Genomic DNA, 142638 nt, shown 5'->3' with positions numbered 1-142638 from the left:
GTTATAAGAGAGCAGAAAATTGGAGTGTTGCCATTTATAGGCTCCACAGGGTGACCAGTCACCCGGTGGGGGCAGGGGATCACCTGCTCCCAGCCTCCGCCCCCGGCCATCTCTCACCAGACTGGTGGAGAGGGAAAGGCACAGGGAATGGGCTCAGGAGCTTTGAAGCATGCTTCTGCATGTTCAGGAGCACTTCCTTGTTTCCCCAGGAATGACGTCATTCCCCAGGGCACTCCTGCTGCAAGTGTCCCCATTCCCCAGTGGGAGATGCTGCAGTGCTGCCATGCCAGTGTGGATTCTAGAACCACGTTGATCCAGAACCACCTCCCAGGCAAGGAAGGACTCATAGGGCTCATAGGGCTCATACCCTCAGAAAGGCTCACACTCCAAGAAGTATGTGTGAACAGGGCAATGAGATGTCAGCTTAAGTGACCTGGAGCCAACTGCTGCTCACTTCAAGGAAAGAAGCAAGTAGCACATTGTTAAGAGCGAAACCTATCAGGCTGGGACTCAGAAGCACTTTTCAGAAGGCCTGGGCTTTCTTCCACATTAACTTGGCAAATGTGTTCCAAAGCATTTTCTAGGCAATTGTAATGCACGGTGCGAGAGAGAAGCATTTTAAAGGGACACTAAGTGGATGAGAGAAAAGGAGCCTAACCCTTCCCCTGCCCCCCCCCCCCCCGTCTTTTTGGAGCCTTTCCTTGGAGTCCAACTGGCCAAAAAAGGGGAAGAACAGCTAGGAGAGTGATCATGGGGGAACAATTGTGCTGGGTTAAGCACCCCTTTCTCCTTGATGCTTCTTCCCTGCAGATTCCTTCCTGAACACATTAACATTACACTGGAAAAATGGATTTAGGAATCTCATTTTTGCCCCCTAACATGTCCTTCCCACCTTAGACAGCGAGGAAACAAGAAGCAGACCAAGACAACAGTTTTATTCTGGCACCTTTGTAATAAACATGGAGCAGCATAGTACTCACTCCTTTCCAGAGCTTGATCTAGCAGGACAGAACGGAGACATTTATGGCTGTTTGTTTTGTAGTGGTTTGCTAAATAAAGAAATCTCTCTGGCTGTCAGTCTGGCTGTTTCTTTAGTGCTTAACACCACCTAATAATGAATTTCTGAGCATTAAGTTACGGCTAGGAAGGAATTCTGCAAGGCACACACTTTTCTAGCCCAGTTGGCCTTAAACTGACCTTTATTTTATTTTTTTGGTAAAGTCTGCTTTGCCTCACAAAAATCCCATGTCATCAAGGGCTGAAAAGTTTTATAACAAAGCACCTTTCTGACCTGGGTTTACTCCCCCTCCCTGAAACATTTTTTTTTATATAAAAGGAACTTTCACTGTTTGTGTCACTCAGTACTTATAAAATGAAAGAGTAAAATTGAGATTAAAGTTAACTATGGGGGCAAATAAGGTGTTATGGGCTTTTATTTTAAAAGATGCCTGGTTTTGTCACAACCAAGATATGACTATTATACCAAAACAGAAATCCAATGATACCTCAGTGACTAACAACATTTATTCCAGTACTAAAGAGCAAGAGTCCAGTAGCACCTATAAGACTAACAAAATTTGTGGTAGGGTATGTATGAGCTTTCGTGAGTCACAGCTCATTTCTTCAGGTATCTCACAAAAGCTCAGACCCTACCACAAATTTTGTTTGTGTTATAGGTGCTACTGGACTCTTGCTCTTTTCTACTGCTACAGATAAACTAATACGGTTACCCATCTTGAACATTTATTCCAGTGCCAAAGAGACTTGACAGAGACCAGTCTGTTAAGGATCAATGGTGTGCACAGATTTGGTGTTTTGAATCGGAGCCATACAAGACACAAAACCAGATTTTGAGTTGCTCCAAAGGAAAAGCAGAAAGTGGAGCCACCCCGCTGTCAAATTTTTATCCTATCTTTTCTCAAAGAAGCTCAGGGTGGTCTACTCCCTCCTTCCATTTTATAGTCACAATGCTATGAAATGGGTTATGCTGAGAAAGAGCGAGTGACTGGCCCATGGCGCATGGGTCATTTGGGTCAAATTCACAGGGAATACTGGAATACACTGGAAGGTTAGGGTCTTCCTTTATTAATCTGAAACTATCCTGAAGATATTTTTAAAAACCCAGTTCTTATAAATTATGTATATATTGATTGAAACGGGCTGTGCTACATGTAAGTGGTGTGTAACAGTATGAAAAAAAAGAAAAAATGGATTGCTACTAGCAATATAAGATTCATAAACATACACATTCTTCACCAGAAAGAAAAAATGTAGTTAGCTGAAAACCTTTTCCTGTGTGTACAACCCATAACACATTGTGGTTATAACTGGCTATACATTGAATCCGCCAGGAACAAGCATATGGTGAGTAAACTGAAGCTATGCCAAGTCATGTCTTTTCACAGTTCTGCTCATATGGCTTTTATAATATCTAATTATTAGAAGCCATTTGTAGCATTTCGTGCTGTGCAGGTTTTAAAGTACATGCAACACAGAAAGGAAATGCTACTCAGTACAATCTCTTACAGTCACAATGGCTCAGGGTTGGCATTCCCAATTATTCAGGTAAAAGTATGGCATGTGGGGGGAGGGGGTTAAGGGGACAGGATCTGGCAGGGGAAGGGTTAAACACTCCGCCCTACAAAGCACTTTACCAAGGAGCAAGTGTTGTTGGATAAACAGGGCCCCTGGCTGCTGTGGCATATCCTTTGGGTCTGAGCAGGAATTTGAGTCTGGGTTTCTTTTCCTAATCCAAACCAATACTTCAGCTACTGTACCACACAGCTCACATTTAACAACTGCTGTTATCTGTACCTCAATTAACAACAACAACAACAACAAATCTTTGCTGTCCAAAATTACTGAAGCATTTGACGCCAACTGTCTCCCTGAAACTGGTGGGAAGCAGCTGTGGAGGACATTTCAGAAGGAAAATAATTTCAAACAGAAGTCCAGTGACACTTTAAAGACTACCAAAAGTTAGTTTATAGCCTAGAGGCCCAAAGAAAAAGTACTCAGAGATTATTAGTAGAGGAACAACAAGCACATTTGTTGGGGTAGTACAAGATAAATAGTCCTTCAAGTGTGTAGGGCTTTAAAGGTGAGCATCAACACCTTGAATTGGACCTAGCTGCCAGAGAAGGGACCTCAGCACAGGAGTAACATGGCCCTGTCCGCCAGCACCCAATAATAAAAATGGCTGCTGCAGTTTGCACAAGCTGCAGTTTCTGAATTGTTTGGGATCAAGAGGAGCCCGATTACTGAAGCACGGATAATCGTGGCCAGATTGTCTGCAAAACAGGAAGCCAGCTTCCTTAGAGCTGAAAAGCAACTGTGTTTGCTGTCAGGGACACTCATTTCTTCAATAGGAGACCAAGATCCAGCAAGACTCAAGCAATGAAAGCTGTGCACCATCAATTCCATTTAAAGTCCAGCAGCACCTTAAAGCCCAACAAGATTTCAAGTGTATAAGCTTTCAAGAGTCAAGCATCCTTCATCGGATACAAGTAGGAATGGAGTAGGAATACATGTAGATGCAAATAGGAATGCTGTTCTGCTGCAGACAAACATGGCTACTCACTTGAAACTAATCCATTTAAAACAGGGGCCTTTCCAGCCAGCATCATCACTGTCTTATTTGGATTCAGCTTCTGTTTGTTCTCCCTCAGCCACTTAATTACAGCTTTCAGTTACAGGCTTAGAACAGAGAAAGCAGCCTCCTGTGGCTTATTTTCAGCAGATGACAACCTACTCCAAAATTGTTTCCGATGGGTAGCTGTATTGGTCTGTAGTAGAAGAGCAAGATTCAGGTCCAGCAGCACCTTAAAAACCAACTAAATTTTTCTTGCGTTACAGATGCTAATTTTACATACTTCGCAGCTATCTAATTACTACATGCATTACAGCCAGCTTCCTGACAATTTAATTTGCAATACTCATCCTACCTTCTGCCTGGACTTTAAAGACTCCTATCTTTTCCTGCTCCAACTATCTGGCAAAGGGAGCTTTGACTCTCAGAAGCTCACTTCCTAGAAATCTAGTTGGTCTCTAAGGTGATACTGGACTCAGATCGTGCTCTTCTACTCCACAATTGTAGATGACCTCTTTAAGGAGCCTTATATATCTGCTATGTCCATTTCCAAGCACAACATACCACAAGCTGAGCATTTGACACATGTTGAATTTTTGGGAAGCTATAACTAAATCAGGTCAGAAGAAGATGAAGAATTATTTCAAAGCACACCAACAATGTATCTGGTAGATACTCTTAGCAAATGGAAGTTACATTTTATGCTTTCAGATTTTTCATTAGGTCTTGTTCACATTGTAGGCAAAAATCCATGAAAAGTTTGATGAAATTAGTGTCATATGAGCTCTGCAGCAGAAACGGAAGCAAGAAATGTGTGATCTAGATCCAAGTTAGCCATCAAATGGAACTGTTAAAAATGTTGGTTTTATATGGTAAAATTCATGGTTTTATATGATAAAATATGGTAAAATTCAGACAAATTAGTAATGAACACATGCAGTTGCCTCACGCCCCATCAGGCGACTGGTTCATCTACAACTGCCTACTGTGACTGGGTGTGGCTCAGCAGGTCCCAAGTGGTATGACATTCTGTCCTAATATCTGTTATCTGAGCTCCTTAACTAGAGATGCTTGGGAGTGATCATAACAGATATCCAACATCTGAAGGTACCAGGGGCAGCTGCACCAGGCAGTGAGGTGGTGGTGGTCTGACCAGCCCCACCACCAATGTGCGCAAGGGGAGAAGAACAAGTATGGAGAGCAGGTTCCTCTACTGCCACCCACACATGGCCTGTCCTGAGCTCAGGCTACCTACTCACAGCTACCCAAGCCTGTCCTGTCTGGACCTTGGACAATCAACTCAGCAGCAGGCACTTGTGCCTGCTCTGTCCAAGGCTCTGGCAGCTGGCTTCTGTTGATGGCTCCCACCCATCTCACATGGGCAAAGGCGGCTGTGTCTCTTACTTGGCCTAGGTGGGGTGGTGGTGGCACCAGTGATTCTGAGAACAGTAAGGCTTACCTATAACTGCTCATCAAGTATCTCCTGTGCAGGCTCATATTGAGACTGTGCAGGCACAGATCAGTCTTGGAGAGAGATGTTGTGCTTTAGGACCCTGCAAGGAGAAGCTCCTCCTCATGGCGTGCCTCATTTCCTGCCAAAACAGGGTGGTGTGAGGCGGAGCTTCCCTCATTCTCCTGAACAGGTGCAAGCAGGATCATCCATAAAAAGCTCGAAGCAGGTCAGGAGGGGGGAAATGTGTTCCTGCACAGTAGATACTTGACGAACAACAGTTACAGCTAAGTGCAACCCTGTTTTCATTGTTGTATCTGCCTGTGCAGTCTCACATTGGGAGTAGCACGAGCTACTCACCAGAGGAGGTGGGGGTGAGCTTGTCAGTCAAAGAATGCAGAACTGCAGTACCAACTGCTGACTCTCTTCTTGAATTTGTGTCCACAGAATAATGTCATATGAAAGTGTCCTCTGATGACCATGTGGCAGCTCTGCAGATATGAAACAGAGCACCCTTAGGGAAGGCAGCCTGAGCACTAGTAGAGTGGGCAGTGATCAGCACTGGGCAGAGGATGCCTACTTGTTCATTAGATAACTTGGTGAGGGAAGGAATACAGGTAAGGAGATGCATTGGGACATGTGGAATCTAGAGACTACCTTGGGGAAGAAGTCCAAACTTGTATGCAAAATGTCCTTTTCAAGATAAAATTGAGTGAAGGGTGGATCACTTCTCAGGGCTGTAAGCTCCCCTACCCTTCTGGCTGCTGTGATGGCAACCAGGAAGCTTACTTTCCAAGAGAGGAGAGCCAGAGTATAGGAGGCTATGGGTTCAAAAGGAGGGAGCATGAATCTTGACAAGACCAATGATAGGCTCCACTGTGGGACCAGAACGGACTTTGGGGGAAAGGTGTTGAGAAGCCCTTTCAATAATTGTTTAGAAACATAGTATGAGAAAACAGTTTTACCATCTATTGGCTTATGGAAGGTGGATATAGCCACTAAGGCTACCTTAATTGACATGACCGACAGCCCTTCTCCCAGTAGGGAGACTAGATAACCTAGAATAGTGGAAAGGGGGCAGTTAAATGGAGATTCTCCTTTCTGGGCAGCCCAGACAGCAAAATGGTTCCATTTGAGATATGGGTAGAAACCTTGCAGGCATTTAATATAATTTGTGTTACTTCTTTGGAAAAGAAACAAAGATGTTAACAAAAATATGGTTATAGAAGAACAGGAAGAGCTATTGAAGAAAACAGGGTTTAAAGTGGAAAAAGGGTAAAATAGGTATTACGCTGATGGGGAAGAACTCTATGCTATTTCAAAATAACTATGAGAAAGTTTGGAAATAAATTAAAAAGGATATGATGAGATGGGATAATTACAATTGTCTCTGTTGGGGAGGATATCGGTTATTACGATGAATGTTCTTCCTAGAATGTTGTTCCAGACCATACTGATCCTAACATCAGACGTACCATTTAAACAGTGGCAGAGACATTTCTAAATTTATTTGGCAAGGGAAAAAAACAAGAGTCAAATACAAACATTACAAGATGCAAAGGAAAGGGGTGGTTTAGGACTACCAGATTTAAAGCTGTACTTTGCAGCCTCATGTCTGATGTGAAGGAATGGATGACTCTGAAAAATGATACACTCTTGACACTAGAAGGACATGACTTGTGATTTGGTTGGCGTGCCTACTCATGGTATGACAAGTAAAGGTTAATGTGGATTTAAAAAATCACTATATAAGATGAGCAATTCTGAGAATATGAAATAAGTATAAACTAAGATTTTCCTTGAAGATGCCATTGTGGATTTCACCACAAGAAGCCTTCTATAGAAAGGAAATGATAACTAAACAGGACTTGTTGACTTATGGAGACTTAGTAGAGTTTCTGGAAGAGGAGTGTAAATTGAAGACAAGGGAAGAATTATTAGCTAAATGTTACAAATGTCAATGGTTCTTTTATGTGTAACTGTTAGAAAGGTTTAAATTGGACAAAAAAGAATGGGTATTTCAGCAAGAGAGGACAGATTTTGAAAAAGATATGTACAAATGATGATCATATAATTAAGAAAATGTATAAATTGTTGTTGAAATTTGAAATGAAGAATCTGTCAAAGAATGTATGACAAAATGGGCAAAGAATTTTGGGTATAATATACAAATGGATCAAGGGGAATATATGTGGGTTGAGGACCTCAAATTTACTTTGTGTTCCACTCTCAAGGAGAAATTTTACAAAACGATATACCAGTGGTATATGTTTCCAGACAAAATTGCAAAAATGGCTAAAGGTGTCTCAAATAAATGCTGGAAATGTGAACAAATAGGAATGAACATTTTATCATCTTTGGTGGATTTGCACCCATACTGAGGTGTCCTTGTGATAGGCTCCCCACCCCCAAATAGAAGCATCTGTCATGATGTTATCTCTGGTGAGTGGATACAGGATGGAATCCCCTTCGTTGAATTATCACTATTTGTCCACCATAGAAGGGGGGGCTAATAATCGTTCTGGGAAGAGAGCTTTACATCCTGGGAGTGCAGAAAAGGATTATATTTTCTAATAAACCAATTTTGAAGAGGTGCAAAAGGGATCATCGCTTTGGTGAAGGCCATGAGTCTTAATAGCTTTTGTACCATAAGCACAGACTGGAAACATACTGAAATGAAGATACGGACCAAGAATATCTTTCGGACCCTCTCTTCCGATAAAAAAGCCTTAGCTGCTAATGAATGAATTCAGAGATGTGAAAATAGGCATCTTTGAGGTCTAACATGCCAAATCATGCCCCAGACTGCAATAATTGCATAACCTTGGACAATGTTAACATGCAAAACTTCTCAGCTTTACTAAATTTGTTTAAATTTCAGAGGTCCAAACTGGGCCTCAGTCCCCTGTCTCTCTTAGGAACCAAAAAATATCTTGAGTAGAAACCCAACAGGGTACCCCATTCCTGGACTACTTCTATCGCTCCCTTTGACAGGAGGTTAACTATTGCCAAATCAAGTTCCTTGGGCAATCCGAATGGATTGTTGGTGGAAGGCTTAGAGAATGATGCTATCTGAAATGTAATCTGTAGCTCCACTTAACAAAGGCAAGGACCCAGGAAACATCAGTGATGTTCTTCCAAGCTGAAAAGAACAGGCTCAGTCTATCTTTGAAGCAGATGGTGGGGGATCCTTCAGGCTCCTGTAGTCAGAAGAGAGATTGTGAGGATCTAGGGGACTGAGTTTGGCCTTGCTTTGGCCTAGATCTAGGTGGTCTCCTGGAGCTCTGAGAGTGCAATGAGAAGTACGACCTCTGTGGGTAGTAGTGTTGTGCAAGGTATCTTGGAGTGTTGCTTGTTGCTGGTGGCCCTAGTAACAATACCTGTAAGAGGATTTTTGAGGCAGTGCCGTGACCCCCAGTGATCTGGCCGTTTGTTGGTTCTTTTTCATTTGTGATAGAGATTCATCCGTTTTTTTCTGAGAAGAGCAAGTGACCCTAAAAGAGGAAATCCTCTATCTTTGCTCTCTTCTCCTGAGGCAATGCAGTGGACCTTAACCAGGCATAACTGTGTAGCTCCACTGCTGTAGCCGTGGATCTAACTGAGCAATCAGCAGCGTGCTTGCCGGCATTCATTTGCTGTTTGGCTAGGCATACAGCTTCACCACGTAATACTCTGACAATCTTCCTCTGGAAGATCTTGCAGGTTAAGTGGTGAAGAGTTCTCATAGAAACAAGTTGTATGATTTCATGATCGCCTGGTAGTTGGAATTGTGGAAATTCAGGGCTGCGGATTAATATATTTTTCTGCCCAAAGCATCCAACTTTTGGCCCTCTCTGTCAGCTGGGGCTGATTGTGAACCATATTAGTAACAAGCCTGGACTTCCTTTGCCAGTAGCGATGATGGAGGTGGGTGTGTAAATAGAAATCCACAGTCTTCCTGCTTTAGTTTATGTAAGTTTTCAAGCTGCTTTAATGTACCTGACACCGAGACAGGTTTTTCTCAGATATTATGTGCTATATTCAACAGATCCAACACTGCAGAAAAGGCAACTGAGACAGGAGAATCCAAATAGAGGGCCTTCAGGACCTTGCTCTTAGGTTCCAGTGTAGAATATGTCAAGTTCAAATGCCTTGGCCATTCATGTCATCTGTTCTGAAAACAGACAAAAGTCATCACTGGGAGATGAAAAGGCCATGTCCCCTATGGTTTGTTTGGGTGAGGGGTTGGATGCTAATTCTGAAGCTATATCAGAGTGTGACACAGTCTCCTCATCTTTAGATTTGGAGAACACTGGCAGAGGTGCTGGGAACTGGGAACTCGGATCTAATGGGGTTGGAAGCATAGACGAATGACCTTGAGAGGGAAAAGTGGCTACTTGTTGTAGAAGGTGGAGGAGATGCTGCCAGATTCCTAATTGGGATATGGATTGGGCCAACCACAGAACCAGGGAAGACGAGAGGTGGTGTAGGCATCGCCTGTAGAACCAGAGTCAGTCTTGAGGATAAAGGAATCTCTCTTGAATTGATTGCCAGTCAAAATAGACAGTAACAACTTTGATGGTCCAATGATCTGACTCACCTTAAAGTGGCAACATTGGCCATATTTTGTTAATGAGATACAATGAAAGTGGGGCATCCTACCTGAGGGATATTTGGAACTGGTAAACAGAGGGGGAAGACTTTTAAGCATGTCCTCCCCTAACCCATACTGACACACCTGTATGACAGGCAAAAAGTTTTAATGCAGTTTTCAAATCCCAACTTAGCAAAATATAGTAAACTCAGGAGAGGACTTTTCCTTAAAGGTCACAAAGAGACAGAAGAGAGGATGTTTTCTAGATGGACTCCAACTGTTAAAAATACTCAGATATATCTATTCTTATTAGTAGAGTGGAAGCACTGAACCTGGTTGTTTAGCTTCTTGTTCTCTGTCCCATACAAGTCTTCGTTTGCATACAGTTCTGACATACAGCCAGGATCATAAATGAACTGTGTAATTGGATGGATAGGATTCTATGCGTCTTTCATTCCCAGCATGTACAGATGTTCCACTTCATCAGTGATCCAAAGAGCAGCTGACATTTAACAAGGTAAGAACATTAAAGCTTCAGGTAATTTTTGGAGGATTTTCATAACCTCTTTTGCTGTCGGCAATACTGTAGTAACTAAACCTGAACTCCTTACTGGTTGTCTCATCTTCTCTCCTCATCTTTGCCACTAACTTTCTTTCTCTCATGACCTCAACAGCTTGAACACAATCCATTAACCTAATAAGTTTGGGTTTAGTTACAGTGTACTGTTCATCTGAGACTATGAAACATAAAAATAGAATTTTGTTCATTATGAGGTTCCTAACATTCAAAGTCGATACAAACCTTAAAGACCTAAAGCACAGGTAGGACAGCTGTTGATCGTGTGATATAGGTAGGCTGAAAATTTAGTGAGACACCATTCATTTTTATATTTTGAACCTTCCAAACTAAGTTTTGTCTAATGGGGGACGGGAGAAAACAAAGATAATTTCAGTTACATAACAGAATATGAATTTGAAAAACAGAAACAAGATTATTATAATTGTTGAGTGTAACAAACCAATGCTATATGAGTTTTTTGGCTACCAAGAACTTTAGTTAGCTATTTTAAAGTGGTATTAAATGAAGAGATGGATGGAAAACCTTTAGATTAGCTGGTATATACCTTTGGCTATCAGCAAGACCTATTTTTAGCTTATGATGTTTTACAGTCATTGTAATCTACCCTGAGTCCAGTTTCAGAGAAAGGCCAGTTTAAAAGACTCTAAATAAGAATGGAGCAAAAGTGAAAATGCTGAATTTTTTTTAAAAATCAGTATTTTAAACTTCAAATTAATAGCTGTTAACTATTCATTTCTACTGTAGTTCTAACTATATGCAGAATTCGAGATGTCAGATACTATTTGCTGCTGCAATGTCTGCTTTTCCACACAGTCAAACAAACTAGCATTGCATGTCATTTTCTGAAGACTGAATATTTTTAATTTGCCCAATACCAAACATGGCCAGTATTAAATAGAGTCATAAGAGGATTTTGAGGAGGAGGAGGATGGAAAAATGTATTTCATTGTTACATGAGAACAGGTTTATAGGGCTTCATAGTTAAACTATAATACATACTTGCATTAGGGTTTCATGTTTTCAGACCTGTTTTCCAAACTCGTTCAAACTTCATAAACTCATATTTAATGGGAGACTTGAATATAAAATGTTACCAAGTTGCTATACTCAGGTTTCTGCTTTAAGTTCCTTTCCAACCTGTTATTTTCTGTGCTTTTGAAGAGGTGCCTTGTGTAGATGCCAGCTTAAATCACTGGACAAAGGTTACATAAGTGCTTTGCCTGAACACTACCCTGAATTACTCTGATCACCTTTCACCTTATATGTAAAGTTCAGAGAATAACACAAAGTGGGTTTTCTTAAGTTGGTAACTTCCTGGCCTTCCATTTCTGTAACAAAATCCCCCTCAGAATGTGTTTTTGTGCTGGTGGAGAGGGAGGCTGAGCCGTCAGGATGTCTTGCCAATGAAAAGGAATTGAAATTTAAAAGTTCCTTCTGGCGTGCAAAATTGAGACATAATCACTGCTCTCCATAACTAGCTGTTATTTCAAGATGGGTGTGAGCCAGAAGAACGGAGGCTTCTTGGCTGAGGAACAGACTCCCCCCCATCCCCATCTCACCCTTGGGAGCGGAGTGTGTGTGAGGAGGAGATTAATCCACTGTCGGTGTGGATTAATGCTGACAGGAGGGCCTGGACCATGACAAGATAGATGACATGGTTACACGGCAATGCGTGAGAACCCTGCCCCCTTGGAGCCAGCACTGTTTTCATTGCGTGACTGCCTTCCTTCTCCCTTCCAGCCGGCTTCCACCTTGTGACAGGCTCCACTTAACTCTTTGCTTTCCATCTGCAAGAGAAGAGAGGCGGCAAAGGATTCAAGGGAAAGCTGCCTCAAGTTTCTAGGAACCACCTGGTACTGGAAACATCTTTAATGATTCCTTCTGTATGACTGATTTAGTTCATTATGAACATATGATGCAGAGACCCAAGGAAGCCGTGAATTTTCAGGACCAACATCGTAGCTGTGGAAGGCTCTTATAGATCCTGACCTGCTCTGAAAGTAATTAAATTTACAAATGTGTCTGGAGCTGAGGCTAGCGTCTGGATATGTGAAACCCACATTCAAATCACTACTTAGCTATGTGCACTAGGAAAGGCACTGGCTCTCAGCCCAATTTACCAAAAAACACTGATCACTAAAAAGTGAGACCACCAGTGTTAACAGTATTTATTAAGAACATTGGCTCCAGCTTGTGAGCTTCCTGCTCACAGAAAAGGGAGCTGGGGTGATTTCACCTGCTCTCCCTCCTGCCATGCAGCATGTCGTCGACAAGATCTCCTTCCCCCCACCTTTTCAAGATCACAAGGGGCTGATGGAGGAACAGCAGGCTCATAGAGGAGCCAACCCTATTTCCAAAGCACCGGATTTATGCTGAAATGTTGCTAGATAATCCATCTTGCAAATTTTGCTGCTTCTTACGCGTACATATACACGTCACCTATGTGTAATTAGACCACGGCATTTATGATGAGAATCACTTGTGGTACCACAACTAGGGAACTCCCTTTGTTTAGAAATTTGCTGAGCAAATCAGAAAACTTTTTCTAAGTTTCAGATTGGCTTTTGGTAGCCAGGATTAAATGAATACAAGTGAAGTTTTACTGTTATATTTTAGTATACGTATGCCCACATTTAAAATAATTACTCTGTCTTTAAGATGGGTGGGCCACAAATGCAAAAATATATTTAAAGACCAATCATCAATAGGGAGTTTCTTTTGCAAAGAGGTGATCTGTGAGCATATTAGTGCTTTTGCACAACTCTCATTCGTTTCAGTGGAGCTTGTTCAAGAAAGCGTGGTGGGATTGTGCATAGGCTGTCTGATTGCTTCCAAGATCCAGAGGAGTTAGCCGTGTTAGTCTACAGTAGCAAAATAGGAAAGAGTCCAGTAGCACCTTTAAGACTATCCAACTTTATTGTAGCATAAGCTTTCGAGGGCCACAGCTCTCTTCGTCAGATGCATGCTTCTAATACTCTGCCCATACAGGAGGAAAATGGGGAAAGTCTGACTTTAACTCTGCCCTGTCTCTGGCAGCTAAAACACAACACCACAAGTTTTAAAGCTCTCTCTAGTGCTGTCTGAGGCAGATATCATGCCCTTATTATATTCCTACCCTACCACAGGCAAGAAAAACAAAGTTTAGTAGAATATTTAAATGACACTTTTTCGTATATATGCTCAGAGTGACACATAACGATGACAACGGCCAAAAGAGATGATGCACAGAACTGTATTACAAACTTGACACTAGACTTAGCAGCATTGCCAGCAAATCAGGGGCTTGCCTCGGTTATCTGAGGAGAGAACTGGCCCTGTGATCCAAGCCAAATGGCCTGGGGTGCCGCTGGCCAGAAGTCTCCCCCCCTCAGCTCCAGTAAATTAATATCCATGTCTGTAAACATAATGCACAAATGTTCAGCAACTGATTATAGCACATTATTGGCAAAATTTAAAAAGATGGCATGTCTTAGCATATCCTCTATATTTACACCAATTAAGCCCACATATGGAAAAAATTAACATATGCTTCTGAAAGCTAGGCAGAGAACTAGACTTCACTGACCACACACAGTGGCAACTCTAGCCAACTCTTTGCCCGCAAACTTGTAAGAAGATGTGGGTTTTCTTTTCTAGGAATGAGAAAACAGATTTCTCAACAATGCAAAATAACTCGTTTGTTCCTCCAACTGGGAGTCTGGCTCAGTTCCTCTGGCCCAGTGGTTCATCCACATTGCACGTATATTAGGCAGCATTTTAATTTGCGTACAACATGCTAATTGCACAGTCGTTGGTGCTGCCAACTCTCCAGGATATGTACAGCAGATGTGACAGAACTCCAAAGAGTGGCAGCAGGATGTTCGTGACTAGTAACTAAACCAGTGTCCCAAAACAGTTTGGGTCAGTCTAAGCAGAATGCCTTCTCTGCCTTCCAGCTGTCAAATAACTCTCAAGAGGAACGGAGCACAAACAAAATTCATTCACAAAGAATGAAGTTTTAATTTGTCCAAGTGCTTCAGACTTTTTTCATTTCCCCCTGCTAGTCCTTGAGAACTCCTACAGCAATACAACTGGCATCACCCAGGTGTATTGTCGAAAGTTTTGATAATGAGTCCAGATCTAGGGTTCAATTTATAGTTTAGTACAATCAGGTTGACTATGTGGTCCGCCACATAAAAAACAAACACTACCTTGAAGGGTGGACTGGGTTGTTAATAATCTTGGAGCAAGCTGAATCAAGGGGCCCCTGCAGTGTCAGTTTGACCTAGGCTGCAGCAACTACAAGAATGGGTACAGTTATTTCTACTGTGGGCCAGGTTTGAACCAAGTGGATGTTTTGTTGCTGGTGCCAAGTTGCCAGTGGCCTCCATAAACTTTCCTGCTAAGGCCAGTCCACCCATCACCACTGGCATATTTTGTAACCTCTATTCACAGCCAGGCAGGAAGTGCCATTATGCACCAGATTCCCCCTCTGGAAAAAAACCCTACTTCTAAGCCACTTTGGGAAAGTAGGAATAATACTGGTACAGAGCCAGCACTGTTGCCATTGGCCCCATAATTGTCTGCATGTGCCTTGCATGTGTATTGGTCATCAGGTGAGACACCTTTTGAGCTAGCTGCATATTCTGCACCTAAGAAGTAGTATCGGCATGCTATCCTGTTACACCATGTTTATTTCCACAACATTGTTCCTTTCAAGAGACTTTACATGATATCCCAGGTCTACAGCATGGGAAAATCAGTGCATACCTGACAATATGAACAAATAGGCCACTTATAAACTTAAGATGCTTGGCATGGAAATCGTTCAGCAGGTAATACTAGAGAATATTGTTTCACACTCCTTAATTGTGAGCAGCGCAAGTTTCAGGACCGGTACATCCTGGGCTTGAGTTCCTTTGCCCTAGAATACACTGGAGATTGCAGTACCTTTGTAATATTTGTGCAAGATCAACTACCCTGCATTAGATTCCCAAGAAGAATCCCTGAAATTGATGTATGTTAGTGGCTGGATATGAGGTTGGTATTGTTCAAGTGAGAAACAGTGCAGTCCTGTGCAAAATTACTCTAGTCTAAACCCACTGAAGTCAGTGGGCTTAGATTGGTGCAATTCGGCATAGAATTGCACTGAAAGATTCTTGAAAGGAGCTTTACCAGTTTGGTGTAGTGGTTAAGAGTGCAGGACTCTAATCTGGAGAACCAGGTTTGATTCCCAACTTCTCCACTTGAAACCAGCTGGGTGACCTTGGGTCAGTCAGAGCTTCTAGGAGCTCTCTCAGCCCCACCCACCTCACAGGGTGTTTTGCTGTGGGGATAATAATGACATACTTTGTAAACCGCTCTGAGTGGGTGTTAAGTTGTCCTGAAGGGTGGTATATAAATTGAATGTTGTTGTTGTTGTTATTTATCTGACCATTTCGTTTCCCAAAATTGTACATCTATGGTGATTTTTGGTTTTCTCCCAGTATGTATGTTACCATTATGTGTGCGCAAGGGGGTTTAGAAGCAGTCTCACAGCACTGTTCCAAATGCACAAGTATTCAAATTTTGTGTATTTTTACAGACTTTGTGGAGGCATCAAACTCAATATCCATCCATTCAAAAAAGTTTCATTTCTTACAGAGAGATCAAAGTCCACTATACCTGCTCAAAGCTGAAGAACTAAAAATGAAGATTAATGAAGATTTTGTCCTCTAAACAGTTTGCTAATCTATACTGCATGGTTATTCTTCATAACAGAGACAATTTGGTAATGAATACAAAAAGGTATAGATCTCCACAGCCAACAAACATAGGTATAATATTCATTTAATCAGTCTTAAGTATCAGCACAATCAGGACATCTTGGAAATTTTTACAGGCAAAAGATATGTCATCACCAATGCTGTCAGAAGGACAGCTACAATTTTTGTTTATCACAAGAATAACAGAATGGCTAGCTTTTTTGGAATAAGGCAAAGAACAAATTAATTTAGAAAAATAAACATTTCAACTAGTAGTTTCAGTTCTGAAGTTGTAGTTCAAACAGCTTTTCTGCTCAGTTTCAACCAAATAGTCTCTAATGTGAACTAGAAGCTGCTTGAACTTCAGAATGATCAATTATTGTCATAACTTCTTTGCTCAGATTCTCAGCCAATGCTAAATAGATTTTAAAAACAAAATATTAGTTAAGACAGGAGCCTCCACAAAAAAATTCAACTTTACCAGTTCTAAACATGCCATTCTTCCAAACATGTCCCATAGTTTAGAGCATTAATTAAAGTTAGGCAAATGTTCAGTATTTCACTCTTGATATATCCATCAGCCCTGCACACACTTTCTAAGTAAGGTGTTTCTCAGAGCTCCTGCCACACTAAAGCATTAAGGATTCAATACAGCAAAAGGTGTCAGAAGGAGTTGTGTGTCAATAGAACAAGAGGTCCTGTTAGCTTTTTTAAAGCTAACTACAGCAACTCCAACAAGGAGGATCAGATGTTCAGTCAGAGTACCCCTACCTTATGACAGCTTCCTATGGTAGTCACAAGACTTATAGTAAAAGACTCATCAGCAGAATAGCTACTTTTGATTAGTCTGTTCTTGTAAGATGAACACATTGGGTTACTCAGTCTTTAGCATCTCCCACTCCATCAGCATTAATAGCAAACATAGCTTCTGCTTCAGGAAGACAAGGTGAATCATAGATTTTACATATCCTTGTTTCACCTCGACCTTTCCTCAGGTACAATCTAAAAAGAATCAATTAAAACATATATTAGAACTAGAACCACCTATATCTCAAGTTTTAAAAAATCAGTTGGCTTCATACCTATTATCTGCATGTTAATCACCATCTTTCCTACCCACACTCTATCAGATAACCTACTAGAACCTAAGAAAAACCATATCAATGAAAACTAGCATTTTTTCATCTTACCTGGTGGTTGAAGCATGTGCAATGATGTTCCCTCCAATAGGCTTCTTGGGATCTGCAGCAAACATTGCTGCTCCATCTACTTGAGCTACTACCTGGTTTGTAATCACTACTGCCACACCAAACTGTCACAAGAGAGGCATAAAATTAACTGCAACTTCATTGCCAGAAATCAAAAGAGACCTAGACCATCTGTCATAGTCTACTTATATGACATAATCACATTCATTTTTATGACTACCTGGAGAATACTTCAAATGGAATAAAAGAAAAGAAAAAAATGCAGTCAGATTAGTTTACCTCATCCGCAAGTCGAAGAAGCATGCGCAGAAATCTGGCCAAATGCATTTGTCTAGCTGACAATTCACCTCTGCCAGAATAATCAGTCCTATAAAGGGCTGTGGCACTGTCCACTATCAGCAAAGCATATCTGCAAAACATCGCATGTATATATTACTGTGTTCATTCCAGCTCTTGGCCTCAGATGGAACTACTAATCATTTGTCAAAGACAGACAAGAAGGACAACAGAATATACTCCAAGATAGACTCAGGTTGTCTCTACCCAAAGCCACACAAGGTGGAACTCTGCCAAGCTTGCAGGTTCAGTCAGTGAGACCCTTGTTTTGTTTTTCTATTGGTTTGATTCAACATCCGTCAAATTCTACTATCAGACAGTCCTTGATAAAGCAACCCAGACTCCCTATCACCTCTCCTCATCATAAATTAAAGTAGTAAGACTGTGATTGGTTAAAAACTCCCAGTGGTATACAATATCAGTTCTTGAAAACTCTATTTTTCTTCCCGTAAAAAAGATATAGCTGTTGAAAGGCGGTGAGAATATATATTTCAAACTCGGCTTGTTGGATGCTATGCAAGCGAGACATATGTTTTACTTTTGAAAGGAATGTAGTCTACTGGCAAAATGACAGGTGACTTTCTACACAATTAGTATCTTGCTATAACCCAGACATTATTGTTGTCAGAATTCTGGCAAAATTAATATTTTATTTTTGTGTTTATATTTTTATATGTGAATTTGATCCCCCACAAGTATTTTCTAAGATCATTCATTTTGCTTCTATTATTCTGACAATTGTTGCCTGTCAGTAGGCCCTTTTTACTTGACACTAGACCATTTGGATACAATATTCTTTGTGAGACTGGAAAGACTCCTGCATTATACAAAAGCATGCATAGAACTTACCAACATCAAGCAATTTCAGTTTATCTACGTATTTCTGTCTACTTGGGTATAATGTATGGTAGAATGGTGGCTATGATGCCGAATAAAGCATGAATATGAAACTGGTTAGTCTATGCCTGGTTCATACATTCTTGGCCTGGAAATGGGCTTTGCAAGGTGGAATGAATGTCCCTCCATACATGTGGTTTGTGAGCTATATTATGCTCTGCAAAATCATATAATCGCGCAGTGTTCTATTTGCATTCTCCCCTCCCTTCACAGAGGGGGTGAAGAATCAAGTTAGCATGAAGCATGTGGTTCACATGTGACATTATCTGAGCAGTAAGAGGGAGGGGTGCTTCTAGTGGGATAGCCCTGTTATATCTGAGCATTCTTTCAAATGATAAGATCATCCTAGGGCTAGATCAGAGCATGAAAAACACAAGTGCTGAACTAGATGAACCTATGTTTGTAGCGCATAAGATATCCCTCATGCAGAATAGGATTAAGTTCTAGAGGAGGCTAATGTGCTCAGTAATCTGTTAAAATAAGTTTAGATAAAGTATTAGGCTTCCAACCCCATTTACTTTTAACATGACAACAAAAAAACCCGAAACACTGAGTGGGATCCGGCTGGCTTTTTTGTTGATGAAAAAGGATGGAAGGGGTCCCTTTTGACCTCCAAAAAACTCTGCTGAGGATCACAGAACCTGCATGATTGGAAGGTTTGTGGGATTGGAAGGGAATTTAGTGAGACTGATTGACAAGTCTGTCTGGATCCAACCCACTTTTTTGTTCATCATATATATTTAACACACATCTCTTTGAAGAGAGGCATAAAGTCTGTTGCTGCCTACAGTTATATCATCAGAACTGCTCTAATGAAAAAAGCCAAGAACTATTATTGCCCCATCATCTTTAGAGAAAATATACAAAAAGATATATATCTATATATGATACAAACACACACATAAAATTAGATAGATAGATAGACAGACAGATATAGTTGGCTGACAATTGGAGGGAGGGAGGGGGGAGGGGGAGAGAGAGAGAGAGAGAGAGAGAGCGGCATTCTTTTGTTAAAGGATGCAGCCCCCTCTGAACACGTTACGCTTGTTACCTTGATTCTGTCATCATAGCAGATGCTTGGTATAGGAGCTGTGTCTGGTGGTCTGTGTTAAAACCACGTGCATATGCCACATTGTCGAGCACGTCACTTCCAGATAAGCCATACCTAGGGAAATGAGGCAGACATGGGCAAGTCTACTTTTGGAGGAGCATCTGGTCAGGTCTGATGCCTTGCCTGATTTGTTCCATGTTGCTTCTGTCTGCCTTACCCCTTCCTCTTCTAGCAATGTTTTGAGACCTTGTTCCTGTTGATTTGAAAGATGCAGCTTCTATTCCTGTTTAACAGTATTGTGGTCGCTAAACTCCATATAAGCACACTCTTACATTTTTATTTCTGTCCATTTTTCAAAAAATGAAAGAAAGAACTGAGATTGCACTTTGGGTAGCAATAGTGGAATATAGTCCTATTTCATCCTTTAATATACTTGTAGAGAAAGATATACCCATGAAGCTGTTGTATTTTTCTGACCCTGTCTGTTTTTAAGGTCCTTAATAGCATCTCAGAGGAAACCCAAAATTAATAATCTCCATAAATTAAATGTAATCAGTATGTTATCACAACCTATTAGCAGCTTACCATGTTTTAAAAATATCAGAGCATTAGAAAAAAGGTAACATTTCTTTGGTTATGATAAGCAGCAAGCACAGCATTTAGTTCTGTTTTTTATCATCACATATAAAATAGAGTTGCACTTACCTGTAACTGTTGTTCACTGAGATCTTCTGTGCAGGCACACATGGGACTGCACATGTGCAGGCAGTGTTATAAAAATACACATCTTATACAATTCTGTACTAATCTTACCTTTCAGCTAACTAAAATGAATAATATGCAAGCGACTTAAAAATAAATAAGGCTTAGCATATACTTGTTTTGTCACCAGTAGATGGCACTGTTTCAACACAGCTTTATGGAGTAGCATGGGGTAAAATTACAGACCTTTCAGCTACAGCAAGCAACCGCTCTGGGCGGAAGGTGCCCTCTGTGTCAATGTACATGGCTTTCCCTTCACCACCACCTCGATCAATTGGAAGCTATGAAATGGGAAAAAGCACCAGATTGTCACAAAAGTACTTTGATCTTTGAAAAGATAAGCCTAATTGTCTGTTTGCAATGTGAATGCAACTAAATTTTTTAAAGTCAGAACAGATTTCAGAGGGGTATCTCTGCTGGTCTATGGCAGAAGCAAAAAGGAAGTCCTGTAGCAGTTCTTAAAACCAGCAATGTTATTGTGGCATAAAATTGTGTGGGTTTGAGTCTACTGCATCAGATGCAGTGTTAGTGCAGTGTACTTTTCCTGGATGTTTCTGAGACACAATGATGCTAAATATGTTATTCTAAAACATTTGGGAGAGAATTAAAGACTGATTGCTTTGCTTCTGCCCTTAAAACAAAGATTATTTTTAGAACAGCTTAACTGAAAGAAAATGAAGGGAAGTATATAAAAAGCTACATGACAATGAGAGGAAAGCCTCAAATATATAGCTATAAATGACAACAGTCAAGGCACTGAAAAGCATAACAAACTTTTAGCACATGAAGAGTCTATTAGTAAGACTTTAAGAACAGTTATAGACTTTGATCTCACCATTACTTAAGATCTGCTAGAGAGTCCCCTGCTTTACAGTCTGGGTCAATACTCAGCAGCTGTAAAGAAGCAGGGGGACTGTAATACTTTGCACCAGAAAAGCAGTGTCAAAGGGTCTATACAACTACAGTTTTCTTGCATCATGGGGATGATACCCTATTTTGTTAAGAAACTCGTTGAAACTCATTAAAAAATTAATAGAAAAGACATTCTGGAATGCAAATTATCAAATATATTGCGTCACAGATGATGTTTGCAATATACTGGAATAAAAAGATATACCTGATTAAAAAAAAAAGAAACTCATTCAGCAGGTGTATTGATTTGAGTAGCTGTTTCACCTACTTACCTGGCAGGTTACTGCCAGCGTGTGACACAACTGAGTCTTTCCTGTGCGGAATTCTCCAAACATCTCTGTTATAGACCCAGTTTCTATTCCTCCTTAATAAGAAACAGTGAATTTTAAATTCAAGTTACAAATCATCTATAAAACAGATACATATCACATTTCAGTTCATTGGAATCTTGAGGTCATATGGGTTTCTTATTTCTGCACAATCTCTATGCAACATTATTTGTGTGCTCCTTTGCTCAGTAGTTATTTTTGAATAGGTTCCTCTTCTATGAAACGTGACAAGAACAGTTATTTTCATGAACCAGTTGTGCAAATACATTTACAAAAGATCTAGGATTTTCACCTTAGCTACTGGACTTTAAAGACTGTGTGGGCTCAAAATAGATTCCTGCCTAATGTTAGCACTTTGAATCTATTTATGTGATAAAAGTTTTGCATGTATTTGTCTGTGTCATTAGAACTGCAAGCATTTAATAAATGAAATGTTATACAAGCACAAACTAATTGTAAATGAAGGGCTGTACCTTGAAGGAGCTTATCCAGTTCTTTGGACCCGGTGGTAATCTGAATAATCTCTGATCTCCGCTGATGAAACTCTGTTGCTGTAGTGAAGCCCATCGGAACCAATTTTGCTGCTTCTGCCTGGGAGCGGTGGGAAGAATAAAAAAACAGTGGTAGAAAAAGCCTGTTTTCGCAATAAGAAAATCTGCAGGGAGCAATAAATGGCACTTATTTATTGAAACAAGTCATAATATAGCATCTACATGCAACATCACAGGAATCTTTGTCATTGACTTCAGAAGTGACAATGAACCATTAGAAGTGCACCATCATACTCTAGAGTAGTACCAACAAAAGCGTGCTACTTCAGTTCTTTGCTATGTTTTCCTACCCCTTGATTGCTAATATACTTGGAGAAAAATGTTAAAAGATACTTACATTTCTAAATATTTTCTAATCTTACTTGAAAAAGTTCATGGAGCACAGTTTGCAAGAAGTAGTGCACATACAGAATCAGCCTTCATAACATTGTAATAGCGTTAAAGCATAATTACCAAGATTTTGTCAGCTTTAGCTTCACTAATGCCTTTAATATTGAGCAATTCCTTCTTTGGTGCATAAGCGACAGCTTCAACTGTATGAAATCCAGCTTCTTCTAATTTCTTCACATCATTTGCATTAATTCCACATTGCTGTGCAACAGAAAACATGGTTATTGGGTATGAAGCATTTGCAACTCTTCAATCTGAGATTCTTCAATTATATGACAAACATGAAGTCTTACTATCTCAATCCACGCAAAAGATAGCAGCTCAAGAATATACTTTTCTGTATATATTATGAATGTAATATACTATTAAAGGATATTAAGTTCTCCTCATTGTTCACCTGGTCAACAGTGTAATACATTATAATATACAACTTAGTCCCCCCCTTAAGAATTAGATTGAAAGTTATTGAAATGAATGTTCCTTATTACTTAATGATAAAACAGTATCTTTTAAACACGGTTTCACTTGTTAATAACTGAAGTATTAAACAGCAAAAATTGCATTTAAGGTTAATTCACCCAACATTTCTCCATTTTTATTCCTTCACAGACTGGTAAAAATAGGAGCAGAAAAAAGAATGCCCTTTATCTCAAACACATTCTCACCATTATGGGAACTTGAAAACTTTTAGAATAAGGAAATTCGTTTCTCACAAAAATCAAGTGACTACTGTAATGCTTGAAAATTAGTATGACATCTAATTTAATTTCTGAAGCAACCCTAAGCCCTAGGATATATTTTATAACATGCTTATGGTGGTGCATATGTTTTTCTCACTAAATGCACATGGATTAGGAACATGCTACACACAGAAACGTTAATGCATGAAGCAGCCCTGAAAATCTTGATATACCTCTAGCCGTGCAATGGGTTGAGGACCAAAGCTTCCTTCATCTGTTGACAAGTCTGCACTTTCATCACACTGCATTTGCATGGCCATCGCACAAAGTATTCAATGTTCCTACAAAGGAAGAAGTGTAAATAACACTTGCCATTTACCCTATGTTCAAAGCACAGCCGTTTGTTGTAATCAACAAGTCTTGTAAGGTGGGCAAGTATCATCTCCATATTGGAGGAGTGCTATAGCCACCTAGTGGGTACAGAACAGAGACTACATGAACTACAGAGCTTGTAACACACCTCATTCTCATGCAGTGCCATCCCTTCTTTTTGATACCACTCCCACCTTCTGACCTGGATATAAGGTCTGATTGATCTTTATTCTGATTTGCATCTGATAAAGTGAGCTTTGACTCACAAAAGCTTATATTGGAAAATACTGGTTTTTAAGGTGCTACTGGAATTTTGTATCTCTCAGCAGTTACCCCTTTCTAATCCCAGTGAAACTAATGAGCTTTAAAACATGCAAATAGTTAGGATTGCTCTGTTAGTCACTTAAACATGCCAAAAAGGGCCTTCAGAGGTCTCTGTCAAAACTATTTTTTTTTACTGGGAAGCTATATTTTATGAGGGTGGGAAGATGACATGGTATAGCCTGATCTTGTCAGATCTCATCAGCTAAGCAGGATCAGTATTTGGATGGGCAACTACCAAGAAAGACTCTGCAGAGAAAGGCACTGACAAACCACCTCTGTTTCTCACTTGCCTTGAAAGCCCCTTGCTGGGCTGGCTGATGGCACGTATTTTATAAAGTATTATATCATGACCAGATTCAAGAGAGAGGCAGCAGGTAGGCACCCCTTCAGCTGCCCCTCCCCCAGCTGTTGACCACCAATAAGCATATGCAACTTGTTGCTAAAATTGGCCTCTGGAAAATAGCAAGTGTCACCACAACTGTCCAGAGGGGATCCAAAAAATTACAGGCCAGTTAGCCTAATGTCAGTTTCTGGTAAATTACTAGAAACTGTTATTAAAGAATTATTAAGCACATTGAGGAACAAAGTCTGCTGCAGGAAAAGCAACATGGCTTCTGTAAAGGGAAGTCTCGCCTCAACAATCTCTTGGAGTTACTGTGGGCTGGTTAACAAGCATGTGGGTAAGGGCAATCCAGTAGACATCATATAACTGGATTTCCAAAGGGCTTTGGACAAGGTAACTCCTAAGCTTAGCAATTATGGGATAAGAGAACTGGTCCTCATGTGGATTAAACACTGGACAGTTCTTACAATGGACAGAAGCAAGCAGTGGGGCCCCACAAGGATTGGTATTAGGAGCAGTGCAATTTAATTTGTTCATTAAGGATTTGGAGTGGCCACATTTGCAGATGTATCCAAATAATTCAGGATGGTGAAAATCGAGGCAGATTGTAAAGAGGATCTCTCAAAACTGGGTAGGTAGGCAACAACATGGCAAAAGAAGTTCAGTGTGTCTAAATGTAAGGTGATATACACTGGAACAAACCTCCCCACTAATTTTGAATATTTACTGATGGCTGAGATTGAAAGAGATCTTGGGGTTCGTAGCAGAAAGCTCAATGAAGACATCAACCCAGTGTGCAGCAGCAACGGTTAAAGCAAACTCTATACTAGGAATTATTTGGAAAGTGATTGAATAAAAAATGACCAGTTTTGAAATAGCCTTGCATAAAGCTATGGAACTGCTTCATTTGGAATACTGTGTACAGCTTTAATCATCATATCTCTAAAAGGACACTGCAGCACTGCGAAAAATATAAAGGAAGCCAACCAAAATGATTAAGGGATTGCAGCATCTTTTCTACGAGGAAAATTTGAAGAGACTGGGACTTTTCAGTCTAGAAAAAGACATCTAAGAGAAACATAACAGAAGTTTACATAGTTATATATGGGGTGGAGGAAGCTGACCTCTCCCATAATATTAGAACTCGGGGCGGGGGAAGGGAAACCTAACGAAAGTTTTAGGAAATAGGTTCCGAACAGACAAAAGGAAACAGATTAATTACTCGTTGAGTAAAGAGGTATGGGATTCACTGCCAGGGAAGGTAGTGATCGCAACAAACATAGACTTTAACATAGCTTTAAAGGAGGGTTAGGCAGATGCACGGAGAAGAGGTCCATCAATCACTGACGGCCACAGAAGCTGCAGGAAGCCTCCACACACAGAGGCAACAAACCTCCGAATGCCAGTTCTGGGCGGCGGGCCTCGGCCTCTACGCCCTGTTCCTCGGGCCCTCCGGGGGCAACTGGCTGGCCCGCCTCCCTGCTTCCCCAGACGCCTTTTCTGCAATGGGGAAGAGGCCGAGCAGCGGCCACAAGCTCACCTCCGACGCTTCCCCGACAACGAGCGCCACCGTCACCGTTTCAGAAGGGCCCGCCACTGCCTCACGTGACAGCCACGCATGTACGCAGCAACGCCTCAGCCTCTCGCTGAGTGGCTGAAGAAGGGTCTCCCCGTGCATGCGCAATGTCGTGGCGCCGCTGTGTTATTCCGCGCCGGAGGATCTGCGCGCGGTGGCCGTTTCCTGTCACTGGAATGGCCCCGCCTCATGACGCTGGCTGAGGTCTCGTCTCCGCTGAAGAAGGCTGCCCTCCAGCAATGTAAACAAATAGGGCCGCCCGGAGAAAACATCTCGCCGTGTCTGTCCACCCACTGAATGTAGAGACACACGCCAGTGGGTAGTGTGTGGTGGTCAGACGAAATAAGCTGGCTGCCAATGACCCGTGTGCACGTCAATAACCCTACCCGGCGCTTTCCCTTGCGTGCGCATTTTCACGCCCTGAGGCAGCCGCCCCCTGCTAAAGCAAGCCAAGGCAGGTTCGACAGTTTGATCTGTATTACTTCTTCTTTCCTCTTTGAAAGATAATGTGACTTGCCGTATCAATACTCGTAGCATGCAGCCTGTTTACTGTTTTTAGGTGATAAACGCAGGAAGGAAAATTCTGGTGGATTCTCAGAAATAATTGAATCAGAACAGTTCACATTTATAGTTGCCCAGTTGCATCATACAAAAGGCACATAGGGATTACTTTTTTCAATCCTGAAAGCAGGTAAATGGCAGCACTCAAACATAATTTACATCACAGAAAACTAGAGGTGCTGCTTGAAGTCAAAGTCCTGTTTATGTTTAGACTTAAAATCAGATATTATTCCTAGCTGTTCAAAAATGATTTGTGCTGTAGAAAATACAGGGTTGGAAATTGCCTTTTTGGTGTTCCAGCAAATAAATGTTTAAGGCTACATATAACAAACAGTATTCTAGCACAGAATCTCAACCGTCTGTTGCTATGCAGCAGCAGTAGAGGTCTCTAGTTACTGTCCGACAGATGTAGTGAATTGGCTGAAAGTGAACAAATTGAAACCAAAACGCAGCCAAGATGGAAGTGATGCTGGTTGGAAAGGCAGAGATCTTGAAGGACATTGAGCTTTCAACCTTTGATGTGGTTCAGTAGACCCTGGCTGACTCACCTAAGAGTCTAGGGATCATACTCAACCCAGCATTGCTGCTAGAGAAAGTAAATGCAGCTGCAAAGAAGGCCTTCTCCCAGTTCAGACTAGCTTAGAAGATGCCCCACTACATTGACATAGCCAATCTGGCCACCTGGCTTCAGGGCATGGTAACACCAAGTCCTGGCTACTGTAATACACTCTACATAATTCTCTCCTCAAAATCCAGAGATCGCAGTTGGCACAAGACACAGCAGCTTATTATCAGGGGCCATCACATTCAAAGCTCTTCAGGGCCTTGGTTCCTCATATTTATGGGACTGCCTCTCTGTGTGTGTTTGGCCTCAGCATTTGAAAAGGGCCTTCTGTAGGTACCACCCTGTAAATGGGCAAAAACAGCTACTTGTATGCATTCTTTGTTATATCCCCCACTTTATGAAATTGTTTGCCTGACGAGATCAGGAAAGCTCCCACTGTCTTGGCTTCCTGCAAACTGCAAAACCAAATTATCTGTGAGGGTTTTCTTACACAGGTAGATGCATTGGTATAGGAGTAGGGTCTGTAGACTATATTGCTGTGGACTACCTGTTGCTCTGAGTATGCTGCTACTTGATATTTCTGCCTTAATATGTCATATCAATCTGCTTATGTTGTGTTTCAGCAATTTTCTCTGTACTTTATCAGATTTCAGCTTATTTCAGCATAGTTTTTCAGTTCTTTCTCTCTTTCTCTACTTCTATGACCTATAAATCTTAAGTATTTATCAAATGTAACTGGGAATATGAGGAAGAAAAGAATACAGGCCTACAGAAATGCCTACTTCCCATGAGTTGCCAGAATTCTCATGACCTGAAAAATTTAGCTAAAACAAGTAAATTTTGTACTCTTGGATCTGTTAATAATTTAGGAATTAAAATATCTGTTGTAGACTCTGTCCATTGTAATATTAAGGGATCAATCTATGTCAGCCTCTCCTTGTTGTACTAAGGACATTCAAACAGAACATGACTTACACATTCAATAGCACCTGAACCACAGCCACAATATCTGAGAAAGGTATGCCCCAGTGTGTCCTTTTCAGTTCTGTATCCAATTTCTGCTTTTTTTTCAAATTTCTACTATCCTTACTCTATTGTACTGTTTATTGGATGTTGCAGCCGTTGATTGTATTGGCCTATTCTATATAATCTGCCTTGAGTGTCAGTGAGACTAGAAATAATGTAAATAATAAAATAAAATTGAAATTAATTATCAGGGTAAATATAGGCTTGCTTTTGGAATCACACCTTTATAACATTAACACATAACTTACTTAAGCAAGCCCTGGTCCTGTCCCCCACAACCTTTCTGCATGTATTCTATTGCCTTTGTCCCATTACCTCAAACTTTTATGAAAATATTATTAGAGTGCCCCCTGCTGACTAATTATGGCCATAACATTTAAAATTGGAGTTTATGTTCAGTAGCCCAAGTCCTGGCTTCACAGTTATTCTATCAGTAATTTTCTAACTTTCTTGTGTACAACTGCTACAGCAGTGAAAACATTCAGCATCATAGTACATTTTTGGGAACCTTTTCAGAACTCTTTTGAAAATATTTGAAAGTTCGTTTCTCCCCAGTGGGGACCAAAGTAATTTATATCATTCTCCTGTCCTCAGTTTTCTCACAACAACCCTGTGAGGTAGGTTAGGGTCAGAGTGTATGACTGGCCAGGTCACCCAGAAAGCTTCCATTGCAGAATGGGAATTTGAACGTGGTCACCAAGATCCTACTCTAACTACTACACTACTATGATTTGAGACAAATGAGGATTTTTTTGTATTGAAACATAAGTTTATTCACTAATAAAACTGTGTTCTTTTAATGTCCAAGTCACTTCAAATACAAGTTTATCAGTGTAAGCATATTTATTAAATATCCTTCTTCAACAGAAGAAAATACTTCATAAAATACCAATTTCCAGGTTTCAAAAAGCATTATAAAATCCTAACTTTACATACATAAAGAAACTGTAACTATACATCAGAATGGAAACATTCTGGATGCTTTATTATGGTAATAGCAATTGTGTATACTCATCAGCTTCAGTCTAAAATGCATCAGTAATATGACTGAAATCTTTTCTTAATGTGAAGAATTGTTAACCCAAGTATGAAAGCAGTAAGACAAGATCACCCTGAAATTAAGGCTACTTTTCATAAGAACTGGAAGGCACTTGTAGTTTTCTATGTGCAATATTTTAATTTTGTACTGCCAATTAATGAGATTTTAGTTTAGGAGGTATTCCAGAAAGTTTATGAAAATAAAACCTCATTTTTTATGATGGGGATCAAAGGCTACTTACTTACTGTTAGTCATCTATACAGTGCAGACCTTGGAAGGTACCCACAACTGCACACACTTCTGGAACTGAATTACATCCATTCCATGGCTTAGAGAAACTGGTTTCTTAGAAATAAAAAAGCTCATAAGTAGCACCAGAAGATATGAAAAAAGGAGTGGGGAAGACAAACACAAAACCAAAAATCCCTTTGTTATTAATGTTTTCAATAGGCTTTGCACTTACACTTACTGAGATCATGTCTAAAGGTCTGACCACAAATATTGTTCTCTTGGCAGCTGACATCCTATTTCTTAGCATTCAAGAATCAGAGTATCCCATTTGAGAGCTGCACATAAAACTATTTTTGCTGTTTGTGAATTGTTGAGGGATTCTGGAGTAGTCTGTGATGAATCTGATTGACCATTCTTGTCAAGTAGTTGGCTCCTACTGGAACTCCAGATAAAACCTCAGAAATTTCTTCTTGGCTGAGAAGAGAAAACACATACATGCGTGGTGCTGAGAACCCAATTTTCTTAAAACTGCTTTATGGAACTGTAGAGGTCTGCTTTGTTTTACTTACCCAAGATTGCCTGTGTATTTTTGAACAGTGAAAACCACAGGGGATGTGGGGTAGTTGGCAGAAAGAGAGAGCTCAACTTCAAACTTTGCAAAAGCCAGAGAACTGGAGAATAACAGTTTCACTCTACATATGAAACAAAATATAGATATAAAAAGTTAGCATTGTATTTCATTACTTGGATGTTAGTCTGCAGAGATGAAATGTGTCAATTTTATATTATGCACATACAATCCTCAATAAAAATCACTACCAATCTTAACTTTACAAAGAGTTATTTGGATCAATACATTTTATATGATTAGACTTTAACCACTTACTTTGTATCATTCACAGCGGTCTTCAGAAGGCTAAATTTCCCACCCCATCTGTTCAGAAACTCAATCTCTTCTCCTAGGAGCTGGCAGCGACTCACCACAAGAGAGAGATCATGCAGCAACTGGTTTGACAATCAGAAGTCGCAATCAATGACAACATTTTAGAATGGCAGGTCTATAAAGCATAATTTTGTTGCCAAGACAGGCTTTGAATTAATTGTTTGGGTAATCAGAAATATGAATAATGTATCAAACTAAACCACAGAATACACAGATTTTCTAGAAAAATAGTGATTTACTGTCCCTAAAATTTCAGAAATTTGGGGAGGAAGGGAAGCAGCACCTGCATCAAGTAAATAAAGACGAATCAACTACTGGCTGCCACAGTTCTGGCTTCATTTTTTTCCTTTGAGCTGCACCCCCCCCCCCCCCGGTGCACGAAGCTACTGGAATGTCATGACTGTTGTAATTGCTCAGCAGTTAAGACTGATAGTATTCAGGGCCTATGGCCTGAATGGTCTAATGACTGTTCATGGGGAATGATACAGAGAAGCAAAGAGTGCTAATCAAATGTTAGACTAAGGAGGAGGGAGTACCCTGGCCCTGTCCTCTGAATTCTCACAGATTATCGTTTTATTTGAATGACCACGGAGGGGTGGGGGAGCAATGCCAGCACACTTATTTTAGATACTTTCCCCACACACCCCACAGATTCATTGTAACTGTGGTTTAAGGCAAGAGAAATAAGGATCTCAACAAGCCTGGTTGTCAGAGATGCAACACCCAATCTATAAAAGAAGTTAAGCCATTCCTCTTTTGCTTTTTCTTCAGAAAATGAAAGTGACTGCTTAGCTTCAATCCTGTTCTATAGTGGTTACAAGTGAAGACACTGGCTACTCCTTGTGTTATTTTCTCATTTATTCATACTGATACAGTCATATCAATGTGGTGGCAAGTACCCTCAAGTCATAGCTGACTTATGGCGACCCCTGGTGGGGTTTTCATGGCAAGAGACTAACAGAGGTGGTTTGCCATTGCCTGCCTCTGTAAACCTGGTTTTCCTTGGAGGTCTCCCAATTACTAACCAAGGCTGACCCTGCTTAGCTTCTGAGATCTGATGAGATCAGGCTCACCTGGGCTATCCAGAGGTACTCTACACTGCACGACCAAGATATTCTAAGTGCCTAACAGCAACAAAGACAACAAATGCTGCTGTTAATGGACAACAAAATACTCCTACCCAGTTATATGAAAAATGAACACTATTATGCACTTAGAATTCAGCTCTGTACCGCTAGCCACCCAGCTTCAAGAAAATAAAAAGCAGTTAACCAATTAAATTATCAGGATAGAATTTAAAGAGGTTATTGGTTTTACCAGCATACCTTGGAACAGATCACATTCTATGCTTTATTCGAAAAACATTTCATATGAAGTTACCTGAGCAAGGTGGGTTACTGTTGAGTATTTCTCCTGCCATGAACTTTGATCATTGATAAACTGGAAAATGAGTTTTTGCACTAGTTTGGAAGAAGCTGGAGCTTTTGCTTCTGCAAGAACAAACAAAACCTTACGGTAAACTAAGGTACATCCAAGTCTTTATTTTTAGCTGAAAGAAATTCTAACTATTTGGCTACAGGCTTAGTTTTCACTGAGGTAGTAAACTTGTGCTGGACAGTGCCATGTAGAACTAAATGGTTCTAGCCTAGTCTTCCCAACATGCTAGTTTTTTGTTTGCAGGAATGGGGCGGTGGGGGTAGATGGAGAAGCATATGAACGCCCATGTACTGAACGATCCCAGGTATCACCAGCAACCTGACTGAAGCCATGCAGGTTTGGGTCTGGTGAATGCCTGGGAATACTTTGTAAGTCACTTGGAGTTCCATGATGGAAGAAAGGCAAGAAATAATAAAGTGACACAGCCCAGATGCAAATCTCACCTCAGTGAGCAATGGGCCACAATCAGCAGTAAAATTAAATGAAGGACAAAACTGCTTAGTTCCATAGGCCTGACTAAGCTGTAACCCCATCCGGATCCTACTCTCCCCAAACAGCACCAATGCACTAATGGCTCTCTCACAAAGGGATGTATGGGATCACCTTTACCAGTGTGTCCCCTGCAGGGCCTTGCGCTCTGTGGGTAAACAATTACTGGTGGTCTCCAGCCAGAGGGATGTTAGTCTGGCCTTGGCCAGGGCCTTCTCGGCTCTGGCCCCAGTCTGGTGGAATGCACTTCCACTGGAGATTGGGCCCTGCGAAATCTGTTGCAGTTCTGCAGGGCCTGTAAGACAGAGTTGTTCCACTGGGCCTTTGATTGAGAGCTGACATTCTGTCCCCTCTTTGACTGCCACGTCCCGCTCTGTCCTGCCCTGTGTGCTTTACCACAGTTGCAATCTGTAGTTTCTATGCTTTTATAGTAGTTGGTGTAATTATTGATGCCGCTGAAACTGGAACTTGATTACAGTGATTCTGTTTCTCTTTTATAATTTCACGTGTTTTAACTGTATTTACTGTTATTTATTGTTGTTGTTAGCTGCCTTGAGCCCATTCAGGAAGGTGGGATATAAATCCAATAAAATAAAATAAAAAATAAAAATTAAGGCAGGTTTCCTCATGGCTAGTACTACTGCTTATCAGCTCTGTGCTCCTCTCACTGCTTTCTTGATTGTTCTACCACCTTTCCCTGTGACCATGGCTAAGCTTCATTCCACGGAGCCTATATTACTTGTAGACAGTTATATTGGGAAAACAATGTGAAAATGCATATGGACTCTCTGACCTGACATTACCAGTAGGAATACAAGCAATGGGTTTACTAACCATAAGTGTGTCTTTCTGCTGTTATTGGAAGTGGGCAATTCCTCCCACCCACTTCAGCAGTTTGGATTTTCTAAAGGCATCTTTTGCTACTCCTGGAAAGAATCTGCTCCAATTTAGGAATGAATCTTTACAGGAAAAAAACAGGTTTTACTTACCATAACTGTTGTTCATCTAGGTCTTCCGTGCAGGCACACATGGGACTGCGCACGCGCAGGCCTGCCGATACCGGAGATTTTAATAGCTAAACACCACCAGGGGGCGCTCCCGCCTCTCAGCGCGCATGCGCGGCCGCTTTCCCGCCGAAACGGCCCTTAAGAGGCGGAGCGCCCCTCACATACCCTCAGTTCCTCTTTCGCCGCCCCCTGCAAGGTAAGTACCAAGAGAGTTAGCGGGGAAGGAGGGAGGGCATGTGTGCCTGCACGGAAGACCTAGATGAACAACAGTTATGGTAAGTAAAACCTGTTTTTCATCTACGGTCTTCCTGTGCAGTCCCACATGGGAAGATTCCAAAGCTAAATACCTGGGTGGAGGTGACGCCAAAGCATCACTCAAAGATGGAGTGCAGAACTGCCGTGCCCACCGCTGTCTCCTTTCTATCTAGGATATCCAGCGCATAATGCTTCACAAAGGTATCCGCCGAGGCCCACGTCGCCGCCCTGCAGATGTCCTGGAGTGGAACACCTCTGAAGAGAGCCGCTGACGACGCCTGGGACCTGGTGGAGTGGGCATGCACTTGCAAAGGACAAGGTAAGTTAGCAGCAGAATAACAGGTCAGTATAGCCTGGACCACCCATCTAGAGATAGACTGAGCCGAAGCCCGGTTACCCTTCTTCGGTCCAGCAAAACAAATAAACAAATTAGAGTCAATCCTAAATGGTTTTACCCTATCTAAATAAAATAAAATGGCCCTGCGAACATCCAAAGAATGAAGGGCCGCCTCTGCCTCAGAAGCCGGAGTCGGAAAGAAAACCGGCAGAACCAATTCCTGAGATAAATGAAAACGGGATACTACTTTAGGTAAAAACTCAACCTTTGTACGAAGAACGACCTTCTCAGGGTGAAATTTCAAATAAGGGGGCTCGCAAGATAACGCTGCTAGCTCCCCAACCCTCCTGGCTGAAGTAGCCGCAACCAAAAAGGCCACTTTCATGGACAAAAAACGAAGCGGACAGGAAGCCAAGGGTTCAAACGGCTTAGACATCAAACGAGTCAGAACCAGGGGCAACGACCACTGAGGGACCAAAGCCCGCACAGGGGGAAACAAATTATTCAATCCCCTCAAAAATAATTTGGCAGAATAGTGGGAAAAAACAGACTTTCTATCCACTGGAGGGTGAAAAGCAGAGATGGCTGCCAGATAAACCTTGACTGAGGAGTTGGCCAAACCCTCCTGCTTTACCTCCCACAAAAAATCCAAAATCTCAGAAAGGGTGGACTCAAAAGGATCCAAACCCCTGCGACTACACCACACAGAAAATTTGTCCCACTTAAGGGCATAAGACTGCCTGGTAGACAAACGTCTAGCATTTAAGAGAACATTAGTCACAGCCTCGGAGAAGGCAGCCCCGGCCTGATCAACCACGCTGTGAGTTTGAGTCTCCTGATGTCGTGGTGAAGAACCCCCCCGCAGGTCAGGAGATCGGGAACCACCGGGAGACGGATCGATTGAGTCTGTAGACTCAGAAGGGAGTGAAACCATGGTTGCCTCGGCCAATACGGGGTCACCAGGATGACGGACGCTCTGTCCCTCTGGATCTTGCTGAGGACCCGTGCCAGAAGCGGGAACGGAGGGAAGGCATAACACAGGGGACCTGACCAACTTAACTGAAACGCGTCCCCACTTGATTCTGGGCCTACTCCTCCTCTGGAACAATAAGCTAGGACCTTGCGATTTTCCACAGTCGCAAACAGGTCCAACTCCGGAGTCCCCCATTCCGAGAAGATAGGGGCGAGATACTTGTCCTGGAGGGACCACTCGTAGTTTTCCCTGTGGAGCCTGCTCAGGTGGTCCGCCATGGAATTCTGCACCCCCGGGATGTGAACTGCATGCAGCCAGACAGCATGATCTATGGCCCACTTCCAGAGTCTCATCGCCTCTGTGCAGAGAGCCACAGACGCCGTGCCACCTTGCTTGTTGATGTAAAACATCGCCGTCGTGTTGTCGGTCAGGACCTGAACGGACTTGTTCCGCACGACATCTGTAAAGGAGATCAATGCATATAAAATTGCCCGTAACTCAAGAACATTAATATGTTCCTCACGTTCAGATTCAGACCATAACCCATGGGCATAAAGGCCAGCACAGTGAGCCCCCCAACCGAAAAGGGAAGCATCGGAAGTCACTGACAGATGAGTTTGGTGAAAACCAAACTCCATCCCTTTAAATAAATTAGCATCATCCCGCCACCACTCCAGGGAGGACAGCACCCCCCTAGGGACGGAAAGTCTCCTATTTTGAGAATCACGGGCCGGTGAGAATACTGAATTGAACCACAATTGGAAGGGTCGCATAAATAACCTGGCCAGCGGAACCACAGCCGTAGTAGAAGCCATGCAACCCAAAAGGGTCTGGATAAAGCGAACAGATTGGAAACGACACCTCTGAAGGGTCGAAATAAGCCTCTTAATTTTTGCAGCACGCTCTGAAGGCAAGAAGCCTGCATCCCGAACACCATCCAAAACCACTCCAATAAATTGGATGGAGCGCACCGGGGTCAACTTGGACTTCTTCTGATTAACAAAAAGACCCAGGCGTAAACATAAATTTAAGGTGAGATACACCTGATTGGACACAGAGTCAGCAGAATCAACAACCAAGAGCCAGTCATCCAGATAAGGAAAGATCTGGCAGCCCTGGAGACGTAAATGAGCCACCACTACTGCCACACACTTGGTGAACACCCTAGGTGCAGTGGCCAACCCAAAGGGTAAAACATTGTATTGAAAGACACGTTGCCCATAGACAAAACGTAAAAACTTCCTGTGTTCAGGGAAAATTGAAATATGAAAATACGCATCCTTCAGATCCAGGACTGCAAACCACGACTGTTGGGGCAACAAGGTCAAAACCATCTGTAAAGTAACCATTTTGAATTTACGAACTCGTATAAATTTATTCAAACCCCTAAGATCCAGGATAGGCCGAAGCCCACCATCCTTCTTCTCCACTAAAAAGAGGTTGGAATAGAACCCCAAACCAGCTGAAGCAACCGGAATCTCCTCTATAGCCCCTTTCTGCAATAGGGCTGAGAGCTCTCCCAGGATCTCTGAACGAGGGGGGTCAGAAGAAAACACAGGGAGACGTAGGTAAGGTAAACCAAGAAATTCAACTTTATAACCAAACTGGATAATAGACAAAACCCAAACATCGGAACAAATTGAACACCAGGCATCCAAAAAAGCATTAAGCCTGTCCCCAAATGTGGGATCAGGTCCCTGTGATTGTCAGAATTGCTTATGCAATTGGTCCTGGTCCTTGGCCTGATGCTGTTGGGAACCAGGCTTGGGACGTTGGCCCTGCCTTCGTCTGGGAAAGGCAGATTGTGGGCTCTGGTAGCTCCTGCGCTGCTGGTAAGCATACCCTTGATAGGGCTGATAGCGGTGTTGTCTGCCACGCTGGAAGGAGCGATAGTATGGGCGAGAAGGCTGCTGCGACGGCTGGTGTAGAACCCCATACGAGCGGGCTGTCAAACGATCAGTCCTCTTCTTAGAGAGGAACTCGTCAGTTTTCTCTGAAAACAGAGTGGTGCCCTCGAACGGCAGGTCCTCAACCCTGTTCCTTGTCTCAACTGGCAGGGCGGTCGTGCGAAGCCATGCGTACCTGCGCAGTACCACCGAGGAGAGAAGTGATCGAGACGCAGTGTCAGCCATACTTCTCCCAACATTAATTTGGTGTCTGGATAGACGAACAGCCTCCTCCTGAATGACCCGAAGCAGAGTGCGCTGATCTTCGGGAAGCTTAGGAAGAAAAGACACCACCTTCTTCCATAAAAACAGCTGATAAGCCGCCATCATTGCGGCATAATTCGCCACTTTGATGCCAAACGTAGCCGAAGTATACAACTTCCTACCCAAGGCATCGATCTTTCTACTATCCTTGTCAGTTGGAGCCGATAGCGAGCCCTGGCGAGGCCGAGCTTGCATCTCCTCGGTGACAAGTGAGGATGGAGGAGGGTGAACGGCCAGGAACGGATGAGCATCGTCCTTGGTTCTGTACAAGCTCTCCACTTTTCGATTAGTGGCGGTAGCAGACGCAGGTCGAGACTGTAGCTTCTTCCATAGATCAGCAAACCCCTCAATAAGGGGAAAGGCAATCGAGGGAGTAGAACCCGAATAGATATGTTGCAATATCTTATCAGTAAATTTAGATTCAGTGGAAGTCACTTCAAGGTCCAGGGCTTTCGCCATTCTTTGGAGCAACTCGTTGTAGGCCCGAAAATCATCAGTAGGCGAGGCCTCATCAGATGGCCCAATCTCCTTTTCAGGTGACTCCGACAGAGGAGAAACACTGTAACGGGCCCGGGGTCGTGGAGAGACCCGATCCGACGGGAGGCGGGACGGGTCATAGCCAACATCGGAACCGACTCGAAATGAGGGAGACAACGAAGCACCTCTATAATGCCGGTCCGAGTAGTATGAACTCTCCCTACTAAAGTAACGAGGGACAGGATCATCTCGACGTCGACTCTCCCTGGATCGGCTCCGATAGGACCGTGGGGTCCGACAGCTAGAGCGACGGGCGGACCGACTCCTTCGACTCCGAGCCGACTGAATAGAGTCCGATTCGTACGAGGCTGATCGAGCCCGACCGGAAGGGGTAAGAGGCTTCTCGAGGAGAATGACATCGTCCTCCTGAGCCACCCGGTCCGGAGGAGTCTTGGACTGCGGACGATCACTCGCCTCTGCTTGCTGCTCCACTTGGACGGGAGCGGAGTCGACCGGAACCGACGGGGAAGAGGTGAGTAAGCCTTCCAACACTGCCTTATCATGCTTACTGGAATGCTTATGCTTCTTCTTTTTCTTTTCAGGAACGGCCTTCGGTCTCACAGAAGGGTCCGAAGTCATCGGAACCGTAGAGGTGGTCTGAGTTGGCGGAGTCGACCTCGGAACCGACGGAGTCGAACCTCTATGGGCGCCACGAGCAGGCGAAGCCGAGACAGCCGACGAGATCGAAGGAGGTCGACTTGCTAGATGTCTCGGAACCGAAGCGGTCGGTTCCGACAAACTCCGACCCGAAGGGATCCTCTCGGACCTCGACTCCGAGCGACTCGGAGACGGCTGAGAACGAGGAGTCTTGGAACCCGAAGGTACAGGACGACGAGAGGACGCAGACGGAGCAGACGAAGACTTCGGTGGAGGGTCCTCGACCGACATCGCACGCTGCCAGAGAAAGGCATGCAAACGATCCGTCCGTTCCGCCCTGGCCTTGGAGGTAAACGCGCGGCAATGCTTGCACGCCTGAGTGTTGTGAGTTTCCCCAAGGCAATATAAACAAATGGAATGGCCATCCGACCTTGTCATCTTACGATTGCAGGTCTCGCAACGCTTAAACAAGGCCTTCTCAGACATCGCGAACGAAGAAAGCTGTTAAACCTCAACGATCGGCGGCGAAAGAGAAACTGAGGGTATGTGAGGGGCGCTCCGCCTCTTAAGGGCCGTTTCGGCGGGAAAGCGGCCGCGCATGCGCGCTGAGAGGCGGGAGCGCCCCCTGGTGGTGTTTAGCTATTAAAATCTCCGGTATCGGCAGGCCTGCGCGTGCGCAGTCCCATGTGGGACTGCACAGGAAGACCGTAGATGAACCATTATTCCTTATAAGCGATAAAGATTTCAGATTTCATAATTCAAATATACATTGTGTAATAATCACAAGTCCACACTCGAGACCACGTTCCTCACCACTCTAACTCAGTGACCAACTTGTTTATTCTCCGTATTCCAAGCTGTTCATACGCTTAATAGTTCAATTCACTGAGAAAATAGATCAGTCTGGTCTTAGTGGTGAGGGAACCACAAATGGAGGATTCCGTGTTGGGAACAAGCACTATTGTTCACACTGAATGATGCCAGATGAAAAGGCGGTGGGTGGAATACAACAACGGAGTTCCACAGTCGGGGTTCTCCGCCACCCTACAAGTGTCCGGATTCAGATCTTGTTTCGCGGATAATCCACTTCATCGGGGGACGGTATGTATCACACCACAATCAAAAGTCCTATATGGCATTAATACAATATTCTCAGAAACAGTAACTCCTGGGGGTCTCAATTCTGACTTGAACCTGTCATGTTTTTTGTAAATGTGTGGAGTAAAAGAACTTGCAGCAGAACTTACATTTGCGACTTTCAAGGCACGGTCACTTTAAACTATTGGCGTGACTGTGTTATTTAAGAGGATAGATAGGGGTGTGTGATTCCTGACCACCTTTCATGTGCGTTGAAGGTAGGCACAAGAAACAGTGACACACAGGAGGTTGGGTAAGTGCTTTTTGCTACTACACGTTTTAAATTTAATAAAGCGGGAGAAGAAGAGGAAAATTCTAAAGCTGAGAAATTATACTAGCATGGAGCCACTCAACAGAGAAAGTTCATTATGTCTTGTATGCTTGCCAGACAGGGCTAAACAGGGAAGCAGAGAAATAACCCCTCCTATTGATGTCAGAAAAAAGCTCAACTCTACCTGCGCCCAGGAGGTGCTTCTTGAAACAGTCTAGACTGCAGCACCCAAGGACCCTCTGGAAAACTGGCCTGGATAAAGTGGCCTTGATGGCCAAGGTGAAAGCCTCATACACCTTACATAAGAAAACCTCTATGTTTTTCGCAATTATCCTTGATCAAATTACCCTATCTTAAGGAAAGATAGCCCTAGTAAAAACCATTCCTCCTACAGAGTCTGTATTTTGCCCACCTTGGGAGCCCAAGAATTACACTGCTTCTCTATATAGCTCTCTGCAATTTCCCAGCTGGCCTCTGATCCAGCGGCACTCTTGTACTGCTTCTGCCTAGGCAAAGTACTAGCAAACCTCCCCCCTGCTGAATTACTAAACCAACTAGAAGAGGAAAGAAAATGAGGGAGGCTTTGGAAAACAGACAAGGCTTCGTGAGCTTGAAGGTCCACAAGGCAGTTTACTTGTTCAGTGGAAGCAGGATGTAAACTGGAGTGGTTTCTTCTTAGGAGTTGAAAAAGAGGCCCTCAGAAAATCCTGCCTGCTGAAATGGAAGGCGGCATTTCCTATCTCAGGAGGCTCTCTTCCACTGAGTGAGAATTGCTCATTCTATTTAACTTACGTGTATTCTGTTTTATTTCAAAAGCGTAACTTTTGCTTGAATACTCCAAACTAGACCCTTCTGCATTGTTACAGCTTGCCATTTTCACTGTTTTACAAGTCTTCGTTCTTAACCCAATGGAAAAACTAGATTGCTTTTCATATTTCACTGAAGAACACACTTGCAGTACATTTCACCTGGCCAGAACTTTAAAATCCCTTTCAGGACAAAAAATGCCTCAAAAGCAAAACAGTTCAGAACCTTACCATCCAATAGTGATTCAATGTTCACACCAACTATTTGCCTATAGAGCTTTTTGGTGGTGACAACAGCAGCAGAAGCAGCTATGAGAAAAAAGAAGTAAAATAAAGAGTGAGATGGAGTTCTTAGGTAATATAAACTTGTGTCTGGGCAAAAATCACTTCAAACTGTAGGTGAGGACTCACATAAATACCAAAACTCCCAATAAGTAGGTTTTTCCTCACCTGACCTAGTGTTTAAGTTTTTAAAACAGTTTAATTATATTTTCTCAGCTACTGTGAAGATTCTGTCAAAACCTACAGTGGGGTAATGTTACTACTTCCAGTACATACTTTGGAACACAAAAGTAGTGATGCTGTCAAGCATTTCTTTCTATGCTAGGAACAAGTTCTTTCTAATTTTGCTACTCACCCACAGGGCATCCAAGGGTAACAGTGAGTTCGACAGAATCACAAAGGAATGTGAAAACTGCCTGCTCATCATTCCATTCTTTCATCACCCACTCAGAGAAGCTACAAAGAAGATATTGTAAGCAAACTGTATCAAAAGACAATCAGGACAAGGCAGATATACCCACTAGGTGCTTACTAAAAAAATGCAATTCATAAAATGGGGCTGAATAACCATGGATTATCTTTTTTCCAAACTATTTTTCTACTCTGCATATTTATGAACTTAAAACAAAAAAAACCCCTCAAAGTAATGTAAAATCCTTCCCCTCCTCCACCATGCCAAGGGGAGAAAATCCTGTTTATTCTTTCTCTCTGAAACATGTCAGTGTAGGCATGAGGACACTGAAACTAGAGGCAGATGCAGAGTAAGAAGTGGTCACTATCAACAGTACCAACTCCTTGGTTTTAGTGGAGAGTGCAGTCAAGCCATATGGTGACCCCTGCTGGGTTTTTTGAGGCAAGAGACTAAATGGAGATGGGTTGCCATTGCCTGCCTCTGCACAGTGACACTGGTCTTTCATCCAGTGCTGGGAGGTCTCCCATCCAGTTACTAACTAAGGCTGACCTTGCTTAGCTTCCGAGATCTAATGAGATTGGGCCTTCTTACAGTTACAGAAATATAGCAGAGATTAATGCACCTGCCCCCAAATGGCACAGACAGAGAGTTACACTTGTATGCAGCTCTCATGCTGCTGGTGAATCTCCATGGAGCAAGAGCAACATATGGGTGCTGCTAACTCAATCACGGGTAAAACGTTAAGTATATCTGAAGAGCAACCTGAAGCCAAAGCATGGGAATCAGCATACTATGTCCTCATCCCAACTAAATCTCCAAAATCAACAGGGGGTGGGGCACTTTCAGCTCCGAGAGAGAACTCAGTGAAGAGGGGAGGTCCAAAAAAGAAAGAAAGAAATTTACTTTTCTCTTTTCCTCCATTCTGTCCTTCACTCTTTTAAGTTAGGAAACTCATGTCTTTTTAAAAAAGTAAGCAACAGAACCTTATACTGGATAACGTGTTTGTCAAAAATGAGCAAGTTTTTGATCCTGAGAAGAAGCCCAGTGAGAGCTGTGTGTACTCTTAGCTCCGTACAAGTTCCACTATTTTCTAATTCTTACTCTCTTAAGAACAGTAGCAGCTGTTCTCAAAATGACAACATTTCAATTTAATTTTTAGTTGCTGCTGTATCTCCAAGACACAACAGCATAAGCCAGAGTTGCACTGGCTCAGGACCCTGGCGTGCAGTATTGTTTCCCCCTGCAGAATGTCCATACAGAACAGGACCTGTGCCTGGCACAACTGTGCTAGCAGCTAGCCACCTCCACCTCAGCAGCTGTCAGGATTGTGCAGCCATGTAGTATCTGTATGTTAATTTAATTTTTATTTTTATGCTAAGACAGTTAAAAACATTACAACAAGATATGCTAATATGGAAGTAATTGGCTGGTGGGTAGCATCAGACTAGGAGCCCTTTTAATTTAACATTCTTACTTGTATTTCTCCATCTGCTCCTGACAACTTTTGGCCTCTTCCTGGAGATGGCTTATTTCAGAAACTCTCTGCTGCTGTTGCCCTCTAAGATTTGACTGATCTCTGCAAGTATCAAATTAAAAAAAGCACAAGGTGTGAGAAAAATACTACAAATATATAAACCAATAAATGTTTGCAGGATGCAAATGCAGGTCAAGTTTACCTTTGAAGTGCTTCCTCTTGAGCTTTGTAGTTTTCTAGCTCTATAAATAGGGAAAATACAATACATCTCTAGAAAAACACAATATATACATAACAATTTAATTAAAGCAGCCCAGTTCCCAACAAGACTCAAATGCACATTTCTTCTCTAAAGAGCATTGTGCATGTTATGAAGTTCCTAGATGGAAATAATTTCTATAAGATTGTATGAATCACATAATCATACATAATGATTTTACAGACAAGCAGATCACAGCATGTATACAAAATCTTTATTATCTGAAAGGCTACAGCCAATCATAGCTTTCCAGTGTATACTCATGAAGATTATGAAGCATAGAGGAATTTACCATGTGGAAAGCTGGCCTAAACATTTGAGCAGATCATCTTTATTTTTCAGCTATACTAAGACAGTCTCTCTTGTATTCTCGAAGTAGTTAAAACACACCAATTCACAACATTTATTCACAACTGACAATTTTGTTACCATGTAGTGCAAAACAGTCCCATTACCTTGCTCAGTCTGTCTCAGTTTGGACTCATAGTCTGTCACAGAGTCACTGACCCCCAACCCAAGATCTTCCAATTTGGCAGTTTCTGAAAAGCAACCAGAATTTTACAAGAACTGTCAATCCAAAAATCCCAGGCTTTTGCTCAGGGAACCCATCAGTAAATATATTGTATGTAACAAAGTAACAACTTGAAGTAGTCAACTTCCAGTCAAAATAAGTTTTGTTTATATTAACTTTCGTTCACACTTTTGCACATTCAGCTCTATTTCAACCAAATTCTAAACCAAATTAAATGTTTTGAGTTGTGATGCTTTCAGCAGGCAGCCATAGATAATGAGAAAAAAATAACTGGAGTTAGGTCTACCAGGAAAGAGCATTGTACCTGCTTCCAGAGCAACAAGGTAGATATCCATTTCTTTGAAAAGCTCATCCATTTTATTTAGTCTTGATTGCAGTTTTTCCCACTGGAGCTTCAATGGGAAAAATAGATATTTTAGAACTTAACTTTTATTTGTAATTAATATGGCTAGATTTCATCTTGGCAAGGACTCTATTTGCTTAATTCCTAAATAAAACCAGTTTTTAAGAATTATCTTTTTATAGGGCTTCCATCTAGGAAATTGGATCAGATTCATCCCAACCTAAATTTAACCTGTCCATTATATTAGTGGTTCCTGTACAATTTACTGGTCCCCATGTGCCTTTGACTGATTAGCAATAGGAGAAAAGGCCATGGTTAGTCTGCTGGCTGTCTTAGCTAAATTTCTAGGTTTTGACATGCAACTCTGTTCAGTGCTAAAGCTCATTTTACAAAGGTAGACTCTGATATTATCTCTACCTCACATGTCTGTGGAAATGAGTAAGAATTAGAAAATATTCTGCAAACTAGCCGAGACTAGAAATGATAAAAACAAGTTTATATATTTTAGTAAGTAATATAGCTAAAAAATAGCTTCAAACTATTCCCCAGCCCCACTGAGATACCTGACAATTACTCTAGCCTATGTATTTACCCCTTTTCAAAGTTAACTTCACACCCTATCATCCAATACCTTCGTCCATTTGCACTGTTACTGTGTTATGTTATTCTTTTTGTAACACCCCAAGAGTACAAGGAAAAGCACATTTCTCAACAAGCATTTCTGCTAAAACCAAAAGATAAGATGTAAAGAGGCTGAGCTGTATATATATATATATATATATATATATATATATATATATAGAGAGAGAGAGAGAGAGAGAGAGAGAGAGAGAGAGAGAGAGAGAGAGATGTATATATTTATAAACAGAGTTGCGCTTACCGTAACTACTGTTCATTGACGTCTTCTGTGCAGACACACATGGGACTGCGCCTGCGCAGGCCTGCCGACCGGATTTTTCTTTTCTAGCAAACGTCCACTAGAGGGCGCACGTCCGACCCAATGCGCATGCGCGGCCGTTTCCCGCCCGAGCGACATTGGGCGACGTCGCCCCCTTTCCCCTCAGTTTCTCCTTTGCCGCCGAATGCCTTCACATTATCTGGAAGAACACAGCGGGGTAGGAGGGAGGGTTGTGTGTCTGCACAGAAGACGTCAATGAACAGTAGTTACAGTAAGCGCAACTCTGTTTTCACTGTCCGTCTTCTGTGCAGCCCCACATGGGAGTCTCACAAGCCACTTACCCAGGAGGCGGGCATGTGTTCTCACTGAAAAAGAGACTGAAGCACTGCTTGACCCACAGCAGCCTCTTTCCTTTCCCACACATCCAGTGCGTAATGTTTAGCGAACGTGTCCGAGGACGACCACGTTGCAGCCCTGCAGATGTCTTGCAAGGGCACGCCCCTAAGGAAGGCCGCAGAAGCAGCCTGCGCTCTGGTGGAATGAGCTTTTAGTTCCAAAGGGCAAGGTAACCTAGCATGAGAGTAGCAGGCCCTAACAGTCTGAGTAACCCAGCGAGAAATTGACTGGGCTGTAGCAGCCTTTCCCTTTCTGGGCCCATAACAGCACACAAACAGATGTTTGGCACTCCGAACCTGTGATGTACGTTGTAGGTAAAATAAAATAGCCCTTCTCACATCCAAGGAATGTAAGGCCCTTTCAGGGCCACTGGAAGGGTCAGGAAAAAATATAGGTAGGACAATGTCCTGTGAGGTATGGAACTGAGTGGACACTTTGGGTCTAAAACGAAGGTCAGGTCTCAGCACCACCTTATTCTGATGGACCTTCAAAAAGGGAGGGTCCCACCTCAGGGCAGCCAGCTCGCTAACCCTATGGGCAGATGTAATGGCAATCAGGAAGGCCACCTTACAGGATAACCATTTTAAATCACAGGTAGCCAGTGGTTCGAAGGGTGATTTCATAAGCCCCGCCAACACTACCTGCAGTGACCATTGGGGAACAATTTCCTTGACTTGTGGAAACATATTATACAACCCTTTCAAAAAAGACTTCGACAAACTGTGGGAGAACACTGTCTTCCCATCTATTTTAGGGTGGAAGGCTGAAATGGCAGCCAAATAGACTTTAATAGAAGAATTAGCGAGTCCCCCGTCCTTCAGGGACAGGAGGAACTCAAACACAGAAGACAACTGGCAATCCCATACATTAACTTCGTTGTCAGCAGCCCAGGCCTCAAAACGCTTCCATTTAGCAGCGTATGACCTGCGAGTGGTGTCCCTACGGGCATTCAGCAAAATTTCAGCTACCCTGTCAGACATCCCCTCCGTCCCCGAATGTGCCAAGCAGTGAGGTTGAGTTTGGGTAGGTCGTGATACCAAACCCCTTCGTTGGACAGAAGGTCCGGGTTCAGTGCGAACCGATAATATGACCCCTGTGAAAGCCGCATGACATGTTGGAACCATGGCTGTCTGGGCCAGAAGGGCGCCACTAGAATTAAGTGCGGCCCATCCCTCTGGATTTTGCTGACTACCCGAGACAGCAGTGGAAACGGAGGGAAGGCATAAAACAGGTGCCCTGTCCAGCGTATCTGGAACGCATCCCCCAGGGAGCGGTGACCTAGCCCTCCCCTGGAGCAGAATAGCGGGGCCTTCTTGTTGGCCTCTGCCGCAAAGAGGTCTACGTCTGGGAATCCCCAGTCCAAAAAGATGGCGTTCAGGTAATTGTCTGCTACGGTCCATTCGTAGCTTTCGAATCGCATCCGACTCAGCTTGTCCGCGACGACATTGGTGGTGCCAGGAATATGGACCGCCTGAATGAACACGCCTCTGTCCATGGCCCAGTTCCAGATCCGAACGGCCTCGTCGCAGAGGGCCTTGGATGTAGTGCCCCCTTGTTTGTTCAGGTAGAACATCGTGGTGCAATTGTCTGTGAGCACCTGAACCGTTTTCTGCTGCAGCGTGTCTGCGAACGCGATAAGGGCATAACGGACCGCTCTCAATTCTAGCAGGTTAATATGATCTTTCCTTTCCTGCTCTGACCAAACCCCACGTGCCCTCAGGGCACCACACTGGGCTCCCCATCCTACCGTGGAGGCATCAGTCGAGATTGTGATCTCGGTTTGGATGGACCCAAAGGCAATACCCCCAAGAAGGTTAGCCTCATCAAGCCACCATCGTAAGGCCCGGATAATCCCTCTGGGGATGGAATATCGTTTATTCTGGGACTCGTGTTCAAAATCATGAACCGATAAGAACCACAGCTGGAGAGGTCGCATGTGCAACCGGGCCATAGGGGTGACAGCTGTAGAAGAGGCCATGAGGCCCAGTAGCCTCTGGATAGCCGTTACGGATTGGAACCTGCACTTAGAAAAAAGGTTCACCACCCTGCCAATCTTTAAAGCACGCTCCCTGGGCAGAAAACCTCTGTTTACGCCACCGTCCAGTTCCATACCAATAAACAGTATTCGTCTGGATGGGGTAAGGTTAGACTTCTGGAAGTTAACCAAAAGTCCCAACCGGGAGCAGGTGAGCATCACCGTACGAATCTGGGTCAGGAGTGCATCAGAAGAGGGTGCTGCTAGAAGCCAATCATCAAGATAGGGGTAGATGGTACAACCCCGTTCCCTCAAATAAGCCACTACCACAGCCATACATTTAGAAAAAACTCGCGGGGCTGTTAAGAGGCCAAAGGGAAGTACCTGGTAATGGTAGGCCCTATTGTTACACAGGAACCTAAGGTATTTCCGATGATCAGGATGGATGGCAATATGGAAATATGCATCCTTGAGGTCCAGGACAGCGAACTACATGTCCTCAGGCATTAACTGGAGGACTGTGTTCAAGGTAAGCATCCTGAACCGCTTGACGAGAACGAACTTATTCAGTTCCCGGAGGTCTAAGATGGGTCGTACACCTCCATCCTTTTTGTCTACCAGGAACATCCTGGAGTAAAAACCTAAGAGGGGGTCCTGAGGGAGCACCTCCTTCACAGCCCCCTTCTCCAATAGCGCTATAACCTCAGCCTGTAAGTTATCAGAAGAGGATTGTAACGAGTGGTCAGGAAGAGACAACACTGGGTAAACATCAAACTGAATTTTATATCCAACATTAACGATTCTAAGAACCCAACTATCGGAAGTAATTTCTGCCCATGCAGAGGCAAACTGAACCAATCTGTTCCCAAACACGACAGACTGTTCGAATTCTAGTCAGAACTGCTTTGGCTGCGTTGCTGACTCTTTGGCATCGTGGGCTTGTGGGCCGCGACGAGGGCGGTAGTTAGGCCTCCGGTGTTGGTAGGAACTTGCAGGCGGCTGGAATTGCCTGTAGGACCCATAGCGCGGATACGGCTGGTACCGCTGCTGCCGTCCCCGATAGCCCTGTGAAGGGCGCTACTGGACACGATTCTCGGTGGCTGGTCTGGTCGGGAGAATGCCGTAAGAACGGGCTGTCATCCGATCTTTGCGCTTCTGCGACAGGTAGTCATCCGTCTTGGCAGAAAACAGGGATTGACCCTCAAAGGGCAGATTCTCAACTTTATTATGTGTCTCGACCGGCAACGCAGTTGTGCGGAGCCACGAATGTCTGCGGAGGACAACGGAGGATGCTAACGCCCTCGCAGAGGTATCAACCATGTCACGGCCCGCATTTATTTGTTGCCGAGACAGCCGCAAGGCCTCATCGAGGATCACCTTTGCTAATACTCTCTGGTCTGCCGGGAGTTTTTCCATGAAGGCCGCCATGCGGTTCCACAGGAATATCTGGTACGCCCCCATGATGGCTGAATAGTTAGAGATTTTCAGCATCAGGGCAGCAGAGGAGTATAATTTCTTGCCCAAGGAATCCAGCTTCCTGCTCTCCTTGTCAATGGGCACAGCATAAGACCCCTGGCGTTGGCGGGTCTGCATTTCCTCTGTAATGAGGGAAGAAGGAGGCGGATGTGCAAAGAGGTATGCACAAACATCATCCCGCGTCTTGCACAGGGCCTCCAGCTTGCGGGATGTCGGGTACACAGAGGCCGGCTTCTCACAGATGTCGTGAATGATCTCCACCAAGCCTTCGGTGAATGGGAAAGCAATAGTTGGAGGGTTCCCAGACTGGACATATTGTAGAATTTTGTCCTTTGGCTTAGGATCCACAGCCGATATCTCGATGTCGAGAGAACGGGCCATTCTGACCATCTGCTCAGAATAGAGCCGGTAGTCCTCAGAGGGTGACACACGACCAGTCCCAATGATGATGTCATCTGGTGACGGGTCAGATGGAGGGCTGGGACTCGGGCACTGATAAGGCTCTGCACGTTGGTAAGGGGAGACGCGCCTGGGAGAACCATAGTGGGAGAACTCACTCCGAGTGTCACCCCAATACTCCCTGCCTAACGATGGAGAGCTGGCATACAGGGAGCCCTCTCTGTCATAGCCACTCCGAGGAAGGTGATAAGGCTGGTCCTCCATATAGGCACCGGCATGCCACGTCTGGGCAACCCGAGGTGGAGCGTCAGGCAGGTCACCATCGTCATCAGTGGAGTGGTGCAACGGAGGTGACAGGTGCGGTGACGGGGTCGAGGGCTTCTCCCAGAGGACCTCATCCGTTTGGACCGATGTCGACTGCCTGTGCTTCGATTTTTTCTTCGACTTCTTTTCGCCCTTGACGGCTGAAATCGGATTGGAGCTTCGGTTCCGGTCAATCGGAGCCGGCGACATGGGCAACGGATCCGAAATCTCCGGATCCGATCGAGAGCCCGTCTTCGGAACAAGGCCGGTGCAAGCCGATTCAGTGGGCTTCGGAGCCGACGAAGTCGGAGTCGGAGTCGGATCCGACGACTTGGGAACCGACCCAGCCGGGATGTTCGGATCCGATGAAGTCCTCGGCACCTTCGGAGCTGGTGTGGCGGTCGGTTCCGACCTCGACGGGGATCTGGAACGATGCCGCTTCCGAGTCGGATCCGACTTCGGAGTTGAGTGCTTGCGACCCGACGCGGAACTCGCAGTCTCCTTCGGATCCGGGGTCGGGTGCTGGGTTTGTCGGCGATCCGGCGAGCGGGAACGTGAGGTGGCAGCGGTGCTTCGGACAGATCCCATCTCGGGGGTGTCAGCCGTCCCACCAGCCGGTGGCGGCCCCCCCGGGGTACCCGGGGCCCCCGACGCCCGCATCGCCCTTCTCCACAGCAGGGCGTTCAGCCTATTCGCCCTCTCAGCCCTAGCCTTCGGGGTGAACCGTTGGCAGTGCTCACATTTCCCGACGATGTGCCCCTCGCCCAGGCACTCGAGGCAAACGGAGTGACCGTCCGTTCTCGTCATCTTCGTCGAGCAAGTAGAGCAACGCTTAAACAGCGACTTCTCCGACATTCTCCTCACGGTTCAAAAGAAGTTTCCTCACAAAGTTTCCTCAGAAGCGGACAGCTAGGTCTCTACCGGTCGGCGGCAAAGAAGAAACTGAGGGGAAAGGGGGCGACGTCACCCAATGTCGCTCGGGCGGGAAACGGCCGCGCATGCGCATTGGGTTGGACGTGCGCCCCCTAGTGGACGTTTGCTAGAAAAGAAAAATCCGGTCGGCAGGCCTGCGCAGGCGCAGTCCCATGTGGGGCTGCACAGAAGACGGACAGTGAATGTATAGATATATGTATATATATGTGGCCATTAGAGTGTAGGATGTGAAAATCCTGAGTTCCTGCTCAGCCATATATGAGCCCTTGGACCAATCAGTATCTCCTGGTCTTGGCTACTCCATCTAGTCCTTGAGAGAAAAGCAGGATAACCTCTTGTACACCACCCCAACCTTGATATAGAAATGGCAGGAAACAAATACATTTAAAAAACGTTTGTATGCCAGAAAAAACAACAACAAAGGCTTGTCTCACACTGGCTTCTTGAAAGAGTTTTACCTGTGCATTCTGCACCAGCTTCATGTATAATTTTGCTTTCCCTCTGTGAGCCAGTGTTTTGCTCTTCTTGGCAAAGCAGGATTTCATTTTGTTCAACTCTGCTCCAAATTCTTTCAGCTGCAGTGAAATTCAGGATAGTACAAGGAAGAGTAAAGAAGCAATGTGATCAGGTTGAAAATGTATCAATAGCACATTGGAGTCAAACAGAATAAAGTTTTGAGCCTAGAAGTGCCTAAATACCTATTTAAATTCTAATCAACCTGCATTCGAAAAAAACAGATTTCTGTTTCCTGCAAGATTAAGTAGGATTTTTAATGCACTACATTTATGAACAGCTTTTGTTTCTAGAGTCCTGGCAAAAGATTTACAATATGGCCAGATTATTTTGGATACCAGTTAGAACCATAAGGTCTAGTCAGCACTTTAATGGCATGTCTACCCCAGAATCTTTTGCTTTATTTGTGCCTGATTCATTTTGCACTTCATCCATCGTCCTGTTCAATGCACATCTGGATGTAGTGGGCAAGTTAATCCTCCACCCATTGCTTTCTCTGTGCATGTATGCATATACAATCACAACAGGTACATTTGCAGTGTCTATTACATTGGTTTCAACAATCACTCCATGGTGTCCCTCACTGAACTCTGAGCCTTCCTTCTCCTCATTAAGGTGTACTGAATGTGTGTATTTCTACTTGTTCAACCATATCCGGCAATAGGAAATACATTTTGCTCATTTTTCTGACATTGCAAATGTAATGTTTTTCATCTAAAATAATTTTATTTCATTTTGATAATGAGTGTTTTAAACATATTTGTTGCTGTGGGTTTAAATGTAGGCCTCTGAAGAAAGAAGGAGGGGGCTGGATGGGTGAATGGAGTGTGATCTTAGTGGACATAAGTTGTACTCTACTGGGCAGAGTGAACTGCAGTTTTTACTCAGTGTGCTGAAAGAAAGGATTCATTCTGGTTCAGTCAGGCAAACTGTGTGGAGCTTGAGAGAGTCTGTGTCTTTCTGAAAGAAAGGAGATTCTGGTTAAGGCAGTCTTTGAGTGTCTCAGAGAAAAGATTCTGGCTAAATCAGGCAGACTGTGTGGAAGCCTCAAAGCCTAATACTATGTAAGTCAGGCAAACTGTGTGTGCCTAAGAGAGAGTTTGTGTATATCTGAGAGACAGATTATCTAGGTCAGGCAAGCTGTGTGGAAAGGCCTGAGTGAATCTATGTCTGTGTGGATAAGAGTTTATTCTGTTAGTGAAGACCTGTGTGGAAAATTTTTGAAACCACCAAGCCTAAGAACTATTTTGCAACCAATATGCTTATCAAAACTCTGCAACCATCACACTTATGTTCTTATAAATAAATTCCACTTCTGTTTAAACAAGAAAGATCTCTTTCTCCTGCTCACAACAACCCTCACATGCTGACTGATCTGTCAAATTACCATCTATAATGAGCCTTCCTATATTACCAATTAAACCAAGAAGATCTAAGGTGGGTAGCAGCAAAACCCTTTTGAGGTAGTCAGGGAGGCAAAAGTATATATAATATCACACAGAGAGAAAAAAAGGAAGGTGTTCTCAAGGCCTAAGCCTGGGTAAAGTAGAGAACATCAGAGCCCTCCTGAGTTTAAGGAAAAGGAAGAGGCACTGGATTGAAGGTCCAAAGGCAACATTTAAAAAGGGTTTAAAACAAATAAAAACTAAGCAAATAATTACTGCATGGCTCCTTACCATCTCTGAATCCCAGACTACTGAGCATTGACCCATCCCTGTATTGTAGCAAAAATACTAGCATAAGGATAGTCCCAGTAGCCCAATCTCATCAGGCCTCGGAAACTAAGGCAGATCAGCCCTGGGGGCCACCAAGAAAGACCAGAGATGCTACATAGAGAGATGAAATAGTAAAGTCCCTAAAAATGTCTCTTGCCTTGAAAGCCCTATGGGGTTGCCATAAGTTGGCTGTGACTTGACAGTACGCATGCTGTCTGTGTACATGTACACATTTTTCTTTTCAATATCTACCTCTAAAGAACAGCCTACAGTTCTAAAAAGAATCAGCATGTGTGAACAGACAAGCAGTGTGCAAAGAGCAGTAGAGGGACAACCATGTATAAATAAACAATACATGAAAAATACTTGTAAAGACATCCCAATAGCTAGAGTTGCACAAATACACGCCCATACCTCCTCATCAGAGCAGGTTCTCATTACTTCCCATAGACTTTTATTCACATTAACCAGAAGTTTATCTTGGTTATCTGCACACAACTTGAGTCTGAAACATTAATAAAAATGTATATTTTAAATTAGTTTGCAGATTTTGAGTATTAAGTGATTTAACCATGCTTTCGACTGACCCAACAATCCTGGAATATTTTCCGGTATCTGTTATTTTTTTCACAAAACTATTAAAGTCTCCAGTTGAACTAGGCTAAAAATATATTATATGTAGATTGCACTTGACTACAGGATTCTTCCCACAGTTCTAGTAGAACCTACTCAGAATTTGGGATCTGTAGAAACACAATGGCTGGGAACCAGGGTCCTAAAGCATGTATTTGGATTTTCTTCAGTTTCCTTTTTGGACAGCAGTTCCTTGAGCTGTAGTCAGAAGGTACTGTGGAGGATCCTCAAGCCTTAAGAGCCGCTTTCAGGAAGGTGGGGGTGGGGGTGGGGCTCAAATGCTCAGATGAACACGGACAAGTTCATACTACATTTGAATCCCCCTTTCCCCCCTTTGCTTAAGGCTTTATATAAATGTTTATCAGCATAAAGCCATTCAAACGTTTTTTTTTAAAAAAAGCTTTCCTTAACAGTCCAAATATTCTTCTACAAAAAAGGACAAAGATCTACAATTACAGCACATTTTGCCTACTATTTACCTAGACCACCTGGCATTCAGTTGCACTGTAACCCAATATGTACACCACCTCCCTTTTTCATTACTTCTGCCCCATAGGCATGCACCAATATCAAAGCAATTGTGGAAAAGTTTTATCTAATAATCTTTGACAATTCACAATGACCACAGCTGGTGGTCGGTCTTTTTACCACCAGTTGCATTCTTCTAGTAATGTTAATTACAAGACGGTTTAGCTGATGGCTATGGCCAGGTGTTTCTACTATGTTCCTCAAAGTCAGGAGCACATTAATAGGAGGGAAGGAGGAATGAAGGAAAGTGATTACTTGTCTTACACTCTCTACAGAGGGTTGGAAACTTCAACATGTTTAGAAGAACCTGCAAAATTCAGCAATTACCATTAAGCAAACATTATTAATAGATATTAAGCATCTTCTGAATGTCAATAATACTGTAGCTCCTGACAGGTTTCATTTGTATGGTTAGTACATTAGCAAAATGGAAGTAGCTTACTCTTCTATTATCTCAGAGAGAGCTTGACAATCTTCATTATACATCTGCAATTTGGGATGGTCAATATACTGGCTGAGAATCAAATCTTCTGGGGCAGGAGATGAATTGGCTATGTACTAGAGAAGAGAGGGGGAAAAAACAGACAACACAGTTCTGTGCATTTCAGATCCAAAAGCATGGTGGACATGCACAGCCAGATCTTAAATATGACTGTCTTTTGCAACAATCCTGTAGAAATAATAAGCGGCTTATTAAATTGCACAGTGGCTTGTCTCTTCTGAACTGCTGGAATGTGAATGGGACAGGTACCATACCCATACAAGTGTGGCTTCTCAACATCAACTTAAGGATGTGGTGTTCCCTTGTTCATTTAAATGAAACATAACGGTTGTAATGCCTGTTGCTGTTTCAATAGTCTTGCCTCCCAGATAATCCTGAAAAGCTAACAGAGAGAGAGGAACCACTCTTAGTTCCAGAATGTTTATTTGCAAACAGGATTCTACTGGGGATTATATACCATTGGCTCTGAGAGGACCACAGTGAGCTCCCCACCTGTGGAAGGAAGAGTTTGTGGTAACTGAGATATCTGGAGTAATTATGCCAAATGATAAGCTTTTCATTAGGTTGTCCATAACAAACCATAACTCCAGTGACTGCAGAACTGATCTGAGAAAGGAGTTCTTTGAGCTGACTGTCCTGAAAGGGGCTGAAGGCACCTATAAATCAGTTTGGCATAGGCCTCATGCGAAACTTTGCTAGAGGAATGGCAATGGAGGCTATTAGACCTACAAGTGTGTAAAAAAGATTGCCTTTTTGAGATGGCAACACTGAAATTTCTGTACTAGGTCTTGTGTGGCTTTTATTCTTTCTGTAGGAAAAGAAGACATCCCTTGAGGAACAGTCAAAAACTATGGTTTGTGTTGTATTTCATATTGTAAACAGTTTTGTTAATTGAAATAAAAAAATTTTAAACTATGGTTTGAACCACAACACTAGGCTTAGGGGATTGTGAACTATGCTTGCCCTTGTGCCCCTGAGACTTCTTATGCTGGTGATTGCTACCTAGTTGATAAAGTGGATAATAAGGATGGAATACAAATTGTGGCTAATAGGAGTGGTATCTTTTCCCTCTATCAAAAGACCTACTATAAGATCAGGTTTTATAAACTGGTTGGGAGGAGGTAACCAGTACGGTTCTCACTGCAAATCTGTTTTTACGAACGCTGTCCAAAGTGTGGTCTGTTTTGGAGCTCAAAAGTTCTGTTCTAAAAAGATCTATCCGGGCTTTAGACTTAATAGGAAGGAATTTGTTATTTATAGTCCACTTTTCTCACTGAGACTCAAGGAGAATTACATGTGCAATGTGGAACTCAGCCATGAATACCTAAACAAAGATATGTGCTATACAATCTGCCACATTTCCCTGAATTAATCTGCTGTGTACACATTTTTGAAGCTTTCAGTTGTAACATGTCGGCCAGTTTTTGTGTGTCTTCTGGAATCCAATCCAGATAGGGCCTAATCTTCTCCCACACACAAAAAAGCCAGTAATGACCTATTAGAGCCTAAAGTTTGCTATTTTGAAAGCTAAAGCAGAGGATACAATTTTTAAAAACTGTGTCCAAATTCCTGCCCTCTCTATTTTCTAGGGCAGTGTACTGTGCACCCCATTACTTTCCCTACAGAGTTTCTACTACAATGGAGTTTGAAGTGGGCTGATTGCAAAGAAAAGAACATCCTTCTTGCTTTGTACAATATTCTCAATTTTCCTTAGGGAAGCAAGGACCAAGGACCAAAGGCAGGTTTAAGCCATGGTTCCGTGGTTACCTCTAACAAACCATCCATTATTGGGAAGGCTACTGGATGAAGTCCCAGAGTGTGTAACTCTAAAGACTGGATCCTTAGAAAGGTACGGAACAGGTAAATTCTTTCTTTAAAGATCTGGCCATTCAGATGAGTTTCTCTCCATACAGGTGCAAATCATCACTGGGAGAAGGTTCCAAAGAATCTGGCTCAGTATCAAGAGAAAGCGCAGATGCCACATCTGAATCTGAAACAGAAAGGTGCCAAGTGTAACTTTCAAAGGAGGTTCTGCTTCAGTCATAATTGATCTGAAAGCAGATCTGCAGATGAAGATGCAGGGTCCAAGAGCTCAAATCTGTGGCTAGATTGGAATTGATGCTGCAATGAAGGGGGTGGTCCCAAACCACATGGAACTAGATATTACCCTTCCATCCATGGCCCATAAAAATAGTAAGGCCTGCTCTAATAATATCCTCGTCCTGGAGGATCAGAGAAAGAAGAATGTCCAATCCAAAATCAAGTCTGCTGTCAGAAGAAGGGGCTCCGTGTTGTGTTTGGCAAAGGACTGAGCCAAGTAAATCACACTGGATGTGGAGAAATGCTTTTTATCTGTAGGTTCAGACTCTATTAAAACCTCCTCCCACACACACACCTCAATTCAAAGAGTGTCTCTTAACTTAGAACAAATAGTGGGGAGGAGGAAAATTCAAATACTTTCTAAGCTGCATCCTGCTTGGGAAATTCATTATCCAGATTCCACTTTCTGTCAAAAGCTGACTCTCCCAAGAGGGATGGAGGGAAACAGAGATTTGAATGTCTAAAATGCCAGATAGGGTTCTTCCTATAGTTCAGAAAAAGCTTCTCTGACCTACCCATTTGACCTGCCCAGTGAGTGAACAAAGGGAGATGATAAAATCTTGTGATATAGAAAGGAGGATCTTTTTGGCTGATTTCATCTGGAAGTTGAAGGAGTTGAGACCTGGCTTTTTGCAGGCAGCAGCCATTGGCCATGTGGAGGCTGAAGGTCTGAACTACAGCTCAAAAGTACAGGAATTTCCTAATAAGCTAGAACTTTCTATGTTAAAGAGCCTGCTTTAACAGAAGATCTAATTGTAAAGAGGAAGGAACAGAGGAGTTGCATTTAAAAACATTACTTTTAGGATCCCTTGCTCAAATCTGTTAAAAAGTATGAATGTGAACATTTCCCTCTTTTTAAATATAAATATTTTTAAAAGACAAAGCTGGTAGTTATTCTTTGTACCACATAGACTTCCATTGTTCAACCATGCTATCCAAAACAGGTGTCACAGGAAGAGGGTGATATGTTGGCAACTTTGCTGATTCCCCAGAGGTGCATAAGGGCAGCAGGCAGCCCCTGCAGTAACCAGGCACTGGGTAGCAGAAGACTGAGGTAGGGCCTCAGAACGGCAAGCCTACAGTGGGGCGGGGGGGGGGAGGGCTGGGAGCCTTGGCCCTCCCCAACGGGCAATTCCCACAAAGACCAACTGGGGGTAGCAGGTACAAAAGGACCAAAAGTCCCTCTGGGGGTTGGAGGAGCACCAGGTGGGTGGCACATGCCAGATGGAAACATGGACTGCCACTGGTTAACCTGATGCCCCAGGGGGCAAGAAGAGGCAGTGCTTAAGGGTCAGTGGGGCTGTCTGCCAAAGACTCTAGCATTTTCCCTCAAAAACTTTCCCTGAAGCTGGTAAAGGAAACTGCTTTGAAGAAAGGTCTGAAACCAAAAGTTACTTTTAATGAGCATCATGAACAACACTTTTCTTAAATAATGCTTTTTTTTTGTAACATGTCAAGGAATCATACAAATATATAACGGTCTTGATTCAAGCCTCCTCCTTTTAATACTATTATTTTCTTTTAAGGAGATAAATACTGTTCACCACAATGGCAAATGGCACAAAGAAATCAGCAAAGCTATCTGACGAATGAGGCAAGTATAGAGCTCTACAAAGAAAGTGCATTGTCCATAGACAAAGATAACTCCCCCCCAATCTTGTCAAAAGGGCAGGAAAATAGGGCACAAAGGAGACAAAGAAGCACCTTGCATACTTTTAAAGAGGTCTAGAAATTTATCTGGGGCAAGCCTGTACAGGTGCAGTACCCATGTGGGACTGCACAGTGATTACGATGATAACCAAGTAGCTAACAGTTCAAATTGTTTTAACACCTGGCTTGAAATATGGGAAACAATAAGGAAACAGAATGTTTCATTGGAGGTTACGTAATGGCCTAGAATACAGATTCCTTTCATGCAAAATCCAATTTCCTATATACAACCAAACATTTTTTCTAAGGGAGACACGTGTTATTACATCCCATCCTGTTCTATCAGCAATGTATTGGGCAGAATTTTTTGGTTAGATGATTTCAAAATTTTAACCTTCAACACTTTTACCAGCTTCCTCTTATTTTCATAGGTCAAATCTAGTAAGTGGCTATCCAGTTTCTTAAGAACAAATAATTACTCATAGTAGCTTGATAACTGGCCATTTAAAAAGTAAAGCTTAACAGGTGTAAACTCCCCACCCCCAACAGATCTACCTTCTTACCCTCTATAATCTGTAGACTCAAAAGAAACAAATGCTTATATTGCCCTCTCAAAATTTCTGCCACAAGGTTTGTGGCAAAAAATCAATTGTTTACTACAGTCACAGACTGAGACAAAGGTGTTGTTTTAAGAGTGATTTATCTTTGTGCTTTGGTCTTAGTCTGATCTCAGAACCGATGAAACTAAGGCCAAATGCAACTGTTTTTCTGAAGAAACTTATTTTTGTTTTGTCAGGTGTGGGTTCATAATGCCTGTACCCACTAGAACTTTTCTTCAAACTCTGATGCTCTATGACTTCTTGTATGGGTGTAAATTACTTATATACAGGGCAACTAGAGACATCCATCTTGCCCTTAGGCACAACAAGTGATTGTCAGATTTTGCCATTTTCTCCCTCAAGTTGTGAGCACTACATTCCTGTACACTGAAGAGAAAGAACAAACTACTTTTGCCTCATTTGTAAATAAGAACAGACTTTTCTGGTAAGTCTCTCCACAACAGCATGCTCACCCCTCCACATCTCAAATGACAGAAAGGTGGGTTAAATAGTTAGCAAAAGAAGGGGGATCGCCTCATGCTCCATTGAACTCTAGAATATTCCATGGCTGGCCTTTGCAGTTACTATGTGAGACTTGTACACAGACTATGAAGATTAAAAGACTGTATCACTGAGTTGGTTTACAGGCAAATTAAAAATTAAAGTTTTATGTGCCGTGTATGATATACAAAAATGTGGATGTATACACTTACTTTGGGTGGGAGTAAACTCTGGCGAGGCTTCTGTATGAGAACATGAACTTGGAGAAGTGTAAAAAATTCCCGGACAGTGATAACACCTTCCTGCAATTTCTGAAAATAAAGAGTTCACAGATTTCTAAGGTAGGCTTATACAAATGAATTTAGGAATTTACATCATTACAGTTCTTGCTAGAGAAGGAAATTAAAGGTTATTAAGCTTCTTACATACCTCGTGCAAATTTTGTTCACAAATACTGTCCATAAGCAGCTCAGTCTCTATTTCAGCATTTCGCTGATCTAGGAAAGAAAAGGAAGCATGATTAACAAGAAAATCTGTCCCAGTCATAAATAAATAAAATATACTAAGTAAAGATCACTATTGTTAGCATCAGTAAGATTTTATTGTTGACCTAGAATTCTTATCCTTCTTTAGATGTTCTCTGGTGGGCACCACCACCATGGATGCCAGTGTTGGGGACTCCTGACTTACACCAGAGATTCCTTATCCTTGACAATAACTCTTTAGATAGTCAGGCAAGGATGACTTAATTGATGCAGAGCAATGCCTTGTATGCCCATACCAACCTCTAAAAGCTTAAATAAGATTTAATGAAATGCCACAACAAAGGCTGTGAGAGAATGGCTATCTTGAGGCCTATGGGCTGCTTGATTCTTCAGCCTCAGGTTTAAGCTCATGACAGGTTATTTTTCCATAATGCCTTTCTAACACTGAAGGTACTGATCAGAGGGAAGGAAAAAGAGACTATTACTACGAACATCTTTGTGTCTCATTTGCATTGTCTTACCCCATTCACATATAGGTAAGTTACACATACAACATGGTAGGGTTACTTTAGCTACTGGATTAGCTGAAGTTGAAATAACCGTTTTAGAAAAAAAATTCTTACTACTGAGGTCCGAATCAGCCTTAGTTGAATCCAAAGAGCTGCCATTACTGCTGTGTGTCCTTTCCATATTTGAAGCCATTACATCTTGGGCATTTTTACCTTCAAGAGTTTCTTCGTTAGTTACTATAGTGCTGGGAAAAGGCTGAAAGCAAATATTAGATCAGAGATAAGAATATTTTGAAGTATCATTTGCTGTGGATCATCATAAGAACAATTTTTAGATTCTCCAAGACAGCAAGGTCATACATGAGGTAATCACAAGAAGTTTTTTCCTGCCTAGACTGCTTGCCCAAAAAACTTTACCACAGAAGTTTTCTGTGTACTGTAAATCTTCAAGTAACATTAGTCAATCTAACATTTCATTACACTGATTGCTCTCCAAAGTACCTCATTTTACAGAATTAAACTAAATTCATTAGCAGGACCCAAGCATTTCTGGAGGGCCCAGTACAAACTTGTAAAATGCCCTCCTGACATCACAACCCTCAACCCATACAATCTCATGCACCATGAAAAAAGGTTAAATTATGAAATTACTGTTATACTACATTTCTGACAAATGCCTGCATTTGCTACTTTTTTTTTTAATAACACCACCCAACCAGAGAGTTCTGCAAGTCTGCTAACTATTCTGTAAAATTTTGGTCACTAAAAAGGGATTATCCTGTCAATGTCTTTAAAAAATTCTAATGGACCAAGATTATGCCAATTAACAAATCTTTTATTTTTCTGGCCTTTCCATTGTGAAATCATGAACTAGCCCCCACCCCACCCCCGGTCAATTTCCTTTTCAAGTTCACACTTAAGTAGAAAAGATGGCTAGGTAGCTTAACCGTTTTTGCCCCATTGTAGAACGCCTGAAGTTTTCGACAAGTGCTGAAACTTTTCAGCTTCTTCCAGGCACTGGTAGTGCATAAAGAATCTGTAGGGCTATGCACACTTGACTGAATCTGCGGCAACTAATTTTCGGTGGCTATATTGAAAACATTTTCATCTTAATTTTGTTAATCTCCTTCTGTAGTTACTGCATTGTTGCCAGGCTGCAGTAAGTCCTTTTCTGATTTGAAAACTGGAGGATAGATTGGTGCCCTCTAGCTTCTTCTCATTCCTTTCTTTAACCTGCTCATTTTTCTGGCTGCCTGATTTGTATTTATAGCCACCACTTAACATGACAGCATGGTGTGTGTGCGTGACTGTGAGTGAATTAGACACTTACATATATTTTAGGCCTGCAAATCCTACCAAAACCAGCAGCAGCACTTGCTCCCAATGTCTTATAGTGCTTCACCCTTCCCACCAGGTGCCCCTCCCCTCTGCTTATACAAAAGGAACTCTGGGATTGGTAGTTCTTCATATGATAGACCCAGGAGGCTCAGCAGTTCAGAATTGTGCTTGGGGATTGCTGTTCTAACACTGCTTCTGATTGGCTCCAGTAAATCACACAAGATCTTGACAACAGGTACATAGGTACAAAGAAATAAGTTTCTGTAACTATCCTTATGTCTGATCTACAGTTTATCCCCAGTATTTTCCTCATGGTAATAGAGAAAGCAGTGTGGGCCAGGTCCCTCTAGGCCCCAGTAAAGTGCTTCCCATTATGTGGGTGAACTGTTCTTCAGAAGAAACACTAGTCTAGCTTGTTTACTGAAGACTGATTTCACTAGCTCTCTTGCGAAAAAAGCAAGAGTAGAACTCACAATAAAAGTCAAAGTAAAAAAAGGATCAGTTGTGTGTGGCTGTGTATTACAGACTCCCAAAATAAGGCCATCAGCTGAATGAAACTGTTGAGCAGTCCCAAGAACCACAGTTCAAAGAGGAGGCAGAAATCTTTTTTAAAATAAAAAAAATTGACATAAATGAGCCAAGTGGACTAACAAGTATCATGAAATAAAAAGCCAATTCAAAAACAGGTTCTGTGTAATTTTTCTGGAATTTCATTATCCATTGCCTAATTTCCTTCAGAAATCTCAAACCTTTCTTTGCAATACAAAAAAAGAATGAAGCATGCATAGGTAGTTAAAGGAAAGCTTTAAGACATTACTTATGTATTTTACACACATTAGTACTCTTTCTATAGTACAGTATAGTACAGTGGTTGGATATTATTCCCATGGGGCTGGGGTGGGGGGTTTGCTTAAGATCACTAAGTGAGTTTGTAGCTACTGTACCATATCAGCTTGCTTTAGAATATAGCCAGCGGTTAACTATGGCTTGGATCCATTAGAACATTTCCCCATATACAGCAGTTCCCACCTGTGAAGCGCAATTTTCTTGCTTTCCTCTGCAGCCTTCAGGGCTGCAACAGGAGGAGAGAAAATGCACTCTGCAGGCGTAAATGCTCAAGCAGATCCAAGCCCTTGAATTCAGTTCACCGCCCTATACTACTGAGAAGCTGATATTAAAAGTTTGACCGTCTGCTAGTGATCTTACAAAGAGCTGCAAACACATCACCACCATATCTGTGACTGAGTCATGACTCCCACACAACCTATGACGCTCCGCAACGTAACATAGCTGGTGCTGTGCATTCCAGGCTCATTCAGAACCAAGCTCCAACAACACCATCATGACAAACACTGTGCTCTGGCCACAACTCAGGCCATACTACAGCACATCCTCAATCACCCATTAAGCAGCTGGATGCTGAAACTAGTTATGTACAATGTGGTATGAATGCTGGGGCATTTTAGAAATATGTGTGTAATATTTGTTTCATTTGGTCTCTTATTCCAAATCCTTTAATTAACTGGACTGCAAGCTACATCGGAATATTTGGGGGGGAAATGTCCTGCTTTATTGTACATAAAGGTAAAGGTAGTCCCCTGTGCAACCAACGAGTCATTACTAACCCATGGGGGGACGTTGCATCACGACGTTGTCTTGGTGACTTTTTACGGGGTGGTTTGCCATTGCCTTCCCCATTCATCTACACTTTACCCCCAGGAACCTGGGCACTCATTTTACCAACCTCGGAAGGATGGAAGGCTGAGTCAACCTTGAGCTTCTGCCAAGATCGAACTCAGGTCGTGAGCAGAGTTTGGACTGCAGTACTGCAAATTACCGCTCTGTGCCATGGGGCTCTTGGACATTTAAAAAAATCAATGCACGTACCTGCTTCAGCTCTGTGGTATCACTCCAGCCCTCGTAAACTTTGAGCTTCTTTTCATTCTGAAGCTCTTCTCCCTCCTGGTCCCGATCTCTTTTTTGCCTACATGTTTCCTTTAGATGTCCATTATTGGTGATCTCCTTTTCATCCATCACATCACAAACCTTCTCCAGCAGTTCGCAGCTTAGAAGCTCACTAAAATCCATTTCCTCTATACACGGAGGAAGCAGTTCTTCACCTATATAGTGGGATGGGCTCAAATGTTGTGTAATTTTATCTGAGACTTTCATAATGAGCAGAGAATTTTGTGAATCTTGAGGTTTTGTTCTTTCACCAGTGTCTTCTACATTGGCAATGGTGGATTTCCGTTTGTTTGGCAGTTTAGGTGGAAAGATACCTAGTGGTAACTTTTTTATTTGACAGTTATTCTTTTGCATAGGATTGAAGGGTACGTGGAAAGGATCACCCTCTGTAAAAGTTTTACTTTTCAATTCATTGGAAACATAATTGCTGGATTCTATTCTGAAACCTTCCTTTAACTCTTTTGGCTTCATCATTGGTTCTCCTCCAAGACTAGGCCTAGCATTTTGAGACATTAGGCCAGTCTCTGATGTTTTCCCAATGTTTATTAGCTTTGAACAATCATTAATACCAGGTACTTTAGGCAGAAGGACTGGGTCTTCTTCTGAGCAAAAGTTATTGATGGGAGGATCCAAATTAGTTTGCCGGTCTTTTGTAACATGTCCCAATTCACACAGCACAGCCTTTTCTATCTTAGTTGCTGTGCCAGCAACTGGAAGACTTTTTGTTTCTCCAGTGAGGGTACTTTCATGTCTTATTAAAGATAATTTTTCTGGATAATCTTTTAAGTTCTCAGTTTCAGTAACCAACATGCATATTCTTTCTGTGTTCAAATTAAGAGCAGTTTCATCACATGACTTTGGATTTTGAACTAGCATTTCAACTGGCAACATATACTCATTTTCTGCACTACAGTGCACATCATTTGAAGCAACTTCTGCAAGTTTATTGATTCCAGATGGCTGGGTTTCTAGTTGGTTCTCTTGTATTCTCAGCAAATTCTGTTTATTGACGTTATTTACAGGTATAGGTAGTTTCACATTATAAGATGAAAGGGACTTTTCAGGTGTATGTTTGTCAGTTTTAATAACGGCTAATTCCTTTTCATGAGGGACAACCAAAGGAGGAAATTCCGATTTGGCCTGGGAACAAGAGCTGTGTTCATTATTACAATTATTTTTATTCATAAATTCAATTCCTGTTGTGTGGTTTCTAGTTATCTCCATGGTCTCGCCATCTGAAAATGCAGTTGTTTTTTCTCTTGGTTTTTTGAGAGAATTCAGTAGCTGTTTTTTAAGCTTAGGTATATAACAATTGGGATCATAAATATTAGCTGTGTGGTTTTTAGTAATGTCTATATCTTGTGTTACTCCATGCATACTTTTCATATCATTATGGGATCCTGTAATGTCTATATCCTGATTAAATTGCACCAGAGATCTCCTTTCACACTGAGAAAAAATATCATGGTTTACTTCAATTGTGTGGCATTTAGTAACCTCCATTTCATTATCATGCAGCTTAACAATAATAGCATTGCCTTTAACAGGCCCAGACAGCATTGCCTTTTTAGTTTCCGTCCCCTCCTGTGCCAAAGCTTTGGAACTTGTATTTTTCAGTGATGCATCCGTTAAGGGTTTTGATATTTCCATGTTGTTACTGTGCATACACATTAAAATTTTATCTGCAGGAACAAAACCTGTGGCCATGTTACTGTTCTGTCCAGACACCTTAGTTTTTTCTGCAGGAATTATAGACAGTTCTTGAGGTGCTTCCTCCATTTGTTGGATATCATGGTTTACTGCAACCTTAGTAATCTCCATCTCATTGTCTTCATGTAGCAAAAATGCAACAGTTTCTTGCTTGATCAATTCTGGTAGCATTACCTTATCAGTTTCTTTTTCTTTACTTTTCTGAGATGAGTCCATTACATGTCCTACAGGTTTAGTTATTTCTTTGTCATTGTTGGGTATAACCATCATTATTTTGTCTGCAGGAATAAAACTTGTAGGTTTATTTACTGACATGTTACTGTTACGTACCAATACATAGGTTCTCTCTGCAGGAAACAGGGACTGTGCTTGAGGAGCTCCCCCAATGTGTTGGATAGTATCATGATTAACTGTTACAGTATGGCTCCGGGAAATTTCCATTTCATTCTCATCACTAAAAAAAAATACAACAGTCTTGTCTTTGGTTGATTCAATGGGAGTTCTCCAGTCAGCCTCTTTATCTAGTTTGTGTACACCTTGGGCAGCAGCATTTTCTACAGACTGGTCTATTATGCCTATAACTGGTTTAGTCATGTCCATGTCATTATGAGATGTATAAGCAACAGTCTTATCAGGTTGTAAGGGCAACAGTTCAGGGACATTTTCACAATGCTGCATAAAATCATGGTTTACGGCCACTGTACAGCTCTTGGTAATCTCCATTTCATTGTCTTCACCAAGTGAAAATACAACAGTCTTGTCACTAGCTGTCCCAGTTATCCTTCTCTTTCCATCTGTTGTATCTTGGGCTGGTTCATCAAGAGAACCCGTTACACTTTTCAAAGATTTATCTATTGCATATGCAACAGGCCTAGTTATCTCCATATCTTCACTAAATGTAAACATTACAGTTTTATCTGGAGGAACATGTGTTGCAATGGGAATACTGTCACCTTGGGGGACATCATCATGGTTTAATGCCACTGTATGGCTCCTGGTAATTTCCATTTCATTCTCATCATTACAAAAAAACATAACAGTCTCGTCTTTGGATGATTCAATAGTTCTCCAATCAGCCTCTTTATCTAGTTTGTGTACAGCATTTTCAAGAGATTGGTCTATTATGCATGTATTTGGTTTAGTTGTGTCCATGTCATTTTGAGATGCATAAACAATAGTCTTCTCAACAGGTTGTAAGGGTAACACTTCAGGGACACTCTTACAATGTTGTATAAAATTATGGTTTACGGCCACTGTACAGCTCTTGGTAATCTCCATTTCATTGTCTTCACCAAGTGAAAATACAACAGTCTTGTCACTAGCTGTCCCAGTTATTCTTCTCTTTCCATCTGCTGTATCTTGGGGTGGTACATCAAGAGAACCTGTTACACTTTTCAGAGATTTATCTATTGCATATGCAACAGGCCTAGTTATCTCCATATCCTCACTAAATGTAAACATTACGGTTTTATCTGGGGGCACATGTGTTGCAATGGGAATGTTGCTACCTTGGGGGATATCATCATAGTTTAATGCCACTGTATGGCTCCTGGTAATTTCCATTTCATTCTCATCACTACAAAAAAACACAACAGACTTGTCTTTGGATGATCCAATGGGAATTTTTCCATCAGCCTTGTCACCAACAGGTTGTAAGGGCAATACTTGAGGATGTCTCTCACAACGCTGCATGAAATTATGGTTTACAGCCACTGTACAGCTCTTGGTAATGTCCATTTCATTGTCTTCACCAAGGGAAAATACAACAGTCTTGTCACTAGCTCGTCCTATTATATTATGCTTACCAGATCTTATTTCTTCCTGTGGCTTCTGGTAAAATCCAGCAGCTTTCAGAGATTTATCTATTAGGTATGCCGTGGGTTTAGTAAGTTCCATGTCTTCACTGGCTGCAAACATAATAGTTTTATCTGCAGAAATTGGAGGCACTTTATTGCTTGAACAACCACTTTTCTCATTAGTTTTATAGTTTACTGCTGTTATACCATTCATTTCAGCAACGACTGTCTGAGATAGAGGCAATTGACATCCTACTTGCCTTCTCTCAGTCTTGGCAACATAATTTCTATTTAAATCTATGCCTTTTGCAGAGAAGACAGCTGACTTGTCACATGGTAATGATACAAGCAGAGTGTTTTCTTTCCTCTCAAGATGGGAAGATGTCGAAGAACCAGGTTTAATACTTAAATTTTGCAGCTCCTTATTTCCATACACAGCCTTTTGCTCTGAGGCAGCCATTTCATCGTAGGGGATGGAATTCAAATTTGTAGAAGCTTTATTTTCCACAGATATTTCTTGATTAGAGGGCAGTGAAGCATCTTTACATATTAACCTGACACCACATTTTTTAGCAACACCTGCTTCTCCATTGTTATTAATACACATAGCTGTGTGCTGAATGCCAGATGGATAACTAGAAGGCTTTAATTGGCAGCTGTCATAAGAAACTGTCTTCTCTCTTTCAAGGTTTTGATGTTGCTTTGCTCCAGTAAGTGAGCTCAGATCAGCTGGCAAAACTCGTTCTGTATTGGCAACAGTCCTGTCCATGCTTTCATCTCTGCAGTGCAGAGTAACCCCTCCACATCTTGTTTGCTTTGAAGCATGACAAGTAGGAGGTGCAATGGTTTCAGTATTAGATAAGCAATACTGCGTAACAGCTGTTTTATTATCAAGTCCTCCAAAAACTGTAGTGGTGTTGCTTTTCCCTTGCATGTGGAAAGACACATTCCTCTCTGAAGAGCATATTTTTCTTTCTAGGACCTCTGAAGGCAAAAAAGACACTTCAGCAGCAGGTGTTGGAGAAGGTTTACTTGATTGTAAGCTTTTCAAAAAGTCATCAAATTTAATTTTCCGTGTGTTACCAATGTTTGTGTTCTGTTGAGATAGACATCTCTCATTCACTTTTGTAGGGTTATTGAACTCATGAATTTCTGTATTTTCCTTATTCATTTTTAACTCAGTTGAAAATGATTTGAAATCTATTTTCCTGGGCTTGTCAGTTTCTTCATAAGTCCCAATATCATGTGTAATCATTACAGTGTGGCCAGCGGTCATATCCATTTCATTTTCTTCTGAAAAGAGAAGTGTTCTATTCATTTTGTTCCATTCTTGACAAGTGTTTATATCATGGCACTATAATAAAACAAAATTAACAATTACATTTCTAAAAATTACATTGCAGGTTATATTTAACCAAAGTTTCACAAGCACAAGAACTGTGCAGCCAGTTTTTTCCTGTTGACATTTTAAAAACACACAAATCAAATCTTAGGAAATCCAGAAAATTAGATGAAAAATAATAGCAGCATGGCAACAAAAAGAACAAAAGTTACAGGTTCCTGTGGTGAGGAGCTTTTAATGTACAATACACCAAGGAGAAAAATGTAAGAAAGTAAATAGGAGTACAAATATAAAATTCAGCTTGAACACTTAAGTTTAGTTTAAGTACAGGATGATTATCAAGATTTTATGCCAAAGGCTTCATGGAAAAACTGGAGTTTAAAGAAAAAATGAGAGGGGAAGAATCATATGTGTGAATAGTGTGAATAGAAGTTAATGATTTAACAAAGAATGTCATATAACCTTATCAATTACAGTCAAATTATTTTGGTGGCAGAATTCAGGACAGAAAGGAGAGGGATGATATGAAGAAGGCTGCAGTAGTTGAGAAGGGAAATTCCTAGAGTATGAATGAGTATTTTGGTCAGGAGGCAGAGGAAAGATAGGATTTTCATAATATTATATGGGCAGAGGCATCATGAATTGGCAATCAAATGGTTATGGGGAAAAGGAAGAAATCAAAGATAACATGAAGGTTTTGTGCCTGATCAACTATGATAGATTGTGACTTTATCAACTGATATAAAGTGCATTTGAAGAGAAGAAAAATATCAGTGTGACATACTCAGTTTGAAATGATGAGGGAACATCCAAGCAGAAATATCAGCCAGGCTGCTGGAGGTTCAGAATTTGATAGAGTGGGAAAGATCTGGGGTGAAATAGCATTGGGTGATACCAGGGCTTTTTTTTCTGTGAAAAGAGGTGGTGGAACTCTCAAGAGGGAAATGAGGGAGAAACACATGGAAAAAAATTGTTGCAGCTTTCAAATGCCCCACTGCTTTTTTCAGCTGTGGGGGAGGAGGGGGGTTTCTCCTCCCTCTCCCCTCAGCTGAAAAAGCTGCTGGCATTTTAAACAGCTTTTTTCAGCTGATAGGAGGGAAATCCTCCTCCTGTTAGCTGAAAAAAACTGCAGGCTTTGAAAGCAGCAACACTTTTCTTGTGAGGCAAGAAAAGCGTTGTTGCTTTCAAATGCCCCGCTGCTTTCAGCTATGGGAGCATCCCTTTCCCATCAGCTGAGAAGTGGCAGGCTTTGAAAGCAACTTTTCTTGCCGCTTGCAAGCGGCAAGAAAAGTGTTGCTCTTTGCCCAAAGCTAAAGAGCTGGACGCCTTGGGCTGTGCAGGGGAGGAAACAGGATCAGGGGGTGGGGCCACTGGACATGTGATTACTTTCAAGAGGTGCCAAACGCTATTCCACTGCATTCTGGCTGAAAAAAGCCCAGGGTGTTATCAACATGTAGGTAGAACTGAAAGCTATGGTATTTGTTCAGGTCTCTCAAGGAGAATGTGTAGGAAAGAACAGCAGAGGGCTAAAATCAGATCTTTGTAGGAATCTTCTGTCCAGGTCACTAGAGTGAAAGACAGATAGATGGTTAAGAAACTTCTTATTTTAGTCATGACCCCCTAATAAAAGATCCTTATGCACTTGTTACTTGAGTTTCTGCAAAAATCAAGAGGCAACTATTATGCTGTTTTACGGAGTGTTTCTCCTAGAAAGGACCATATTTTGAAAATAGAATAGATTCTTTTTGATAGTGTGTTCTAGCAGTTATATCTTTGTAACTGTTCTACAATTTTGGAAACAAATTGATATCCAAGATTCATATCTTATGTGGAGTAAAATAAATTTGTACCAAGCCTCTAGCCTGGAGAAAAATACAAAAATACTTTTTTTAAAAGAGAGAGTAAAATCACCCTAAGACTCTAACAGTGATGTCTGTAGATGCACAGATGCATCCAGAGTTCCTTGGTGCCAACATTGTATTTATTTGTTTTATTTTACTTCATTTATATCTTGCCTTTCTCCCAATGGGGACACAAAGACGCCTACATCATTCTCCACTCCTCCATTTTATACTCACAGCCCTTTGAGGTACATTAGGCTGAGAGGGTATGACAGCAAGTTTCCTTGGCAGAGCAAGGAATCAACCCCAGGTCTCCCAGATCCTAGTCCAAGACTCTAATCATTATATACCACACTGACAAAACATCTCCCTGATACTTCTGTGCCTTTGTTGCCCCTTTTAAGATTGTGAATACTTCACAAAATCTTCGTCCCCTCACAGTGGCAAGGCCTTTGCCTCGTGTTGTATTTATGAATTAGCTGTAGGGTTTAGTGCCCTCTGGCAAGCACTGGGTACCAAAGCAGCTCACCTGATGCTTGGCAGAAGGCAATGTAAACTTTAAGCAGGTTGCCAAAACTGTAACAGTGGCAACAGTTTCACTCTGAGGCACTGATCTGGCAACCCAGAATGCTGTGGTGATGGACCTCGAGAGGAGAAATGAGGTAGGTAATAACTGAGAAAAAGCTCAGAGGGAAATGAAAGCAAATGGGGGTAGAAAAGTGATTTTCCTCTTGCCCAGCTATCTTGACTTTACTCTTCATGTTTAAAATATTTTTCAAGTGTAAGAAAGTTCTATAGTTTACCTCCATTTGTTGCAAAGGTGTCTGGATTGGGGCATGAAGTAAAGTGTTCATCCCTTTAGGAAAAAGATAAGAAAATCCAATCAGTACTGTACTATAAAGATTCCAATCAGTACTGTACTATAAAGATTTTGAAAATAGGAGTCTGCAGCCATAGAATTAACTGGTTAAGTCAAATTAACATGTGAAATTTATACCTGCTATCAACACTGCACTTTTAAGATTGTCAGGTCACAGGTCACAGGACCAGAGAGTAAGGGTCTCCAACACTGTGCCCATAGGCCTCAACTGCACTTGGGCTTTCTCTATATGTGCAGCTCCACCTCCTGTGGCAGCCATTTTATGGTTGCACCCATCACTGTCAGAATTTCAGAGGTACCCACAGACTCAAGAAGGCTGGTAAAAATCCCTTTTAGAGACTAGGGTCTAGACCAGTGATGGCGAACCTTTTTGAGCCCGAGTGCCCAAACTGCAACACAAAACCAACTTATTTATTTCAAAGTGCCAACACTGCAATTAAACCTGAATACTGAGGTTTTAGTTAAGAAAAAACAACTCATACAGTTGTCCGAACTAATTAACATCTCGCTCTCTCTCACTCACTCAAGAGCCACGGATGAAAGTAAAGCAAGTTAAATCAAAGCAGTTTGTCCTTCTTTACACCAGGAGCCCGGCTTGCAAGCACTCTCTCTCTCTCACTCACTCAAGAGCCACGACTGAAAGTAAAGCAAGTTAAATCAAAGCAGCTTACTCTTCTTTAGAAAGCTAGCCCCAGCAGCCCAGCTGCTGCCTCCGCTTCTTGCTGCTAAAGAGACGGGCAGCAGGGAGGCAGCCTTGAGGAAAAGGAATCACGTGGGCAGGGCCAAAACCCATGTGATCTCTGCTCAGAGCTACTGGAACGCCGTTCCAGGCATTCCCCCTCCAAATGAGCCCTGGACCTAGCGATTGGCGACTTGGCTCGCGTGCCCACAGAGAGGGCTCTGCGTGCCAGCTGTGGCACACGTGCCATAGGTTCGCCATTGCTGATCTAGACTCTAAATCTACAAGCCCCCTTTGCCCTTGATTGCAACCATTGCCTAATGACTTCCTTCCTGACAATCGCACACATGGTAATGTTTTAGCTGCAGTCCTACTTTCTCATTGCTCTTTCCCCCTTCAGTTCCATGTCTCCCTTGCTCGTTGTTTTTCTCCTGTTTCTCAGGTAACTGTCTGCCTTGTTTTACTTTCTTTAACTACCTTCTCTCTCAACCAGCCTTCTTAGCGTTGCTCTACCTTCAAGAGCTTAGCCTTTGACATTTCTTCAGAGCTCCCCCCTGTGATTAGCTTCTTGCCACCTCAGTTCCCTGTGTGCACTGTTATTTTCCCTCAAGCCTTATTCTACATGTAGCCTTTCTTTGGGTTCCTTTGGGGATCCTTGCCTTTTTGCTAGGGACCTTTTGCTAGTTCTTTGCCTTCCTGTGCAAGGATTATATTCCACACAAACTGACAGTTATCCTTAACATTAACAAAAGTGTTTTCGTTTCGTGAGAAACTGAACATTCCATGCCACCACATGACCTGTGGTAGTCAGGATTAGAGGCTTAATTGCCACAAGTAAAACAAAATACAGATTACTTTCATTGACTGTAGTGATAACTATCTTTAGGTAAAATGCTTTAGAACAAGTCTAATTATGTAAAAAATACTTAACATTTTCAAAGGTTGTTCAAATACACAGAACTTTGTACTTACCAGTGATCTCAAACTGGAGAGTTTCTGGTTTTTCATTTCTTTAAAAAAAACCACACACAATTTTTTGCAAAGTAATTTATTACAAAAAGCAGCAAAAGTGAGCATTAACAGAAAACTGAGTGGGGTCTATACCTGTGTAACCTAGAATCTCAATAATTGAAGAGATGGATACTTTTTTATAATGATGGCAGCTTTGCAAATGTCCGTGAAATTAAATACCTGCTGAAGCAAGAAGTAATTTTCCTTCCAATGCTAAATGCTTGTAATTAACCTTCCTATGCTATTGCTCTAACAAACCCCAAACTATATATTGGGGGCATACTGGAGTACAATGAGGAATAAACAATTAAAGGCTGCTATAGCTTTGAAAAACTCAAATGCCAGATGAGGTTGTCCACAGCACCTCTACATGATTTACTGCTGGGCCTTACTTCAGGCAACTGGGATCTAATTTTGCAGCACTTCTGCACTGGCTATCATACAGCCTAACACATAGACACATTGGAATATTTGTTCAGTCATGGGACTTATTCAACACTTACTGACTAAGTGGTTCTTGATGCCTTGCTTCTGTTGTTTCTTCTAAAATTAGAAAACAAAACACTGTGGAAAGCATCAGTATCATGGCTGCCATTTTCACAATAGCAGTCCATGGAAAAAGTACATGTATTATTCCTGATCAACTAAGAATGCAACTATACCTGCATGATCTGATTCCACATTTGTTTGAAGATCTGATGGAAAAACCCTAAAAACCCACAAACACTTTTAATAGTTTAGGGGGAAAAAAATCTATTTATGAACACACACGTACTTTACCAAACAATTTCATCCTGTTACTGGCCAGAATTTAAATAACACCATCCAAGTCGCCTAGTACCCTTCCCACTATAAAAGGGAGAAAATTAAGAAGCCAGCTTTCTCAGTCAAATCATCCTCCAACTACAGATCCTGGGTGTAAAGGATCATTTCTCAATGTCTTTAAACTTCTTCAGAGGTTCACCCACATGGACCCCAAGGGAGTTGATCAATCAGGGTTTGTACCTCTGGAACTTCAGAGTCTGCTATTCCGGTGGTCCAATAGAAAGGTTTTATTCCCTCTGAAGCAGTATTCTCTTTACATGTATACAATATTTACTTAAGTTGCCTTTGGGACACAAGCTACATTGTAAGTTGTTATGACTTTTTCTTTTCATACTGTTACATTGTTATTAATGATTTCATTGAACTGATGGGATGTTTATAAATCTTTTCACAGGTTTTTCTCAAACTACACATTATGAATTGTTTTGGAGTTTCTGGTATATCAATTTACTTTATATATCTTTAAAACCATGTTTTGTTTTAATTGTGTTAGTATTTATTATGTATCCACAATTGTTTACAATAGGCTTTTAAATGTACAAGTACAAGGTTATTCATGACCGATGAAGATTGAAACCATATTTACTCTGTAGTTATGTAGTGTTGTATCCCTCCAATTAAATTCTGAATCCTTGTCTTCAAAACTATGTGCACAAGATTGCTCGAGTCACGACTGATGAAGATTTATACATCGAAACAGGAATTTAGCTGGCATCTTGTCTTTGTTGTTGTGAGTCATATGTAGCTTGTCAATTCTCTATAGCATATGTATAATTGCACTATGATGTTTCTATAACATTTTTGCAGTTTTGTCATTACAATATATATTTTTTATATTTGTGACTCCTCATATATATTTATTACAAACCTCTGGTACTTCTGCACCCTTTCCTTTTTCTGGAAAATGAGAAACAGACACCACAACCAGCAGGTGCTGAGTTTACTAGAGAATCTTATCACAGTCAATCAGTCACATAATGAAGCAGCACAGGTTTTTTTATTCAAGAAATGTGAAGCTCAACTTATATGTACAGAATATTTGTATGTATTTAAAACAAAATTCAAAAAATCAGCAACTTTTTGCTTGAAGAAGCTACAAGAACTAACATTTATAAATGTGCCTTTGAAAAAAACAAGCTCACCTTATTTTATCTGCAAAACTGACACGGCGGGAATTTTTCTGACGTTTCTCAATATTGCAGCCCTGAACATGCAACACAGAAATCAAACTCATAGGCAGCAAATTCTTTTATATAAAAACTTCCAATAAACATATATAGGAGATTAAGATTAACAGCATTATGAATACTGCTCATCGTCATATATAGCCTTCTTCATTCATTAAGCATTAGCTAGGAAAAGTTAACATAGCATAAAACATGCATTTTGTGTAGACATGCACAGGGGCTTCCTCCTATACCTACTAAGAATGCTTCTTTGTACATTTGTAGTGGCTCATATTCTCTTCCCACTACATGCTACTACCCTTCTCTAAACACAAACCTATGCAGGTTAGCAGCTGAGGAGGAAAACTAAGAGGAAAAACTAGGACTGCAACACAGCTTTTGTAGATAATTAACCTCTTCATTCATGCTGGCTTGTAAATAATGTACAGTATTTCTTTCTATTGGACACAAAAGTAAGTTGGCAAACAAATCAAATTTGTTGGTAATGGAATTAACGAACTGTTAGATCAACTTGAGACTAAAGAACTTTCAGTAAAATAAGGATAGCACTTGGCAATGTATCTACCATCAATACCAAAAGAATCAACTAGAGAAATTACAATATATTGTCGAAGGCTTTCACGGCCAGAGAACAATGGTTGTTGTGAATTTTCCGGGCTGTATAGCCGTGGTCTTGGCATTGTAGTTCCTGATGTTTCACCAGCAGCTGTGACTGGCATCTCTGAAGAGTGCTATACCTCTGAAGATGCCAGTCACAGCTGCTGGCAAAACATCAGGAACTACAATGCCAAGACCATGGCTATACAGCCCGGAAAATCCACAACAACTCTAGAAATTACAATAGCTTTAACAACATTGATTGGATCTTGAAAAAAGATAGCATAATGGCACTCATAGACGTGGATCTTTCCTGCCCTTCCAATTCCTCCACACACACACCCAATGATGGTGAATTTTTTAGAACAAACAACAATGTAACTAGAGCAGTAGAAAAGAGCAAGAGTCAGGCAGCACCTATAAGACTACCCAGTTTGTGGTAGGGTATCTGGAGTCAGAAGCCACAGTGAGAAACAGGAACTGGGCAAAATTATTCACATCTTCTTCCACCTAAGCTAAGTAACCAAGTGATAACTGGACACATCATCACTGATAACCATTTGATCTCATATCAAGAAGTTGGTTCTTGTATATGTGCCAACAATTTTGTGACTCTGTGTAACTGATATTACTAGGTCCTAGGTTTTTAACTTTGTTCCATGGTTTTTAATCTTTTATGCACGGTGCAATAAATAATTATATTTCTTTTATATCTTATATTTTCTTGGCTGCTCAACTTTATTGGTTCCTGAGCTGCTATGGATCTCCACTGGGGAGTAAAATAAGGTATAAATGAAGTACAATGCAATATAAATCAAATAAAATTCCCTTCCACTAAGAATCCTCACTTAAGGAGGAAAATGAAACAGAAGTCCAGTGATACCTTAAAGACTCACAACTTTTATTACAGCATAAACTTTCATGAGTCAGATCTCTTACTGTAAATAAAACAGAACCTGATGGAATAATACAACAGAAAGAAGGGAGGGGTTAGATAGATTTATACTCCCATGCATATGAGAACCAGCTTGATACCCGTGCTTTGTTACAGTATTTAACTACTTTAAATCCAGTTATCTGATTTTTACCTCAGAACACAGAGTTACGCAGCAGACCAATAAGAGTGGGGGGAGGGGTGCAAGCAGCTTGCCAGCCACACAAGAAAGGCAAGCCCCACAGGGAGATTGGCAAGACTTGGAAGTGCATTTTACCTCAGAATACATTCAATGACTTCCAATAGCAACTGCATATGGGAAGGGGGGTGAGGACCAATCAGGCTGCATATGCAAATGACCTCTGTGTTCCAACTGTGGCGGTGGGGGGAGGGAATGATGTGTGGAATGTTGTGAGCCCCAATTAGCTTGCACATACAAATGACTTTGAAAGGCTGGCCCAATCAGGGAAGAGTGGCAGAGCTGGCAGTAGGCCCCCGCGTGGGGGGGTTTCAACCAGTCAGCAGCCTGCCATCACGATAGGGAAGTTGTATCCCTTTGAGAAAATACATTTTACCCCTTTTTACCCCGTTAAGGGCTGAATTTCTTAAAATCCTTTCTTAGTGAGCCCCTACATCTCAAAAGGAAAGTCCTGCTCACGTTTCTAGGTTCAGGTGTTTGGGCTGGACGCTGATGAGTCAGTCAGGACATATATATATATAAGTGTCCTGACTGACTCATCAGCGTCGTGTGTGTGTGTGTGTGTGTGTGTGTGTGTGTGTGTGTGTGTGTGTGTTTCAAATGTATGATTGCCTCTTTTATCTTAAAATACGGCCATATTAGAAGTTGGGTTTGTTTAGATCTTCCAGTCCAAATATTTACTAAAGAAGTAAACAAACTATTATATAAGAAACTCCTGGGATTAGAAATATCAACAAAAAAATTTCTGCAAGAATAAGGCTTTCTGCCCCTGGAAGAGACTATCTAAACAGAGCAATCCTAAATGGAGGAGTGAAAAGTGCTCAGGGAGCTAACTAGCCCTTATGCTGATGTAAGACCAAATTATTCCGGTGCAGCTCCCTGGCATCACCCTGCCTGCTGGTTCATCAGTGCACCAGTAAGCCTCAGGCATAAACTCTTGCACTGGCATGGGAGTGGGCTGGCCAGGGAAGCAGGCTGAGAGTTGCATTCCTAAGTCACTCCAGGCTGAGTAAAACCTCTAAACAGAAGTGGACAGTTATGCTGTGAAAAAAAAAGATGGTGTATTTATTTATATTTTATTTATATTCCATCCTCCCCACCCCAACAGGCTCAGGGCGGATTATAAGCATATACAAGTTAGAATACATAAGACAGTTAATATAAGTTAAAAACCATAAAACATCAAAAAATTACACAATTAAAATACACATATATACATGAATATAGCAGCACTAAATCCAACTGACCAAACCCTAACCATCTACAGAGCATCTTAGCAGTAAAGGAAATTACTAGATGGGGGTATTGCTAGTAGGGAGAGCATATTCTACCATCAACTGGCCAGGGGGGCTCTGCCTAGCACCACCCATATGCCTAGCGGAATACCTCTGTCTTACAGGCCCAGCGGAAAGATAACAAATCCTGCCGGGCTTTGGTCTCATTTGAAAGAGCGTTCCACCAGGCTGGGGCCAGGACCGAAAAGGCCCTGGCCGATGCCAGGCGGGCCTCCCTGCGGCCAGGGACCTTTAGCAGATGTTTCTCACTAGAGCAAAGAGTCGTCTGGGGTTCATATGGGGAGAGGTGGTCCCGCAGATACACTGGTTCCAGTCCGCATAGGGCTTTATAGGTTAATACCAAAACCTTGAACCTGATTCGGTACTCCACCGGTAACCAGTGCAGCTGATGCAGTGCTGGCGTTATATGCTCACGCATCGGCAATCCTGTGATGATGTGCGCCGCTGCATTCTGCACCAGCTGTAACCACCGGATCAGGTTCAGGGGAAGCCCTGCATAGAGTGCATTACAGTAGTCTCACCTATGTAGCCCATAGGCACCTATGCAAAGGGAAAAGACAATTGCCCCCTTATATGCAACCGTGCCCAAATGGCCGGGAGGTGCACAAGATGCCAACTACAGCCACAACCAATCCGTTCACACCTTGGTAGCAGCCAAGCCCCCTCCCCAGCACCCAATCACAGCCCCCCACCCTACATAAACCCCAGACAGGACACCCTTGAACTCAGTAAGTAGGGGGTGCAGCATGGAACTCTGTCTCAGAGCTCCCTGCTGTGTGGACTTAGCACCATGGCACTTTGGTGGCAGGAAAAGTAGGCACTTTGCAAAATTGGTCAAGAGCTTTGCAGTTACAACCCGTGGGGGGGGGGGGTGAAAATTCCACAATGTTTGATTAACATCTTTCATCGCAGACCCCTAACAGGTATCTCATCTCCAGCAGCTTGGCTCAAAAAGACAAGGACACACAGACAGGGAAGCAAAAGCAGGGGATTCACCTGCCCCATTCAGTCATCCACAACTGCCTTCCCCGCCCCCCTCGCACAAGGCTGGACGCCACCCTCATAAGGATGGCTTCCACAACTGAGGCCAGAGGCATTGGCCAGGGAGGCGGGGGGGGGGGGCAACTTGAGCCTGGCCCTCTAGGCACTATGGCCCAGGTCTAACAATGGGGCAAGCTCCCAGGTAAGAGTACTCAACAGGCTGTCTAGTAGGGGGGCAGGGGATGCCAACCCATAACAGGACTGTTTGCAGACTTCCTTTACTGGACTCCACCCCCTCCCACTATGAGCAGAGTACAGGGCACAGCTGAGGATTGGGGTGTGTAGGAGCTGCCCCTCTCTGTGCCCCCCTCAAGACAGTGGCCAACCAACCCTAGGACTCATTCCCTTGCAGGATCAGAGCAATGCAGCAGCAGCAAATCCATCTCTGGCACCCACAGAGCATTCCCACACTAGATTATCATTACGATAGCACCAGCACCAGCCTCGGTGGGGTCTCCTAGCTCCCCTCCCCCCCAAATGGGGCTACAGTTCCTCCTGTAGGACTGCAGACTTGGCTTTGGCACCAAGGCTGCACCCTTTGCCAACACAGCACATGTCTTTTTAAATTCTGGGTTGTTCAAGACCTCTCTCCTTGTCTGTTTGCTTGTGTGCGGATGACACCAGCTCTGTGCCCCTCCCTGCCCCAACACCCCCCTACTTGTCACTTTCCTGGAGAGGTGCCCCTTCACATATCCTAGAGGGTGGGCTCAGGCTCAAAGGTGGCTCCAGTCACTGGATCACTATTTTATTTTGCTGCACAACAGAGCAGTGGTCTGCTGGAGGCTGAGAGCACACTTAGGTCTGCACCACCTTTCCCTCCCTTGCACATACTACAGGGGACTGGGTGCGAGTTGGAGGGTTGTCCAAGACAGTGTGTGTGGGGGGGGGTCTCTGAGAGGGACCCACACTCTCCCACAGTACTGCTGGTATCTGATAAGCCATGCAGATTGTTAGCGCATGTGGGTGGATCCAAGGTCAATGTGACATTGCCATGGCTGAAGCAGAGGGGAAGTTGTGGAGCCATGCATCGGCCAAAATGATGGATCTCTGGGGTGCCCCATCGGCTAAGCCATCCTGCTCCCCCTTTTGCCATTTGCAGGGGGGGGGGAGTTAGACCCAGACTCCTGGAGCGGGGGAGTGGCATTGAGAGGCAGTGGCTGTATTTGCTGGAGATTGACTCTGCCTGTAGGTACCACTCATTGAGCTGTCACAGCAGCCATTGTGCAATTGGTGGATGCTGCTGGTGTTTCTATGGAGATTGGAGAGCTTGCTCTGCTGCCTGTGCCTGGCCAGGTTTGTACTTTGGCACAGCTCTGATGACCTTCAGGAGCAGACTAGTGCTGCTGAAGTTACACAGGCATCTGGATACCTCCACAATAGTAATCCTTAGGATTGCACTGCCCAACTATTATGTACAGCTTTGAAAGAAATTAAATTTTAATAAGTAAATTAAAAGCATACATTGCACTGGCAAACACAAGACATTGAGCAAAGCTGCCTTTCCATCCCACCCCAGCAGACAGCCCCCCTTCCAGTTTGCAAGACTGTACCAGCCTAAGGTCCACATCTTAGGTGTAACTCATCACTGTTCTCCTCCTCCACGGTCATCTCATTTCTATGTCACTGAATGGCTGTACACCAGAATCAGGGTGGTGACTCATACCAACTTGTTTCTCAACTTTCTTTGGATCAACCAGCCTGCACTGAGTTCAAATCTAGTTATTATCCCCATGAGGTTGTAAACTTTTGTACTAAACTATTGGAGTGAAAGGCATTTCATCACAATCTAGAGCTTTATTTCCAGTCAAGCTTCACTATCTTTTATTTCCGTGTAAGTGATCCAAACAGCAGTGATTCTGCATGTTTTAAACTTTCTAACTGTAAAACATTCCAAGTGGAAAAACAGCCAAAAAATGTTAAATTCTGCAGCCTCTTCCCCAAAGGTAATTTTTTTCTGATAAGCAAGATGTAAAACACAGCTCCAGAAGCCATATCTGCTACAGAAAATAAAAGCTAAAACATAATCCTATTATATAAAAATGCAAACCATGTTGCCGACGACTCACTTTTTACCCTGGTGTGCCTGTGCAGGGGCACCGGGATAAAAACTGAGTTGTCAACAACTCAGCCTCTGGAGGCCGCCACAGCAGGAAAGCCCGGCCAGGCAGTCCATCCCTCCAGAGGCCTCCACCATGGCGGGAAGGCCAGACAAGGCAGGTCTGTCCCTCCAGAGGCCATGCCGCAGCAGGAACTCCAGGCGAGGCAGGCCCATCCCATCGGACCCCAATTGTGGTGGCACATCCCTCCGGGTCCAAACACCCTGATTCAATCTCAATCAGGCCACTGCAGAGAGCAGGAGCACTGCTGGAGCTGCACTACGAGCCCTGGAGTGCTCCTGCATGCCACAGCGGGCTGATTTCGGCTCATTTGAGGCCAAATCAGGCCCGCTTGGAGCCAAAATTGGCCCGCTGTGGAGCGCAGGAGCACTTCAGGGCCCATCATGAAACCTCAGCAGCGTTCCTGCACTCCATTTTCTAGAGCTCGTTTTTTTTTAAAACAGGCTCTGTTGCTAGTGTGGAATAACCCTTATAAAAAATAGCCCTGAAGTATTGCAATCCGATCTCAAATGCAAGTCAGTCCTAGCAATTTTAATTGGGCTTGCTTCCATATGAATCTGTCAAGTTATTTCCACTTATATAGGTATTACTATAGACCTTTTAGTCAGTGGGATGCTGCAGGACTGACACAGATTAGAGACCAGCACAATTTTTAAAAAACATACAGAGTAAAGGTTTGATAGTTACCTGAATTAATTCATTTCCGCCCCCTAGGTCACGAAGAGGAGTTCGGGGAACTTTTAAAATCTAAAAAGAAAATATGCAGAGCTGAGATTAAAATTTCTGCAGCATGACCAATTCTTTTAAAAAACAACCTGCGATTATATTTTAATTAAACAGTCTCCCACAGCTGACATGGAAAAATGCTTTTAAAATTGAGCACTGGCTTGCTTTGCAGAAAGGGCAGCTGGAAGAGTAAGAATTCTTGGGGGGAAAGTTGGGTTACAGCAAATTATGCTCTTGATTGTACATTAATGCCTCTATTGGATCATCACATAAATTAAATTAAAACTGAGAAAAACTTATGGAATAGTTGTAAATGGTTTCAAACAGTAGGCCATGAACTAGGAAACATAACATTTTAGGCAGAGGTCAAGATGCAACTTGAAGTAGAGGGCATTTGGCTCAGAAAGGCAGTATGTAACAGGCAGCCCAATCCTAAGGGTGGCGGTAGAAAGCGCTCAGAGAGAGGCTTATGCAGGCGTAACCCCCTTTTTGTTGGCAGCCACTTGAGGTGCACTACTGCTGCCATGCCACTGCCAGTGGCCACGTTTGGCGGCTGGATGGAGGTGTTAAGCACAGTACAAGTTCCTGTGCCAGCGCCAGAGGGGGTGGGCCATGAGTTAGTCCGCTTCCAAATCCACTCCAGGCCCAGGAATGCCCCCTGCAGCGGCGGAAAGTTATGCCATGAAAAAAGGTGGCATAGCCCATAGCTGCCCATTGAATAGGAAAACTCAGGCCCCCTTCCTGGCATCCAGCCCTGCCCATGCAGCCCAGTAAGAGTATAGGATGGCAACTACCGTGGGGACCAATCCACGTGCACCCCCATGATGTCCAAGCCCCACTCTGTGTGCTCAGTCAGCTCCCCAGACACCATACATAAACTCCGGCTGTGCCACCCATGAATCCAGATAAGTAGGGAGGTGGCCAGAGGCTCTGCCCAGCATCCCTCTGCCACAGGGATTTAAGAGCACAAGGCGAGAGAGTGGGTGCTCACAGAGGTGGGCCACAAGTGCACTGGGAGGACTAACAGAAAATAGGGAGTACTTTGCATTTGCTCAAAGGAAGAAAAGCAAAGGCCAGAATGTCTGACTAATAACAACCACCAAAGTTCCCTATCTGATTCTAGAGTCCAGGCTTGGGAAGGGGAAAGGGAGCACTGACAGGTAAGGAGCTGGGGCAGCGGCGGCTGTCCCGACTTGCCGATTTGTGCCAGCTACCCCCTCACTTGAACCCTCCTGAATGCCAGACTCTGCAGGTGAAACTCATCAATGGGGGAGTCAGTTGCCCATAAAACTGCTCTTGATGCAGCCATTTGCAGGGGGCAGGAAGCTACCCATTTGGGGGCTCTGTTCAGACTCCCTCAGCTGGGGCCTCTCCTGGCAGAGGAGGAAGTACGCCTGCAGGTCGGGTTGACTGGGTGTTCGTAACTCCCTGTTGATGGAGAGTGCTCAGACCCCTGTTGATGGAGAGTGCTCAGACCCTTGATAGTCTCCCTCACAGGATAAGACCATCCTGATGCAGAGCACTTTCTCACCAGAGGGTCATGCATCATCTGGTTGCAGGCTGCCCCTGTGATACTGGAGCCGCCGCCGCCGCCGCCAGTTCCAAACATGGACACCCTCCCAGAATGTTGCAGACTGGCCTTGGACCAGGCTGGGTCCCTTGCCACACATGTATCTGTTCCCTTGCAGGCAGGTTGCAACTCATCAGAGAGACCAAGGAGCCCTGGTGATCCTCCTTGAGTGCCATTCAGGTCCAGCCCAGGGAGCAGTTCCCCAAAGCAGCCCACATCTCAGCCTTGCCCCTCTGAGGGCAGGACATGGAATGGATATTGCGGCTCTGACTGCTGTGCAAACTGCCTTTGCTCGCTCTCCAGCCGAGGGACATTGGCAAGACACACATCCAGACAACCTCTTCACCTTTTCCAGTTTAATAAAATATATGTTGAAAAACAACAAACTGCCTGTCTGCATGCTTGCCTGTAGATGACAGTAGCCCCCTCCCCTCCCCATAGGGATGTCTTTTCTCACATCCCGGTGATTCCTGGATGGGGTGGGCTCTGCTGCCAGAAGGAATAGGTGTACACTGGTGCCTTGGGGCCTCATCCAGCTTCCCTGCCCCTCCCCAATGTAACTTCAGGTGGTAAGGTGGGAACTGAAGTGTGGCCCGTGTATATCTGACAGGGCGGGCACCACTGAGGACTCTCATTCTCTGACAGAGCTGTTGCCGTCTGATAAGCCAGGCAAATAACCACTGCATGTGGGGAAAGAGGGGGGGGGTTGCTGCTGGGAGGTAGGGGATGTCAAGCTACACCTTACGATCTCTGGGGTTTCTCCTCCAGCAGGATGGACCACCCTCCTTTTCACTGTTTGCAGAGGCAGGGATGGACTTGGGAAATCTGGTGCGGGGAGGGGGGGTGGACCACGCCCCCTGGAGCAGTTTTTCTGGTCCTGCAGGCCATCAGGTCACTCTGGGGGGCGTCATCCCAGGACCAGAGGTCCAACCCGCATTCTCCTTGCATTTTTGTGATGCGGTGATGTGTTCAAATGGGTGTTCAAATGGCAGTGTTGCAAGTCCGTGGGTGCTCCCGTCACCTCCAACGGGCCTTCTGGCCCCTCACATGGTTTCCAATGGGCATTTCTATCACTCATTGAAGGACCCATGCTCTCTTCCCCACCTGCCTCTCTAGGACCTGGGGACTGATCCCAAGTGCTGCAGGCTGCGAGTGTGGCCCTCGCCAGGTTCTGCCACCTTTCTGGGCTCACTTTTCAGGGAAGGGGCTATCTTTCTTCAAGCAGCAGCGGTGGAGTTTGCAAGAGAGTAGTGTTTCCGCCATCAGCCTGACCCTTGTTGTGAACAAGGTTGGATGAGTGGGTGGGCAAGCACCCTGTCTACACCATCGGTGTCCCACCCCCCCAGGGTGGGGCTCCTCTCAGGGCAGGTGCCTCTGTTGGGGTGTGGCAAGCCTGATCGTGGGGATGTCTCCCTGCAGGGTGGGGACGTGGCAGCTGGAGACAGGAAACGCAGCCTGGGACTGGCTACGCCTTCCTCTGCCACTCACAGTGCTGTCAACTTCTGCTGCCCTGCAATTGGTTGATCCTGGCGGCGTTGCCTGGGCAATGACAGCGCATTCACTCCTGGCTGTGCCTTGCTGGTCTCAGCTGGCTGGCCCAGTTCTCTCACAAAAATCCTTAGAAAGCAGATGAGTGGCTCTGCATTTACATTGACGCAAGGCTGCAGGCACCAGAAGGGGCCTTAGGAGTATGTACACATGTTCACACGCACACGCGCGCACACAGTTATCAACAGCTGCTTTTGGGCACTGTAGGAAGGTGGGATATACTTTTATTTATTTAAAATATTTATTATACAACATATGAATTTTAGATCACTTATCTCTGCAAGGGAAAAAATAGGCCTTTGTCTCATCATACTTACTGATGAAATCCTTCTTTTAACTGTGTGGTCTGTGTGGTCACTAAAAACAACAAGAGGAACTCAGTGTGCAAGCCAAACAATCTCATCCCCTTCATTAATACATATATAACACAGTAATTTAGAATTAAAAAAAGCCACGCGCAAAATGTAAAATAAACATTTAAATATAATTCATTCTGCCGGAATTTTCTGACGTTGCACATTATGCTGTCTCTCTAACAATGACTCATGAAAAACAGACGTCCTCAAGCACTGAGAAATTGCAAGAGCTAATGCTTATCCAGGTTGGTCTTCAAATAATAAGCTTTCAGTTTACTATAAAACAGTGTACATTTTCAAGGTTCCCCCCCCCCGCTTCCCAAACAGCAAAATCTAAGATGCTCTTAGGTAGCACAGAGTGCAATATAGTTTGCAACTCACCCTCCTTGCTTCCCTCCCAAGACACCCATGATTTTTCTCTGCAGCTTCAACATTTCCAGAAAAGTGTATGTGTAGTCACATACTTCATGGAGCTGCTTGTAAAAGCATCATATTTTCCAATAAAGGGGGCATTTTCCTGGGCAGATAAATACTGCTTAATTAAAAAGCAACAATCTTAGAAGACACCTTTTGTGGAAATTCAACTTACTCTTCTGCATTTATTTCAGAATAAATCCTGTCCATCTTGGAGGGCTCTGGTTTCTGCAAGAGCCATAACATTAGTATCTCACAGTACTGGGCAAAAGCAACACAGCAAAGAACAGTTAAGAGACTGCTGAGACTCATTTTATTTTCTTCCCTTCCGAAACGACCTTAGCAAACTAAGGTGTGTTCCTTATTCAGATTATTACACATCTCTCCTTAGCTCGGGAATGCAAACCATAAATGCTCTTTTAAAGCTGGAACCCCAATTCCTGAGGTTACACCATTCACCCACCCCCGCCCACACACTGCGGTTGTAATCCTATACACACTTTAATAGGCAATCATTCCGAGGATTGGGCTGCAGGTGAAACAAGGCGAGAGACAGGCTGGAACCTAAAAGGCTTGGGGTCATTAACAATTTGACTCCCCTCACTTACTCGAGCCTCAAGCGGCGCTGCAGATTCCTGCCATCAACGGCGAACAATGCCGCTGGCGACGGGGCAGAACCGGGCGTGGAAGAGTTGCTGTCTCCAGACCTGGCTCTCCCACCAGCGCCACAACACACGCTGACGCACAGTGACTTGGGCGTAAGGCCACGAACCAAGCGGGATTACCTTCCGAGTAAGCACGCACGGAGCGGGGCAGGCGCAGACACGGAGAGGGGCGAGCGAAAGCGGGGTTTGGGTTTAGGGCTGAGGGAGCAACGACTGTCAAAGAAGAAAGGCAACTGGCTACAAGAGCAGAAGGAAAAGCCGCTGCAACGGCGGAGGCAGCCGCAGAGGGGCCGGTTAACCGCCCCGCGTTAACTCACAGCACAGTCCAAGCGAAGCAGCTCTTACAAGCCTCGTTCTCCGTCCACGCGTTCCACTATGAAACCTCCGACTGAGGACAACCGGAGCAGCGACCGCCCTTCCACCGCACCGCCATCAAACTCGGTTGAGACCGCCACAGGATTCAAACTAACCGCCAGGCCGCGCGCATGCGCCTAGCCCGCCAAGTTCGGTAGAAAAGAGCCCGTACAGCATGGCAGCGTTCACGTTCCGTACAGCATGGCGGCCTCCAGTTGGGTAGGCCTGTTCCGCCGCCTTCGCCACTGCAGAGAGTTAAGGCAGAAAATACTCAAGAAAGCAATATGCAGAGTTCTTGGAAGAATAATTATTCGTGACTGCTTTAGCTCTGCATGCGCTGTGTGTTTACTGCCTGAAGAACAAGCTACATATTAATTTGAAAGTTGGGAAAGCAGATTTTGTAGGGACAGTTTCTTATAGACTTGGAGGTAAATGAGATTCCTGTGACGAGGTGGCCGAGTGGTTAAGGCGATGGACTGCTAATCCATTGTGCTCTGCACGCGTGGGTTCGAATCCCATCCTCGTCGGAATTTTTTTCCCCAGAAAAACGAAAGCCGTGCTTTGTCTCTGTGAATATAACAATACAGTTTCTGGCGTTCATTTACCCAATGAGCGCTGTGATTTTAATGCGCTCGTCCTTTCTTTTACTCTCCTTTAGACGTCGGTGTTCACTAACTTGTTACAGTGTCCTAAACATCCTAAAAATTAGAATATGCTTGTTTATCAAGGTTGTTGCACTTATACAAAACATTCACGCAAATCTCGACTGCCAACAAACTTTCCAATAAATAAAAAAAATATAATGCAATCGAGAAGGGGAGGGACTGTGTCCTTACAACTTTATTTTGCTTCCTTTGTAAATCCAACGTTCAGCGATGTCCTCAATATAATGTATAAACAAACCCCTTCCATTCGCTGGGAATACTTTTTACTGAGAAATGTTGGTTGTCAGGTGCCATGACAGCTATTCGAGGCACATTGCTGGCCTCCTAACGCTCCAAACATTCTGTACGTTCTTAAGACCCTTCTTTCCAACAAAAAGGACTTGTTATAATCACGGGCGACTATGGAAAACTACAAAGAGGTTGCAAAAAACCCACATTGTTCCAAAGCAAAATCCAGCAACTAAAGTCATGTAATACCTTTTATTAAAACCAACCAGGATGACACAAACTTTTGACAGATCAAGACAGGTAGCCACGTTAATCTGTCTGAAGCAGTAGAAAACAGCAAGAGTCCAGTAGCACCTATAAGACTGACAAAATTTGTGGTAGGGTATGAGCTTTCTTGAGCCTTTTCTACAAACTTTTGAGTTCTCCAGAACTCTCTGTTGCTCTGTATGTTAAAAATAAGGGGAGCGGGGGGGGGGGGTAGAAAAACACATTGTTCAGGCCATGGTGTTCAGGCCTCGTTGTTACGATAGGATGTCTGTAGGATGCTTCAATAAACATAGGGTGTGGCTAATTGTTATTCTTTTTAAAATTTATTTATAGTCCTCCCTTTTTATGGAGACTCAAGGTGGATTACACAGTTAAATTCAACACAATCAACAGATGGCACATTCAATAAAGACAATAGGGTAGAGATTGCAGAAATTTGAACACAAGCAGAAATCTTGTGCAGAGCTGAAACAATGTTGAAACAAAACAACAGCAATTTGACATAATTAACAACAGCAACAGTGCACAGTAGTTGAAGCATCTCTTTGAACCATTTCCTTATAGTGTAGCCCTATTACCTGTGTAAGAAAGCCCTCCTGAATAATTCAGTTTGCACAGTTTGTGGAAAGCCAGGAGAGCGGGAGCTTTCTTGACCTCTTCAGGCAGACTGAGCCATAAGGTGGGTGCCACTACAGAGAATGCACATGTAGAGGCAGCTGTAGATTTTGCCCATTTGCAGGGTGGCACCTGCAGAAGGCCCTGGCCAGATGAGCAAAGCTACCATAGCAGAGCACAGAGAGAGAGGTGCTCCTATAGATGTGAGGGACCAATGCAAGAAGGGTTTTGTAAGTGATAGCTCCTGATAATAATTGAGCTGTGGCATTCTGCACCAACTGCAGTCTCCAAGCTGACTTTAAGAGCAGACCTATGTAGAGTGCATTACAACAGTTATTGCAAGAATCCAGGTGGTCAGATAGGCCCTGTCAAGGTAGGGGGGCATCTTTTGGGCTGTGGAAGGTATTTTTTGCAACTGCATTGACTTACTTCTCTAGCAGCAGTGATGAGTCTAGTATAAACCCCAGGCTCTTAATCAAGTCTACAAGAGTCAGCTGAACCCCACTGAAAGCAGGGACCACAATGTCCGTCAAAATCTCCACCTTCCCAGCCAGCATTACTTCCATCTTGTCAGGGTTCAATTTCAATTTGTTCGCTTTCAGCCACCTGATCACAGCTGTCAAGCAGTGATTTAAAACCTCTACTGCATCACCAGGGGATTTGGATAGAGACAGACAGAGTTGGGTGTCATCCACATATTGATGATATCCAATTCTGTCAGGTCTGCTGCCCACAGTCCTTTCATATTGTTTTTGCTTGTACTTTTCCAGTAATATTTCCTGTGTGCGTGTTAGCAGGAGCAGCTTGGTTCCCGAGACAGCCTTATCTGAGATGGCTCACCACAGCGGCCTTGGGACAGCTCCTTCCTTTCACTTTCCCACCTTCTGTACCAGCTGGGTAGACACCAAGGGTGGGGGATGGTTTAGAGGGTTTGATATACTGTAGCAAGCCCCTAATACGTCATTCTCAACACGAGATCTATGTACAGCCAGAAGCTTGTTTAGCCTTTGGATAATCTATGGACACTGGTATTTTCTGAATATATAAGCTCTCAATAAAGAACCTTTGACTCAAGAGACCTTGGATTTCTTGCTGCAAGGGGTGGGAGTCGAAATCAGAGTATCCTGCTTTCCATAGACTGTTAAATTCCATAGCTTCAAATGCTCCCCTGGCATTATTTGTGGCTAAAGCAGAAACTAAAATACTTAAAAACAAATAAAAACGGAGCACAAAAACAGCATAAAACACAGTTCTTGGCTAGAAGAAACTTATGTCAAAAGATCAACTCTTTAATTAAAAGCCTAAATAAAAAGAAACTTTTTGGCCTGGTGTCTAAAGGAATCAGGTAGGTACAAGACAAGCTTCAAAGGGAAAGAATTTCCACAGGAAAGGAGCCACTGCCAAAACATTCTATCTCTGGTCACTCCCTGCCTCATCTCTCGAAACAGGGGTTGTGAGGAAGATCTTAGCAGGCAGGATGGAGAGCGTAGGAGGTGGTAGTCCTTCAGGTACCCTGACCCCAGACATTTAACCCCTAGAAGTAAGAACCAGAACTTTGAATTGTCCCTGGAAACTGATGAGCAGCCAATACAGCTTTGTCATTGATCAATAGAACTTCAATCTTGTATGGATTGAGCTTCACTTTATTGGCCCTCATCTATCCCATTACCTTCTCCAGGCATCTGTTCTGTACTTTCACAGTCCTACCTGACTTGGGTGATTATGAGAAATAGAGCTGGGTGTTACCGGCATGTTGATGGTGCCTTACTTCAAATCCCTTGATGATCTCTCTTCCAGCAATTTCATGTAGATGTTAAACAGCACACAGAACAAGATGGTTCCCTGTGGAATTCCAAAGCATAAATGCCCACAGGGCCAAGCAGCAGTCTCCCAGTATCACCTTCTGGACTTGGACAGTCAAGTAAGAGCAAAACCACTGAAGCATGCATCCCCTTACTCGTAACCCAGCCAGCCTCTCCATGGTTGATTTACTTCAATGGATTTAGAAGGGTGACACTTTGATTAGGATTGCAGTGTAAAGCTGCAATCATATGCTTACTTACTTAGGATAAAGCCTCATTAAACTTAAAGGGATTTACTTCTGAGTAATATGTACTGTACAGTAAATGTTTTTTCTGTGCTAACTTTCCTTCTGTTTGTCACCATATTATTTCTCTCCGCCCTATTTGCTTCCCCCAGATATTCATCCTGCATACGATATGTCCTATGCGATACAGAATTCCGGGGTGGGGGTGGGGATGCAGAATGTGGAGTGTGTGTTGAAAATGGTAAAGACTACAGAAGCACATCTAAACAATGCAACCTGTGGGATATTCTAGCACTCTACCTACTACATTGCACTCTATATATTCAGACTTTCAAACTCTCACCAGCTCACTATATTTACATATTTGTCAACATTTCCCCAAGAATTATGAATCTTCCATTCTCTTATGACAGAGGCCAGCCATTTATTTCAGGGAGAATTACAAGAGCATGATTTTAAAGTTTCCCATTGTTAATCCCAAGCATCTATCGGATAACCATCAGACAGACTGCTTCTGAAAGCGGAGATTGAAGTTTTGGCTATTAAGACAACTAACCATTAAATGTTATTTTCTCTATGCACTTATTGATTTCTAATCACAACACAACAGCAAGTTCCATAAATTGAACTGTATGAAGGAGCAGCTCAACTTGCTACTTACGAATTCTAGTGTTTGTATATTTTGGAAGCAGGGTTTTTTTTTTCTTTGAATGTTCCCCATGCTACTAATTATTTTATAAAAACATTTTATGTCCCCTTGGTTCTTCTTTCTGCCCCCTCCTTTATGCCTTCTTCACAAAGATAATGGCTTGCCCACTGACAGCTTTAGAATAGTCCTTTCTGTGTTTTCTCCTTTTCCTCTTTTAGATGTGCAGTTACCAGAAATGTGCACAATATTATATCCATATATGTAGACTTAAATTATCCTAAATGCTTTTCAAAATTGCAGCTGTTTTCCCCCATTTCTGCAGCACACACACAACATTTTTCAATTAACTTTTTATACTATGACCTGAAAATCAGTTTCCCAGTCTGAACTCATTAATAGGTTCATTTAGATCACATTATTTTGCCTGTGTGCATTACTATCCACTTAAAACCAGACATTACATGCCATTCTCTTTCTAGTCGCTCATACTGGATAGGTCCTTCTATCTACAGTGGATTTATTTCCCATTTTTACAATATAAAAATTGCTTACATATCATTTCCAGTTTTACTAGGTCCCGGTTCATTAACAAATCTCATTTCAGGACTAGCAAATGCCTTTGTTGGACAATATTTTATGTATTTCTAGGCACTGTACAAAATCCAGAAAGCTAGTTTCGAATTATTACTTTTATTGCCAGCATTTCATATGGTCTTGGAATCCAAACTCCAGTATTTTGTTGCTAGGAAAATAATATAATTCCTTTCCCACTTTCCATTGCAATTACATATGTATATTGTGAGTCACTCAGAAGCTTCATGTAAAGAGCTCTAAATACACCATTAAATTTGCTGGGTACAATCAAGAGCTACAATGCAAAGTCTGATTGATTAATATCGATCCAACTTCATGGAAGGCTATTAACATAACCATAATTCAAGTTCATGCTCCAGCTACAGATACTGAAGAAGAAGAAATTGCATGGAGTAGATGGTATACCAATAGAGCTATTTCAAGCTACAGAAACTGTCAAAATTTTAACAAGAATTTGTCAACAAATATGGAAAACAAAAGAATGGACCACAGACTGTAAATGTTCAGTCTACATTCCAGTTATGAAAAAAGGAGATGCCAAAGAATGCAGCAACTATTGAACCATTGCATTACTTTCTCAGGGAAGCAAAGTGATGCTCAAAATTCTACAGCAAAGACTCTTACCATATACGGAATGAGAAATGCCAGATGTTCAAGCTCGCTTCAGAAAAGGAAGAGGCACACGAGATCACATTGCAAATTGGTTAATGGAACATACCAGTGAATTTCAGAAGAAAATCAGCCTGTGTTTTATAGATTGCAGCAAAGCTTTTGACTGAGTGGACCATGAAAAGCTACAGATGATGTTAAAAGAAATGGGTGTGTTAGTATATCTGATTGTTTTGATGCAGAACCTGTACTCTGGACAAAAGGCTACTATTAGGTCAGAATATGGGGAAACAGAACGATTTCCAGTTAGCAAAGGCGTCAGACATTATCTCCCTGTGTGTTCAACATATATGCAGAACATATGATAAGGAAATCTGGATTAGATTTAGAAGAAGCTGGAATGAAAATTGGTAGATGGAACATTAACAATTTGAGATATGCAGTTGACACCACATAGTGAAGACTTGAAAGGACTACTGATGAAGATTTTAAGGGTGAAAGTGCCAAAGCAGGATTACAGCTGAACATCAAGACGGCAAAAGTAATGGCTACTGAGGAATTACACAATTTTAAGGTTGACAGTGAAGAAAATGAAATTGTTCAAGATTTTCTCTTCCTTGGCTCAATCATCAACCAAAAGGAAGACTGCAACCAAGAAATCAGACTTACAGTGCAATCCTATGAAGAGGTACTCCAGTCTAAGCCCATTAGGTTTAATGGGTTTAGACTGGAGTAACTCTTCTTAGGACTGGAAGGGCAACCCTGATGGAACTAGAAAAGATCCTTAAGATTAAGGATGTATTGCTAGGGATAAAGATAATAAAAACTATGGTATTTCCCATTTGGTGTAGTGGTTAAGAGCAGCAGGACTCTAATCTGGAGAGCCGGGTTTGATTCCCCACTCCTCTATTTTAAGCCAGTTGGGTCAACCACAGTTCTTTCAGAGCTTTCTCAGCCTCACCCACCTCACAATGTGATTGTTGTGAGGATAATACTCACTTTGTAAACTGCTCTGAATAGGCATTAAGTTGTCCTGAAGGGTAGTATATAAATAAAATGTTGTTATTATTACTATACTATTATGTAAAAGATGAGCAATGAAGAAAGCTGACAAGATTCAATTGAAATGTCCTGCTGGAGGAGAATTTTATGCATGCTATGGATGACAAATAAATGGATTCTAGATCAAATCAATCCTGAATTCTCCATAGAAGCTAAAATGATGATGAGGCTATTGTACTTTGGTTACTTCATGGGAAAATTCACTGGAAAATCGATAATGCTAAGAAAAATGGAAGGCAATAGTAAAAGAGGAACACCCAGCATGGGATGGACAGACTCAATAAAGGAAGCCACATCCTCCAGTTTGCAAGATTTCTCTTTGAACACATCATTCTGAGGCTAGCTCCTGTCAAGAGAATACATGATTAAGCACAAGGTGATCTGAATTGCATGACTGGGGTGCTGATTTTGGACAGGTTGAGGCTGTATTGTTAAAAAGCTTTTAGAGGTACAAGCAGTCCTGTTCACAGGATATGGAGCAGGAGTAAGCACAAAACAAAAACTATGAAAAACTACTCCCAACCGCACAGTGGCAATTGAGATTCATCTGTTTATTATTTACACCCTGCTTTGCTCCCCAGGGGGATCCAGAGGTCTACAAAATTGTTCTCCTCTCCTTCATTTTATCCTCGCAACTACCCTGTGAAGTAGCTTAGGCTGAAAGTGTGAGTGGCCCATGGTTACCCAGCAAGCTTCCATAGCATAAAAGTGATTTGAACATGGATTTCCCAGATGCTAGTCTGACACTCAAACCACTTTAGTGTACTACAAAGCTGAAAACCAGCACCCTTTGTCATCTTGATCCAAAGCAGTCATGGCCCCCCATATCTGTCTCCATCATCAACTCTCACCTGATTTAATGTGCAACTGTCCTGGAGTTCTGCTCACCACAGCAAGTAAGGGAGGAGGGCAGATAATACAACTACCCAGGAAATGGGTGGGCAATGCTGTGGCTGCCTCATTTCCTTCTGCAGTGGAAGGTTTGAAGCTACATGTCCTGGCAGCAAGGTAGTAATCCTGATAAGGACCGTAAACATACTAGTGTGATCTGGAAAACTTGTTTGGATTGTGATCCTTCCAGAAGGCACATGTTCTGTACTCTGCTTTCCCTAATGGTGTTTGCTATAGATGGTTAGGCTAGAGCACATGAAACAAAAGACTGCCCTGTTGTGTCTGCCATTCTTAGTCAATAACCAGAACGGCCCAAGAAAATGTCTAACACAAAGTCTGCCTCAGAAAGGGAGGGAATATTCCTGTCCTAGATATACTGAAATACGGTTAACCATCCAACACAAAGGAGCCTCAGAGTTTCACAAAAGGGAATACATCTTCTCCCCTGCCTTTCCATACAAAACACCTGTCCCACAGATACTCATTTGCGCAGTGGTTAGAAATCAAACCTGTCTGTCAACCTCATTTGTCCTGTTTGTGTATATCATGGCAGTAGCTTTAAGTGCCGCAATGTGGCTTCCAGTTCTTCACCACAGAAAGCTTCAATGCTTGAGCAGAAAAACATGAGGAAGCATCAGGATACGTGCCTGCCTTGATGCAGCCACTGGGGGGAGAGAGATCTTAAAGAGAAACCTCATCTTTGTGAATGACAAAAAAGCCAGTGTTTTGGGAGCCTGTTCACAGATGCAACCTTTCCTTTTACTATAAAAATACCAAGCATACATCTAAAAATATAAATATGAATTCAACTTTACTCATCAACGACCCAGGATTGGCTGTGGCTCTCTGCTAAGTGTTTATTTGGTAACAAGAATGCTGCCATATAATGTCCGAACACGGCATAGCTGTGGGCTATGTGAGGACTCTGGCTTGATTCAACTCAAGAGCCTCTTGTTTAATAATCCTGAATTAGTTTACCGTATAAGGATCGTATTATTTTCCCTGCATACAGAAAGTTGAGCAGCTTTGTCATCCTTAAGTGATACTGTAGCTTAACTGATGGACCAGATGACTCAGACTGAGAGACTCAGACACAGCAATGTGGGCAGGGAGGATTCCAGTACAGATATGTCATCCTGGAATAGAGCAGATTTTAAAACAAAAACAAAAGATGATGACCCGGGGGGGGGGGCTCCTTTAAGAGGTAAATCAAGGCATTAAAAAATACAAAGTAGCTAATTTAATTAAACTCAGAGTTTCAAGTGAAATGCTGATCTGAGGCTATTTAAACTCTGAAACGTCCTGTTTTCTGTGTTCTGAACTAAATTAGATCATAAACTTTTTGTTCAGGAGCCACGTTTCTTCTGTGTTTTGGCACCTGTTTTGCACACTATTGGAGGTGAACATTCAAGAGGACTAAGGCCCATTAAACATGGGCCAGGAACTGCAGTATAGAAGCACCATGTTTACCAGACTAACATGAGGCAATTCTTCCTAGCCTGAGCATATGAAAGTGCACATTGGTGAACAGGATTGAGGAAAATTAATCAGTTGACGGCAACATAAGGAAAAACAACAACACAGTACCAAATTCTTGTATCAAATCCATTGACACGTGCTATGAATAGAGACTTTAACAGTCCACTAGCTCTTAACAGAGATAACATGTCAACTGCAGGCATAAATAATGAATACAGGTGACTGGCAAATCCCTAAGACCATTATCTGTAATCATCTCCACTTTCTTTGCAAGAGAAAAAACATGCAAAGCCAACTCCCTTATGAATCTACCCACTCATTATGGTCATTTCCTGAGGCTCTACCCAGGTGCCCCTGCTTTCTGAAATTGAGTGGGTGGCCTTCTTAGTTATGGTACCAAAACTCCAAAACTTTTTCCCCAGCGAGTTAAGCCTTTTTTTGTTTCATTTGGCATTCCCTCAGTGATCCCTCCTTTCTGCCCAACATTTTAATTGTCTTAATGTTTTTGTGTGTATGTTAGCTCTGGTTTTAACAGTTTCAATCGTAACTTTTTATTGGTTTTAATGATTTTTAGAATGCGATTCTTAATGATTTATTAGATTGTTAGCTGCCTTGGTAGTCCTTAAGAGGGTGGGAAGGTGGGTATACATTTTGCAAAATAAACAAATCATACTGCAAAACTTAGTTTGCAAGACATTCACTCTTATGAATGGCTTCTACAAACAATTTATAAACGAACTCTTCCTCCTCCACTATTCAACCGTCAGTGATACTAGATAGTTTTAAAAAAGCATTTGTGGGAAACATTCCCACCATGTACAAACATAAATCTTTACAAAATATTATAATCTGAAGTTTCTTCCCAGTTGTCCTGTGCCCATTTAGGCATCTTGGAGCAATATTCAAATCCTGCCCCCTTGTAGCGTAAGGCATGGAGATACATCACAAGATCTTTGGGTGATGGGTCCGGCCTCACTATCTTGCATTCTCTACATAAAGGATCTTTTTCATCCTGGTGCTCGGCTGAGCAAGTTTCTCCACTCTCTGACTTGTAAGACTGTAACTGGAGGGCAGAATTCTGTGGGCACCCCAATGTTCCACCTTCTCTTTTGCTCTTTGCTTCTTCAATTTTGCAAGAACTGGTGCTTTCAGGGCTGACCTCTGCAGGCTTCACACAGTTCCCTGGACTACCATCTTTATCCTCTACAATTGGTTTCAGATCTTCCTCAGCAATGTCAAAGATACTCATAGTCTCTTTTGAAAGGTGTTCTTCCACCAGTGCCCGGAGCAGCTCTTCATCTGTTTTTTTAATATTGCCACCTTTTCCTTTTGCAGGTCCCCAGACATCTGTGTTGTAGATGGGGTCATTGACTATAGGGTGACCCAGAAACTGCAGATGGACGCGGATCTGGTGGGTTCGCCCCGTGTATGGAAAACACTTCACAACACTAGTCTTGCCATTGTAACTGAGCCTCTGGAAGACCGTTTTACAGGGTTTCCCCTTGGGGTCCACTCGACACACTCCTACTTTGTTTGAAACAACCAGGATGGGTTCCTCACAGGTCACCTCAGTTTCTGGAAACTCTCCAAGTACACGGCACACATACTCTTTCTCCAGCTTGGTGGGGGGGGGGGGGGGCGGGGGAGAAGAAAGAGGGAAAGCAAGAATCAACAAAAAATCAGAGTCTAGAATCCAAGTGTGAATGAGAATAAACTGCAGCCTAGTCAATTCTATTTCCTCCTGTTTTAGAGCTCCACTACCTACAGCACTCCTTGCTTGGCTTTCTTAGGTTACTCCTGTCATCTGAAAACTTACCTTGTATCCCATTTACCCATTATTGAAAATTTAAAGCTCAGTCCATTTATAGTTGACTTCTGAGGCACCTCAGAAACCAAAACTAATTGATTTAATGGCTAAGAACATTTGTGTATTCAATTGACACTCAGGGTATAAATACTTAAAATCAGAATAAATAGTTATTTCCATATTAGTAGCTTTGAGGGTTAGCCATGCACCCCTACAGCTTGGATCCTGTGAAGAATTTCCATAGATTGGGGGGAGCGTGTCACAAAATCCCCCTTCATGCTGTTCCTGAGAAGGGCTCTCCTTTCCCCAGGAGCAGCATTTCAAGGAGTATTTTGGGTGGGAGCAGGAACATAGAGGTGGGGAAGATACATTCCCTCCTCTGCTAGATCAAATCCAGTGACTAGAAGATACTGTGAAATTCTATGAACTCCAAATACTGCCATGAGATCTAGGGTCACACCATGCACAATAATGCAGCACCAACTACACAGCATGATGAAAAGGGTTTTAAAAAACATACATTAGGAAGACTTTTTATTTCACAAAAAGCTTAATAACACAAGTTTAATTAAGCAATGTTGATGTTCTTTTAAGCCTTCAGCTCTACTTACAGCTAGGGGAATGGTTGAAACAAATAATTATTTGCTCAGAGCATCTCTAAGTAAGCTCATGAACAAGGAGAAGAACTCCTGTACTCCATCTAAGTTGCTGTCCTTTTCCCCTCGGCATTCCAGTAGTATGCAACACTAGCTACTAATGTATCCCATCAAATTTGAAATGTCACATTCTGAATTTTGACATTCAATTTTTATTCTAAATGTAGGCATTTGTTCTTTTGTCTAAGGATTAGATGCTTTTTCAGTGCAGACTCTAAAGAGATGAGTTCACATTCTCTTTCTCTCAGACCCACTCACGCATAATCTTCTAACATCTGCAAAGTTGTAAAATATAGCAACAAAGAAGTTAGTATCGTTTTAATTTTAAAAGTCACGCAAGTTTCACATCATCTAATTGCCAGTTTTTGAATTTGAAAATGAAATATACACGATACCACCAGGCTACCTAGATATAGGATCATACTAAGACAGCTGGCATTTCCTGCATTTTGGTGGGGGTGGGTGGGTCTGCTGGCAGGTTTGAAACACTGTTAAGACTGCAGGGAAGCACTGATTTCATGAAACATAATTTAAGAGCAACTGCGCTGTATCAGACCAATGATCCATCTAATTCAGTATCCTGTTTCATACAGTGGCTAACCAGGAAAGCCTGCACAGTAATTTGCACAATCATAGCAGCTCTTTCTTTAGGGTCTGCAAATGTGAAAAACGGAATCAGCTGCACATTTGTTTCCCAGGCAGAGGTGTCAATTCATACAATCAGCACTTGCATATGAAGCCAGTGGACTGTGAACTTTGCCAGCAGCCCTGCATTTTTCCACGGGCCGCCCGTTATCTTAACTGCCTGAAAGATTTAAAGAGCAGTATTCAAGGATAACAAAGGGTAACATTTATTGTATCCATTTCATTCGGTGTTATTTTACAACAAAAATAAAAAGGATATCAAAGAAAAAAACACTTGGTTTTCACCTGTCGTTCTCGAACTTGTTCATCAATCCTCTTGGACACTTCTGTAGATTTGGCAAACATGAGGACACCTGAAGTCAGGCGATCAAGACGATGAATTGTGTGCAGTTCCTTCAGGTTATGTTCTTTACCCAAAATGAAGATGACAGTGTTGTGTCGAAATCTGCCGCATGGATGCACTGGTAAGGATGAGGGTTTGTCCACAACCACCACCTCCTCATTTTCTTCCAGAAACTCAATAGGCTGTGCTGTTACTGGAGGTTCGTGGCGATGCACTGTGTTTCTCAGAAAGTCATTATTCTGTAAGCAATCCAATTCATAGTGATAATAGTGAGGAATTTTCAGCCTGTTTTCAGAATTTATGGTTACATTCCACAAACTAAACAGGAAACAAACATTAACAAAAAAGCTAGAAAAACAACTAGTGCAATATCAATAAATCTATCACGCTGTGTCAGCTTTGTCAAGAAAAGGAATGATGCACACTGTATATTCATCTTTGAAATTATATACTTGGATCTAAAACAAATCACTGAAGAAGCTTTCAAAGGGGACTGAACTCAAAAACTCTTTAAAATTCAGAGGGGAAACCACCTCTTTGGATGCTGTCTCCATTTTTTATTTACTTCATTTATAGCCCGCCTTTCTCCCCAGTGGAGACCCAAAGCAGTTTACATTGTTCTCCTCTCCTCCATTTTATCCTCACAACAATCCTGAGAGGTCAGTTAGACAGGGAGTATGTGACTGGCCCAAGCATCCGTGGCAGAAGCAGCAACGAAATTCCACTCCAATTTGTATAAAACATACTTTGATTTCATGTTATCTTTTTATCCTCATTATCATTTTTATCCTCACATCACAAGAAGTGAGCAAGAGTGACCTGATAGATTCTTATTTGGGGATATCTCCAGAACATTTGAAGACATGGGGCATGTTGTCAAGAAAAACCATGAACATTTTGGAAAACCATAACTATAATGTAATACTTTCTCACTATGTGAGAACGTGTATTATATATGATTACCCCAAAGCTTCTACAGCAACACCATCAATCAGTTTTGTCTCCCCTATCTCGGCCTCCTTTGCAGATCATTCATTTTAACCTTGGAGATTCTCGATCAGGCTGGCTGTGGCCCCTCCCCCATCTCCAGCCCCTTGGAGAGACTCCATCATTTGCAACCCTTTCCTACCTCTTTGTAGAAACATGTGGTCTGCTCAGACACAATAAAAGGGAGATAGTAGAGCAGATATAGCTCCTACAATCCATGGGTTGGATCCAAATGGCTGTGAGTGAAACAAAGTTCACAGAACATGACATTCCTGCTTCCCCCTTCCTGCTGCAGCTGAGCCCCCTAAAATTCCACTAACCTGCAGTCGGGGGACTGTCATGAACACCATTGGCAGGCTAAGTGCAGTCTGCAGCAGGAGGCGAGAATCTGCAAAACCCACTTCCCTATCCACAAAAGTGCTCTTATTCTACTTTAAGGGCTAGCATGCTGATGGAACAGCATCCAACCCCAAAGATGTCAGGAACATGGTGGAACTAGTATTCATTTTTTTCAGCCTACTGAAATGAACAGGTCATACGTTTCCACTATGTGTTGGGACTCTATCAGAGTGTGAACTATTGTAAAAGTGAAAGCCTTGTGAATATATGGAAGATGGTCTTTTCTCCATGATTGTGGGACCATTGACTCAGAGAGGTGTGCATGGCCCCCCGATTCTCTAGCTTCAGGAGGCAGGTGGTTTTAGACAGGTAGCCATGCTGGTCTACAGTAGAACAGCAGGATTTGAGTCCAGTGGAACCTTAAAGACCAACAAGATTTTCAAGAGATAAGTTTTTGAGAATTAAAGCTCTCTTCTTCAGACACCTGAAAATCTTGTTGGTCTCTAAGGTGCCACTGGACTCAAATCCAGGCGGCAGCGAAAGATTATGTTAAGATGGCCTTTTAGATGTATTTTAAACTGTGTTTTAACCTGTTTTTAACTGTCTTGGTTGTTTATATTTTAAATTGTTTTATATTGTAAAAACTGTTTTCATTTTATACTGTAAGCTGCCTTGAGCTCCTTTGTGCTGGAAAGGCTGCTAATAAATATTTTAAATAAATTTTGTATGTATTATCTCATTTGAACTGCATTGTTTGTGACTGTAATCCAGTTTCTGCACTGTTTATGGTACATTTATAGTGCAGACCAGAAGTACAGTAAATAAATAAATTAGCCCTTTCCCACCCATCACCATTCCTGGGTGGGAAAACATATTTGCATATGGAAAGAGTTAGAATTTGAATGGAGTTTTTAACTTGAAAAAGGCCAAGCAGGAAAATGAGTATTGCATTCCCCAGTGCCGCAGCAGTCACACCCCACACCAGTTTGCATTTCCTGGAAAAAAAGGCAAGAGCAAAGCCAAGAAAAAACTACATATCTCTCATCATTAAGCAAACTTTGGGTTGCCAACCTCGAGGTGGGGGCTCGAGATCTCCCGGCAGTAGAACTTCTCCCCTATTATTGACATGCTAGCTTTCTGCACGCAGTGTCTTTTACCTCCCTTCAGGGTTCAGCTTGACATACACATGCCACAGTCTGACATGGTGCCGTCCTGGAACAGGTAAATCACCTCTCCCGCTGCTCGGGTGGTCCCAGTTTCATTCTATTGGTCTGAAGGGCACCGATTGCATTTTAACTGCTGTTAGCTGGTGCTTGTGAATAGATGCCACCTTGTAAAATTCGTTTAGCGACGAGGCGGGCTAGGAGCGCTTTAAAGAAACGCATCATGCCTGACTCACTCGCCTTGAGCACGACGCTGAGGTCCCGCACGGGCTGCTCGTTCAAGCGGAGGCGGCCGGCGACGGCGGCAGCTCTGTAGTAGTCGAGGGGCTGTGCGCGGAACTCGCTGCGGAAGACGTCCAGGAGGCTCCTGCCCAGCCAGCGCCCCTTGCAGTAGGTCTGAAAGTCGAAGTAGTACGGGCGCACTTTGCGCAGGCCTCCCTCGAAGTAGTAGCTGGTCTCGGCAAAATGGGCCGCGCTGAAGCCCACGCCGAGGTTCAGCCGCTTCGGGGGCGGCACGTAGCGCGCCTCTCCCTCCTCCGGCAAGCCGGCCCGCTTCTCCGCCCGCCGCCGCTTCACCGGAGGGAGGGAGCCGCCCTGCTCGCCGGCCTCCAAGAGTGGCTTCTCCGCCATGCCTGCGCCTGCCGCGCCAGCCGGTGACCCGCGCCGGGCCGCCCAGGCAGCCGCGAGCCCCAGGAGCCTAGCCCGCCGCCACGGCTGCAGCCAGAGCCGCATGCCCCGCGCGCCCTGCCTGACACGCGGCGCCCTGGGCCAACCCCGCCGGCCCCGCCTTCGTGACGGAGGAGGGGAGCGACGCGGGAGAGGCCTCACGCCAGTGAGGGAGGGGGCGGCGGCGGCGGCCTTTTCCTTCCAGAGGCTTGAGGGGGGCGGAGAAGGCAGGGATGAGGCCGAAATATTTATTTTGTTCTAGTGTTATGGTTTTTATCTTGACCGCTCAACTTAATTTATAATTTTTTGCGCGTTAGATTATGTATATTACTTTATGTTGTATTAGAAATGTTGCACACTTGAGCCCGATTAAAGGGAAGGGCGGTTTAGAAATCCTGTCAAATAAAATAAGGCGGCAGGAGGAGCTTAGTGGGCCTGGAGGAGATTCTGGATTGCTCGCCTCTGTTGCTTCCCTCCGGCTCTGCTCGATTTCTTTGCATATTTTTTATGTAAAGCTGGCGTCCATCGTCTAAGGTCAATGTGGTATATACTATTTTGCCACCTCAGTATGCTGCTACCTCAATGCACCTTAGGTTTGCATTGCATACCATGTTAACCAGTGCCAGGATTACAAAACATATATTCTATGTGCCATATACCACAGTATAGTGATAGTACTACTTATGTAGGCAGGTCAGCAAAGTGAAACTTGTATGTATAGTTTCAGTTGGGTAGCCAATATTGGTGCAATCAAAGAGCAAGGTCCAGGTCCAGTTGCACCTTAAACACCAGCTAGATTTCCAAGGAGATAGATCAAGATGGGTAACCATGTTAGTTTTTCTGTAGCAGTAGAAAAGAGCAAGAGTCCCGTAGCACCTAGAAGACTAATAAAATTTGTTACGAAATTGAGCTTTCGTAAGCCACAGCTCACTTCTTAAGATCTGAAGAAGTGAGCTGTGGCTCACGAAAGCGCATACCTTACCAAAAATTTTGTTAGTCTTACAGGTGCCACTAGATTTCCAAGGTATGAGAGCTTTTGAGAGTCAAACCTCCCTTCATCAGGAGTAGCTTTGACTCTCGAAAGCTTATGCTTTGGAAAATGAAAGGATTTATTGCCCAATTCAAACCTCAATAACCTCACACAGAATTAAGACACCAAAACAGTGATCTATAAAGAAAAATGGTTTTTTTATTGTTTATAAATCCAGATGCATATTGTCTCTCTCTCGATCATATGCATAAAGACCAATTACATCAGATGATCTTATATACCCTTAGTGCTAGTTGTTTACAGAATAATTTCTATTTGTTTACCAAATAAAAGATCAAAAGGTTAATACAAACATCCCTTCAGAATTACATTTCCCAGGATACATGGCACCCAACAAGCCTGATCGACAGGACAGTCAGATCTCACTGTAATATAAACATCTAAATGCTGAAGTCATACTATTGTTATGGGTTCAAAATGCTTCTGGGAAGTAACACAAGGTTAAAATCTTAGTTTATGGAACAAAAACAATGAAAAATGTCTACAGTTGAAAGGAATCTTCTCATGTCACTGCAAGATCAATCTCTACAGTGAGGGAGAAAGAATTTGCCCACTGAGGCAAATTTGCTTCTTGTGTGGATCAATAATGCTCACATAGGATTTTAGGACAGGAATCCTCAGAAAAACCCTTTAATCTTCCACAGCCACAACAGGTGATTTTTTGGGAGTGGGAGTCTCTTGTGATCCAGAGCCCTGCACAGCAATGCTTCCCGTGCTGTATCTGGGACGATTTCTGCACTTCCCCCCATGACCACTCTTGTCCCCCACCCAAAGCAGAACATCTGGATGGTCTTTAAGGTGCTATTGGACCCGGGTATCTCAGGACCAGAAGGGAAACCTAGCATCATGATATCCTTATGGTCACCCAAGAGCAGCTGGATAACATGCTAGACTAAGAAGAGCTCAGTCCGCTCCTGCATAATACTTCCATGCAATGAATAGATGAAAGAAAGCAAGATCCAGATTTAATATTTTATTAACCAAGCCGTTAAAATTCAAGGTACTACAAATATATTACTTTCAGCAGTAGAAGATCAAATGGGAATATTTTCCAAGTATCATCTTAACAAATATGGATAGTTACCTACATTCATTTAAAATATACCATATGCATGTTTCCTTCCACTTTTGCAAACAGGGTTTTTATAATCTACAGGCAAGGACAGCTGGACCAATGTTAACTTTAACTTACTTAAATGCTGAGTCACGCTGCTGCAGTGGTTCTTGGGATTAAAGCTACTGTGTCAGTTGTTAGGCTTTCCTTCAGACACTCTCCCCATTACTATCAAAAATACAATTTTGGGTATCAAGGGGGGTAGAGAAAAGATTCATTCAAAAACCAAAGCCTTATGTATTTGTATATGCAGCATATAAATGCCTGTTCCAAGCACAGTTTCACATGCTTCCCAAGAGATCCTTACAAATGATTTAAATCTTTTAAATTTCGTCCCTAGAGAAAGAGAGACAATGAACTGTTAATATCATACTTCAGTGTCCTTTCCCAAAATACAGTGTTCACACAACTGTCAAGAGGAATATTCCCAAAACTAAAGCAACATAGCTTTCCAAGAATCCTCTGAATCACTACAGTTTCTCTAGTCTTAGCCCTTGGAACTCAAATGTATTAAAGGACCGGACTATGTACATCAGCCAAATTCCAGAGGTATAACCATATTAGTCTGGTACAGCCAAACCCGTATCTAGTCTTGTGGCACCTTAATGATGAAGAACATTTGTTGTGGCATAAACTTCTTTGCCCGCTTATGTCAATTAAACAGCAACACAGCTGGAATAGAAATGTCATTAGGCAGATATGCAAATACTTAGCAACTGCAGGACTGGTGAACTGAGACATCTGTGAGGATCCCAAGATTTTTCTCATCGGAGAGAAAACATGTTGTAAATGAACGGTGACGAGTGCTTTCAAGATTCATTTACAGTAGCAGTGGGCAGTCACGAACACTGCTTTAGTTTCAGAAATCCAGAGGAGTTAGCCGTGTTAGTCTGTAGTAGCAAAATCAAAAAGTCCAGTAGCACCTTTAAGACTAACCAATTTTATTATAGCATAAGCTTTCGAGAATCAAGTTCTCTTCATCAGATGCCCAGTTTTGATCAGGCATCTGATGAAGAGAACTTGATTCTCGAAAGCTTATGCTATAATAAAATTGGCGAGTCTTAAAGGTGCTACTGGACTCTTTTTAGTTTCAGAAAGGAGTGCATGGAAAGAAATAGGCTTCCATCCATTAGATAAGGGCAACATTTATTTTCCAAACTCCAGCTAAAAATCAGATGAGAAATGCAGGGAGCTAGATGGGTGTGAAATTGGTGCCTTCCAATCTTCTAAGCCAAAGAATTTTCCTTTCTACAAGTTTATTTTACAAAAAATGCTACTGGAAGCAAACTACATCTGCATCATGTTCTTACTCTGCTCCATCACCATAGAGCAAGCAAGACCCAGGAAGAGCCATATGCTGCAGACACATAAGTGTTTGCTTACTTTCCATTTTTAGTCCAAGAATATATAGTACACCTGCCTTTGTTTTATTTTTCCCTTCTCAGTATAGAATTACGGGCACAATAGGTAAGATCCGAACCAGTATTTCCATGGACAGAAGAGAGGTAATTTTCACCTATTCTCCCCTCTTATTCCAGACCTCCAATGTCCCCCTCCCCCAGCGGCCTTCTAGGTTGCAGTGGGAAGGAAGAGGCAAGGAAATCATGCTCTGCTGTCAGCTGTGGTAATTTGCGTGCATTTATTTGTAGGTCATAGTTCGCAGTATCTCTCTTAATGAAGTTGTCAGGTACTTCCAGAAGGATCCCTGTTTTCTCCTCTCCCCTCTTCAGTTTCACATGGTGCATAGTCATGCTTACAGCGAGCTAGGGAATGGAAGTCTGTGTGTACCACTCCTATCCCTATCTGCCCGTACCTCTTCAACTGAGAGAGTTTCCAGTTGCTTTGTATGTATCCATGTGAACAGTGGGTTGTGGGGGGGTGATAAAGAGAGGGGGAACATACATGTTCGGTTAAGCCCTGGGGGGCTCTCTCCTCAGAGGACTGCAAAATGTAGTTGTAGTTAACCAGAACCCACTGTATCATCTCATGCTGAGTGACAGTTGTCTTCCCTATGACTTCTCAAAGCCTTGCAAATGTCTCTTAAGTACAGCATGAGTTCAGGAACAAACTCTACCCATCCATTCCTCAGTTCCAGCTATACCAAACTTTTTGTGCCACACCCTCATGCCAGGGGAGCCATGATACAGGAAAGGATTATGCCCATATGGCTATATCGATTAAGCCCTTTCCCAGCAGATGCTAGTTGGGCTGAAGACACTGTGCACATGTGCTTCAAGGTTCTTGAGTGTCAGTAGTTAGATTACTGGCCTTTTGTTAATGCATCCGCAATAGTTATTTCAACTACATTCTACTATGTATTTTACATTCTACCCTGTTATATATCACTCTCAAGTAGTTATGTCCTTATTTATCCTGTAAGAACATGATACACAAACACTTGGTCCTACTGTTTTCCTGTGAACAACAGCTAAATGTAAATGATGATTTCCCCCTTATACTGTAAGTAGCTGTGTTTATTACAGCTGAAGCTGCAGGAATAACAATTTCAAGTATTATTTACACCACAGGGGAAAGGTATTTGTAAAGCCTAAAGGCAGTAAGTGAAATTAACAAGCTTCAGTGCAGGATGTACAAGTTCATCTTTTAAAATACATGCACAGCCTGATTTCATGCAGGTTTACGTGGAAGTAAATCCCATTATATTCAGTGGGGCTTACTGGCAAATGCTTACAAGTATCACAGGTCAATTGATCTGTCATCCTATCCTACTTCACAGAGTTGTTGTAAGGGATAAAGTAGGGCCATTCATATACATGATCCTATCAATATAATTATTAGTTTTAAAGGCTTACATCTGTGGCAGAATTTTAAAGTGGCAAAACACTGACAGCCTTGTATGGAGTAAGAAACTCAAGCTCTGAGTTTCTTTCCTGTGGCTCCCAAGGGACTTCTCTCTCTGAGCTTTTCAGAGCTTTTATAATAGCTGCACTGCACTCTTTACACTGCTTAGTACAAGCAGAGGTGGCTAAAGATTTTCTTTTCACTATTAAGAAAAGTGAGCTTTTCTCCAACTGTGCCTTGGAAAAGAGAAGTAGAAGAGCTAATTAATATTTTACCGAGGCCACTGTTTCTCTTTATCTGTCAGAGGAACATATATTACACTCATCAGTTGTTTTTCCACAATTTGTCCATCTTTAGTTTTGTCATACTGCATCATAACCTGGTTTCCACCCGCAGGTCCTACGGGCAAAATCAGTCGTCCTCCAGGTTTCAATTCATTCAGCAACTGGTAAAACAAAAACAATCAATTAGGGAAATGGAACTTAAAATGGAAACTGAGAAATCCAGTCTCTCTACATAACAGGGAAAAGAAAGCTAAAACCAGATACTGACAACAGGTCTATAGCAAGTGCAGGAAGAAAGTATTCATTACTGATTCTCTGAGAATGCAAACTTCATCTACTTATAACTGAAGCTGGGATAAAGCTAACAATTTCTTACTCCTATACCAATAAAAAGATACAATTCTACCTATTTTGCATCTCTAATTACTGTAACTGACCATTCTGTTGCAACTGGAGGTTTTAAGTATAGTTATTTCCAAAGGGAATATCCAAGGGAACAAATATGCAGTATCAATTAAACATTATCCCAGCGAAATTATTCCTTATAGAAAAAAATCTCATGTTCTAAAAGGGCTTTTGTTAATTATGCTATGTTCTATTTACCAAAGAAATGACATTTTGCCATCTAAATGGTCTTTCAAAAAATGAAAATCACAAATAGCTGCCAAATTTCCAAAACAGCTCTTGATTGTTTTGAAGAAGGTTGTTTTACTTAGGTTCAGTAAATACTGTATCTTACTTAAGTTTACCTGTATGGCAGATTTCGTTCTACATTCAGTCTGGCAATGAATAAACTTGCCAGTGGGAAACATTTTTGGTAAAGTCATCAGTAACCTAAGAGAGACTCTGGGGAATCTAGTTAAATTGTACTATTTTAATTACGATTTTATTTAAGTCCAATATATTCTAATTCAGATAGGACTCTAGCAGGGGTTAAATAAATCCAGAGGAACACAAAAGGCTCCTCCAGGACTAAACACTAGAGATACTGTAAACCACCCTTCCTGGAGTATATAATGAATACTAGTCAATCAATCAATTTATAATACTAAAGTGCCAACAGTGCTCCAATAAATAGGATCAATTACATACAATTAGTATACAATTCCATCATTCCATAAATACATATAAATAGTTTATTATAATAAATAAATTTATAATACTGTCCAACTGGTGGGGATGAAGTATCCTGAATCCAAAGATCAAAGTTTTTTATGATGAATTCACATAAGAGTCCCAGAAGCGCTTGGACGGTATCCCCCTTTGTAAACTCTCTCAAAGCACAGATACAAATTTTCTTCCAGCGCTATACAGATGCCACCAAGGCTGCAAAATCACAAAGATGCCAAGATGCCAGTGCTGTGAAGTTGCCTGCGAGGTAGAATTTCACAAAACCCACAGACACCGTATCAGAGCTTTGAGAGGGTTTACAAAGGGGGATACTGTCCAAGCGCTTCTAGGGCTCTTATATGAATTCATCATAAAAACTTTGATCTTTGGATTCAGGACACTTCATCCTCACCAGTTGGACAGTATTATTATAAATTTATTTATTATAATCAAATCTATCTATTTATGGAATGATGGAATTGTGTACTAATTGTATGTAATTTATCCTATTTATTGGAGCACTGTTGGCACTTAAATTATAAATTGATTTATTGAATATTATTCATTATATACTCCAAGAGGGGTTAAATAAATCTTCAAGTCGCAAACCACCAAGATTTCAAAGAATTTTGAATATTTTTGCAGTTTGGCAGATGGAAAGATGCCAGTAGTAAAGAGTTTTATTGATTTTCCCTCCTAAACGTCTCATTTTTTCATAAAGAGTCATGTCTCCACACACAAAACCATTGTTGAACAGAAATCTTGATGTGCAAAGCTTCCCTGCTCTATATTCTCCAATGACAATGGAACATTACATTTTCCACAACAGTATTCTAAACTTAGTAACAGATTTAATAATTAACTTCTTTAAAGGCTCAAGCCACTATCAAGACAGACCCTGTTTCTTTCTGGCTTACCTCCTTTGGCACTGTGGGTGCAGCTGCTCCAACATGGATGGCATCATAAGGGGCTTCTTCGGGGAACCCCTTCCTGCCATCCCCAGCTGTGGAGAGAGAATGTGCAGTGAAGGTTCCTGTTCAGACGGCAGCTTCTCCTAAACCATTTGGCTCTGCCTTTCACTTGAAGCCTACATGTAGGAGAGACTTATATACAGATTATGTTAGCATTGGGAGGTTCCCAACACTGAATATGAAAACCACAGTGAGGGATATCCAGCTCTTCAATATTATGTTCTAGGCTAAATGGAACTGGGAAAGCAAACAATAGAAGGAAGAAATACAGATGACAAGCTCAAAGGATTTTAGATTTTCAATAACTAATTATCACATATACTTTCAGATACTTGGTTATAAAGTAGGGATCGCAGTAAGGATTCAATTATAGACTCCTTTGCATATTTACTTTTGAAATAAGTCTTCTACGAAAACAGTCAGGATTTGGTTTTGTATTTAAAGTGCTTAAAAGGTGCTTTAAAAGGCCATCTTGTATGACCATCACTAACGTTATATCCAGGGACTAGCAATGCTTACTTCCACATAACTTCCACTGATTTCATTAAAACTTAAATAAGATTTAGAATCACTACATTATAGAAATAAAAAATTAAATTTGAAATGGTGAGTTGGATTGAAAGCACTTGATGTAGTAGTATGAGAATTACATGTTTTCCTCAGACTTGAACAACAGAATTAGGCATTATTTATGTATCTGCCAACTAGGACCCCTAGATTTCCTGACTCCTGATTTAGCTATCTCAATACAACACACTCCAAAACATTTTCACATCCTAGTACAGTTCTAATTCTTAGTGAAGGCTGCAGCCATAAATTCCCCTACAAAAGCATTTTCAGTGTTACTTGAACATCAAGCGAGTTTGCTTACCTTAGAAAATCTCCAGAAAGTGCAACAGCAAGAAGTTTAAATAATTCACTGCACATTATCTGCCTCTCCGTATATTTTCAGATAGCACAATTAATTTACATTCAATACAAAGCATTTTAAATGCAGTTTAAAATATTTACCCTGCCAAATAAGGTTCTATGGAACATCAAGGGCCACTAACAGGTTACCAGTTTGAAAGTACACAGCTACCATATAATGCAGAATATATATCAGCAGCAGAATCAAACACAAAACAATGTTTATTGAACTCCAAAACCTACACTAGCTAATTAGTTACCAAGAGGTAATGCACATTCTCATCTAAAGACTTGCTGAAACAAAAACCTTCAAAAAATTTATGTTATTTATAGCCTGCCTTTCTCACTGGGACTCGGTGAGAAAGGCAGGCTCAAGTTAACTGCATTAACTTGTTTCTCTAGCAACAGCTCTGGGACCAGTATAATCCTCAGACTCTTAACCAAGCCTGCAAGGGTCAGCTGAACCCCACTGAAAGTGGAGAGGACAATGTCCTTCAAAATCTCTGCTTTTCCAACCAGCATCACTTTAGCCATGTCTGGCTTCAGGTTCAGTTTGTTCACTTTCAGCCAACTGACCACAGCTGTCAAGGCAGCGATTTAAAACCTCTACTGCATCACCAGGTGATTTAGAGAGAGAGAGAGAGAGAGAGATGGGTGTCATCTGCATATTGATGACATCCAATTCCATAGCTACAAATTATTTCTCTTAAAGGCTTTACATACAGGTTGAATAACATGGGTGATAAGATTGTGCCCTGTGGAACCCCACAAGACAACTCCACAGATGGAGTGCCGCAACGAGGATTATACTATACAAAAGCCCTAATTCTTTGTGATCATCAGCCTAGCCTCCAACAAAGATAGCACATGGTTCTGGGCCTCCTCAGATAATTTCAGTGTATAAGGAGAAGCCTTGCAGTTCACCAAAATAAATGGTATAGGTTTAGTTTATCATAAAAATTGGTATTAGTGATAGGAAGGCAACAGTTCTCACACCCTAATCAAATGCACCTTAACGTTACTGCTAAACAGTACTACCACTGCTGAAGAAGTCTACATCAACTGATAAAAGTAAATGACTCCCAGTGAAGAAATTTGTACCAACACTACAATCTAAATAACTCACCTAGAAGTTTCACACGTCCAGAACTAAGCAAAGTTGGATCATCCTCTCTGACATTTCTAATGGACTCATGAACCAGTTCTGCAATGTGTTCTATTCCCACTGCCTTTCCTGTGGGACCCACCTGTAAGAGGAACCACATGCATTTCTAGCTATGTTGTTACTACAAATTTCCCAAGAAATTAAGAAAAGATTCTGCTTACCATCCTAGCAAAGCAAGCTGTGAGGTATCCACTTCCTGACCCTACATCCAGTGCCTTTGCTCCTTCTACTAACTGGTCCTTCAATAACTCTAGAGCATGAGCATGCTGTAGAAAAACAAACAATATATCTGTGTATTGGAGAATATGAAATTTATTTTATGATCCCCATGCCCAATGCCAATAAAGGTTAAGTACACAATACTGGCAAAAATTTAGACGGTATATAGTGGGATTTCCCAAACCTCCCATTTAGGCAGGCAAATAGGAAGGTTGCATAGTTCCAGGACAATCCTGAATGATTTTGGAGACAAAACAACATTAGAATTACATACCGCCCTTCAGGACAACTTAATGCCCACTCAGAGCAATTTACAAAGTATATTATTATCCCCAGTTAGGGATCACATGTCCCACTCTAGTGATTGACCATCCTGACCTGACTGTCTTAGAAACTGTCTTACTGCTCTTTGATTCACATAAAAGGTAATACAAAGCAGCTGTAACTTGCACAGTTTTGAGCACAAGGTTTGCAAATGAGGTTATTTGTTTCACATTGTACCATGCCTGCAACCAAACTATGCTCCTGTTCCACCAAACTCTAGGTATGTACACTCTTACACTTTTCCCAAGAATTTGAATGCAAGTTGAGAGATCAGTTTGACACCAAGCAGACATTTCAGCAGAAAAAGAAATCCTCCAACAAAAGCTCCCAGAATATTAATTTCATGAGACACAATGCATCTGTATGGCACATGGGAGTATTTAAATGGTGGCAAAGGCAAAAAAAGAACTTGACAATGCTTTCAGGACATGGTAGGGCCATATTTCAGTGGAAAAATATGTAGTTTGCATGCAGAAGATTCCAGATTCAATCTTCAGCATTTCCACTGAAGTGGAACAGGACTGGAAGATGCCCCGGCTTCAGAGGTGCTGTCAATCAGAACAGGCAGCACTAAGGTAGATACAACTAAGGTAGATAAAGGCAGATCAGATGCAACACAAGACATTTTCATTTGTTCCAACACTTTTAGAGTCCTTCTACTAAACACTATTAGTGCACATTTATTTTTAAATACTATTTAAAACATGTGAAAGTAGGTCTTACCATGTGAGGTGCACTGATCGTAGCCTTGTACCCTGAAAGAAACATTTTCACATCAGTAATAACTTGATCATTTTCTATGGCTTTGTCAATATACAAATCCCATTTCTCCAATTTTCCTAGGCAATTCAAAGACCCAAGACTTCCTGCTTTGTCTCCTACATATTGTGTGTGTATGTGCCATCAAGCCACAATTGACTTATGGCAACCCCAGCAATGGGCTGTCAAGGCCAGTGAGAAGCAGAGGTGGTTTGCCACTGCTTTCCTCTACAGAGACTTCCTTGGTGGTCACCTACCCAAGTACTGACCCTGCTTAATTTATGAGATCTGACAAGATTGGGCTATACCATTCCCCTTTCTCTCTTCTCCTATATATTAGCAGAATAATGTTTCTGTTCTATCTACAAAAAAGTTTCCAGAATCCACTAATGCAGCCAAAGCACAGAGCAGAACTCTCAATCTTTGTATATTCCAAGAAGGCAAAGATCAAGTCTATGATGTTTAGTAAAGTGTAACAGTTTCTTTATTAATTTTCTATGACATTTTTTACCAATGGATTGAGGAGAGTCCATATATGGAAAGTACTTGATATAGTGCGCTCGATCTGTGGCCAATAGTACGTCTTGGACTCGCTGAGACTTAATCACACCATTTTCTACAAAAGAGGGAAGTGGAAAAGAATAAGAGACAGTAGATATATAAATTCATGTGAACCCAAATACACAAAGCAGATTGTTATTCAGAATCTTGCAACAGACTTATTTAGCTCACTGACTGGACGTCATGTAAATAAGAAATATACTTTGTCTTCAAGGAAGGTGTTCTTTAGAGGTCATAATACATGACAAAGTACCAAATAAGAAATAGGGTTTACCTCAGACCACAAAGAAGACGGTTGAGGACGTCTCGCTTTACCAAGATTTAGCTTGGAGGAATGACAACACTGTGTTCTGTCAGGTGCCTTCTATACACTACAGCACATGCCAGGGGATGAGCCATGCAATTGGTCCTATCCATATGCCTTTAAGCATCAGAAGCTGCACTCTGAATGAGCCCACAGAAAAGCAGCTCCTGTGGCAGAACGTCAAGGGTGTCTCAATTTCCAATCAAGATATTATAGGTGGATGTTCAGATACAGAAAGAATGGTGGTTAGTTACCCAGGTTTCTTTTTACAGCAGTGCCCGCAGGCATACAAGCAGCAGAGACATGAACATGTTCACATTTCAGATCACTACTGAGAAGAGGACAAGATACTGAGCACAACTGTATTTTAAAGGAAACTTAGTAGAAGCAATTGCTATTTACACCAGCTGTAGTGTTAGCAGTCATACCCTTCTCCATACTGAAAGGGCAGTTTATGAATACGGAATGTCATAAACCCCTTTTCCTCATGTGACTTAAGCACAACACAGAGCCTGGGTAAGGCAGAACAGATGCCAACCCTGGCTGGAGTTGGAAAATTGCAAGAAGGTGTGTTAGACTGACTAATTGCCACTCCATGCCCTGGAGAAACACTTAAGTGAAACAAAGAGGTCTTCCAGGAGTTTTAAATAATTAACACCCTTCCATACCTTCCCTAACCCACCTTCCCAATTAGGCTATTCAGGGACCTGATAAGCCCTTCCCATCAGGCAATCACAGGACATCAAACACCCTTCTCACCGATAGATCCTCCGGTTGTCAATAAGTTATTGTTTTGGGAGCAAAAGATATAATTCTGTTCCAGGATATGTTTGTTTTACACTATAGCTAGGCTGCCCCCAGGCATGTGCTGTATGTGTGTTCCTTGGATCCATATGCACAGCCTCAGACACATGTCTGAACCTTCTTGCTGCAAAGCACTGGTTGCTCATGCTGCTGCCTCTACGGATGTCTACTCTCCTATACTGGTAAATGTCACCCTTCCCTAAACCTCTCTCTCTCCCTGATTTTTTAGCCACGCTGTGTGTGATTTTCTGCGTGTTTGCCTTTTATCGCCCCATTAATAAAGAAACCTTGCCTGTTGTAAACCCGCCTGTTTACTTGGGAATATTCTAAGGGAATAATCCTGGTATACATTGGTGGAGATATCCCGGTTACCTCCTCTCACTGCATCCCCTTGAATGCTAATTCCCTCAACTCACAAGGAGATCCCCCCTTTAGGATAACAATAAGGGAGCTCAGACCCTTCATCCTCTCCATAGTCAATTTTTTCCTACACTAAATACTTACAACAGGTTTCTTGCTCAGGCTATTTCTTGCTTATAGAATTAATACTAAAAAATCCAAAGTAATTAGAATGACATGGACCCATTACTCATCTTATAGCCCTATCCAATTACAACATTTATTCCCTTCATTTTTACCCTACTTTCCCCCCCAATGGGGACCCAAAGTGGTTTACATTGTTCTCTCCTTCATTTTATCCTTTCAACAACCCTGTGAGGTAAGCTAGGCTGAGAGTATATGCCTGGGCCACGGTCACTTAGCAAGCTTCCATGACAGAGTGTGGATTCAAGCCTTGGTCGCCCAGATCCTAGTCTAACACTCTAATCACTACAAAACAGTGGCCTCCATATCATCACAGATTCCATACAGACATCAACATTTTAAAAAAGTTAGAGACAACATTACTAAGAATAAATTAGCATGTGTTAGAGTAAAATTAAAGTTTAAAATTAAAGAGGCCTACAAATTACCCACATATCCAGTTATTTCAGCCTATTCTTTGCAAGAATAGTCTTTGCACCCTGACCACGGACAGCCATATGTACTCACTGTAAAGATTGTTGATCAGTTCAGCATGTGTCTTCCCAGTCGAGGTCCAGGCCATGGTTCTGGTCAGCAGTAGTCCCATCAGCAAGGTAGTAAAAGGCACCATACAGCTCATCACACAAAAATATACAGAGGGTTCCTAGGCCTGACCAGCCAGTCAAGATGAAGCAAAGAGGAAAAAAATGTGGAGGGCAAGCTCATGTATCACCCAACAGAAACCAAATCCTCTGTAAGCAGATGCAGCCAAGTTTAAGAATAGATGCACAGACGTTTAAAAAGGAAACTGGAAATGCGTTTGCTGCTGAAGTCAAACACAAGACTACTTGACATTTGTAAGACAGTTTGTGCCACTTCGTTCTGGCAAGTGTTTTTTCTGCATTACAAGTACAGTACAACACACTCCTAAAGCCAGGCTAGCCCTAATTCCATCTATTATATGTGGACTAGCTATCATGCTATTATTTTAAGAGCTTCCAGAAATGCAAGTCAGGATCTTTTAAAGTATCCTACTTACAAAAGCTGTGAGAAGGAAGGACAAACATTGCTGGTAATTCCCTGAGTCACCCTGAGTCCATTCGTGGAGAGGGCAAGATATAAGTCAAATAAATAAAGAATTCCTAACTGAACGAAATTTCTCCTCCCTTCCTACTTTGATATATTATTGCTCATGCTAATTCCTACCTCACATATCCTATTTAGAAACTGGGGAAGAGGGAGAGATAAAATGAAGTTCCATCTCCAATTTCAACCACTGCTTTATGTTCAAAGATAGGTCTTTTTAAGATAGCACTGTATTGATTTTGGCTTATGTACCCAATTTTCTTCTAGAGCCAATTCAGAGTATTGATTATTGAAGTCACAATTGGCCTGGGCTCTGCCTTCTTCTGTATACTGTATCTTGTTATTTCAGATAAGAAAATGAAGCCTGCCTTCATATCTCTTTTTCTGGGTTTCTTCTAAAAGGGAGCCAACCTAGTGGTTCCCAGGAAGACCCGCTAGCTAGCTTCCCTACTCTGTTTCCACTGGCAAGTAATTATATAATGATCTCATCACCAGAGGAAATACTCAGTAATTCTAGAATGTTAGGATAATATGAGGAAAATCTGGAGACAAAAACATCAAGTGTTACAATTAAGCAAGTTCTACAGCATAAAAGGATTATCACCCACAGCTTTCACCTGTAGATATTGCAGTGCATCACAAAAAGTCTGAAATTCTATTCTGATCAATGATGCTACTTTCAGAAAAAGTGGAATGTAAACCAGTTGTGGCATATATACAATGCTCTCTAATATAAAGCAGCTGTACTGGGGGAATAAAAGTTCCTTAGTGGAATTGTATCAAGGCAGAATACGATGCAGCAGGAAGTGCCAACAGTCCCATTAGTCTTTGATGAAGCAGTAATAGCCTACAAAAACACGTGCTCTGTAAATAAAAAAGCAGACTCGCTTAAAGGTGGAAACAGGGTTTTCTTATTTTCTGTAAAGACTAACATGGCTATACTTGAATAAATCAAGAGAACTGTGGCACTGAAATGCGACTCAAACATCTAGAATTTGTAACAAGTTAAATTACAGTTAAACAAGTTACATTTTTGAGATAGAGCCATCAGCCCTGTACCCCATATTACAAATGAGGCTGCAGCATGGCTCTGTACAAGGGCATTGCAAGGTTTCCTGTCTTATTCTCAGTCCATATCCTAATAAGCCCCAACAAGGAGTTTGCCTTTTTCTCTGCTGCCACTACATACGGTTGACATTTAAATGTTAAACAACTCTTCTTTCTTATGACTCCACAGATTTCCAGTTGCACATACAGCACAATTTTTATAAAAAAGTAACATGTCAAGAGGATAACTTGAAGGGAACACCACATTGGCAAAGAACTTGCCTATAAAATGACTCAGACAGTCTCCAGTAAGAACCACGAAGTCAGTCTCAGGTGGATAGCCGTTTTGGGCTGCAGTAGAAGAGCAAGGTCTGGGCCCAGGAGCACTTTAAAGACCAACTAGATTTCCATAGTATGAGCTTTCGAGAGTCAAAGACTGCTGCTAGTCTAATTGGTCTTTTAAGGCGCTCCTGGACCCAAATCTTGCTCTTTCAGTAAGAATCAAGCACCAAGCAGGGAAACACTTGCAAGTTAGTCCTCAGCTCCTCAGACTGGCAGCATATCAACAGCCTTACAGAGAAAAGGAACATAATGAAGGGCCCTCACGCTCCAGGGCTCAGCAGAGGAATAACCCTCTTCCCTTACCATGACAACAAATCATGAAGTGATAGCCCTAAGTATAGACTGGGTGGCTTGAGGCCCTGGACGTTGGGTGGCTCTCCCTCGTTTCCTCTAGGACTGATAACACATTCCCCCAATTAAACCCACAAAAACCCCATCTCGAGACAACCGCTAGCAGATCAGAGAACCCCCTCAGTCTTCCAAAGCCCCTTCACCTCTAGGCACCGAGCAGCAAAGAGGGACACCACAAACTAACCTGCGCAGCCACACAAGCACTCCTATCCTCACATTGTAGCGCCACCCCCTCTTTCAGCGGGTACTATTAATGCTTTGCAAAAGGGATGGGGCGGGGGGAGGGAGAAGAGAACCGTACGGTCAGTTACGCAAAGCGCAAAGGAAGTGGTTTTGCCCGGCTTCAAGATGTCGTCTTTAACTACACTGAGCGGCCTCATTCGCTTTTCCCAAAACGTGTAAACAAAAAATGGTATCTCGAGATATTTCTCACTTCCGGTTCTGTTTAAAAACCCCTCCCCCGTGCGGGGCAAGAATGGTGGGAATACATTAGTATGAAAGTGCGGACAAAGCAAATGAGTGGCCCCTTTTCGTCGCTGTGCTTTATAGCAATCACCCCCTTCACCCAAAACTTTGTTTCGACGTTAAAGATGCAGGGCTGAAACTTCTTTTTAAAGGGCTGTGACCAGAGGAAATTCAACAGCTGCAGTTTACCCCCCGTATCTGAGTTGCTTGTTGAATTTCCACTTGCAATTGCCGCCTTTAAAAAAATAGGATGAAGACTCTATCTCCCTCCTCCCACCATTGTTTTCTACTGTATCCATAAATTTAGAAAACAGAAGTCCGTCTCATTTCTACTTCAACGGTTGAGTTTGGCGTGAGAGACTTCAAACACATGGGACCTGCCAGAGGGAAAAGTCGCCCTTGCCTATCTTTTTATTTAGATAACACGATAAGTACTGCAAGGAAGCACAGCCTCTATTCCTGCCTGAATTATTCGAGACTGTGAGATTAATCCCTATGAAATTTCACACCATTTCTCCCGCTCCCCGCTCCTCACATAGAGCGCTGTCTTGACGCCAATTGGGAACCGGACGTATTTCCAGAGACCTGGTCCTCTTGTTTGTTCTCCACCCGCTTTAGTAACAGAAGAACAAGACTGGATTGGTTCTTTTTACTGCCTGTAGCGACATGTCCCCGCCTCGTCCACTGATTGGCCGGTTGGGTGCAACGATCCAGCCCAGCGTTCCGGGGACGGGGAGTGTGGCCCTCTGTGGACCCTCAGAGCTGAGGAAGGGGTCGGAGTGGCCGAAAGGGTTCCAGGTAGGGGAGGGCGGTGGAAGGGCACCTGTGCGCGCGGAGACCGGAGGAGAGAGGCCGGCCCTCGTGGCCCACCCGAGAGCTCCTTTCTCCCGGCTCCCCTGGCCCGAAATGCCCTTCTCGGCCTTGAAAGGGGCTCCCCCAGAGTGCTCTTGTTCTGACCTGACTTTTTCTTTGAGATGCGATTATTATTATATTGAAGATATTTTGTTCTTATTTCCTGTGTAGGTTTACTTGGAAGAAAATTCACTGAGGTTCTTCCTAAAGTTGCCAATCTCCAGGTGGGGCCTGGCGATCTCCTGGAATTACAGCTAATCTCCAGACTACAGAGATCAGTTCCCCTGGAGAAAATGGCAGCTTCGGAGGGTGGGCTCTGTGGCATTATACCTCGCTAAGTCCCTCCCCTTGTCAAACCCTGCCTTCCCCAGGCACCACCCCTAAATCTCCAGGAATTTCCCAACCCAAAGCTGGCAACCCTACTACTTTCTGTTCGCAAGACCCCCATGGCAGTAAATGGAGTTGTGGCTTATCTGAAGACAGGGCAGCTTTGCAAGGGTTGCTTCATACAATGAAATAAGTAGATAACTAGTATTTATTTGTCTTGGCCTTATTTTGTAACAGAAGAATCACACGTTAAAACCCTGGTAGTGGAAACAATTGCTTGTCCTTAACACTGTCTGTTATGTGAGTGTCACTGAGTGATTCCGCACACGTTGGATAATGCACTTACAATCCTCTTTATAGATCATTTGGAATGGATTTTTTTGTGTGCAGAACAAAAAATCCACCTCAAACGATTGATAAAGTGCATTGAACGTGCATTATCCAACGTGTGCGGAATCAGCCAATATAGGCTTGGCTTTATGTCTCTGAAATACCAGATAATTTGTGGCTGGTCCCCGTTTCCAGTATGTGTGAGTACACACACCATGATATATCTGTGAATGTGAGTCAAATCTTCTAATAGGATTTGAGTCCAGTGGCACTTCAGACACCAACAAGATTTTCAGGGTGTAAGCTTTCAAGAGTCAGAGCTCCCTTTGTCATCTAACTCTTGAAAGCTCATATCCTGAAAAATTGTTAGCCTCTAAGGTGCCACTGGAATCAAATCCTACCGCAGACCAACATAGCTACCCACATCCATGAGTTGTCCATATTTGGAATTAGGGCATTCTGTCTCTAAGGAGATCTGTCTGTCTCCCTCTTATCATTATCTTCCACCAGCAGGTGAAGAATTATCTGTTTTATCGGGCATTCCCTTGCTTATTTCCCTTCCTGTGTATGGGTTTTATTTAATTGTTGTGTTTAATTGTTTTTTACTAACCTGTTTTAAAGCTTTTTAAATGGTTTTGATTTTTCCAAGGAGCAGTCCAGCCAAGGCCAGATCTCCTTAGCTTTAGCAGCGAAGCAAGTGGCGTGTGTTTTCAGACTATTTCTGTCCCACAATCATAGGACAGTGATTAGTGTGCAGTTTGCTCATCTGTGACATGTATCAGACCTGCTCTGTTTACACTGTAATGTGCATCTCCTTTGTGAGTGCCTGTTTATCCCCAAAAATAATATATATAATATATTATAATAATATAAAAATAATATATTATAAAATATTATAAAATATTATTATTATTATAAAAATAATATGGAGGCAAATATACATGTGTAGGTTAGCCAAATCTCATCAGGTCTTGGAAGCAAAGCAAGGTTGGCCCTGATTAGTATTTGGGTGGGAGACCGCCAGAGATGTCCAGGGTTCCTACACAGAGGCAGGCAATGGCAGATCGTCTCTGCTTGTCAATTGCCTTGAAAACCCTTCCAGATTGCAATAAATTGGCAGTGATTTGACAGCACTTTCTACCACCACCAGTCCATTCCTGACTGTAAATTGCAGTGGAAAGCTGTGGGGCAATTTTCCTTGTCCCACTTGGCTCAGTAATGAAATGGTGTTTGGTTGGGTAGCCTGAGCATCTGCTGTTAAAGTATTCTTTTCTCGTCTTTTGTATTTAAAAAATACTTTACATTTGTATTTGCATTTATTGCTGATCTGGTTTTAATGTATTTGAATAGTTTTATTCTGTATTATATTGGTGTAACCTGCTCTGAGCCCACTTACGGGGAGGGCGGGCTAGAAATCAAATATATTATTATCATCATCATCAACATACAGTTTCTGAAAAATAATACTTGTTCTTCTAAGAAATTCAGGTTGCAATCCTAAGAACACTTTCCTGGTGGTAAACCCCATGAATAAATGAGATTTACTTTTGAGTAGACCTTGTTAGGGTTGCTGTTGAAGCAGTTTTGAGGTGACTTGTCATCCAGGGAGCAGTCTAGCCAAGGCCAGATCTCCATAGCTTTAGCAGTGAAACAGTATCATGTGTTTTCAGACTATTCCTGGCCCAGACTATCGCGACAGCAGTTTATGTACACTTTGCTTTGACTTGCTCCATTATTTATTTATTTAGGACATTTGTATTCCACACCTTTCTCCTGACAAGTCAGGTGATAACAGTTGATGAAATTTAAAAAATGCATAGTTACAAGCAGATAATTAAAATGTAGCTGAATCATAATTAAAGCAGTGAAATTGCACAGTTTTGTTATATATTTATATTCCGTTCATCCTTTAGACACAGCCCAGAAATCACCAATCCAAGCAATGACTTGATCTGTTTAGCTTTAACAACGCTACAAACTTGGGTGTTCCAAGAACATTGAATGAGGCCCAGTTCTTATTGAAGGTTTTTAAAAAATTTAATAGGTGGAAAGAAGATAACAGATGCCATGGTCAGGCATATCTTGAGACAAGCTCACACAGAAGTCTTGCTGCACAACACTGTTGCGTAGAATAAACACTTCTCTCAGTAGAGCCAGGTTCACTTAAAAATCTACTTCAAGCTATAAATGAAAAGCGTTGCCTTACTTTTTTGAACTCTGTTATTGTCCAGCTATAGCTTCGTTAGTAGCATAAAGCATAAAATTTCATTTGCCTATTGGGATATTATCTGACAAATCAAGTGATCATTATAAAAGTTATTGCCTAAGCATGATGTTGGCCTTTCTGAATTTAGTATACTGTTGATTGTAAAATGCTTTCATAAACTATAATACTCTAGCAAAAGAGGTGTGTACACCCTCTTCATACATTCATTTGACAAAAATGTAGGCATCAGAGTAGGAAATTCTGATTCCATGAAAGTGAAAGACATCTTTGTAATCTTTGCAGCCAGTTTTCAATTTATTTTGGACAGCAGAGAAATCTTTAAAACGACTATGAGTAAACCCAGTGTGTACAGAGTATGATTTCCATACTTCAACTGTCCTCCTGTAGTTACAGCACTACAGGCCATGTAAAGACATAATATTATATGGTCTTAGGTCTCCATCTAGTTGATATGCTATAGATTATTTCAGAAGACCAACTATCTAAAATGTTCCAGTAGTCTCATAAACAAGTAGAGGAAATAATTTGCCTGTAATACACTTTTAGATTTTTAAAGGTGTGTTTAAAACAAACTGTCCAGGATTATGAAAAATACTTCTGAGCAGTCTGTTCCCATGCATGTTTACTCAGAAGTAGGTGTTCAAAATTTTGGCAAAATTCATACGCCAGTGCAGTTTTCTAGATGAAAAGAAGCTGATTTCAGTTCCCATCCATGAGCGAGATGCTTGAGTCAGTATTTTTAGGTTCTTGAATTTCCCCCCGACTCATTTAAGAAGTTAAACTTCTCACTTCTAAACCTGAGAACTAAAAATCATTCAACTTCCACTCTTTGTGGGTTAAAGGAAGAAGAAAATATGCAGCTGTTTGAGCAACAGAGCTCGTAAACCCTCTTGTTTTTCAGGATTTCTCCATAATGATAATGATTGAGAGCGTCGACTCAGTGGTCACTGTCTCCAGCCAGGACCTCTGGGCAGAAGTCTGTTCATCTCTTCCACATCCAGACCAGAACGAAGACTCAAATGATGCATTTGCAGATTCCTTTGCTGATTCTTACTTTCACGTAGGAAGCCAGAATGAAGGAATGGATACCTCTTTCCAAGCAAACTTGAAGCCCTGGGCACCACTCAAGGATTCAGAGGTCTACTTGGCATCTTTAGGTCAGTATCTCTCTTGATTGTTGAAAGATCTGCATTCTGTGCTTAATCTTCCAGAGAAGTACATAATGTAATTATTAATGTAACCTAGGAACGAACTAAATGATCACACATATATGTTCTTCATCTCTAACAAAGGAGCTGTGAAGAACTGAAAATGAAGTCTCTTATTTTAAACTTCATTTACTCCAAAGTAGTCCTTTTTAAATCAGTTGAGTTAGTCTGTGATAGGAGGACATGGACTAGAGAAGTATGTTATCAGTGCTGATTTTTTCATAATTATTCTTCTCTTCCTCATATATGCAGTTTGGATATTTTTTTATACTTAAAAATAAAATATAAAATCTTTCAGAAAGGAAATTGGAAGGAGCACAGTAATCTCTTCACTCCCCCCCAGGCTTGACAGAGACCCTTATGGTGTGTGTGTGTGTGAGAGAGAGAATCTCCAGGCTATCCAGTTTAATCACATTTGTTCCTTGATAAAAGCCTGAAGGATATGAGCTCATTCTGTCCAATATATTGAGTTAAGAGGGAGAAATGCAGTTTATCTTTCTCTGTCTAGTGTTCCGTTGTGAAACAGAAAAAAATGGCATAGCTCTAAGCAGCTTGAGTTTCCAAAGCTAGAATATGAAGCTCTGTGTTACATTGCTGTGCATGGAATAACATCAGTTGATTCTTTCCTTTCAACTATTAGCAGGCATAAGGGTGAGCTGTGACTCTCCCAGCATGCAGTTCCACAGCTTATTATAAGTGTAAATGGGGCTCTGATGTTCATTTATTTCATATCACATTCTTAATGTGGCTTTTAGAATGGGAACACAAATAGGCAGTGAACGAAAAATGGTTCATTGAACCAGCACATGCTGGTTCTGTTTGCCGTCTGACAAAACTGAACTGAGGATATAAGAGAGAAATCAATATCCCATCATGGCAAAATGGATGCCTTCAATGGTATTTGCAGTCCGTATTAAAGGCATGCTAATGGCTTTAATAGATAATCCCTGATTTTTAGTCAGCCACTTATTCCCATTCTATTCTGATAAAGCATATTCCCCTTCTTTGTTTTTCTAGAGAGAAGATTGAGGAGAATAAAGGGTTTATCTCAGGAAGTGACTTCCAAGGATATGCTGCACACCCTTGCTCAAGCCAAGAAAGAATGCTGGGACAGGTTTCTGCAGGAGAAGTCTGAGTCTGACTTTTATGTGGAGGGAATGGAACCTGATGAGAGGTGATAATCTGACTCCTACGGTGCCCTCAGGATGTATGTTTTAGGGCCAAGCTATGCATTATGTGGGAGATTTGTGAATACATCTCCCAGTGTTTTTGTTCTCTGTTTTGCTGAAAGGCAGCCCTGACTGTACACAGCTGTGGGTCTGATAGAAGCTTGAGATTAAGGGAGCAACCCTAAGCAAGTCTACTCAGAATTCTACTCAGGTCTATTGAATGATGCTTACTCCCAGGGGAGTGTTCTTAGGATCATATTGTTAGATTGGGGATGGTTTAAACACTTTCCCTTCCACCCTAAAACTGCTGCTACACGAAAAGTGATAGCTTCCAGGAGCTATAAATAAGTAAAAATAAAAGCAATGCCTGGAGATCCAGTCATCAGTCTTCTCCTATGTAACGTCGTTTGGCCCATAGGGGAAGCAGTGTTGCCAGGGTTCATGCTCAATTCAGAGTAAATTTCCTGACTGCTGAGTGAGCACTGTCCACTTTCCTCATGTTTTTGCATATCTGTGGCTATAGTAGGGAGCAACACTCGCAGTCAGAGAAGGAAAGGGAAAGTATTTTTTTGTAGTTATTTTGGTAGTTTTAAGTACAAATGTAAGAGTGGGTAGGGTTTTCCCCCTTTCCTACACTAGTTGACATGGAGTGCAAAAGTATAATCTCTGTTGGGGGGGAGGAAGAGAGAGACTAGGTGGCATGGAAAGATGCTAGGGATTTGGGAAGAACTGATCTCTTTCATTGTTTAAAAAAGCTTTAGCTGGTGCTCTAGGAGTGATCCTCCAGAAGTACACTTTATGCTCTGGGTCTTTAATGGCTTATTGTAGCCCTCTGGGAACAATTCAGTCTAATCCTTACTTTCACTATGTTTCACTATGATTGTTATATTATGATCAATGAATAGAAACCTCTTAAGAACATCTAGACATCTAATTCTGCATCTACTCCCAGAGTGTGAATAACAAATCTGCACAATGTTGCCAAGTAAAGAAGAGGGAAACCTTTCAAATCTGGGGGGACCCTCAGGCTTTCAGAAGAAGCTTCAATGAAAAGGCATGAAATAAAAGTTTTAAAATGCTGAGATTCTGTGAGGTTATCTTACAAGATCTCAGCACCTATTTTGGATTGCCTGGGCAACCATGGTTGCCTAGGTAAACCACAGTAGCTGCTGTAGAGGTAAGTTGAGGGCAGGGAAGAATAGGCAGGCAGGAAAGACAAGAAGGAAGATGGGAGGTGAGGGAAAGTCAGAGTAGACAGAGGGAGGAAAGAAAAATGAAGCAAAGGGAGAGGTGGGGGCTAAAGGGAAGGAAGGAACAAAGCAAGGAAAGAGAAGAAGCTGCAAGGAGGAAGGACTAAAAGGAACGTTGCAGGTGGGAAAGCTGAGATAGACGGAAAAGAGGGAAGGAAGCTGGAAAAGGAGAAGGCTGCAAGGCAGAGGGAAGGCTGGAATAGATGGGAAGGAGAACTGGCTCAGCGGAATTCTCATGTCCCCCTCCCCTCATGATTTCCTGCAATGGAATATATAATATTTGAATTGCTTTTTTTGTGCAAGACTTCATAGTTAATGATACCAGAAACTCCCTGTATATAGAATAACATATTAGAAATATAGCCTCTTTGTGCAAGGAACTTTTAGCATGTAGAAGCTTGTGATACCCCCTCCTCCCAGTTTAAATTATATAGTCACAGTGTGACGTAGCTCTGTTGGATAGGTGTTCATAAGTAGCTGCTCAGTCCTTGGAGTTTAGCCAAAGTTTGAATATTTTGCAAAGGCAACAAAAGATTCTTTTGCTTGAGTTGGCATTTCGTAGCCACAGGTTATCTCTGTAACTTACGAGTATGGGATAACAGTACTTTAAATTAATAAATATAATTAACGGATTGTATATTGCTTATTTTTATTTTTCTTTACCTGTAGATGGAAGATGGTAAAATAAACCAGTGATAGCCTGGTGATGCTAGTCCCCTTTCCCCCTCACTGCTACCTTGGTTTAACTGTACTCTCTTTCCTTCTCCCAGCACTCTGGAACACTTGAAGCGCTGGCTCCAGCCTGATAAAGTGGCAGTCAGCACTGAGGAAGTACAGTATCTGATTCCCCTGGAAGCCCGCATAGAGAAGCAGGAGACGGAAGATGAGTCAATGGCTGTAGAACAGTGAAATGCAGTCTGAACTTGCCTCATATCAGGGGCTAGTACAGTTTGTGTTTAAAAGAGCAAGCGGGGGAAGTGCCAATGCTTTGTTAAACGAGGCCTCAGATTTTTTTCTCCATAGTTCTTCCTCTCTTAGAGCAGCTGTTCCAGGGTGAAGTGTCTCAGAATTATTGTCGTATGTAATTTACTGAGGCACAACTTGAGCAGAAAGGCAGCAAAGTGGCTGAAGCTTTGGCTAATATGATGAACTGGAGCATGACATGCGAGTTAAGAGATCGTTAGCTTGTATTATTTTTTTATCCTTTCATGAGTCTTCCTTTGCATCTACATTGTGCTGAGAACATCTTGCTGTGTCGTTTTTGAAGGACTGATGTATACACAGATTCCTTGTAACATATTCTTTTGTATAATTTCTCTATAAATGTAATACATGCTGTGTCAGCTGGCCCCAATCCTGCCTTGAAATGTGTAAAAGACTGTATTTCAAAATTCCAGCATACACTGTGAAATCCTAAACAGAGTTATGCCTTTCTAAGCCTATTGACTTAGAAGGGTGTAACTTGGTTTGGGACTATACTGATAGAAACATACCTGACATTCCTTTAATTTCAATGTTCCATTCCTTAATGGTAATTCCTAAGGCAGATGCTGCTTAGGATTCACCATCACATATGTCTGTCTTCCAATATTGTCCTTTTTTAAAAAAGCCAAAATGGTGCATGGATCTTTTCCTGTGATGGGTGAAAGACAGCTGAGGGGAGGTCATTGTTCAGTCACCCTCCCTACTATTCCTTTGTTTTTAAAAATGTTGGAAGAAAGATACATGCTACTCGTTGTATGATGCATGAAAAGCATCTTCTAGCAAAAGAAGTCCTCTGCACTGAAATTGATGTTTTTGTCCACACAAAGATTTGTAATTGATGAACAGTTAGGACTTTGATCATTTTCATATAACTGAATTTAAAACTGTTTGGGAATTGACTTTCTTTGAATTATCATTTGTCATTATCTTTGTTTCTAGCCAATATATTCATAAAGTTCTCCTTATACAACCTCCTCAGCTTTTATTGTTGCAAGGCGCTGCTAGCTGATGACTTCTGAAGCAATTCTGGAACAAAACCTTTATTTAGCAAGTAATTTGAATGAACAAGACAGTGATTAAAATATACAAATCGAAATATGAGATTCCAACATACGTCATGTAGAAAATACTTTTTGAAATTTCTGAGCAGTGTTTCTGTTTTACTGAAATGGGGAATGTAGTCTATCAAATGAGACAAAACATCTGAAAACTTGGGAAATGTACTTTTTATTATTTCACTGTATTTCATGTTTAGCCCAACTCTTCTTGATGCGTCCTGCTTTGATATATGTGGATGCTGAACTGGATACTTTGCAGTTGCACTGGTGGCATATGACTATAATTGGTTTATTTTATTTGTACAGTTAATTTTTTAAGGTATCTTAATTGCTACTTATCTCAGTTTAGCAAAATATACATTTGTGTAGGAGCGTGTAGTATTACGTTGTGGCTTACTGTGTTTCGTTGTAGACTATATCATTGCAAAATGGAGACTTGATAATTAAGTACTTGCCCTGCTTCAATCTCTTTTTTTTTAAAAAGAAGCAAGTAAAGTAGTCATAAATCTGATATTAAGGAATCTCAGGAGATCTCTGGCATTATGAAATATCTCTGACTGGTATGCTATTTCAAGGAACTTCCTTTTTAAAAAAATTAGTCATTCTGTTCAGCCACAGAAGCCTCAGCAGAAATTGCATTGTCCTTGAGCATGTGGTATCCTGAATTGCAGAGAAGGTGTGAAAGAAGGCAGTTGTTTGGGGGCTCACAGCCTAAGAGCAAGACTGTGTGGATGTAGCACACAAACAAAAGGACAGGGCATATCCCTAGGGAAAGGCAGACACTTTATTTCCTTAGGTCAGCAAAGTGCAGCAGGTTGTGTCCTGCAGTTACCTCTGTTAACCATGTGAAATAAAAAAGGAAATGGGGGAAGGGCGTAGCATGGACAAAACCTCTTAGCAAGTAGACAGCGCAAGTCTGGTATGCTTTATGACTGCATGGGATTCCTGAAATAAGTGGGATGTAACCTAAAGTAGACATGGGGGGAAAAGAGGGCAGACATAAGAAAAGTCTTTAGCTCATTCGGATTCACATCCCAATAAAAAGTTTAAAAGATTCACATTAGTGCCTTATCCAGAAGGATGGTGGAGGCCATCATTTTGTCTTTTTTCAGAAACGATACAATACTCGTTTCTGTTTGCTATTCATCAGAGGCAGGACCCTGTGCACTATGTACTATACGTAGCAGTGTAATCTGTGGGTGTCATCCGTTCTGATATAGGCTTATAGTTTTATTTGCTGCTAAATTTAGATTATGCAACCATTTTGCAACTAAGTGATTTTCCAAATCAATGTAGCAGTTTTCTAAATTAATACATTTATTGACAGGTCAAGTGGGATTCGTTTCATTATGATGAGTTGGGTCTATTTAAAAGGTAAGGTTGGAACTAATAGCAGTAATTGCACCAGACTCCAAAGAGACTTCAATTAAAATGCTTTTCTGTTTTCTCCCTGGACCTAATAATAGCAGAGGGAGTAATGAACCTTCATTATTAACTGCGTTCAATCTTGCAGGGGACCTTAAATCGTACTAAGTGTACGGGGCAGAGATGTGTACCCTCCCTGTTTTCTAAACTTGGGCTTTCTAAATAGCCTAAGATTTTTTTCATCTTAAATTTTCATTTTCTCTTTCCAGTCCCACCCACCAACTTTTCATTTTAGATACAAATGTGAAATGAGACAAAAGAAGAGCCCCTTTAAAGGCCCTGTAGTCCCTCTAGTCTATTTCCAAGTGCATCAGTCAAATGATTCTGAGAAAGTCAAAAATGGTACATTAAGTCAAAAATAGTACATTAAGTCAATTGTTTGTCTTTTTGGTAGTCTTCCAACTGTTATTCAAAGGCTTAGAGTCTCTAAATGAACTCTTCATTTAGCTGTCATGGCCAACAGACCTACCAATGACTTATCTACTATGATTTTATCTAAGTTCACTTTAAAGACATCTAAGCTAAGTAGTGACCTATTGCTACATTTTTGGCAGTGAATTCCATAAGTTAATTATGTTGCAGAAATAAGTACTTGCTTTTGTTTGTCCTGAATTTACTGCCAATTAAATTCGGTGGGTGACTCAGTCTTGTATGCTTTCTCCATGACATGAATTTTTTTTATCATGCCATCTTTAAGATTTTCCTCCCCTAAATTAAAAAGTCCCAAATATTTCAGTACTTCGTGTAGGAAAGGTGCCAACCCTTTGATCATTCCGGTTGCCCCTTTTGGCATCTCTTCTAAGCTCTTAAAGAGAGTGACCAGAATGTACTTATATAAAGCATTATTGGCTTTTCTATCTTTAATTCCTATTTGGGGATTAGCCCTACTCCTACCACACGCACAATCAATTTTTCCATCAGTTCTCCACTATGAAACCAAGGATCTTTTCCATTTTGTCACTGCTAGTTCAGACTTTATAATTGAATATGGAGGTTAGGGTTTTTTTTTTAACCCCCATGTACATAACTTCATATTTACTAGAAATGTTTTGCCCATTCACCCCCTTTGGATATATCCTTTTGGAGTCTGCCCAGTCTGACTGTGATTTCAGTATTGTTAATAATGTGTTCCCTGCAAGCTTGGCCACTTCACTGGTTACCCTTGATTAAATACTAAGGTTCTTAATACAAAGCTTTCAGGAGCCCTGTTGCCCGCAATTGTAAGAATGTCTATTTACACCTATCCTGTTTCTTGTTAATTATTCCATTACCAATCCATAAGTTTCTGTATTTATATGCTATGTCTGTTAAGTTTCCTCATTAAATTCTGGCAACAAACTTTGTTAGAAACTTTTTAGAAGAATAATTGATGACATTATTTGTTGACATTATAAAAAAAAAACCTCCAAAAGGTTGGTAAGGTAGGATTTCTTTTTGCAGAATCCATCCCACTTTCACTTGAGAAGGGTTCTACTACAAGTTTAGTACATTTAACTTTCCATTAATTTATCCAGAATATTGTTAGAATGGCCTGAAATTTCCTGTTAAAGAACAAAATCCCTTAGCTGTGAGTCGTGCATACCTCAGGGGGGAAGAGGGGCTTCTGCCACTGGATATTCCACATAAAGATACAGTATTGGGGTGGAGGAGACGAGTCTTCTCTTGTTTTATTGTGGCCTAGTATGCAAATATGCACTTCACACAGAATTGTGACTAGCAGACGTCAGCATCTGTTGAAATTTGGCTTCTGGATCTGTGTGCTAGTGCCCCTATAAGATGATGAGTGGGAGATGACTGTAGCTTTCCTGGAGCCTAGCATGGATTAGCATCATTGACTGATTTCTCATGACATTCTGGTCAGGTGTGGGTCCTAGTCTGAGCCGCTGTCCACTTGAATTTTAGTTTTTGCTCATTTACAGCCTACTATGTTTTCTACTTCCTGATTGTCTCACCACTCCATTGATGATTTACCTGAGTCCTAAACATGAATTTTCTTGTCTGACTCCAGTTCTGTCTTGCACCATTTTCTGTGATTAGGCCATATACCTGGCTGTAGCCTTGGCTATTCAATCTTGAGCTTGGTTCCAGTTCTCCATAGTCCCTGATCAGACCATATACATTTGCCATCTACCTCTGCACTACCACTGTTTTTCTCTTGTGTCTCCTGAAAATGTGCCACAGCACTCTGGCAGTCATTGCCCCTTCTTTCTTAGGGCTTGTACTTCAGTTCCCATGACCGGGCCTATAGCCTAGCAATAGAAGTGAAAGACTAAGGAATTTTGCAAGTGTGCTTCTAGCTTCAGAGACTTGGACTGGGGCTGCTATAGACTGTACTTGTCTAGCTCCCAGTGAGAATGTACACTTCAAGAGCTTCTTCTATTCCTGTTTGGAAATGGAAATCAGTGCAAATGATACTCTTCATGCTTGTAATTCATTAATATTTCAGTTTTTATTAAATATGCTTTATTTTTGGGGAAGGGGGCCAGTTTATAGGCAGGGAATTCAATATGTGAGTAAAAACAAATTAGCAAATCAAATGAATAGTTTCCCCATGCTTAGGTTAAGGGAGTGGTGATAATGGCCTTGAACTATCCAGAGATGGAAAGAGAAAAATTCCATTTAGAGGCATTTGCTTCTGCCAATCATGAAATAGTTTTAAATTACATGAAGCTATCTGCTGATGAGTCCCCCCTTTTTTTCCTTTCAGGAAAAGTATACATTAATCAATTTAGAAGAAATCACATACTCATTTCAGATTTGAAACAGTTTAAGAATTAAAGTATGAGCTGGCATTTTAAAATGACAATTAGTGTTTCTCTTTTGGAGTAACACTTTCTGCCTGACACCCTTCCATACTTATTTGCAGACATAAGAACTGGCCCTTTTCATGCAAGTCTGTGGCATTTGATTTCCTGTACTATGAAAACCTGCTTTCCACTGCAGTTTAGATAGGGAGATCATAGAATCATAGGGTTGGAAGGGACCTCTAGGGTCATCTAGAATAACTCCTGGGTACAGAACTATCTCTTGAGTTCATTTATTTATTTGAATTTTAACCTGCCCTACCTCTCCAGTTTCAGGAGGCAAGTAACCGCTCAAGCAAGCAATTTCAACTTCCGTAGATCTCAGTGGCAGAGATTTTAGTGTATCCTTGGCCTCCTTATTTAAACTTAAAGCGATCAATAGTCACTGCATCATAAACTCTTTCATTTCCCTTTCTCTATACCCATGCCCAGTTACTCAAGAGCTTCTTGTTCATTCTTAGCTACAACCTACTTTCCTTAAGCCAATGATATTTTAATGATGTTTGGTGTGCATTTGACCAGCATTTTTTCTGGGATATATCCTAAGAAGAGCTGGTCCTATTAACACCAAATTCCTCATGTGATCATTGTTTCACTGAGGCTGGAGCAAGCATCCCATTAAAGAAGAAGGGTCTTTGTGATGTCTGAACTTATACTGAGAAGCATTGTCTGCCCACCCACTCTAGTAGGTCATTTGCGGAGCATGACAATACATCATATTCAGTCTACCATCCTTCAGATTCACTTATTTTATTTAACTTCATTTAAACCTCACCTTTCTCCCCACTGGGGACCCAAAGTAGTTTACATTATTCTTCTCCCGCTTCCCCCCCTCACAACAACCCTATGAAGTAGATTGGGCTAAGTGTGTGAGATGGGCCTGAGGTCTCCCAGTGAGCTTCCATGGTAGAGAGGGGAATCAAACCTGGGTTTCCCAGATCCTAGTCTGCCAGTCTAGCCATTATACTGCACTGGCTCTCTTTCCTATTCTTAGCAGGCTCCAGAAGCTCCAGTTGTATGTACAAAGTGAGCTAAGATTTATTTTTTTTTTGCAAATAAGCAAACTGTGATTGTGATATTACTAAAGAAGAATGGCAAATTTCATTGTATTTAAAATGTATGAAGTAATGAGATTACTCTGCTTTGCTGGTATTTTGTTTTGGAAATGCCGGTTGAAGCTTGATAAATGAGGGGTTGGGTATCATCAATATGCAGATGACACCCAGTCCTCCAGCTGCATTCATCCTCTGAATCAGTGCTCTGAGGCTGTGGTCAGGTGGCTAACATAGATCAATCTCAAACTGAATCCAGACAAGGCAGATGTTGGGAAGGCTGTTGGTGGGAAAGGTTGACGTTTTAGGGGGACTGGATTCTCTTATAGTGGATGGAGTGGAATTGGCATTTGCAGAGCAGATTAAAAGCTTTGGTGGTGGGTACTCATGGGCCCAACCTTTATGCATGAAAAGCAGGGTACTGATCATGAACGCTTTCCATCATCGACATCTGGCTTGCCAGCTTTCTTAGACTGAGCTGATCTGACCCCAGAGATCCATGATTTTGTAGTCTCGTACTACTGTAACACACTGCATTGGGCTGCTCTTGAAGACAGCCCAGAAACTTCAACTGGTACAGAAGGCAGCAGCTTAATTATTGTTAGGGGCTACCCAATGGCAACATATGTCACCCTTTTTGAAACAGCTACATTGTCTGCCAGTTCATTTCTGAGTCCAATTCAAAGAGCAAGTTAAAGCCCTTCATGGCTTAGGACTCGTGTATCTAACAGACCATCTTCTGCCATAGATTCCCATGTGCCACTTGTGGTCCTCAGGATGATACCTACCGGTGGTTCCTCCAGTTAAGTTAGCCCATCTGGCACTAACCAGAGCCTGTACCATTTTAAGTGTTGCTCCCACTTTGTGAAATGGGCTTCCAGAGGAGCTGAAGGGGTTGTAGTCTATAGAAATTTTTAGGAGATGCTGCAAGGCCATTCTATTTGCCAGGGCTTTTAATGGAATATAAACTGCAGGTATCTCTTGGGGTGGTGATATGTGAGGATTTTAATTTGTTGCATTTAAAGTGCAAATGTTAATTATGATTAAGCCATGAGGAAAGGTGGAATATACACATTTTGATAAATAAATCCCAGATTACAAAAAATACCTACTTCTGCAAGTATAATTCAAATACATTCCATGCAGAGAGGGCATCTACCAACAATGATGCCTCATTCATCAGAATGAAGTCATTGTCTTGTTATTGTTTCATATTTCCTTGAAAGGGCCATCTACTTCTCATATCAGCACACAATAACGTTCAAGATCAGGTAAAGATTCTTGCCAGGAAATGATAGATAATTAAAGATGATTGCCCTCCCACTGTGACTCTGCTTCAAACAGATGGAGCCCAGTAACTTCCAGCTATTGTTCTTTAAATCAGGTCCTTACACTGTTATTTATAATAATGGTTCCCATCCTGGAGCATCAAAGGACTCTTCCTGCTGATTTTTGAGCTCCTTGATATCCATTGTATGAAAAGAGATGACAAGATTTTTCATTGGGGATGAAACATTTTGGAAATAAAGAACACTAAAGAGGAGTGTCCTACTTGGGAGCAAAAATTTCCAACGGACAGACTGTTCCATATCTGCTACCAGCTCATTAAACAAGAGAGCACGTTTTACTTTCAAATGCAGCCTTCATAGAAAGAAAAATTCTGGTTTTGGTTGTTTCTTTTTAACAAAGAAAAAGAAATGGTTAAAAAAGCTGACATTTCACAAAAAATGTGGGGCTACAAAGCCATAATTTCCTTCCACAATTTTACTGCATGAAAAAGAATTAAAATGCCAAATGCTTTTAAAGGGGATTGATTGTCATAGTAACCATCAACCTCCAAAGGGCACACAGATTACTTATTTAATTGAAATTCCTGCTTTTGATTCTTTGCTTATTTTTTGTATTTTGGTGGGCAGAACTAGGTGAGAAAACACACCTATGGCTGTCTTCATGCCTACTGCTTTGCCCTCTATAGCCTTTTATATTTAGATCAAAGGTGGTGGTGGTTTGGGGGAGTTTTCCTGTGATTTCTTGGAGCGACAGGATAGGACACTTAAGACGAAGACTGTTTAGCATCCCATGCCTTGCATTCTCTTTGGAGCATTATTATGGTCAAGAGAGATGCAGCAATAAATGCACATTATGCACCATCCAGCCAAGAATGGATTTCAGACCCCACTGGATCCAAAAGGAAAGTTAAACCCATGCTTCTTTCTGTTACACTGAAATCACTGGGGCCTATAGTCACACATATGAACACATGAAGCTGTCTTATACTGAATTAGGAAAAAAAGAAACCAGATAGGTATGCATTAATATGGTACAATAGCATAAATATAATGACAAAACAAAGCCAAGCAGACTAATCAGCATAATAAAACTATGACCATATGCTAGAAAAAGGACATTTAAAAACTGTCATATTGTACTATAATAAGAAATGTATCTTTTCTTCCAGAAGACAATAAACATAGTATAAAGAAAGATTCAAACCTGTATAGCAACAGCTTTGGGGGAATCTTTTCTTCTACCCTCCCAGAAAAGGTTAAACAAATCTACACCAAGCTTTGTCACTAGATAAGGACATGCAAAGTTAGTGAGCTATGGATGTTCACTTTGAGAATAAAAGTATTCAGGACTTGAAAACATATGTTGGTGTGTCTTAATGCTTTACCATCTGCAGTCTTGTCAGGTAGATACACTAGTGTTCCATACTTAGAGAGAACATGTAATTGCAACCTTAATCATATCAAATCCATTGACCACATATGTTTATGCTGTCCTGAATTCTTAAAACTTAAACAGGAGCTGATTTCCCCCCTAATTAGTAAGGATTCTGTTTCTCCAACTGCCAAGACTTCCAGGCTACTGAGCAATGAAGATGGATGGGTTACATAGAAGGTTGCTAGATTTTTGGCTGCCATTGTAGAAATATGGAGACATTCTAAAGCAACTGCATAAACCCTCCCATTACATGTGTAGTTTCCCATTAATTGCCTAAACATAAACTCTTACAGTGCAATTCTAAGCAGACTTACTCCAGCCAATTGAAATCAATGGGTTTAGACTGGAGTAACTCTGCTAAGGATTGTACTGTTAGTGGCTATTTGAGACCACGGGGTTGAATGGACAGAAAGAAAGAAAGAACGAAAGACATATCCCATTACAAAGTAGACAAGAACACAATAGACAAGAATCCTTTTGTATTTTAACAATTTTTATAAAAATAGTGACAAATCTAATTTATCATTGAGTCACTGAGGAGGTATGTATCAAGAGTATAAATTCCAGTCCTTTTAATGGGGAGATGGTGGAGACTGAACCTGGCACCTTGTGTGAAAAGCAGATCTTTACCACTGAGCCATGGTCCGTTGCTTTCATAGTTTATCAGCTGCCAGTTGTGAAATGTTCAGATTCATCTTCAGATACTTCACCAGGTATAGTCAGGACCCATAGAGTTGCTCCAGTGGGGCAAATAGCAACTCTGTGGAGATGTTTTAGGTTGGGAAAGTGGCACAGGGAAAAGGCTTTACCCCTTGCTCCTGTGCCACAGTATCAATCTGATCCAGGGCGGACACTCCTGTTTTTTAAAAGGGGGGGGGGATGCTGATGTCCCAGAACTTTTGGCATGACACCTGTTTAGCCCTAAACTTGCTAGTGTTTCTGGATTTCTTGGTTTCTCTGCAGACTGAGCAATAGAAATGTCACTGCATTGAGCAATGCTCATATTGCATGAACTGCAGAATATATGGAGATGTATGTCAGACTGTGGCTAGATAAGGCACTCTCTGCTAGATTCCCTTTAGAAGCAAGAATAAGTCCAATGTCTAGCAAAGGAAGCTTTATTGCAGAAAAGGTCCATTATAGTCCACTGTCCTGAATAGGAGACTCAGGATGGTACATGATCATTGTTACCAATGAAGAGCAAGCATAGGATACAGAGTAACAATACCCATCTGGAACAGCCTCCCCCCACAGTTCTCAAAACAACATCTTTCAGTCCTGGGAAGCTGCTCTCCTTCAAGGCCAATGCTTGGTGGAACGGTGTTAGACAAAACAGTCTCCTCTGGTGGGAATGCTGCCTGGGAACTGGTGCACCTGAGGAGGAAACACTTAAACACTAAAAGCATTAGAAAATGGAGTCAGTATAGTTTAGATATATACTGGACCTGACATTTCTGCCCCCCTTAAAATAGATCCCCCCCTGGTTTATATGGGTAGCGAGTATGAAAAGCTTTGGTTAATCTAGGAGCATGAACATGTGCAGAGTTCACCCATTCATCGTAACCAGAATCAAAGTCCTTCCATCTAATGAGGTAAAAAAGCTGATTCCGCTTGAGTTTAGAGTCCAAAATTTGTTGTACCTCATAGTGTATTTGGTCGTCAATTAGAGTTGGAATGGGTGGAGCTTTGATATGCCATTTGTTGTCGGTGGGAGCTTTCTTCAAAAGGCTGACATGGAACGTATCATGCACATGGCGCAGATTCTTGGGCAAAGTTACAGCAACAGTCACTTTATTTATCACCTTGCGCACAGGAAAAGGTCCTAAGAATTTCAGAGCGAGCTTGCGGCTGGTCTGAGCTAGCTTTAGGTTTTTTGTGGAAATATACACATGATCTCCTGGTTGTAATTCCCATTCGGCCACACGATGGCGATCTGCGTATTTTTTGTAATCCAGTTTGGCTTTTTCAAGGTGTCTCTTAATAATAGTCCACTGCTGCACCGCCTCCCCCCACCATGAGGATACATCTGGCAATTTAGAGGAATGGAGAGGGGGTGCGTCCAATGGGAAGGGATTGAAGTGAGTCCCGTATACAATTTTGAAGGGGGCTTCTCCCGTTGAAGCGTGTACACTGTTGTTATAGGAGAATTCGGCTAGAGGGAGAAGGTCCACCCAGTTATCTTGTTGAAAATTGATGTAGCAACGAAGGAACTGTTCTAATATTTGGTTTGTTTTTTCGGATTGCCCGTCGGTTTGTGGGTGGTGGCTTGAACTGATGCCTTGCTCAATATTCAACATTTTCAAAAGCTCCCGCCAGAAGTTGGCAACGAACTGTCCGCCGCGATCCGAAATCACCTTGGACGGAAAAGAATGTAATTTTACGATGTGTTTTAGAAACAGATCCGCTAGTTTTCGAGCGGAGGGTATAGCAGTACAGGGGATAAAATGGGCTTGTTTGGAGAACAGATCTACCACAACTAAAATACAATTATGTCCTTTTGAAATAGGTAGATCAGTGATAAAGTCCATGGAGATTACTTCCCAGGGCCTGTTCGGCGTTTCCAATGGTTGCAGGAGACCCGGAGGTTTCCCTTTTCTGGTTTTTGCGCTGAGGCAAACAGGGCAGGAACTAACGTATTGGGAAATGTCTTTGCGCATGCCCGGCCACCAGAATTGTCTTTGAACTAGGTGTAAAGTTTTCAGGTACCCATAATGTCCAGCAGTGGGAGCATCATGACAGCGCTGCAAGACTTCCAGCTTAAGGCTGTCTGGGACATAAAACTTGCTCCCAGCTAGCCAATCCCCCTGTGGGGATTGGGTTAGTTTGTTTCGCGGAGCTTTATCCCCCTCCTTTTCCACTTCAGTTTTAAGTTTCGATTTCCATTCTTGGTTGGCCGGGAGGGGCTGCTTAGCACGGCTGCGAGTAGTCACCACGCCCCCAAGTTGTGTAGGCGAGAAGACCGTGTCGACAGTCTCCGCCCGTTTGCTCTTATGTTGGGGCATGCGCGACAGGGCGTCCGCCAAAAAGTTAGTTTTGCCCGGGAGATAATTGAGGGTGAAGTTGAATTTGGAAAAGAATTCCGCCCACCGCAATTGCTTGGCGTTCAGTCTGCGTGGGCTTCGGAGGGCCTCCAAGTTTTTATGATCTGTCCAGACCTCGAAAGGGTATCTCGCCCCCTCCAGCCAATGCCTCCAGTTAGTAAGGGCTGCTTTCACGGCAAAGGCCTCCTTCTCCCACACATTCCAATTCCTTTCCGCCTCCGAGAACTTTCTAGACAAGAATGCACAAGGCCGCAATTTCCCATCCTCCCCCTTCTGTAGCAAAACCCCCCCTATCGCCGTATCGCTGGCGTCGACCTGTACTATGAAGGGGGACTGTTCGTTGGGGTGGGAGAGGATGGGTTCCGTTACGAATTGCTTTTTAAGGCATTCGAAGGCCGTTTGGCAATCGGGGGTCCATTGTAGTTTAGAAGAGGGTTTTTTGGCTTGGTCCCCTTTATCTTTGGTTTTCAGCAATTCCGTTAAGGGGAGTGTGATTTGGGCGAAATTTGCTATGAAGTCTCTATAGAAGTTGGCAAAACCCAGGAAGGATTGCAGTTCTTTGCGGGTGGTGGGTGTTTGCCAATCCTGGATCGCCTGTATTTTGGCTGGATCCATTTTCAGCCCCTCTTGGGAGATACAATACCCAAGGTAAGTGAGTTCGGCTTTATGGAATTCACATTTGGACAATTTGATGGGCAGTTTATTCTTCATCAGGGTGGCTAGGACCTTTTGTACCATTTGAATATGTTCTTCCTCGGTGTCAGAATAAATTAAAACATCATCAAGGTACACCACCACCCCTTTGTACAGAAATTCATGTAGAACTTCGTTTATCATGGACATGAACACAGACGGGGCTCCCGTCAATCCAAAAGGCATAACTAAGTATTCATATTGTCCGAGGGGCGTATTAAACGCGGTTTTCCACTCATCCCCTGCCTTGATACGAACGTGGAAGTAAGCATCTTTGAGATCTAATTTCGTAAAGATCTTACCTTGGGCCACGACGTTGAGAAGGTCTCGGATGAGCGGTATAGGATAGGCGTTGTTGGTGGATACTGCATTCAGTCCTCGAAAATCCGTGCACAGCCTGAGTCCCCCATCCTTCTTTTTCACGAAGAGAACTGGAGCGGCGTGGGGGCTAGAGGCTGGGCGGATGAACCCTCGTTGGAGGTTGGTGTCGATGAATTTCCGGAGCTCTTCACGTTCATGGAGACTCATGGGATAGAGTCGTCCTTTAGGCAGTGAGGCTCCGGGTAAAATTTCCACCGCACAGTCCGTTCGTCGGTGCGGGGGTAGAGTATCAGCTTCCTCCTCAGAAAAAGCATTTAGAAAAGGCCAGTATGGTTCTGGTATTTGATTGACTTCTTCTTGGGTGAGGAGGGCCTTTTCTTTATAAGTTGGGTCTTCGCCCCAGTTTTGATTCCAACGGTGATTTTTACAGTTGGCATGACTGAAGGTAATACATCCTTGAGCCCAGTCTATGTAGGGATTGTGATCACATAGCCATTTGCTGCCTAGAATTAACGGGTACTTGGCAGTAGAGCTGATGACAAAGGACCTCTTTTCCCAATGTTGTCCCATGCCTGTGATCACCGGGATGGTTTCGGTCGTGACTGGATTCATGTTGGTACCATCCATTTGTTCAAAGATTACTGGATTTTGTAAATCCCGAGTTGGTAAGACCAGTCCATTGACTAGAGCTGGGGCTATGATGTCTCTTGAGCAGCCCGAGTCAATAAGAGCTTGCACCCGAATGTGCATTTTTCTCTCTGGGTTGATTAGAGTCACTGGCATGAATAAAATGGACCCAGGTGGCCGGTTCCGTGCAGGGACGGGCTTGGGGCGGATCTGTCGTTTGGGCCCTTTTACGACAGATCCATCTCGTTTCCCGACTGGGGACTTTCTGGATTGACTTCTGCAGATGGGGAAGCGGGATCGTATTCCATAACTTCTTCTGCTTCCAGCCCTCTCTCTGAGGCTGGCCTTTGGGAAGCGCCGCGGCCTCTGTTTGCTCGTGGAGCTGGAGTCGGGCGTTGGAGCGTAGGGAACGGAGCAAGGGTTGGACGCCGTAATTGAAGCGGAGGTCTTTGCACAGGCCGGTAGGGGCATTGTGCTGCAAAGTGACCAGCCTGTCCGCATTGCAAACACAGCCCTTGTTGCCATCTAGCATCTCTCGCTCCACGGGTGGCGTAGCCAGCTCCCCGTGCTCCCTTCTGTAAGGTCAATGGTTTTCTTTGTCCCGTTTGTTGTTGTTGCTCAACCAAACGGACTTCTAAAATGCGGTTCTCCACTTCGCAAACAAGTTGAATCCAACCTAACAGCGTAGGGGGATTGTCTTGCATGAGGGCTCTGTCCAAAAGTCTCGGATTAAGTCCTTGTTTGAACAGAATAATTTTTGTGGACTCCTCACACCTGGGGCACTTGGCTGCTAATTGCCGGAATTTTGTGACATAGTCTCTGGCTGACATGCTGCCTTGTTTGACGGCTTGCAATTCTGTTCGGGCCCGGGTTTCCTCTAAGGGGTCTTCATATTGTGCCCGGATGGCATCCACTAACCCCTGGAGAGTATCAAGTTCTGGGGCCCCAACATTGTACAGTCCTACATACCAATCTGCTGCCTTGCCCTGTAAACGAGATCCAAGATGTTCAATTTGGCTAGCCTCACTGCCAAAAAGGTGCCCCCACCGGTTGAAAAACTGTACCACTTGTACCAAGAAAAATCCCAGTTTGGAGGGATCCCCATCGAAGGTGGCTTCCAACTTCACCCAGCCCATCGGGAGTTCTTGTCTCGGAGCAGGCGCTGGGTAGAAGTCCATCGGCAGTCTTAATTGCTCCTGGGGCGCGGGAGGAGGTAACTGGAGTCTCGGTCGGGGCAACGGCGGCGGCTGTACTGGCGGCGGTTGAACCGGCGGTGCCGGCGGAGGTTGCCGTGGTGGAGCTGTCGGGGGTGGTCTCGGTTGGGCCGGAGGCTGTAGTGGCGGGCGAGTAGGTGGCGGCAATCGTGGCCTGGCTGGTAACACAGGAGGCGTTGGCGGCAGCTGTCGAGGTGGAGGCAGCTGGTGTGGTTGAGAGGAGATCGGCCGCGGAGGAGGGGGTTGGAGGTGCCGTAGAGGTGCAGGCCTTCCCGGTTGATTCGGAGGTGGTAAGACGGGCTGGTCCTGGGGCTGCTGCAACGGTATGAGCCGCGGTCGAGGTGAGAGGGGCCGCAGCGGCGAGGGTCGAACGGGTGGAAGGCCGCGCGGGCTTGCCCCTCTAGGCGTTGTTATTCCGGGAAGCATCGGCTGGCCTCGTGGCGCTGGTAGACCGTCTCCCGAAGGTTGCCCGACGGGAACAGTTTCTCGCGGTTGACCAGGGGCTCCCTCCCCGGATGGAGCCGCGGGTGCTCCCGCTTGGTCCGGCCGGACCGTTATAGGAGAAGTATGGGGGGGTATCACCGGTGTATCACTTGGCTTTTCCTCCCCTTCTGTAGGCCTCTCAACGGGGGTCTCGTCTGGCGGCACATCCCCCCCCCGTGATAGGAGGTTCGATGGGAGTCTCACTGGGTGGCACAACCGGGTTATCCCTTCTCGGTGGAATTTCCCGCTGTGTGGGAAGTTCCTTGGGTTGTTCTCCCGATTCGCCAGGATAGGTGCCCCCCTCGCCGGTAGATGACGACCGCTGCTGAACTTCCTCCATCGGATAGGAGATGACACTTTGGAGGGTAGCTATCTGTATCGCCATCTCTTCCGGAGACAGTCTTTCTCCTGCTCCCATTGAGGAAATTAAATGAATGGCGTGAGCCAAACTTTCTTCCATATCCATCAGCTTAGCTTCTAACTGCTGCATTCGACTTGGCCCCGGTTGTTCGCTCAGGGAACCTTCGTTCGTGGTACTCACCGGGGAGAAAGGGCCCCACGGAGGAGGGTCCCCTTGGACTATTCGCGACCTCGCGGCTAGAATTCCCTTGGCCATACCCGTCACGGCCGAGATGCTGGTATCTACCGCATAGGTGCGACCTTGTATCTGCTCCCAACTTTGTTCAGGGACTTCCGTTGGCTCTTTCCACGGAGCAAGTTCGGAATAATCCCAACTCAGGGCGCCGCGGCGAGACGTGTCCCCCTCCGTCTGCTCAAACGTCCTGTTCCAATATCGCCATGGTTGGCTGCTATCTAGCTCCGGGACGGTTTCTAGGCTTCGGCGCCCGTCCATCGAGACTCGTGGATGGAGTCCACCTGCCCGGCGCTCTCTGGTTTCTCGGGGTCTGGCTCCCCACTCCGACGGGGTGGGTACCGAGATCAAGGGGAGAGCGGTTGCTTTCGGCCTTGCCCCGAGGTCGCTTTCGGTCTCGTTCCGAGTACTGAAGTCGATGAGAGGCAGGGTGGAAGTGGAGGCTCCGGTTCCGTTCCCGGTTGCTCCCAGCTCCTGGGAG

At 42.5% G+C, this 142638-nt stretch overlaps 6 protein-coding genes and 1 non-coding gene across 13 annotated transcripts; 2 read left to right on the top strand and 5 right to left on the bottom strand.

Annotated features, from left to right (window-relative positions):
* Window positions 1-15990: 15990 nt before the first annotated feature.
* Window positions 15991-26099, bottom strand: RAD51 (RAD51 recombinase). 3 transcript variants are annotated; one of them, XM_054970623.1, is made up of 10 exons: window positions 25611-25693; window positions 23265-23372; window positions 22415-22552; window positions 21884-22001; window positions 21354-21445; window positions 20356-20450; window positions 19408-19521; window positions 17403-17532; window positions 17106-17227; window positions 15991-16917 (listed from the first exon to the last, which is right to left on the bottom strand). In XM_054970623.1, the coding sequence occupies exons 2-10, from the start codon at window positions 23349-23351 to the stop codon at window positions 16794-16796; spliced, it is 1020 nt and encodes a 339-aa protein (XP_054826598.1). In that variant the 5' UTR covers window positions 23352-23372; window positions 25611-25693; the 3' UTR covers window positions 15991-16793. The 3 variants fall into 3 exon arrangements, with proteins under 3 accessions (XP_054826598.1, XP_054826599.1, XP_054826597.1); XM_054970624.1 differs by lacking the exon at window positions 25611-25693 and adding an exon at window positions 25464-25555; XM_054970622.1 differs by lacking the exon at window positions 23265-23372 and having other exon boundaries at window positions 25611-26099.
* A 2528-nt stretch (window positions 26100-28627) lies between these two features.
* On the bottom strand, window positions 28628-88215 carry KNL1 (kinetochore scaffold 1). Its single transcript, XM_054969923.1, has 28 exons — window positions 88079-88215; window positions 86047-86119; window positions 85031-85083; window positions 84403-84442; window positions 80929-80988; window positions 74014-74075; window positions 72709-72755; window positions 72550-72589; window positions 72008-72045; window positions 70280-70332; window positions 66141-67647; window positions 62710-65702; window positions 59599-59740; window positions 58920-58987; window positions 58703-58801; window positions 53581-53696; window positions 52392-52482; window positions 50208-50324; window positions 43331-43418; window positions 42950-43033; window positions 42438-42477; window positions 42236-42337; window positions 40705-40805; window positions 40299-40376; window positions 31392-31501; window positions 29955-30073; window positions 29638-29760; window positions 28628-29542 (listed from the first exon to the last, which is right to left on the bottom strand). The coding sequence occupies exons 1-28, from the start codon at window positions 88213-88215 to the stop codon at window positions 29416-29418; spliced, it is 6708 nt and encodes a 2235-aa protein (XP_054825898.1). The 3' UTR covers window positions 28628-29415.
* Window positions 32955-35101, bottom strand: LOC129323855 (uncharacterized). Its single transcript, XM_054970621.1, has 2 exons — window positions 33292-35101; window positions 32955-33133 (listed from the first exon to the last, which is right to left on the bottom strand). Exon 1 carries the CDS (start codon window positions 34702-34704, stop codon window positions 33316-33318), a length of 1389 nt encoding a protein of 462 aa, XP_054826596.1. The 5' UTR covers window positions 34705-35101; the 3' UTR covers window positions 32955-33133; window positions 33292-33315.
* Window positions 86320-86401, top strand: TRNAS-GCU (transfer RNA serine (anticodon GCU)). The gene has a single exon. It is a non-coding gene; the product is annotated as a tRNA-Ser (tRNA).
* Window positions 88216-95690: 7475 nt separating the features above from the next.
* RPUSD2 (RNA pseudouridine synthase domain containing 2) lies at window positions 95691-101675 on the bottom strand. The gene is made up of 3 exons (XM_054970224.1): window positions 101161-101675; window positions 98374-98670; window positions 95691-96598 (listed from the first exon to the last, which is right to left on the bottom strand). Exons 1-3 carry the CDS (start codon window positions 101650-101652, stop codon window positions 95813-95815), a joined length of 1575 nt encoding a protein of 524 aa, XP_054826199.1. The 5' UTR covers window positions 101653-101675; the 3' UTR covers window positions 95691-95812.
* A 1142-nt stretch (window positions 101676-102817) lies between these two features.
* Window positions 102818-117664, bottom strand: LOC129324668 (protein-L-isoaspartate(D-aspartate) O-methyltransferase-like). 3 transcript variants are annotated; one of them, XM_054972023.1, is made up of 9 exons: window positions 117496-117664; window positions 115014-115237; window positions 112806-112910; window positions 112259-112290; window positions 111154-111258; window positions 110954-111074; window positions 108865-108950; window positions 106829-106998; window positions 102818-104087 (listed from the first exon to the last, which is right to left on the bottom strand). In XM_054972023.1, exons 2-9 carry the CDS (start codon window positions 115123-115125, stop codon window positions 104075-104077), a joined length of 744 nt encoding a protein of 247 aa, XP_054827998.1. In that variant the 5' UTR covers window positions 115126-115237; window positions 117496-117664; the 3' UTR covers window positions 102818-104074. The 3 variants fall into 3 exon arrangements, with proteins under 3 accessions (XP_054827998.1, XP_054827997.1, XP_054828000.1); XM_054972022.1 differs by having other exon boundaries at window positions 115014-115155; XM_054972025.1 differs by having other exon boundaries at window positions 115014-115155; window positions 117528-117664.
* An 820-nt stretch (window positions 117665-118484) lies between these two features.
* On the top strand, window positions 118485-127628 carry CCDC32 (coiled-coil domain containing 32). 3 transcript variants are annotated; one of them, XM_054971949.1, is made up of 5 exons: window positions 118485-118574; window positions 118800-118852; window positions 122414-122669; window positions 123738-123894; window positions 125910-127628. In XM_054971949.1, exons 3-5 carry the CDS (start codon window positions 122426-122428, stop codon window positions 126046-126048), a joined length of 540 nt encoding a protein of 179 aa, XP_054827924.1. In that variant the 5' UTR covers window positions 118485-118574; window positions 118800-118852; window positions 122414-122425; the 3' UTR covers window positions 126049-127628. The 3 variants fall into 3 exon arrangements, with proteins under 3 accessions (XP_054827924.1, XP_054827923.1, XP_054827922.1); XM_054971948.1 differs by having other exon boundaries at window positions 118800-118937; XM_054971947.1 differs by lacking the exon at window positions 118800-118852.
* Window positions 127629-142638: the final 15010 nt, after the last annotated feature.

The sequence above is a fragment of the Eublepharis macularius genome, chromosome 2, assembly GCF_028583425.1.
Source record: "Eublepharis macularius isolate TG4126 chromosome 2, MPM_Emac_v1.0, whole genome shotgun sequence".
Taxonomy (NCBI): Eukaryota; Metazoa; Chordata; class Lepidosauria; order Squamata; family Eublepharidae; genus Eublepharis; species Eublepharis macularius.
This window is presented reverse-complemented; position numbering and strand designations above follow the sequence as displayed.

Bases quoted from the DNA above. Each gene is read 5' to 3' on its own strand.
- RAD51 (XM_054970622.1), bottom strand. From the start codon at position 25,748: ATGCACGGGGAGACCCTTCTTCAGCCACTCAGCGAGAGGCTGAGGCGT. The intron at 22,002-22,414 runs GTAATTATGCTT...CACCGCTCCCAG, and splicing joins CTAAAGCTGACAAAATCTTG to GCAGAAGCAGCAAAATTGGT. The intron at 16,918-17,105 runs GTAAGATGAAAA...GATTCTTTTTAG, and splicing joins GCACATGCTTCAACCACCAG to ATTGTACCTGAGGAAAGGTC.
- CCDC32 (XM_054971947.1), top strand. From the start codon at position 122,426: ATGATAATGATTGAGAGCGTCGACTCAGTGGTCACTGTCTCCAGCCAG. The intron at 122,670-123,737 runs GTCAGTATCTCT...TTGTTTTTCTAG, and splicing joins GGTCTACTTGGCATCTTTAG to AGAGAAGATTGAGGAGAATA. The intron at 123,895-125,909 runs GTGATAATCTGA...TCCTTCTCCCAG, and splicing joins GGAATGGAACCTGATGAGAG to CACTCTGGAACACTTGAAGC.
- RPUSD2 (XM_054970224.1), bottom strand. From the start codon at position 101,652: ATGCGGCTCTGGCTGCAGCCGTGGCGGCGGGCTAGGCTCCTGGGGCTC. The intron at 98,671-101,160 runs GCGAGTGAGTCA...GATTGCTTACAG, and splicing joins ACCTCAGCGTCGTGCTCAAG to AATAATGACTTTCTGAGAAA. The intron at 96,599-98,373 runs GTGAAAACCAAG...CCCCCCACCAAG, and splicing joins AACAAGTTCGAGAACGACAG to CTGGAGAAAGAGTATGTGTG.
- KNL1 (XM_054969923.1), bottom strand. From the start codon at position 88,215: ATGGAAGTAATGCTGGCTGGGAAGGTGGAGATTTTGACGGACATTGTG. The intron at 58,988-59,598 runs GTAAGAATTTTT...TTTCTTTCCTAG, and splicing joins GGCTGATTCGGACCTCAGTA to ATCAGCGAAATGCTGAAATA. The intron at 53,697-58,702 runs GTAAGTGTATAC...TCTCTTCTCTAG, and splicing joins AGAGTTTACTCCCACCCAAA to TACATAGCCAATTCATCTCC.
- LOC129323855 (XM_054970621.1), bottom strand. From the start codon at position 34,704: ATGGGGGACTCCGGAGTTGGACCTGTTTGCGACTGTGGAAAATCGCAA.
- LOC129324668 (XM_054972023.1), bottom strand. From the start codon at position 115,125: ATGAGCTGTATGGTGCCTTTTACTACCTTGCTGATGGGACTACTGCTG. The intron at 112,911-115,013 runs GTGAGTACATAT...CCTCTTTTGTAG, and splicing joins ACTGATCAACAATCTTTACA to AAAATGGTGTGATTAAGTCT. The intron at 106,999-108,864 runs GTAAGCCAGAAA...TTGTTTTACCAG, and splicing joins CACCCACAGTGCCAAAGGAG to TTGCTGAATGAATTGAAACC.